At 42.1% G+C, this 139,359-nt stretch overlaps 15 protein-coding genes across 23 annotated transcripts in view; 11 read left to right on the top strand and 4 right to left on the bottom strand.

The window, feature by feature from the left end:
• Positions 1-10,245, top strand: part of LOC308394939 (uncharacterized protein) — a 17,341-nt gene extending 7,096 nt beyond the window's left edge. The window contains exons 1-8 of one of the 4 annotated variants that reach the window (XM_080879557.1): positions 1-567; positions 676-788; positions 5,022-5,203; positions 5,296-5,367; positions 5,468-5,587; positions 5,681-5,834; positions 5,920-6,005; positions 10,034-10,245. The exon at positions 1-567 is cut by the window's left edge and continues 2,603 nt beyond it. In XM_080879557.1, coding sequence (XP_080735683.1) covers positions 519-567; positions 676-788; positions 5,022-5,203; positions 5,296-5,311 — 360 coding nt within the window. In that variant the 5' untranslated portion in view covers positions 1-518 and the 3' untranslated portion in view covers positions 5,312-5,367; positions 5,468-5,587; positions 5,681-5,834; positions 5,920-6,005; positions 10,034-10,245. Of the gene's footprint in view, positions 568-675; positions 789-5,003; positions 5,204-5,295; positions 5,368-5,467; positions 5,588-5,680; positions 5,835-5,919; positions 6,006-10,033 lie in introns of all 4 variants that reach the window. The other 3 variants (XM_080879556.1, XM_080879554.1, XM_080879555.1) reach the window with 3 other exon arrangements.
• Positions 8,334-10,900, bottom strand: LOC308394942 (serine/threonine-protein kinase pim-3-like; the record flags this gene model as incomplete). The annotated part of the gene is made up of 4 exons (XM_080879559.1): positions 9,980-10,900; positions 8,772-8,952; positions 8,515-8,685; positions 8,334-8,425 (listed from the first exon to the last, which is right to left on the bottom strand). The coding sequence occupies exons 1-4, from the start codon at positions 10,256-10,258 to the stop codon at positions 8,334-8,336; spliced, it is 723 nt and encodes a 240-aa protein (XP_080735685.1). The 5' UTR covers positions 10,259-10,900.
• LOC308394938 (uncharacterized protein) lies at positions 10,107-14,210 on the top strand. 2 transcript variants are annotated; one of them, XM_080879553.1, is made up of 5 exons: positions 10,107-10,245; positions 13,003-13,154; positions 13,290-13,397; positions 13,510-13,543; positions 13,754-14,210. In XM_080879553.1, exons 1-5 carry the CDS (start codon positions 10,221-10,223, stop codon positions 14,203-14,205), a joined length of 771 nt encoding a protein of 256 aa, XP_080735679.1. In that variant the 5' UTR covers positions 10,107-10,220; the 3' UTR covers positions 14,206-14,210. The 2 variants fall into 2 exon arrangements, with proteins under 2 accessions (XP_080735679.1, XP_080735678.1); XM_080879552.1 differs by having other exon boundaries at positions 13,655-14,210.
• Positions 14,211-15,181: 971 nt separating this feature from the next.
• Positions 15,182-20,994, bottom strand: LOC308395015 (leukocyte elastase inhibitor-like; the record flags this gene model as incomplete). Its single annotated transcript, XM_080879670.1, has 7 exons — positions 15,182-15,421; positions 15,547-15,727; positions 15,799-15,888; positions 16,034-16,111; positions 16,492-16,634; positions 18,525-18,642; positions 20,980-20,994. Coding segments are annotated over 7 exons (852 nt in total), but the record flags the coding sequence as incomplete, so codon positions are not given.
• Positions 20,995-21,558: 564 nt separating this feature from the next.
• LOC308394941 (uncharacterized protein) lies at positions 21,559-23,022 on the bottom strand. Its single transcript, XM_080879558.1, has 3 exons — positions 22,949-23,022; positions 22,729-22,841; positions 21,559-21,812 (listed from the first exon to the last, which is right to left on the bottom strand). Exons 1-3 carry the CDS (start codon positions 22,995-22,997, stop codon positions 21,609-21,611), a joined length of 366 nt encoding a protein of 121 aa, XP_080735684.1. The 5' UTR covers positions 22,998-23,022; the 3' UTR covers positions 21,559-21,608.
• Positions 23,023-24,272: 1,250 nt separating this feature from the next.
• LOC308395014 (uncharacterized protein) lies at positions 24,273-29,070 on the top strand (the record flags this gene model as incomplete). Its single annotated transcript, XM_080879669.1, has 6 exons — positions 24,273-24,356; positions 24,447-24,532; positions 24,927-25,063; positions 25,531-25,590; positions 25,906-25,987; positions 28,947-29,070. The coding sequence occupies exons 1-6, from the start codon at positions 24,294-24,296 to the stop codon at positions 29,068-29,070; spliced, it is 552 nt and encodes a 183-aa protein (XP_080735795.1). The 5' UTR covers positions 24,273-24,293.
• A 2,606-nt stretch (positions 29,071-31,676) lies between these two features.
• On the bottom strand, positions 31,677-38,666 carry LOC308395012 (kelch-like protein 10; the record flags this gene model as incomplete). Its single annotated transcript, XM_080879666.1, has 5 exons — positions 31,677-32,039; positions 33,414-33,563; positions 34,283-34,897; positions 37,029-37,512; positions 38,659-38,666. 5 exons carry the CDS (start codon positions 38,664-38,666, stop codon positions 31,677-31,679), a joined length of 1,620 nt encoding a protein of 539 aa, XP_080735792.1.
• A 7,423-nt stretch (positions 38,667-46,089) lies between these two features.
• On the top strand, positions 46,090-48,331 carry LOC308396215 (actin, cytoplasmic 1-like). Its single transcript, XM_080881363.1, has 6 exons — positions 46,090-46,246; positions 46,336-46,575; positions 46,970-47,216; positions 47,307-47,498; positions 47,585-47,766; positions 47,854-48,331. The coding sequence occupies exons 1-6, from the start codon at positions 46,124-46,126 to the stop codon at positions 47,995-47,997; spliced, it is 1,128 nt and encodes a 375-aa protein (XP_080737489.1). The 5' UTR covers positions 46,090-46,123; the 3' UTR covers positions 47,998-48,331.
• A 14,920-nt stretch (positions 48,332-63,251) lies between these two features.
• Positions 63,252-64,375, top strand: LOC308396216 (actin, cytoplasmic 1; the record flags this gene model as incomplete). Its single annotated transcript, XM_080881364.1, has 4 exons — positions 63,252-63,496; positions 63,590-63,781; positions 63,878-64,059; positions 64,232-64,375. The coding sequence occupies exons 1-4, from the start codon at positions 63,253-63,255 to the stop codon at positions 64,373-64,375; spliced, it is 762 nt and encodes a 253-aa protein (XP_080737490.1). The 5' UTR covers position 63,252.
• A 3,886-nt stretch (positions 64,376-68,261) lies between these two features.
• Positions 68,262-80,062, top strand: LOC308395824 (perforin-1-like). Its single transcript, XM_080880813.1, has 10 exons — positions 68,262-68,363; positions 73,359-73,630; positions 73,716-73,795; positions 74,871-74,916; positions 75,400-75,539; positions 75,644-75,782; positions 75,864-75,944; positions 78,635-79,131; positions 79,253-79,346; positions 79,842-80,062. Exons 2-10 carry the CDS (start codon positions 73,361-73,363, stop codon positions 80,049-80,051), a joined length of 1,557 nt encoding a protein of 518 aa, XP_080736939.1. The 5' UTR covers positions 68,262-68,363; positions 73,359-73,360; the 3' UTR covers positions 80,052-80,062.
• A 12,847-nt stretch (positions 80,063-92,909) lies between these two features.
• LOC308394804 (uncharacterized protein) lies at positions 92,910-103,277 on the top strand. Of its 3 annotated transcripts, none has more exons than XM_080879345.1 (11): positions 92,910-93,098; positions 93,213-93,404; positions 94,013-95,947; positions 96,050-96,135; positions 96,254-96,312; positions 96,901-97,064; positions 98,534-98,699; positions 98,788-98,979; positions 100,905-101,126; positions 102,646-102,805; positions 102,911-103,277. In XM_080879345.1, exons 2-11 carry the CDS (start codon positions 93,362-93,364, stop codon positions 102,983-102,985), a joined length of 3,102 nt encoding a protein of 1,033 aa, XP_080735471.1. In that variant the 5' UTR covers positions 92,910-93,098; positions 93,213-93,361; the 3' UTR covers positions 102,986-103,277. The 3 variants fall into 3 exon arrangements, with proteins under 3 accessions (XP_080735471.1, XP_080735469.1, XP_080735470.1); XM_080879343.1 differs by having other exon boundaries at positions 96,047-96,135; XM_080879344.1 differs by lacking the exon at positions 92,910-93,098 and having other exon boundaries at positions 93,143-93,404; positions 96,047-96,135.
• A 3,451-nt stretch (positions 103,278-106,728) lies between these two features.
• On the top strand, positions 106,729-110,380 carry LOC308394770 (actin, cytoplasmic 2). Its single transcript, XM_080879277.1, has 7 exons — positions 106,729-106,857; positions 107,867-107,992; positions 108,082-108,321; positions 108,824-109,070; positions 109,155-109,346; positions 109,443-109,624; positions 109,712-110,380. The coding sequence occupies exons 2-7, from the start codon at positions 107,870-107,872 to the stop codon at positions 109,853-109,855; spliced, it is 1,128 nt and encodes a 375-aa protein (XP_080735403.1). The 5' UTR covers positions 106,729-106,857; positions 107,867-107,869; the 3' UTR covers positions 109,856-110,380.
• Positions 110,381-112,220: 1,840 nt separating this feature from the next.
• On the top strand, positions 112,221-118,163 carry fbxl18 (F-box and leucine-rich repeat protein 18). The gene is made up of 7 exons (XM_080880304.1): positions 112,221-112,550; positions 113,252-113,449; positions 113,584-113,933; positions 114,337-114,472; positions 114,554-115,632; positions 117,592-117,810; positions 117,927-118,163. The coding sequence occupies exons 1-7, from the start codon at positions 112,497-112,499 to the stop codon at positions 118,081-118,083; spliced, it is 2,193 nt and encodes a 730-aa protein (XP_080736430.1). The 5' UTR covers positions 112,221-112,496; the 3' UTR covers positions 118,084-118,163.
• A 3,254-nt stretch (positions 118,164-121,417) lies between these two features.
• Positions 121,418-126,691, top strand: ptcd1 (pentatricopeptide repeat domain 1). The gene is made up of 8 exons (XM_080881650.1): positions 121,418-122,148; positions 122,303-122,443; positions 123,564-123,782; positions 123,873-123,974; positions 124,141-124,788; positions 125,081-125,197; positions 125,362-125,544; positions 126,228-126,691. Exons 1-8 carry the CDS (start codon positions 121,684-121,686, stop codon positions 126,477-126,479), a joined length of 2,127 nt encoding a protein of 708 aa, XP_080737776.1. The 5' UTR covers positions 121,418-121,683; the 3' UTR covers positions 126,480-126,691.
• Positions 126,692-129,388: 2,697 nt separating this feature from the next.
• Positions 129,389-138,852, top strand: LOC308394782 (uncharacterized protein). Of its 3 annotated transcripts, XM_080879301.1 has the most exons (19): positions 129,389-129,543; positions 129,957-130,086; positions 130,167-130,275; positions 130,365-130,458; positions 131,476-131,626; positions 131,732-131,849; positions 133,396-133,521; positions 133,611-133,673; positions 133,765-133,887; positions 133,967-134,122; positions 134,194-134,247; positions 134,841-135,070; positions 135,607-135,686; positions 135,841-135,930; positions 136,033-136,110; positions 136,181-136,285; positions 137,251-137,324; positions 137,627-137,730; positions 138,573-138,852. In XM_080879301.1, exons 2-18 carry the CDS (start codon positions 129,966-129,968, stop codon positions 137,685-137,687), a joined length of 1,833 nt encoding a protein of 610 aa, XP_080735427.1. In that variant the 5' UTR covers positions 129,389-129,543; positions 129,957-129,965; the 3' UTR covers positions 137,688-137,730; positions 138,573-138,852. The 3 variants fall into 3 exon arrangements, with proteins under 3 accessions (XP_080735427.1, XP_080735429.1, XP_080735428.1); XM_080879303.1 differs by lacking the exon at positions 137,251-137,324; XM_080879302.1 differs by lacking the exons at positions 137,251-137,324; positions 137,627-137,730; positions 138,573-138,852 and adding an exon at positions 136,497-136,831.
• The last annotated feature ends 507 nt before the right edge of the window (positions 138,853-139,359 follow it).

Here is a 139,359-nt window from a genome sequence, read left to right as displayed (position 1 = left end):
GCCGATTTCTAAACTCCCCTTCATGTCAAAAGTTTTAGAGAAAATAGTGCTTCAGCAACTACAGACCCACTTAGAGAGAAACGGTATAAGTGATAAATTCCAGTCTGGATTTAGACCGCGTCACAGCACCGAAACTGCCCTACTAAGAGTCTTCAATGACCTTCTTCTAATCGCCGACTCTGGGCGCTCTGTTATGGAAGAAATATAGTATCATCAGAATTCAAGTATTTTTAGACATTGAATTTATGACACTGAATTTTTATCCTCCAAATTTCCCTGCAAAAATATTCACCTGCAAAAATTCACCTGCAAAAATTCACCTGCAAAAAATTCACCTGCAAAAATTCACCTGAAAAAAATTCACCTAAAAAAATTCACCTGAAAAAAATTCACCTGCAAAAATTCACCTGCAAAAATTCAACTGCAAAAGTGATGAACTTTAATGACCCAAGCCAGAGCAATCAGCACCAGATCGAGTCGAGTGGCTCTCAGCCAATTAAATTACGCTGTTTGATCACATGACACCGTTAGCCAGCAGTGTGTCTCCTAAAAGAGAGCTGTTTAAAGGTGAGTGATTAAGTTTTTCTCCTAAATAGAGATCATTACAGAACGCCTAGTCCTACTTAAAATCCCATTTATTATTATTATTTTTTTTTATCATCTACTCGAACTAAGGAAAACGTTTGACTAACTCAAAGACAATTTCCACGCCTCCCCTGCCTGACTGCAGAGGCAGTTTTGAATTTAGGAGCGCCAAGATGGCAGCGGCAAACCCTGGCGGCTCTCCGGTGAGTATATATATATATTTTTTTATCTTCAAGTTTGTCTTTTGAAACCTTAATTTTATTTAAATCCGTTGCTCACGTATAAAGTACACAGACGGGGTCTTTGCTCAACTCGTCTGAGGCGTGTCTCACTAAGCGCTACATGCTAGCATCCTGCTAACCGAGCTACCCTTTACATGCTGTGCTTTAGAAAATGGGATACTCGTTAAAAAAAATACTCCGCAGATATTGATAGATAGACGAACACTGCAAATATAATGTTGGAAACGAGAACGGCCTTTGGTGAAGGGGTAAAATACACCATGAATAGAGCCATAGAGTGAATGGCTGCCATGGTTGCAGAACAGCCTGATTTAATGACAAGAATGGGGAAGAGTGAGGTGTATGGAACGCCAGGACTGCCATAATGAATTAATTAAATACACCATTAAATAATTAATTAAATGTGGCAATAATTAATTAAAATTGGAATTAATTAATTAAATAAATAGTTATGACACATGTAATTAATTAATTATTGACACATTTAATTAATTATTTATGTATTTCACATTTTAATTAATTATTGACACATGTAATTAATTAATTATTGACACATTTAATTAATTATTTATGTATTTCACATTTTAATTAATTATTGACACATTTAATTAATTATTTAATGATATATTTATTTATTTCATTTTGGCAGTCCTGACGCCTGGCTCTCATCATGAAATAATTTTATCTGTCAGCCTCACCCATCAAACTCAGGGGGCGGGGTTAACGCTGATCGAGTCAAAACCATTGCTTTGGCCTGGTGGCCATTGTTTCTAGCACACAACAACCGGCATGTGGAAGCTAACAGAACTGAGCTTTGAAAAACCCTGTTTGTGTGTTACCAAATACCGTTTTAATATTTTTTTAGCCGAGAATGTAGTGGTTTAATCTTCATGTGTCTGGTCGGTTTGTCAAGATACAGCCTCTTTGCAAAAGTGTTTCGATGATTTCGGAGATGTCTGCCCAGTCTCACGGCAAAGCGTGGGATAGACCCGCTCGCCTCGCAAGCAATCCCACCGACAAAGCGCAGGCCCCGGTACACAGCTGTAGTAACCCCCGCTGACTTCTTTTACTGAGGTTATATTTATCGATGTTTTATTTCCTGATGTTCTTATGTGTCCTACGTGTTTCAGTCGCCAATTCTGAATTATAACTAACATTAAAAACATGTTTAAGGAGGAGAGAGAGCAAATAAATCTGTTTAACATCTGATCTTTGGGTTTTTGTTCAGTAATCAGCGTGACCTGTGTATAAACACATAAAAGAGATAACGTTGGTGTTTCCGTCATGTAGTAACTGCTGGCTTTAACTGTACAAAGGTTGTTCGACACTATGAAACACATACAGACTTCATGATGTTCGGCTAATATTTTTATTGTGAATATTAATCATGCTGACCTCGCTCTGTACACCACGCAGCGAGGTCAGCATATCCACGATATCCTCAGCTCCATGAGTTAACACAAAGTTTCCCAGCTGACTATCTAACTGCCAACTATTCCAGAGACGTGAAAATATACAGCATAAAGAAAAGTGTAAGAGACTCAGCAGCAGATTAGAATAACAGTTATACATTTAATAAATCACCAAATGAATCCAAGAAACGAGCAAACCTGTTCCGACAATTTGAATTTGTATTCCCTCAGCTGCAGACTCGCTGCTGTTTAAATGTTTGAAAAGGAAGATTAGATATAAAAAACGTCAAACATAGACTCAGTCTGCCTTCACATTTGATATGAGGCCAGCACGTATAGTGGCCTCAGCAGGCTATTACTGAAATACACGTGCTATATCATAAACTATGATATAAACAGGGAGGTCCTATTAACATGTTTAGTTTTAAAGGACACCTTCCTGCCTTTAGTCTCATTCATGAGCAGTATTAGTTTTCTTCTAACATCCAGAAGTCTGCACAATGTGTTTCATAGTTTGTAACAAGCCTTTGACAGGTAAACATAACATGACCGAAAAAGCAAAAAAAAAGAAAAAAAAAAAGAGAGAGAGTGTTGACATAAGAAGAGAAAATTCTCTCAATTATGGAGACAGACAAATGGTTCATTTATGTTTGATGTGTGTTTATTCCTCCCTAAATATCGTCGGTGAAGTTCGCCATGCATGTCAGATTTTCCTGCGCATTTTTATACCTCTGCCAACAGAGAGAGAAAAAAAATCACATTCTAACAGACAGCTGGTGCTTAGAATACAGTTGAATAACTATTAAAAAACAGATGATATTTAGATGATAGTTCAGTCTAACACATGTGCCAGTGAACCATTAAACGTCTGTGAAACTATGCAGTTATGAAACGTAACTTTAACCTCAGCCAAACCGATTTGCTCAGTTGTAAATAAAACAGCGAAGTAAACGTGACCCGACAGACAGAACCTGAGTGAATGAAGTCCAGCGTTTAACCACTGAGAGCTAAAACTCAGCTGAGGTTTGAAAGCTGTGTGCCGGTGATTGGACATCAGCCGCTGATAAAGCTGTTCGCCTATAAAGTGCTCTGTAAGGAAACGAGCTCCAGCAGCTCTGCGCTCGGGGAAAACACTATATTTACTTATCTTGTGCAGAAAAATGCGCTGACATTGCGTTATATCGAGCACCGGCTGCCCAGTTAAACTGTGACTATCACCAGGTAACTAGGCGTGTTTCTTGAATTAGCAGCAGGTGTTAAACAGCTGACAGATGAGGAGGAGGATGCATGCAGGTAAACTGAGGGTCTGTTGAGCTGATCGCTGGTTTCGTGAGAAAAATGTCAGCTCGTTCTTTATGTTACAGAAGCACAGAGACACAAGACCAGGCGGAAAGAGACGATCGTTCGGTGAAAATGAGAATCTGCGAATGCAACATGTGGAACACGGAGAGTGGAATATGTAAACAAACCGGTTAACGTAACCCCCTCGGTGCACTCTGCATGCTAACTGTTAGCAGAGCTAGTGAAATCTCTGAAAACATCTGAGCACTTTTGCAAACATGTTCTATGTTGACAACCTGACCAGACATACGTCGCGACATTCGCGGCTAAAACACTGTTAAAAGTGTAGCTGGTGACAGAAAAACGGGGTATTTTAAAACTACACCACCACCATTGCTGCTTGTGATTTGATCTGCATTCTGGGATAACTGGCTGCCCCAAGTCTACACAAGCAATCGATTTTCTAGGATCGACCTGTTTTGACTTACTTTGCACGGCAACCAATCAAATGTTAGAGAAGCTGCATGGGCAGCGTTAACCCCGCCCCCTGAGTTTGATGGGTGAGGCTGACAGATAAAATTATTTCATGACGAGAGCCAGGCGTCAGGACTGCCAAAATGAAATAAATAAATATATCATTAAATAATTAATTAAATGTGTCAATAATTAATGAAATGTGTCAATAATTAATTAAAATGTGAAATACATAAATAATTAATTAAATGTGTCAATAATTAATTAATTAAATGTGTCAATAATTAATTAAAATGTGAAATACATAAATAATTAATTAAATGTGTCAATAATTAATTAATTACATGTGTCATAACTATTTATTTAATTAATTAATTCCAATTTTAATTAATTATTGCCACATTTAATTAATTATTTAATGGTGTATTTAATTAATTCATTATGGCAGTCCTGGCGTTCCATAGAGGTGAAGTGAACCACAGCCACAAAACACGGTCAGACAAGGCGGCAAAAGGGCAGTGATCTGTCCGTCAGTATGAAGTTGGTGTGTGCTTTGGTGAACAAAAACTCCAGACTGGTAGCAGGAAGATGGGAGACTCGTGTTTCACTGGAATAGTGGTGAATTAAAACATCCTTTGTTGGGGACATTTCGGTGTAAATGCATCCATACAGGCAAGACAGAGGCAGACTAGACAGTGAAGAAAACAAGGCAAACATTAGAAATATAAAAACGGAAATATAGGATGAGTCGGGGATGAGTTCCTGCCCCAAGTGGAGGAGTTCAAGTATCTCGGGGTCTTGTTCGCGAGTGATGGGAGAAGGGAGCCGGAGATCGACAGACGGATTGGGGCTGCAGCTGCAGTAATGCGGACGCTGCACCGGTCCGTCGTGGTGAAGAGGGAGCTGAGTGTAAAAGCGAAGCCCTCAATTTACCGGTCGATCTACGTCCCTACCCTCACCTATGGCCTTTACATGACTAACGTCCCCTCTTCTCTCTACCTCACATTAGCCCCCATCTTTCTTCCAGGTGGAAAAGACCCGTCACCTTCTGGGAGAGGCGGCTCCCGTGGGAACAGCTCCCACCACCAAGTCCCTGAGCGAGTCTCTGTCCCCCAGCGTGAGCTCCAGCACTCTGTCCACGTCCACCTCCGCCTCCTCGCAGATCTCCAGCACCACCTTTGAAAGCGTGAGAAGGAGCTGGCCACCAAGGTGAGAAAAACGTGGGCTTAGTGGGCGTTCTTGTTGCTGCCTTCTTCCTTCTCTGCTCGGAGCTGATCGGTCTTGTTCCTGTTGTGTTGTAGTGCCTGCGCCTTCTGACACACACCTTCAATACTGAATACAACCAGCTGGTGAACAGCATCAGTGACTGCAAGGTGAGAAATAATACAAAGAAATAAAAAAATAGCCTTTCTGTGTCACATCAGGGAGTTCCTATATTGACGTCTACCTCATCCTGCTGTTGTTTCACTTCAGCTTTCTCTCATCTCACCGATCGGACGTGATCCATCCGTGACGAGCTTCAGCAGTGCCACCCTCACCCCTTCCTCTACCTGCCCCTCTCTCGGACTCCCGCTGTGGCTCCATGGGCCAGAAGTAAACATATTTTTAGGAACATTGACCTCGATCTGCAAACGGTTATTGACAGGTTATCCATTTGATTCTAACTTGGTGTGATTTGTGTTAAAGGACCCCTGAGAACAGCTCACGTGCCTCCAGTCCCTCCTGCTCAGACTGTGAAAACTTCCCGATGGTTCCCACTCTGGAGACCTCCTACCTTGCGCGGGCTGCAAAAGAACGAGTTCCTGAACTTGGTGCCTGATATTGAAGAAATGCGACCAGGGTGAGTAATGCCATATTAACCCAAATACTGTCACTATGACATGTGTCTCACAGACCAAATGTAAGTCGACACTCATGTTCTCTAGTTCAAGCAGAAATGATGTGGATCGATTCAAATTCCTGAGCCTGGATGATTTCAGCTGGAAACAAACCAACTCTGCTTCTTCCTCAGGTAATTCAATTCAATTTTATTTATATAGCGCCAAATCACAACAAAAGTCGCCTCAAGGCGCTTCATAGATACAGAGAAAAACCCAACAATCATATGACCCCCTATGAGCAAGCACTTTGGCGACAGTGGGAAGGAAAAACTCCCTTTTAACAGGAAGATACCTCCAGCAGAACCAGGCTCAGGGAGGGGCGGGGCCATCTTCTGCGACCGGTTGGGGTGAGAGAATGAAGACAGGATAAAAGACATGCTGTGGAAGAGAGACAGAGGTTAATAACAGATATGATTCAAAGCAGAGAGGTCTATTAACTCATACTGAGTGAGAAAGGAGACTGGAAAGGAAAAACTCAATGCATCATGGGAATCCCCGGCAGCCTACGTCTATTGCAGCATAACTAAGGGAGGATTCAGGGTCACCTGGTCCAGCCCTAACTATATGCTTTAGCAAAAAGGAAAGTTTTAAGCCTAATCTTAAAAGTAGAGATAGTGTCTGTCTCCTGAATCCAAACTGGAAGCTGGTTCCACAGAAGAGGGGCCTGAAAACTGAAGGCTCTCCCTCCCATTCTACTTTTAAATACTCTAGGAACAACAAGTAGGCCTGCAGAGCGAGAGCGAAGTGCTCTAATAGGGTGATATGGTACTACAAGGTCATTAAGATAAGATGGGGCCTGATTATTTAAGACCTTGTATGTGAGGAGCAGGATTTTGAATTCAATTCTGGATTTAACAGGAGAAATCTGCTCTCTCTTTCTAGTCCCTGTCAGGACTCTTGCTGCAGCATTTTGGATTAGCTGAAGGCTTTTCAGTGAGTTTTTTGGACATCCTGATAATAATGAATTACAGTCGGCCAGCCTGGAAGTAATAAATGGTAAATGCCCTGTATTTATATAGCGCTTTACTAGTCCCTAAGGACCCCAAAGCGCTTTACATATCCAGTCATCCACCCATTCACACACACATTCACACAATAAATGCATGAACTAGTTTTTCAGCGTCACTCTGAGACAGGATATTTCTAATTTTAGAGATGTTGCGCAAATGGAAGAACGCAGTCTTACATATTTGTTTAATATGTGCGTTGAAGGACATGTCCTGGTCAAAAATGACTCCAAGGTTCCTCACAGCGTTACTGGAGGCCAAGGTAACGCCATCTAGAGTAAGAATCTGGTTAGATACCATATTTCTAAACTTTTCAGGGCCGAGTACAATAACCTCAGTTTGATCTGAATTAAGAAGCAGAAAGTTAGCGGCCATCCAGGTCTTTAAGTCTTTAAGACATTCCTGCAGTGTAACTCATTGGTGTGTGCTATCTGGCTTCATGGACAGATAGAGCTGGGTGTCATCTGCATAGCAGTGAAAATGTATGCTATGTCTTCTAATGATGCTGCCTAAGGGAAGCATGTATAATGTAAACAGAATTGGTCCTAGCACTGAACCCTGTGGAACTCCATAATTAACCTCAGTGTGTGAAGAGGACTCTCCATTTACATGCACAAATTGGAGTCTATTAGATAGATATGTCACAAACCAAACTGTACACTGGTAAACTGTTACAATAAAAAAGACCGTAATTTTCTTTACTCTTCTTTATTTATGTAACTTTTGTTTTCACTGGCAATTTAGTGTTAGGTTAGGACAAAAAACAAATTAGGAAGGTTAAAGACAGAACATTACTAGATTGTGGTTTTAATTAAAATGTAGCCTTTGACAATGCTGAACACATGAGAAGCTACTTTAAGGCATATCACCCAATTTGTAATATTGCTAAACATTTCTTAAGGCAGACAAGTTATGCTGGCTGGGTCAGTGTCATTTTTGTTGTAATTGATGTCTGGTTTGTTCTGTTCCCTAGTGATGGGTAGGGATGGGTACCAGTATCCGGTGTTCTGACATAATCCTTGAAATAGTAATAACACAGTATCCTCAGCAAAGATGAATTAAACAAGTTTTATTTTAATGGAAGTTTACTTCAAGTCTTCAGATTTTTACTGTCTTTTATTTGATTACTTTAAAGTATATGATTACATTAGAGTAATTAAATAAAGACAGTTTTGATGGAGCTCCTGAGCCAGCCCAAGCTCTCTATGAAGACGAGGAAAAACTCCCCTGGGGGGGCCAGACTGACGGGAAGAAACCTCGGGAAAGCCCATTCAAAGAGAGATCCCCTTTCCTGGGATGGCTGGGGGGGGGGTTACAGGAATTCCAAAACACTGAAATTTAAAGTGGGCCAATTAAAAAAAATTATTTCCTGAAAAAAAGAAAGGTAATTCATACATCACACATAAATGATAACGTCTGAATTGTGTGTGTTTGTGTGTGTGTGTGATAGGCTTATCTCAGCCAAGTGTGATGCTGTAGCTCCTCCAGCGTCGGCCGCGTCTCCGGGACTTTGGTTAAACAGGCGTCCAAGAAATCCCGGCAGTCTGGAAAGAAAGGAAAGAGAAAAAACATGAAGATGATAGTTCCAGTGGTCCAAGCCATCAGTCAGTCTTGAAGTGTGACGTTTTCTTACTTTTGGACAGATGTCTTTTGAATTTCAGGCGCTTTTTGAGGAAGCTCGTGGTGTTAAAGTCCCCGGCATGAAGCGCTTCGTACAGAACCACTCCCATTTGCCATACCGTGGTGGGTCCACACCTGTAGCAACTGCGCCCGTACCACTCGGGAGGGGAGTAAATTTCTGTACCTAATAAACAGACACAATTGCAATTTCTTCTAAAACAAAAGGCGAAAATTGTGACATCTGTGAAGAGCAAGAGCAGAATATGTTACCATAGAAGACGCGGTACTGCGACTGCTCCTTAACAAAGCAGCTCAGTCCAAAGTCGATGATACGAACACGCGGTACATCTGAGCCGGTCTCAATTAGAATGTTCTCACTCTTGATGTCCCGGTGAAAGATGTGTTTATCCTCCAGGTGCTTCGCAGCATCAACCAGCTGCTTCAGAATGACCTGGAAATAGAGCAGGGCGATATGACCAAAAATATTTATCACGATATACATTTGAAAAGTTGCGATAACGATATAACTGACGATATAACTGACGATATAACTGACACTAGACAAAATACTTTACAACTCCACAACTTTATTAGTGCAAAAAACCCCATAAATGTATTTTCACTTAAACAAGCAGCTGTTTTTTTATGTGCATTAAAGTTATATAAAAATGTAACAGTGCAAATGCAAATTCCTTGCTGACAGTTTAACCAAAAGGCATTTCCAGTGGAAATTGGCCGACATATCCTCAGCATAACCATGTAAAATATCCACAAAGCTTAAAAAGAGGTTATTCACACACAATACGGTAATATCACGTTGAGGTGCAGTACGTATCACTCCGCGAGGCGCCTGCCTACGATAGCCGTAATGCTCCGACAATCCATCGAGCGGTGCGGCTTTGTAGCTTAGCAAAGTCGCCGTGTACATAAAATCGTTTTGAGGTCAGTAAACACAACCAGAATTCATACATAAGGCACACGGGATTATAAGGGGCACTGTCGAGTTTCAGAAAAATCAAAGGATTGATTTTAAGTGTGCCGTATTTTCCAAACAACACGGTAATAACGGCGGCCCGCTAGCATGCGCTACCAAAAATCGTGCTTTGTTGTGTATCTGACGGACGAAAGCTAAACCAGTTCCACACCACTAAAGTTGCAGCATTTTTACAAACCAGTTCTGGTTCATCCGTTTCATTCAACGATCCACTTTTGCTCTTCTCTTTCTGCGTCACCGCCATCTGCGTATGTAAACATAGGCACTGCGCATGCGCGTTTTACCTATTCTAGCGCGATATTTCATTTTCCTATCGTTGCCCAAAATTACACCGGTATTACCGTGAATGGTATGATATAGCCCAGCCCTACCTGGAAACGATGAAAAAGACAATAATCAATCAATGGGTTAATGTTTCTCTAATACTCTGTGCTTTGATTGAATGATGTACAGTCTAAGACTCTTCTAAGGCAAGTCAACTTGCCTTGGCCTTGTCCTCTGGCAAAAATCCTCCATTTTCTTCTATGTATTTATCCAGGTCCACAGCGGGGACAGGTCTCTCCATCACCAGGATCAGCTCTCTGCCAAAGTCAAACCACTCCAACAGAGACACTGGGGCTGATGTTTCCACTGATCCATCTGCTTCAGCTGCAAGCTTCAGCATGATGGCAACTTCCACTGACACATTCTTCCCGTTATCATCCTGAAATATTTCAACAAAGTGGATGATGAGGCACAGACGTTCCACAGGTGAACGCTGCATGCAATCCACTAATGTAAAAACAATTCAAGTCTTGCACATTTACCTTCACTTTGCAGTACACTTTCCCCTTTGGGATGTGTTTGATGGCCACCTAAAAGACACAGGGCATTGATGAGCATTTCCTCAGTATGACATCATTAAAGGTGTAAAACAGCATACATCTCAGCTTACGATATTATCCCTTATCTGCATTACTGCCTGTCTTACTACCACCATCTGAACACTTACTGGTAAATGATCCTTTATGCGGTAGCCAGCAAATACTGCTCCGCATCCTCCTGCTCCAAGCCGGTGCTCCTCCACGTATCTCGCTTGGAAGTCACCTAAACAGACAAACACAAATTGGGTTTTACTACAGCTGTCACACAAATTACTCTCTGCTGTACCCTAAATGTTCATTTTGCTCTTCACCTGAATATAAAAGCTAAGCTGCTTGCTACTTACGTTTCTGTTCAGCCACTGACTTTTTGGCAACGGTTTTGGTTTTGTCCTGGTCCACGTTCTTTTTCTTAGGTGGGTCCCTGGTGTCTCCCGCAGCTTTCCTTTTGCCAGCCTTTTTGTTTTTACTGCAGCTCTCTGAAATCTCTATGCTGCAGTCTGCAGATGTGGAAAACACCAAAAGCACGTCAGCTTATTAGATAATAGACAAATATCTCCCAAACACTAATATCTTCAAACTAGCAACCAGATGTACACTTAATCTACCCCTCACTCAACTAATTAGCCTACCTTTACCAGTGTCCAACCAGGAAGATGCCTGCCCCTTGTCACCGCTCACATGCTCAAGAAGTTTACGCTTCTTTGCTGTATTGGTTGTCCCCGCTTCATCTTGTTGGACCTTTCGCTTAACTCCCCCGACCACATGAGCATCTGAGCTGGTGGAAGGACCAGCCTGCTCAGTGACCCTCCTTCTTTTTATGGGGGTCGTTTTTTCAGGACTGGCCTTTCTTTTAGCCATCCTGCTCTTACAATCTATAAACAACAACAACACATTAGTGAAAAAGAGCGCTCGACATCAGGACTAGAAGGATTTTGATGTCATTGAATTTTAAATTAGTATTGCTTACAATATAACAACAAGTTTATCCTTTTGATAAAAAAACACACCAACACGAGTCCATACTAGGTCTACTAAGTCTAGATACTGATGACACTTGTTGCTCTGTTTTCACTGCTCAGTCCAAGAATAAACTTGTCACATTATTTTACCAAAAGACAAAGTGCCCCAGTAACCTTTCTTTGATTAGACATGTTGCACTCAGGTTAGTTTCAATCAAAACCAGGATTTAAATCCTCTAAAAATGAATCATTTTATACACAGAGCCTCAACATTGTTAGAAATGTACATTCTGTTATTTGGGGGATTTTTTTTTTTTTTTACTTACTTTGATCTCCTGGATCTTTCTTATCTGCCTCAGTCGTAACTTTTCTTGTTTCCTTTTTCATCTTAATTTTTTGAGAACTTTTAAAATAGAAAATGTCACCTTAATGAGTGAATAGTCCTTCAAATGTCTGGATGCTTGACTTTTCTAACTAAGCTGTATAAGTCAGTTCTGTAAGTGAGCTTTAAAAGTAAACTCCGGAGTCTATGGCAACACAACATTAGAACCTTGCCTTTTAGTGATGTCACTAAAAGGCAGTGTCCCAAGTAGTTTAAAGAAAAACACTCTGGCATTTCATATAATTCAGTAATTTCACATTAAACTTTCTTTCATTATCCTTTCATTATTTGTTTAAAGACTTGATGTGTGGATGCTACTATGAAGACTTCTAGTTGAGCAAACACTAATAAACACTGACTAGTTTATCTGAGATAAAATATAACACTTTTTTATTAAGTCAGTGTTAACTCTGTTTTTTTCTGTTAGGATCATTCAATAGTATCAGAAGAGAAAAGAAAAGTATGTTTTGTTTTGTTTTTTTTCTTCAAGATCTGTTCACATGTACTTAGCAAGAGTGAGTACACAGCGTTAAAAAATGGTACTTAGTGTAGTGAGGAAGGCGAAAAGCAAAGAGAGCATATGAAGGTAATATTGAAGAAGGCGCAGTTTTGAAGTGGTGAAAGGCAAAGGCATGAGTGCAAGCGTAATAAAAGGTAATAGGAGAGATGTAGAGCAGGCGGAGGACTTGGCTGGAGCAGGAAAAGGCAAAAGGGGAAACGCAAGTGCACGTCTGAAACTTCTTCACTGTCAGTGAATCCTAATTCTTAAGACTAACTAAGAAGAATAAATCTATGTATGAATGTCGTTTTGAGCACATCTCCTCTTTCTACTGATCAATTCTTCCACCTAGTGGATAGATGATAGTATTGCAGCTTGTCTCATCACCTGTTGTGTGTTTTGTGTGCTCCAGAACCTGCGTCCTGTTGGAGTACTGTACGTAAAACACACAAACACTGGAGTGAACACAGCTGCTGAACATCTCTATATTCATAACTTCTTCCTGTTATCTCATATCTGTCTCCCTTCATCTGTGTAGGAACGGTGTACAGATGTATGATTATGTCACTCCTGCTCCTCCACCTAACACCTCCACTCCAAACTAAGTTTGCTCTGCTGCTTTGGTTCACTGATCTGCAAGTATCTGTCATTTGTTTGCAGATGTCTGCAGGAATTATTGTAATGATCCATTAATGGTGCCTGATTTCATTCAGTTTTACAGCTTGTCTCGTGTTTTTGAACTGCTTCCCTCACAGTTGTACACAGTGCTAACATGTGCTCTTACTCTGTGTTTTATTCCTGAAGAAAAAGAAAGTGCCCAGCAGGATGAAGATGGGCCATACGTCAAGAAGCCGCCAAATGCCTTCATGCTCTATCTCAAAGAGCAGAGGCCAAAGGTCATTGCTGAACTCAACATCCCTGGAAGTGCAGCCGTAAATGCAGTGGTGGGACAGAGAGTAAGTGTGTAACTCTGCATACATTTATGCATCTGTTAATGTTGTCTGCTCATGTTTTTGCATGTGTCCCAGCTGTCCTGTAGTTATGTGTAGTAGCAGTGCTCACAGTGTGTTCTTATGATCTTCTGTCCACAGTGGAAGTCGCTTTCAAACGACCAGAAAGCCAGATATTTCAAGCAGGCTGAAACAGAAAGACAGAATCATGCCAAAGAGCATCCAGCCTGGTCGACCAAAGAAAACTATGTATGTCCAAAGTGCCAACATGCAGTTCACACATGTGTGCATCACTGCACTGAATGATGAAACAGTCACTGCACAGAGTTTCAGCTAATGAAAACTCTGTGTTTGTTTTCAGGGCAAGAAGAGGAAGAGAATCAGACTTAGAAAAGGTGAAAGAAGATTTCTTGGTATCACAGCATCTTACATAAGAAATGTGATGAAAACGAAACAAAAATGTGTTGAAAAAAAGAAGACTTAATGTATTTTTGTTTGCGTTGCAGAATCTGCATCTGTACATGAAGAAGAAGCTCAACAAGCCAACTTGCGTATGAGGCCAGCTGAGTCACAGCCATCTTCTTCTTCTCATTCATTTCTGACAGAGCCACATGAGCAGCCACAGACAAAGCCAGATGACAGCAGCGTGCCTCGCCAGCAGCCAGTGTGTTTGCAACTGCCAAACACACAGGCATCACCCTACACACCTCTCTGTCAAGAAAATCAGGTCTCCCCTGCCTCTCACATGAATTTCCCTGAGGACACCTCATTGGACTCCCCTGTTGCAGCCCTTCAGTTCCAGACAGAGGAAGCCTTTGTCGCAGACAGTGAGGAAGAACTGCTGTCAGTGCTGGAAGAGCTCGACCCCCTCCCCATCACTGCGCAGTCTCAGCAGCCCTCACCCACCCCTGCCTCTCCTGTAGATGCCTCTCAAACTGCATCAGTTCAACCCCGAGTTGAATTATTTCAAGACCGAGATGAGCCCATCTGTTTTGCTGAAATCCAAGAAGACATGTGGTCAGTGCTTGACTACCTCCCCGTCTCTCAGCAGTCTTAATGTGCTCTCCTCTCCTCATTCACACAACTACTCGACTCCTAAACAAAATCTCATCTGTCCTGCTGATTCCCCTCCATCCAAACTGGCGTCCTCCCCTGTTGCATTCACTGAATTGCCGTCAACAACCCCCATCTTTTGCCAACTAATGAAAAACAATAATTTCATTATAGACTATTGGACTGATTTCAATTGAATTAAACTGTTACTCCTGTTATTTCAACATCTGTCTTTGTGTAAATAAATGAAAAAACAAACAAAAGATGCTTCTGTCATAAGTTACAGCAGGATGAAACAACCTTCATGTAGTTCTTGTTTTTAACACTGCAAACCTTCTTTAGTTCTTTTGTTTCCTTTCATATTCAGCACACATCTGTCAGTGTCCACTAACTGTCAGGGAAAAGCCAGATAAAAACACTGTGGGGTCTTTTGGGACACGTGCTGGTTGGGTTTACTCATAGATATCAGAAATGATCTGTTCTGTATTCAAAGGATACACGAAGGACGTTTGTATTAAATGCAATATAGCGACTGATCATATGCTGGTTTCTTTGGGGGCTTTTCACCACCATGTTACACAAATCCAGTTTCTAACTGAAAAGAAAATCCTTCACCATTTTCTAATCAAATTCCCTGGTTTCCCATGTCAGAGATGTCATGGCTGAAAGGATCATCGCATATTGAGCTCAAAGCTAAACTCTTGTGTAGGGCCTCTTTCCATGTTGCACCATTCATTTTAAAAAGTCCTGGTAACAAGAGACAGAGGTGACTTGATGTATTACAGTTACTTCCCAATTTACAGAAATGATGTGACTTCTGACATTTTCCTAGCAGGAAATGTGCTACTGTGGGACACTGAAAGAATAAACAGCAAGGCACGTTTTGTTTTAATAACTTTTCTTTACTTCATTTGTATGAACTAGGTTTACCTTACAAAATCTTATACTGTATATAATGTTTTATGTTTAATTCATGTCAATGTCAGCTCGTGTTTACTCGGGTGAGCAGTACCGGCCCACAAAGAGAATGCTCTTGGTGGGTTTATGTCGGATGAAGAAGATGAAGGGATGGTCGGCAACAAACTCAGCGGGAATCGTTATAGAGCGGACTTCCATGTCAACCCCAGTGGCAGCAGCAGCCTCAGCTCCTTCTTCATTTACATCCACGAAAGCCTTGTGGACAACTTTGGACACTATCAGGTCATTTGCTTGAGACATTCCTAGTAGATGAAGAGCCCAGAAATCAGTTGTTTTATTCTTTAACAGATGATGTTTTGCAGTTTTTGTGCTCTCAATATAACTGTATAATTGATTCAGTGTGTCTCATTGGTGCAATATTTCTCACCAGAGAAGTCTCTCTTGTAGATGTCAAAAGCGTTCTCCATTCCCATGTTGGTCAGGATTTTCTCCAAGTCATACTTCTCCTCCATCTTAAATCGAGGGAGCTTGACATCAACCTCGTTGGGGCTCATCATGTCTGGGCGAGTCCAGTCCACAAAGTTCTGATAGGTCAGCTCCTTCTCCAGCTGTGTGGATACAGTGTCACTAGCTTGTCTGATTGAAACTGGACATTAAAGTACTGGTAAGTGCATCTTACCTTTTCCAAGCCTGTGGTATCATCTTCTATGTCATTAGGCAGGAATATGAGCATGCTGAGGTCATTTCCTTTATACGGCATCTCAAGAATCTGTCCAGAAACATTGTTTTTATTTATTACTCCATCAAAGATGATCTGACTTCCTAATCTAGAAATTTAGGCTGATATTTGTAAAAGACAAGTTTTAGATCATGCTGGTGAAATCCTGTAATAAGCTGAAAGTGATGGATGTTACCTTGCAGTTGGCCTCAGGAATGGTCGCAAAAGGAAATTTACTTTTCTGCTGCATCATCTTCACCGGCTTAGTGTCGTTCTGAAAAATAGGGGAGACAAGAGAAATGTTTTTTGTGTTTAGTCTCAAAATGATCTCAAAAAGTTCTGTCATGGTTTTATTCCAGCCATTGAGTGGATTTGGATGTAGAGCACACGTCACAACACAACTTGTTCTTGTTAGCCGAAGTTTGTGATGTGCTGTTGTTTGAGATTTATTTGAGAACTTATTGGATATTACATGAATAATAAACTGCATTGCATAACTGCATAAAGTTGGAAAGTGATCGTCCTAAAAGCACGATTTTATCCCCTCAGAGCTCCAGGCTTTATGTTCTCATTCAGCAAAATCCACAGCTCGTTTGTAGTATGACAGATCAAAGTATAACTGCACCATCCTATGCTGCCTTTCTGCACTGTTACCTTGTTCAGTCGAAACTGCACATCAGCAGTCTTCTCCTCCTTAAACTGCGTGTTCCAGCTGCCCTTGAAGTAAATGGCATTCACGAGAACCAGCTTCGTCAGGCTACCCACTGCATCCTGGCTTAGCAAGTCCTTGATTTTATCTGGTAAAAAGAATTTATGAAAACTATTAACTATTACCAAAGATGCACTAGTTACTGTACAACATCTTCAGCTATAAAATCAGAAAACAGGGCAACAGCAAGATGGTTTTTATTTTAAAAAAAAGGGGGAAAAAGCTTTATGATCAGTATAACAGGGAACAAAAAACAAAAATTCAAGCGTAGGCTTGAAGCCACTGAGGTGGTTGTTAGCGGGGGTGACGCGATGCTTCTGGTATGCATGAATTAATTAAACAGTCCAATAACTCCAGCAGTACTTATCTTGTCCTTTTTGGTCTTTGTTCCAAACATTTTAAGATAAAAGCGCAGCGGTCACAAACGTTTTGCCTTCTTATGATTAACAACACACCTGACGCTGATTACGTGCGTCCACCTTAAATACCTTACATAAACCTACCATACAGAAACTTAAAAAGGTGGAATCCTCAGTGGTGCTTGGTGCCACACCCTCAGGGACTTTAATGTTATATAAAAACACTGACAGCTCAATATCTACCTCAGTCACTCTCCCTGATCCAGCTGAGTCACCAATAGGAAAAATCTGCTTTTCACAGGAACTTGGTAACAGCAATAAGAGAATACGTAGTTTATTCCAAGAAGATATCGTCTCTCTCCCATATATAACATCTTATTGGAACCGATATGTTCCAGATATCAAGTGGAAGACAGTCTGGATGGTCCCCCATAAATATTTGATTGTAAATAAGGTGAAAGAAGTCTCATTTAAAATTCTACATAAATGTTATCCAGCCAGTCACTACATGGTAAAATTTAAAAGGGACATAAATACTAATTGTACTTTCTGTGGGGATCATCCAGAAACTGTGACGCATCTTTTTTGGTACTGTTCTTTTACACAGAGATTCTGGAAGGAATTTAGCAGGTTTGTTATTGTCCATATTTTAAGGGAGTTTTCTTTACGATGGGAAAATGTTTTATTCTGTTTGTTTAAGTTCCCCAAGAAGTATGAGAAATGTTTTTTATGATGAATTTGTTCATACTTTTAGCTACATTTTTTATCCATAAATGTAAGTTTACTAACAAAACACCATATTTCTGTCATTATTTTAAGGATGTGGAAATGTACATACAATCAATATCAGACTCCACCAACACAAAGGCTCTCAAAACAATACATGTATGTGTATTCTTATAATTGTTACCCTTTTCTTTTACTCTTGGCTTTTTGTGTTCATGTTCTGTTGTTTTGTATACTTCATCTGTTCGTATGTTGTATACTCATTGTTTGTTAAATAAAGTTAAAAAAAAAAAAAGAAAGAAAAAGAAACTTAAAAAGGTTACCTCTAGCGGCAACATGAGGTATCAACCCAAAAATGGCTCCTACAAAAATAATGGGATTAAGATTGTCTCATTTCCAGCAGGTGGCACCAGTCCTATAACCCTCATGGAAAGTCCTTGTATCCTATTATTATAGATGGTAGATTTATAAATGGCCTGTATTTGTATCGCGCTTTTATAAAAACAATGAATGAATTTCCTGCTGCACTTAAGATAATATAAAGATATAGAATCAATAGCAGCCAATCCTAAATGGGCCTGAAAAATAAAAATATGTTAAAGACACAAGTGATCAAAGTAGAAGTACCCATCACATAATATAATAAGAATAGAAGAATTGGCCTGCTATTTACAGCAACATACTGCTGTGATGGTTTTATTAATAGCATGAAACCAAACAGTAAAACCCAGAGATAGTGCTGCTTAATACTGAATAGAAATTAGACTGGAAGAACTGGAAACAGAAAATAATGTGGACGGTGGACAATCCGGTAATAATGTCTCAACTGAACACAACACAACTGATCCCCAAGGATTTACAGTGGAGATCATTTAAAGTTACATTATGCTTACCTTGTGTCTGCTTCTCCACCCAGCTGTTGATGTGGACCCTGGCCTCCTCTGCATTTCCTTTGAAGTCCACAGACTCGAGCTCAGCGTTGTAATGCTTTTTGGTGCCTTTTAAAAATTCCTGGAATTGTGAAAATAAGTCACTCGAAACAGATTCAACAAACTACGGAGACTTCAATCAAGTTCAGTCACTGTGTTAAAACATTTTCAGTCCTTTGGATGCAGTTGAAGCTTGAACTAACCAGTCAGCCTTTGTCTAATAAAAGATTAAAGCAAATAGCTTGTTGGATGCCAATTTAAGTAGCCAGCATAGAAAAATACACAGATTGTGGGTAAGCTGGTTTGTAACGTTTCGGTTCAGATGGCAGCAGTTTTTGCTGACAAATGTAAGTTTTAGTATTTCTAAGTATTAATAAATTACTGTTTTACTTCTTTATATATTTCTTTATACTATTTGCAAATATTTTAAAAGTTTAATCTGCTGTGATGACTGGAACACAAAGGAGAGAAATGGTGCCTTGTCTCTTGTTATGAACTGTAAATAGCTAAGTGCTTAGAGCAGCTGGTCCTAGCACACTTCAAATCCTGTCTCCCCCCCACCCTGGACCCCCACCAATTTGCATACCGCCAGAAGAGGAGCACAGAGGATGCAGTCTCCATCGCACTGCACTCTGTCCTCTCACACCTGGACAACAACAACACCTACGCCAGAATGCTGTTTATAGACTTCAGTTCAGCATTCAATACAATCCACCCCTCACAACTCATCAGGAAACTGACAGACCTGGGCATCAGTTCCCTCATCTGCAAATGGTTACTGGACTTCCTGACCAACCGCCCCCAACATGTCCGGCTGGATAACCACTGCTCATCTACCATCACAATGAACACCGGTGTACCACAAGGCTGTGTGATGAGCCCTTTCCTCTACTCCCTCTTCACCCACGACTGCAGACCTGCTGATGGTTCCAACACCATCATTAAGTTTGCAGATGACACCACGGTGATTGGCCTCATCAGTGACAACGATGAGGCCGCCTACAGGGAGGAGGTGGATCGTCTGGCTGAGTGGTGCGACACAAACAACCTGCTGCTTAACACCGAGAAGACCAAGGAGCTCATCGTGGACTACAGGAGGAATGCTGACCCACATCCACCCATCCACATTAAGGGGACGGCTGTGGAGCGTGTGAGCAGCTTCAAGTTCCTGGGAGTCCACATCTCCGAGGATCTCACCTGGACGACCAACTGCTCCAAGCTGGTCAAGAAGGCTCACCAGCGCCTCTTCTTCTTGAGGACTCTGAGGAAGAACCACCTGTCCTCAGACATCCTGGTGAACTTCTATCGCTGCACCATCGAGAGCATCCTGACCAACTGTATAACAGTCTGGTACGGGAACTGCTCTGCCTCGGACCGGAAGGCGTTGCAGAGGGTCGTGAAAACTGCCCAGCGCATCGCCGGAGCACCACTTCCTGCCATAAAGGACATCTACAGGAAGCGGTGTCTGAAAAGGGCTGGGAAAATCATCAAAGACCCCAGTCACCCATCACATGGACTCTTCACCCTCCTGCCCTCTGGGAGGCGCCACAGGAGCCTCCGGACTAAGACCACCAGGTACCGGAACAGCTACTTCCCCACAGCTGTCAGACTCCTGAACTCTGCCTCCTGACATCTGACCCACGTTAAACTCATGCACTGAACATACACACACCCACAATGGACAACTGTACCCTCAAACACACAATAATAACATGGAGTGAACCACCACTCACAACCACTAGCACTTTATATAGCCTCTGTAGAAACTATCTACACCCTCACTTATCTTAACTGCACTACTGTATAGCTCTGTGTAAATAATCATTCTGTACATTCAATAATCTTTAATCCTACAACTGTTTACAACTTGCATAGTTGCCGGGGATTCCCATGATGCATTGAGTTTTTCCTTTCCAGTCACCTTTCTCACTCACTATGCATTAATAGACCTCTCTGCATTGAATCATATCTGTTATTAACCTCTGTCTCTCTTCCACAGCATGTCTTTATCCTGTTTTCCTTCTCTCACCCCAACTGGTCGCAGCAGATGGCCGCCCCTCCCTGAGCCTGGTTCTGCTGGAGGTTTCTTCCTGTTAAAGGGGAGTTTTTACTTCCCACTGTCGCCCAAGTGCTTGCTCATAGGGGGTCATATGATTGTTGGGTTTTTCTCTGTATCTATGAAGCGCCTTGAGGCGACTTTTGTTGTGATTTGGCGCTATATAAATAAAATTGAATTGAATTGAATTATCTGAGGAAGAAGCAGAGTTGGTTTGTTTCCAGCTGAAATCATCCAGGCTCAGGAATTTGAATCGATCCACATCATTTCTGCTTGAACTAGAGAACATGAGTGTCGACTTACATTTGGTCTGTGAGACACATGTCATAGTGACAGTATTTGGGTTAATATGGCATTACTCACCCTGGTCGCATTTCTTCAATATCAGGCACCAAGTTCAGGAACTCGTTCTTTTGCAGCCCGCGCAAGGAAGGAGGTCTCCAGAGTGGGAACCATCGGGAAGTTTTCACAGTCTGAGCAGGAGGGACTGGAGGCACGTAAGCTGTTCTCAGGGGTCCTTTAACACAAATCACACCAAGTTAGAATCAAATGGATAACCTGTCAATAACCGTTTGCAGATCGAGGTCAATGTTCCTAAAAATATGTTTACTTCTGGCCCATGGAGCCACAGCGGGAGTCCGAGAGAGAGGGGCAGGTAGAGGAAGGGGTGAGGGTGGCACTGCTGAAGCTCGTCACGGATGGATCACGTCCGATCGGTGAGATGAGAGAAAGCTGAAGTGAAACAACAGCAGGATGAGGTAGACGTCAATATAGGAACTCCCTGATGTGACACAGAAAGGCTATTTTTTTATTTCTTTGTATTATTTCTCACCTTGCAGTCACTGATGCTGTTCACCAGCTGGTTGTATTCAGTATTGAAGGTGTGTGTCAGAAGGCGCAGGCACTACAACACAACAGGAACAAGACCGATCAGCTCCGAGCAGAGAAGGAAGAAGGCAGCAACAAGAACGCCCACTAAGCCCACGTTTTTCTCACCTTGGTGGCCAGCTCCTTCTCACGCTTTCAAAGGTGGTGCTGGAGATCTGCGAGGAGGCGGAGGTGGACGTGGACAGAGTGCTGGAGCTCACGCTGGGGGACAGAGACTCACTCAGGGACTTGGTGGTGGGAGCTGTTCCCACGGGAGCCGCCTCTCCCAGAAGGTGACGGGTCTTTTCCACCTGGAAGAAAGATGGGGGCTAATGTGAGGTAGGGAGAAGAGGGGACGTTAGTCATGTAAAGGCCATAGGTGAGGGTAGGGACGTAGATCGACCGGTAAATTGAGAGCTTCGCTTTTACACTCAGCTCCCTCTTCATCACGACGGACCGGTGCAGCGTCCGCATTACTGCAGCTGCAGCCCCAATCCGTCTGTCGATCTCCAGCTCCCTTCTCCCATCACTCGCGAACAAGACCCCGAGATACTTGAACTCCTCCACTTGGGGCAGGAACTCATCCCCGACTCATCCTATATTTCCGTTTTTATATTTCTAATGTTTGCCTTGTTTTCTTCACTGTCTAGTCTGCCTCTGTCTTGCCTGTATGGATGCATTTACACCGAAATGTCCCCAACAAAGGATGTTTTAATTCACCACTATTCCAGTGAAACATGAGTCTCCCATCTTCCTGCTACCAGTCTGGAGTTTTTGTTCACCAAAGCACACACCAACTTCATACTGACGGACAGATCACTGCCCTTTTGCCGCCTTGTCTGACCGTGTTTTGTGGCTGTGGTTCACTTCACCTCACTCTTCCCCATTCTTGTCATTAAATCAGGCTGTTCTGCAACCATGGCAGCCATTCACTCTATGGCTCTATTCATGGTGTATTTTACCCCTTCACCAAAGGCCGTTCTCGTTTCCAACATTATATTTGCAGTGTTCGTCTATCTATCAATATCTGCGGAGTATTTTTTTTAACGAGTATCCCATTTTCTAAAGCACAGCATGTAAAGGGTAGCTCGGTTAGCAGGATGCTAGCATGTAGCGCTTAGTGAGACACGCCTCAGACGAGTTGAGCAAAGACCCCGTCTGTGTACTTTATACGTGAGCAACGGATTTAAATAAAATTAAGGTTTCAAAAGACAAACTTGAAGATAAAAAAATATATATACTCACCGGAGAGCCGCCAGGGTTTGCCGCTGCCATCTTGGCGCTCCTAAATTCAAAACTGCCTCTGCAGTCAGGCAGGGGAGGCGTGGAAATTGTCTTTGAGTTAGTCAAACGTTTTCCTTAGTTCGAGTAGATGATAAAAAAAATAATAATAATAAATGGGATTTTAAGTAGGACTAGGCGTTCTGTAATGATCTCTATTTAGGAGAAAAACTTAATCACTCACCTTTAAACAGCTCTCTTTTAGGAGACACACTGCTGGCTAACGGTGTCATGTGATCAAACAGCGTAATTTAATTGGCTGAGAGCCACTCGACTCGATCTGGTGCTGATTGCTCTGGCTTGGGTCATTAAAGTTCATCACTTTTGCAGGTGAATTTTTGCAGGTGAATTTTCTTCAGGTGAATTTTTGCAGGTGAATTTTTTGCAGGTGAATTTTTGCAGGTGAATATTTTTGCAGGGAAATTTGGAGGATAAAAATTCAGTGTCATAAATTCAATGTCTAAAAATACTTGAATTCTGATGATACTATATTTCTTCCATAGACTGGGGATGTTTCATCTTCACTACATCCTCTGTTTGATTGTCTGAGCGATGTCAAAAACTGGTTATGACGTAACTTTCTTACTTTAAATGAAAAGAAGACAGAAATTATTGTTTTTGATAGAAATATGCCTCTGGGACAACTGACTGGCACATTCGGGCCTGTTGCTAACCACCTTACTGATGCTGCTAGGAATCTTGGAGTTTTCATGGATAGTTCCTTCAAACTAGATAAACAGGTCTCTACTGTGGTAAAAACCAGCTTTCACCAACTACGCCTAATTTCTAAGGCTAAACCTTACATACCACACAAAGATCTGGAGAAACTCATTCATGCTTTCATCACTTCAAGACTGGATTATTGTAATTCTCTCTACTTGGGCCTACAATCTTCTCTTCTTCAGCGTTTGCAGCTGGTCCAAAATGCCGCAGCACGTCTCTTGACCGGCACTAGAAAGTACGATTCTATCACCCCTGTTCTGGAAAATTTACACTGGCTTCCTATTAAATACCGAATTGATTTTAAAATTTTATTGTTTACTTGTAAAATTCTAAACAATATGGCACCTGACTACCTAGCTGATCTCCTCTGTCTGTATAGCCCTCAGAGAGCACTAAGATCATCGGGCCAACTGCTCTTAGTGCAACCTAGGTCTCGGCTGAAGACCAGAGGAGACCGTGCCTTTGCCGTTGCTGCACCCAGGTTATGGAATACTCTTCCTCTTCATATTCGCGCATCAGATTCCATTCAGTCTTTTAAATCACGTTTAAAAACGTATTTGTTTAACCTGGCATTCAAGGCGATTTAGGGTAATTTACATCTGGCTTTGCATTTGGATTATGTAATTATTTTATATTTTATTTATATCTGTAATTTATATTTTATATTGTGATTTTTATCTGTATCATGATTTTACTGGAAAACACTTTGGTGTACTTCGGTCTTTAAAAATGTGCTATATAAATAAATTTTGATTGATTTTGATTGATTGATTGATAGATACCCGTCAAAACCAGAAATTACAGCAATGGCAAAGAGAATAGTGCAGTACTACCCTATGCTACAGGACCAAGGCATCAAGAATACATGGGTAAGTGAAATGCATCCACTTCAATACCAAAGTGTTTCATGTTGGACATTTTAGTAGTGGTTCGAAAAATGTATTAAATGTCCTATACAGGTTACTGTGTACACACAGCTAAACAAAAGACTGCAAAATGTGAGATCCCCCCAAAAAGCCACTCCAGATGGGAGACATTCAAAGAGGTAAGGCTGCAACTAATTAATTTTAATTTTAGCAATGATAATTCTGTTATTCATTTTCCTCATTAATTGATAAGATGTTTAGTCAGTACGATGTCTGAAAGTTGTGAAAGTTTTTCCCCAAAAGTCTTCTTTTGTCCACAACCTGACAATTTTAATTTCCACGATAGAGGACAAACAAAAAAGCTAAAATCATGTTTGGGCATTTTATTAAGGAAAGAAAGAAGTGATCCAAAATGATCAATCAAGTATTTGGTGACCTGCCTTTAGTTTCCTCACCTGTTTTAGCATGAAAGGAAGAAGCACTTTGTATATATGAAAATGGCTATACAATAAAGATATGAATTGATTGAGTTTATAGTTGATAACTAATTGATTAACTGACTAATCTTTGCAGCTCTGCCAAGAGGCGACATCTTGATCAGCCAAGTGACGTAGAAGAAATGGATTCAAGTGACTCAACAATCATTCTGGATCTGTCCACAGAAGGGAGGAGCAGCCCAGAGTCGGCCAGTAAAACAAGTGAGTTAGAAGGTGAGTTTCAACTTTACATTTACAAACCGGTCACTGTGTGGTCATCATAAAAAAATAAAACAAATATACCTGCATGTTGAGTCAAGATGGCAGTCCTGACATGACAGAAGTAAAAGGCTTTAAAATGGGCATCAGAAAATGATAACTACATCACATTTTTCCTGTTTTATCATCAGTTTGTTAACATTTCTGTGGAAATGAATGTTAATAAAGTATTGGTATTAATAAAAGCCAGTATATTATAAATTTAAAGAGCTGGGTACTGTGGTGTGTTTATAGTATAAGTCTGTGCAACATCACTGTCTATAACCACTCAGTATATCATGTAAAGTAATGTTTTTAAAAACAATGTGCCTCACTAGAGGCTTTTTTTTTCTCTTTTTAACTGTTTTTTTAATTTAGGTTCCAAACTAATTTTTTAAAATGTATTACCCTGACACAAAATATCTCTTTGCTATGTCTTTAAGGAAAAAGGAAAGCACAAAACCTACTTGAAGAAGAACCCTCTACCCTGCCAAGTCCTAATAGTGAGTCCATCCAACTGCCTCATGGCTGTGTGTGTGTGTGGGCACATCTTTATAGTGGTGCACTTGTGTGCCTACATATAATTGTATATGATTGCATGACCATATGTAAATTGGCATTTACATGGTAAATATTTTGAAAAATGAATAAGTATTTAATAGTTAAGTTCAGAGCTGTAGTTTTTTGGGGGGTTTTAAGATTTAACTCCATTAAAGTATAGTCTATATTTTTTTATGGCAGATTTCTGACACTTGTCATTTTAATGACATGAGATTTTTTTTTTAAAGTGAGAGACATTATAATTTTGTGTCTTGCAGCAAACAAGCCTGCAGATATCAACAGTCCAGACACCCACTGTCCAGCAACATTGGCCAAACACTACAAGACCCTACAAACTTTGTTTAAAAGAAAAAACACAAACCACCAGGATGTCTCTCAGCCAGAAGAGCATTCATTGATTCAAATACTATTCGCGAGGAGGACAGACACAAAAAGCTTCTAGAAGCATATCCTTGCTTCAAGGACATTGGACATGTAAGTCATTGTTGAATCCACGTGATTCAAGCCAAACAATGTTTATCATACCGACTTCTTGCTCCTCAGTGATGCATTGACATGTTTGTATTGGTATGCTGAATATTTTATAGGTGATGGAGGAGCTTCATCACATTTTGGATAAAGAAAATGCCAACTTCATCAATGAACTGAAGGGAAGATGGCAAGCTTTCTTTTTTTTTTGACTAGAAGGTGCAGTTTTTTGGTGTATGGAAAAAGACGCTGAAGCCCCCAATGGGAATGGATAAAGGTAAGCAATGATGTTTTGGTGTTATTGGTCATCAGAGTATAGTTTGGATCTTTAAGCATGTTAAAGCAGTAGTCCGTAAAGTAATGTCACTGAGGACAGGAGGAGGAGAATTTGAAATTTTAAAGGCCTAATCCCCCACTCCCCCTCTCCTTCTTGAAGGAGCTGAAAGCCGCACCTTTATCAAATCAAATCAAATCAAATCACTTTTATTGTCACATCACATGTGCAGGTACATTGGTACAGCACATGTGAGTGAAATTCTTGTGTGCGAGCTTCACAAGCAACAGAGTTGTGCAAAATACAATAATGTAAACAAGCAAAATACAAGAATGGCTACATCTGAAACTAATAAATATATGTACAATATATAATAGTATATGCATTTCTGGATGCTAGTTACGCGCAGGGAAAACAGACTCAACACTACAAAAGGCTAAAAATACAAACCAACAGGCCAGTTTAGGAAAAGGTTGTTGTGTAGGCTCACTACACAACATACAATGTAAGATAAATCCCTTTTTGTTCCCCCTCCCCTCTTGAGCATTAAGTTTTACAGACTGACATTAATGCAATGTAGGCCAATGTAGGTGTAGTTAGCATTCAAGCATAAGTCATATTAGCCTACTGTAAACACAGTATACTACAATTATCTACACCATTTAGCATTTTTTTAGGTTACTGTGACAAGCTTAAACTATGGATTACAGCTTTAACTTTCATGTGCTAGTGTCTTGTTGTTCACCTTTTCAATCCACGATGGTTGTCACTGGCCAAATATTTGTTGTTGTTTGTTTTTTTGATCTTGAGGATTTTGTTTAAGTTTGGTAATGAGATGATGATTCTTTTTTCTGTATAGCTGAACAGGCTCTTGAGATGCTACATGTGCTGCCATCACTGTTCCCATCCACCTCTGCTCCTCCAAAGAGGGCACGGGATGCGAGTGAGGCTCTGGTGCATGTCCTTGAGGTGAGTTGTGTAAAATGTAGTAGTTGTTTTTTGTTTTTGTTCTTTTTGGGACAACAGTATTAAAAAAATGCTTCTGATGAGTGCCAAAGTATTTTATATTCACATATTATATGTTCTAAGCCTTCAAAAGGCACCTAAAACACATTTTTGGAATGAGGGTTCTCACATGTTAGATCTCTGTGACCAGTAAATACAAACATGGATGCATTACGTGGTAGCACATTTTTATCACCTCAATGATACCTAACTAAATGTAGCCTTGGTTTTCTGTTTTTCAGGAAGGCTAGACAGATGTGAACAGTAATTCCATCGAGAATAATTAAAAGTAGCAATTTCAGATGTGTTTTCTCAGAACCTCAACTTTTGTTGTAATTTAGCTTTAGTTATGTGTTTGAAACAAAAGTGCATCATCCTTACAAAAGTATGTCTGTGTTATCTGTTAAAGGACCAAGAAGACCCTAATACCTATCTGATGAAACGTCCTCTCTCATGCCCAGTCCTGATTGTGAGTCCATCCAACTGCATCCTAGCGGTAGGAGATGTGCCAATAACCACGTTTCCAAAAGACTTGGTTACCGAGGGTGCTTTATACCTTATGGCCTACTATTACACCCTTCACCTTACATACCCAAAATGTGTAGCCACTCTGCTTTCCGTCATACAGACGGAGGTTCTCTTGGACAAAATCCATGAGAAAGATCTCACATCATCTTACAAGAAGAGCATAATGATAATAATAATGGATTGGATTTATATAGCGCTTTTCAAGGCACCCAAAGCGCTGTGGAGCAGGGAAATTATTTTACTGCTATTGTTAAATAATCATCATCATTACCATTGCATTAATAATATAATCTGCAGCATTGATATTGTATTCAGAGGTTTAAACAGTGTGTGTGTCTTTCAGAAAGACTAAGTTGCAGGAGTTGACAGGAAGTTGCAGAGAGTTTGCAGAAGTGAAAGCAGAGTCTAAGTTATTCTGAGGAGCAGGCTAGACGAGGCTATTTGAATTACTAGGTTATTCAAATTGTCTGTTATACTTTTATATTCTTTTATTAAGCTCTTAGTAGAGGTTCTTGATTAAAACATTTATTCAACATAGTACATGTAGTTTCAGTTAGGTTATTACACATAAGGATGAGCCTCTGGTCTGGTAAAAGGTCAGAAGTGCAACGGGTGAATTGAGAGAGCATTTGAGGACGACATAGACACACACACACACACTCAGAGAGACTCATGTATAGGTGAGAAGTTGGTCATGTTTGTCTCTGGAAAGAGGAACCGCGTCTGGCAGGATGTGGGGCTCGTGTTTCAGACAAGATAGAAGACAATGTTCTTTTAAACCGTGTTAAAAGTCATTGTGGTTTTGATTTGACGTATACCGGTATATATATTCTGTCTGTGACGTATGAAGGGGCGTCTTTAATTCAAACCCTGATGCTATAAAAATCTGTGTATGCTTTGATTAAGTCGAAGATCAATCCCTGTCTGCGTACAGAGTGGTCTTCCCACGCGTGTATTCATTAAAATCAATTGTTTGACCAATGGTTGTTTGTACGCTCCTTCCTCAATTATGTGAACCTTAAGATTTGGGGGCTTCGTCCGGTGGTTGAGGAGGGAGAGAATTGGAGGTGTAGACGGAGAAATTCGGTGGTCTGAGGTGGTCGGACGGGCAGACATGAGTGCCAGTGGTCGAAGTGAGTGGGCATAAGCCGGCTTATCCAAAGGTAAGACACTACCTGTTGAATTATTTCCAAAGTGTGCCAAATTGGACATGATAAAATTTAAGTCTACTCACTGAAATTACTGGTAGATGTCTGTTTTGATTTTGATGAAAAATCTCATGAGTTGAAGCAGTTAGAGTCTGCTACGAAGAAGTTAAAGCAGTTAGAGTCTGCTAAGAAATTGGGTTGGAGTCCCAAGGAAAAAGAAAACAGTGAAAGTGAGTTCGAGGCTCACGTAGGATTTAGGGAATTTGGTCATTTTGTGGGTTAAAGTCCTGGTTGGTCATTAGGTCAGACCTTTGTTGGTCATTTTGTGGGTTGGAGTCCCCATTGTCCATCAGGGTAGATCTGCCTCAGTCATACACTTGTTTTGGGTGTTGATTGTTGTTTTAAAGTGTTATAAATTTTTATAGGATGGCAGTTAGAGTCTGCTAGGAAGCGCAGAGCCCGGAGGTTACGCTCCCTCCTTGTCGTGGACGCGCGACATTGACCTGTCGGCGAACAGGGTTAGTTCAGTTTGGCTTGACTGTGGGGTACAGGGCATCCTGGAATTAAACTAGGAGTTAGTCTCCTTACCGTTTGGAACGGTAGTCTGCGCTTTTTTGGCCAGCAGAAGTTGGACTTCGGGCGTGTAACTTTAACTTAAAACTTCTGGGTAAGCCTTGGCTGTGAAACGCCAAAAAATAGAGCTTCAGGCAAAGTTTGGGTTGGTTGACGCTTTTAAATTAACTTAGGGATTTTAGAGATGAGGCCAGAAACAGTTAGTCTGATACTGGTTAATTGATCACAAAAAAGTTGGACTTTACCGGTTGGACCGTTAACTTAAATTTGTCAAAATTGTTTAGGCGCTGAAGCTGACAGATCTGACAGTGGTTGTAAATATAAGACGTCTTTGTAATATAAAATAAGAGATCTCTGTGTGAAAGGAGTCTGAGGCAATGCTGGAGCTATTTTTAGACTGTGTGTGTGTGAGTATGAAAATGCAAATTAGTAAGCAGTGAACTGTTTAAGCCACAGCTGGTTTTACAAATACTGCTGCAAACATTGTTGAATGTGTGTTTAAGACACCATTTATGTTCATTAGAGGGCTATAAATAAAGTTTTGAGTTGCTGTAGTGGATGTATAGTAATTGACTGAGTTTGGATGTAGATATATAAATATAGTGAGTGCATTGTATATACTTAAGATTAACATATTACTTTCAGTAGTAACTTCTCTCCAGCAATAGTTGCTGGTGTGTTTTATTTTTTCAATTTCTTGTGTGTGCTGTGAGAATTAATAGAGGTTTCAATTGTTTTTTTCTTTGTTTTTGTTGACTTGCTCTTTCTGATTATGACAAGCATGTCTAAAATACTTTTAGGAAAGCTTGTTTTGAGTTATATTCCTCAACTCTGGTCACAGTTTAAGTGTGTGAATGTGGTGAGTAGAAGGTTTTGAATGATAAATAAAGGTGTGAGAGGATTATGAAATCATTGTGTGAATGATGCTACATTTTGGATCAAAAGTTAGTAGAATTACAGAGGGTTTGTAGATTGTAAATACAAAATAAGTTTGATTAGCCTGCAGAAACAGAAAAGCAGCTTGAGCTGCTCTGAGAAGCTGCGTGCTGTGTGTGTGACAGGAAATGGTGTGGGGGACAGGAAGTTTGCTTAATTACAATTCCACTATTCATTCACTCTCGCATTCACACACTGGTGGAGGCAAGCTACGGTTGTAGCCACAGCTGCCCTGGGGCAGACTGACAGAAGCAAGGTGGCCATATCGCGCCATCGGCCCCTCTGGCATGGCTGAGTGGACTGCTTTTATTGGCCAGTAAAGCCAATATGGTCAGATGGACTATAGGAAAGCACTTCCTCTCTCCTTCCACGGCTACTACAGTCCATGTTGGTTGTGATTGATTTTTGTTTGTAATTTGGCCAGGTTAGCCCAGTGTTATAATTAAGGGTGCACGATAATATTGGCTAACATGCCGACATTTTGTGTTTGGTCTGTGCAGTGCAGAGACAGCCTCGCTTTTAGTTAATTTTAAGATTTTTTTTTTTTATATGTTGAGTTTAGACAGAAGACTATTCAGAAAATAGGCTCTACTGTGAAAGAGTAAATTGACTAAGCTGAGACTGACTAGTTTGGTATAAAAGTAAGAATTGCTTTATTGGGTATTGGCTAGTACAACTGTAAAATATTGGATACATCCTTACTCAAACCTATAGACTGTTACCAGACAGAACCGCAGCTGAAATAACAAGGGAGAGTGAAAACTTCCCTTTATTCTTATGGTGTTTACCTAGCAAGAGTTGATAAGTCCGACATGCGGCTTATTGTGATCTGGTCACCCTGTGTGCATGTCTGGTATGGCTACTCAGCAGCCATACATTACAGGGAATGAAAAAATCTTTTCAATTTGTTATTGTTGCAATTGCATTCTCTTAATAAAACCCAGTATCTACAGTGCAGGCTCTCCTACTGAAAGTTTTTGAGATACATACAAAAAATGTCCAGTTCACCAGCAGTTTAATGCTCTAAAGATTTATTTCAGTCCTTCATGTTGGAGACTCAGATGTTGACACATGGCAGTACTGCACTTTAAAGATGTTACGTGGACTCTGCTGACTCCATTGCTAATTCTAGAACATTTTCAAGTGGCAGGAAGTCACGAGGAAAGGTGTACTCAGTCAGGTTGGAAAGTCCGGACACCACACAGCAGCTCAAGGCTGTGCGGAAAATATCCATGCCGCACGCCTCATACCACTCATTGGTTAAAGCGGTGTAGTACTCGACGTCCAAAGTGGTGGTGAAGCCGTTGAAACCCCCGACGACAAAGAGGCGATCATCAATTACCTCAATGCCAAAGTTGCTGCGCGGGGTCAGCATAGAGAACACGAGGTTCCACGTGTTGGTATGCGGGTTGTAAGCCTCAGCGGTGCGCAGACGGTTGTTTCCATCGAAGCCACCAACCTAAAAGTAAATACGTGGCTCAAATGATTGAATGTAAGTGTAACCAGCTTCACCGTACCCCTGTAAGAAAATGCACCTGCTATATGTCTTTAGCTGCTTTTGCACAGATACTCCAGAAAGTGACAGAAGAATTAAGTTGCAATATTGTCCCAAGTTGCCCTTAATATGTAGCAGATACAAGGAGATTGTTTACCTTAGGTGTGATCTGACTACTGGAAATACTCTGATTGGTTTAGGGTTTTACCTGGATAAAGCGAACACCTACCTGACATATTCTCATGCTGTTATATGGAGTTTACACATAAAAGTTGTTTAAAAAAGGCTCATTAACGTCCCAGTATTTGCATTCTCACAGGCCCACATTTGTTGGGAATGTCTAGAAAAGATCAGGGTGCAGTGGTGTGTGAAAATGACTTCTGAATTAAAAGGAAAAAGTAAAATAAAGTAGAAGCCAGCTGTTGTGGAAGTCTGTATGAGACCTTTTTTCACTCAAGCCTCAACTACAGCTATTAAAGCACTGTTGTCTATTACACCACGCTATTATCAACAAAGATGAATAGCCCTCGACAAAGTATTTGTGTTTTCAGTATAAATGTCTTCAAAGCTCTTTTGCCTTTAGTCCAAAAAGGAACATTGAGTTCCAGTCCTTTCTTCCTATAACAGATTAAAGTAGCCCTGATAGGCCTTGGGGCCTAAAAGCCTGATCAAAGACCCTGAGGTCAGCACCAGGGTAAGGTCACTGCATTCTGCTGATGATAACTTTTCCTTTTTTTGAATAGAGACTAAAATAAATACTAAACGGTAGCTAGCTAAATAAAGAAGTGTGTCTCAGAAGGTGAGACTAAAATCTTTGCTTTTTACCAAAGGGTGCAGCTGCTAAACAACTAAATAAGTGGTTTTAAGGCAAATAGCAAGATAAATTTACAGCTAAAATGCCTACCGTCCCCAGAGGATGAGTTCTAATCACTTGGCTTATTCCCTCATTTTTCTAAAGGTATCGCAGGATAAGTTTGAAATTGTCTCTAACATATGTCCTTTATGGAACGATGAGGATGACAATGTTGGTTTTGAATAAGTATTTCTGTTGTACTGAGTGAAATGTGAAATCATCAAAGACACAACATTTTGGGAATGAGGCACATGAAAAAAAAAAGAGAGAGGCAGAAACATCACTAATCAGTTAAATTAATACATAGAATGAGTAAGAATGCCTTCTCTGAACCTGTGGTCAGGATAGGAATCTGATCATTGATAAATACAAAACAAAGTTAGCCAAATTCTGTGTCAGCCAAATCTGTGTTAAACCTTACTGATCAAAGCACATTACAGATTTGATTTGTATGTTACGTGAGTGTCAGCACTACTTTGTCTTACTGCAAAGACATGATCCGCATATGCAATGACACCTATCCCGCTGCGGCGGCTGTTCATGGGACTGATCATCGTCCACTGGTTGCTCTCTGGGTTGTAATATTCAGCTGTCTGCAGACACTCGTTGCCATTGAGTCCACCACAAATGTAAATCTGAAAACAAAAAAGGGACATTAAAAATTTTTGTGGGACTTCTTTGAGTCAGAAAGCCAGAAATGAATCAAACATAACATGCAATCAATAAGGCTAATTTTTCTGTTCAGGAATGCAGATAAATAACTGTAATATGGGATCTTAATATAATAAAAGAATGATGTGTTTTACAATTTTTTGTAATATCTGTTATATTTTAGTTGACAAGTCAACTCAACTAAAGTACTGTACATAAATGCAAAGATGCACTTGTGATCAGTTAGAAACAAAATAGATATATATTAGTATATTGTTCAACTTTAAACTATACTTTTAAATTTGAAAACATGAACATAGAAACCAGTTTGTGACCTATCTTGCACCTCGCTTCACTGTAAAAATGTGTATTCCCTGACTGGTTGGCAAGTGGTTGCTGGAGGTTGATGGCTGTCACTACTGTGAAATTGTAACCAGGAAGGTGTTGCACCACAAGCCTCCTTGTGTTTCCTTTGGTCGTAAGCAGACTGTTGAGGTTTGCATGGAGTATTCTGACTTGTCTGCAAATACTCAAACTATTTGCTGTAGAAATCTGTAGTCTTTCATACAATCACTGCCTAACCAGCTGAGGAGTACACATTTTTCCCTAGCAACTCGTTGTTACCAAAGGTTGCTGACAGGTCTCTAGGCCTGTGTGCCTGAGACCCTACTCTATTTCTCTGCTACTCTTTTACTTCACCCACCCGGTTGTTAAGTGTTGTGCAGCTGGCGTCGCTCCTCTGTTCGTGCATCGGTGCAATAAGACTCCACTGGTTGAGTTCAGGTTGATAGCGTTCTGCACTGCTGAGTCGTACATGCCCGTCGTAGCCTCCCAGGGCATAGATGAACCCGTTCAACACAGTCACGCTCACATAGCTGCGGCGGGAGTGCATGGGCGCCACCTCATTCCAGGCGCGAGTGGTCAGGTCAAACCTACGGACGCTGTTGAAATGCTCCACCCCGTCGAAGCCACCAACGGAGTAGACGTACCCGTTGAGGAATGCGGCTCCATAATAAGCATGAGGACACTCGAGGTTGTTCGTTACATTGACCCAGCGGTTAGCCCGGCAATCGTAGGCTTCGATGCCGTTAGTTGGCTCACCACCACTCCACCCCCCAATGGCCAGCAGGATGGAATGAGGCAGGCGTGGACGAGCAAGAGGGTGATACAAGGCAGATATGAAGGGTCTGCTTCCTAGATCATGTATGTCTAAGATGGCATTACTTATCATGGACAGGCACTCAGAATTGGCCTCCACCAGCTCACTAGACAGCACATGGTCCTTCAGGTAGTCTGACGTCATCAATCCCAGTCGGACCTATAGAGAGATGACAGAAGAGAATGTGACTATGAATTTCAACTACATCAGTTTTAGTAAACTCAAGCTTCTTTAGGATAATGCTCCTAATGTTGTTTAATTTTCTTATTGCTAGTGTTACGTTTTGGTGTTGTCGGTGTGTTGCTTTTGGCGTGACTGTTATGTGTTTCCTGTTTTACTTTGAAAGTCTGTGTTATCTTAGTGTTTTCAGTTTACGTTTCCCTGTCTCGTCAGGTCTAATTTGCCCCAGCTGTGTTTCCCTCCTGTGGTCCATTCCCTGATTGCCCCTTCTATGTATTTAAGCCTTGTGTTTCAGTGTGTCATGGTCGCGATCTCCCCCGTGTTGTAAATAAATAGTTTGTTGTAAATAGCTGTAAATAGATTTGTCGATACTTTCGTTTTGGGATTTTGGTGGTAAGCTTTAGTGGGGGTTTTTTTGTGTGTTTTTTTTTCTTTATTTTTACTTTTTTTTTGTGTTGCACTCCGGTTGCCTAGGCCGGGGTGTAACATATGGGGGCTCGTCCGGGATCGCTGGAGGGTCCGAAGGAGGGACAGCTTCGGCCTTCTGTCTTCGCTGGAGGGTCCGGGGACCGCTCCAGCCTTCATCCGCCTTCGCTGGAGGGTCCGAGGGACCGCCCCAGCCTTCGTCGTCTGCTGGAGGGTCCGAGGGACTACTCCAGCCTTCATCCGCCTTCGCTGGATGGTCCGTGGGACCGCTCCAGCCTTCGTCGTCTGCTGGAGGGTCGGTGGGGCCGCTCCAGCCGTCATCAGCTTCGTCTGCCTTCGCTGAGGGGAGGGTCCGTGGGACCGCCCCAGCCTTTGTCGTCGCTGGAGGGTCTGTGGGACCGCTCCAGCCTTCATCCGCCTTCGCTGGAGGGTCCGAGGGACCGCCCCAGCCTTTGTCGTCGTTGGAGGGTCCGTGGGACCGCTCCAGCCTTCATCCGCCTTCGCTGGAGGGTCCGTGGGACCGCTCCAGCCTTCGTCGTCTGCTGGAGGGTCAGTGGGACCGCTCCAGCCTTCATCAGCTTCGTCTGCCTTCGCTGAGGGGAGGGTCCGTGGGACCGCCCCAGCCTTTGTCGTCGCTGGAGGGTCCGTGGGACCGCTCCAGCCTTCATCCGCCTTCGCTGGAGGGTCCGTGGGACTGCTCCAGCCTTCGTCGTCTGCTGGGGGGTCAGTGGGACCGCTCCAGCCTTCATCAGCTTCGTCTGCCTTCGCTGAGGGGAGGGTCCGTGGGACCACCCCAGCCTTTGTCGTCGCTGGAGGGTCCGTGGGACCGCTCCAGCCTTCATCCGCCTTCGCTGGAGGGTCCGAGGGACGGCTCCAGCCTTCGTCGTCGCTGGAGGGTCCGTGGGACCGCTCCAGCCTTCATCGGCTTCGTCTGTCTGGATCAAACTTTTCACTTGGTGTTAAATGTTTGATTTTTGGGTGGGGGGAACTGTTACGTTTTGGTGTTGTCGGTGTGTTGCTTTTGGCGTGACTGTTATGTGTTTCCTGTTTTACTTTGAAAGTCTGTGTTATCTTAGTGTTTTCAGTTTACGTTTCCCTGTCTCGTCAGGTCTAATTTGCCCCAGCTGTGTTTCCCTCCTGTGGTCCATTCCCTGATTGCCCCTTCTATGTATTTAAGCCTTGTGTTTCAGTGTGTCATGGTCGCGATCTCCCCCGTGTTGTAAATAAATAGTTTGTTGTAAATAGCTGTAAATAGATTTGTCGATACTTTCGTTTTGGGATTTTGGTGGTAAGCTTTAGTGGGGGTTTTTTTGTGTGTTTTTTTTTCTTTATTTTTACTTTTTTTTTGTGTTGCACTCCGGTTGCCTAGGCCGGGGTGTAACACTAGCAAGAGAGAGACCAAAGTCAGACACCATTAGCCTTTTCGTCAACAGGGACAGTTTTTAGTCATAGCCCTAGCAACTATACTTAATAAATATAATTTATTCTATAGTATGTATGTAGAGATCTGATACGGTTTTAATGCTCTTGAAGAGAATTTCTTAAATGTGGTTTGGCTACACCTGAAAAGAGCAACATCTCAAGATATTAAAGCATCCTTATACCCAGATGGATCGACTCAATCTATGACTTAAATACTGAAGATTTAAGTCCAAACTAAATGTAGTAATGAAAGTTTATAGACCTTGGACAACAGAGCGGTGAGGTGTTGTTTCCGTTGTACAGGTACATGGCTAATCCACTTTGTAAGCGCTTCATACACAGTGGTCTCCAACTGCACATTGAGGTCCTCTCTATCAAGGATGTCAGTAAGTTCCTCCACAGTTAGCTGCAGGAACTCCTCCTCAAGAACAACCTGCTCAAAGTTACTGATGATGTAGTGGTAGGCCTTGGCGCGTAGTTCGGGTGATAAGCATACTTTTGTGAACTGCCAAATGCCAACGCAGTTCTCTGGGCACAGTTGCTCCCCGAGGAAGTCAGAGCAGAGTTTCACAATGTCCATTGCTTTGAATTGATCAGCTGCCATGAGAAGTTCCACTACATTTTCCCCTGCTATGGAAACTGAGCCGGTGTAAGCAAAGTTAATGATGAGTGCCATCATCTCAGAAGACAAGCCAGGTATGTTGAAGACCTGTTTGTCTGGGTCGCTGCAGTGGGTGAAAAGAGCCCTGAGGGTAGAGATGGAGAGTTAGTTAGCAGCAACTTAAACTGTAGCACATACTTTATGTGAACTTCATTTTTAGCTGCCTGTGTCTCTAGTGGACTGGCGTGGATTCAGCCGATGCAAGACTTATATTTACAGCAGTGCCCAGACCTCTGTGAGATATACCACTATATGATATTATAACTATTGAAAAAGTTATAGCATCCAAGGGTTTTTGTAAGGATTCAGAGAACAGCTTGGAGATCACTTAGTGTCTCACGATGACAACTGGCATCTACGTAAAGATTAGATGTTATTTTTTTTATCTGAAGACAAACTATGTAATTTTCATTGAACATCTCAGCAAATTGCACTGCACTTTCCTCTGAGTTATTGATTCTGTCACTAGTTAGCTAAAATTAATGTAAGTCTATTTGCCACAACCAACCAGCCAACCAACCAGATAACGTCCAGTTCCGTACTGACAAAAGATGGTGCTAAATATGTTTTTAAATTTTAATTTTAAGCACTTAAATCCAGTTTCACAGACAGTGTTACATCTATATCAGATTTTGAGAGCAGGACTTAATGGTGTACATTTCCTTTATACTCTTAAGGCTTAAAAGGAACATGAAATGCTACAAATATAAAGGCTAGATTGGACTTTGCTAAAAAAAAAAAATGTAAAAAAAGTCAGCACACTTCTGGAAAAACATTGTTTGGACAAATGATACCAAGATCAACCTTCACCAGAATGATGGCAAGAAAAAAGTATGGAGAAGACGTGGAACAGCTCATGATCCAAAGCACTCCATATCATCGGTAAAAAAAAGGCAGAGGCAGTGTGATGCCTTGGACGTGCAAAGCTGCCACTGGCACTGGGACACTAGTGTTTATTGATGATGTTACACGGGACAGAAGCAGCTAAATGTATTCTGAGGTGTTTCAAGACATACTGCCCGCCTAGAGTCAAATTGATTTTGTAAATGCATTTCATACTACAGATGGCTAATGACCCAAAACATACAGCCAAAACTACCTAGGAGTTTATTAAAGCCAAGAAGTGCAATATTTTTGAATTGCCAAGTCAGTCAACTGATCTTAATTCAGTGGTTCCCAAACTCTTTTTGCTAGGCCCCCTTTGTTTTACAAGAAAATCTTCTGTCCAAACCTGTCCATTATGTCCGTTATGCTAGGCTCTGCACCAAGGGGCACGCCCCCTACTTTGGGAACCACTGTTTTAATCCAATTGAGCATGCATTTCACTTGTTGAAGACTAAATTTCAGACAGAAAAGCCGACAAACAAATGACAACTGAAAGCCGCTACAGTAAAGGCCTTGCAGAGCATTAAAAAACAGGAAACCCAGCATCTGGTGATGTCCGTGAGTTCAAGACTTCAGGTTGTCATTGCCAGCAAAGGGTTTTCAACCAAGTATTAGAAATGAAGATTTTATTTTCAGTTATTTAATTTGTCCAATTACTTCTGAGCCCCTGAAATGAAGAGATTGCGCTAAAAAAGGCTTCAGTTCCTCACATTTTTATGCAGTCGCTTTGTTCCATATATGAAATTAAAGCTCTGTACTTAAACTGGATCTGAGTTGTTTCATTTAAAATTCATTGTGCTAATATACAGAACCAAAATTAGAAAAAAGTTGTCTCTGTCCAAATATTTGTGACCTAACTGTCATGGTCCTGGGTCGTTGACCCAGCGTTTTGTGTTTTGTGATTATTTCCCTCTGTTCTAGTTATTCTGTGTCCTCCCCCCTTGTGTCCGGTTCGGGTTCTAGATTTCCTGTTTTGTTCTGAAAGTCTGTGTCTGTTGTCATTGTGTTCAGCTTGTGTCCTCCAGTCATCATGTGTATTCAGATCAGCTGTTCTTCCCTCCTGTGTGCGATTACCCGATTACCTTGTGTGTGTGTGTGTGTGTATATATAGTGGGTGTCGGTCTGTGTTCGTTGTCGGCTCGTCTGTGTTTCTTGGTATCCTGGTCCTTGGTCTGCGTCTCTCTGCTCCGCTCTCAGTTTTGTAAGATTTCAGGTTTGCTCTTTAGTTTCTCCCAGTTTAGGTTTCCGTTTGTAATTACTCGTGCTTCATTGCCTGTTTTTGCCACTACCACCCTGTAAATAAAACGTCATTCGTATCATCAGTTTGCTGCATTTTGGGTCCTCCTTTTCCTCCACACCACACGGCTCCCTCCCCCAGCCGTGACAGTACGAGCCGACCAAACATGGACCCAGCGGCATCCGCACCTCCCGAGGAGCTTCGGGAGGAACTAATTGACTCTGTTTCCAGGTTGGTTAACCTATGGCTCGAGCATGAGGGGGAAGAGTGTCTCCGCGCTGTAGAAGCCAGGCTACAGCAGCTCATCTCTGCTCACTCCTGGCTGCTGGACTCTCTTCACCCGCTCGCACAGGACTTCATACTCAACGAACTGCACCTTCACCCACCAGCCGCTACCGCTTCCCAACTCAGCCCGGCGGCGAAGATTTTGCCCGGCCCGCCGGAGGTTTTGCCCGGCCCGCCGGAGGTTTTGCCTGGGAGGAAGTGACGATCGCGCCGTCGGCGCATCACCCCACAGCCGAAGACTAGGACTTTGGAACTGCCAGCTGTGGTGAGTGAAAAGGACCCTTTTTCTGTTTTGGACTGTGTGTCTCTTTATTCCGGGGCTGTGTTTTTTGAGTCGGCTGCCCTGCCGGTAGCTCAGTTAGCCACTCAACCGTCACCCCCATTACAGTCACAGCCAGACCTATTAGACACTTGGTTACAATCCATAGCTCAGTCAATAGCTCAGTTGACAAGAGACTCATCCGCCTTATTATCACCTATTCAGCCATCGTTGTCACCAACTCCTCCTGCACAACAAGTTAAGTCCATCCAACCCGGAAAGAACTATTTTTCACCTGTTCATGTCAAGCAGAGAGACACACCACATAATATTGTAATCAGTCCTCAAAAGCTGGCCAGCCCAGAGACTGTGACACACTCCAGGGCCTCCCCAGAGGCTGGGTCCCAGCCCCCGGCCGACTCTGGACCCCTGGAGATTAAGAAGCCAGCTGAGGACTGTATCCGGCTGTCGCTGCCTGAGCTGAGTCGATGCTCTGTGCAGCTGCAGTCTGCCTTGTGTTTGCCAGAGGCCCGTGCGCCTGCTGGCTCTGAACTGTGCCTGCCAGAGGCCCGTGCGCCTGCTGGCTCTGAACTGTGCCTGCCAGAGGCCCGTGCGCCTGCTGGCTCTGAACTGTGCCTGCCAGAGGCCCCGGTGCCCACTGGTCCAGAGACTGTTTTCGCTGGGGGGCCCGAGGAGCCCGTCCAGCCTCCTGCCTCGTCAGCTGGGGGGCCCGAGGAGCCCGCCCAGCTTCCTGTCTCGCCAGCTGGATGGCCCGAGGAGCCCGTCCAGCTGCTAACTGCAGCCTCATCATCCTCGCCAGCTGCAGCTTCATCCACGCCACGGGCAGCAGCAGCTTCTTCCACGCCTGCAGCGCTACAGTCTCCGGCTTCCACGCCGTCGCCTGCTGCAGCCTCATCATCCTCGCCAGCTGCAGCCTCCGAGCCTTCATCCTCGCCCGGTGCAGCATCATCATCTGCCTCGCCTGGTCCGGCCTCTGCTTCAGCCTCGCCTGGTCCGGCCTCTGCTTCAGCCTCGCCTGGTCCGGCCTCTGCTTCAGCCGCGCCTGGTCCGGCCTCCGCTTCAGCTTCAGCCGCGCCTGGACCAGCCGCTGCTTCGGTCTCGTCTGGTGCTGCGACGGCCACGCCACCTTCGGGTCCCGAACTGCCGCCTCGACATCGGCGGTCATCTACCAGGCCGCTGGTGGAGCGTCATCGTCAATATGGACGACCTCCTAGACGCCGCCGCTGCCTTCCGCGCGGTCGGCCTCCAGACTTGTGTCATCGTCGCCATTGCTGTCCGCACGGTCGGCCGCCTGACCGGTTTCCCCGTCGCCGCCGCTGCCGTGTGCACGGTCGGCCCCCTGAACTGCCTCCACTCCGCCACCGCTGCCTTCCGCTCGGTCGGCTTATGGATCTACGTCGCCGACGTGGCCGGCCTCAGAAGATGAACTGTCCTGGACTTCTGAGTTGTCAGCCTCCGGGCCGACCTCCTGAACTGTGTTTTGTTCTCGTGCTCCAGCATGTGTGTTTTTGTTTTGGACAATTCTCTCGGTTCGCTGGAGCTTGTGTTGGTCCCTCCGTCCTGGGCCCCCGCCGCCCGCCCTGGGTTGGTCGTCTGTTTTTGTTTTGGGCTGTCTGGAGCCAGCCCTTGGAGGGGGGGTACTGTCATGGTCCTGGGTCGTTGACCCAGCGTTTTGTGTTTTGTGATTATTTCCCTCTGTTCTAGTTATTCTGTGTCCTCCCCCCTTGTGTCCAGTTCGGGTTCTAGATTTCCTGTTTTGTTCTGAAAGTCTGTGTCTGTTGTCATTGTGTTCAGCTTGTGTCCTCCAGTCATCATGTGTATTCAGATCAGCTGTTCTTCCCTCCTGTGTGCGATTACCGTGTGTGTGTGTGTGTGTGTGTGTGTGTGTGTGTGTGTGTGTGTATATATAGTGGGTGTCGGTCTGTGTTCGTTGTCGGCTCGTCTGTGTTTCTTGGTATCCTGGTCCTTGGTCTGCGTCTCTCTGCTCCGCTCTCAGTTTTGTAAGATTTCAGGTTTGCTCTTTAGTTTCTCCCAGTTTAGGTTTCCGTTTGTAATTACTCGTGCTTCATTGCCTGTTTTTGCCACTACCACCCTGTAAATAAAACGTCATTCGTATCATCAGTTTGCTGCATTTTGGGTCCTCCTTTTCCTCCACACCACACGGTTCCCTCCCCCAGCCGTGACACTAACCATGTATAGGTAAGTTCTGAAAACTGCGCAAGTGCTTATCGTATCTCTTCAGGTGTAAAAGGTTAATCCTTGAAAGTCTCATGCACCATAGGTTCGGAGAGATGAAGTGAGGGAAGATTAGAAATTTACAGTCTCCTGAGTTATACTGTAAACATTAACCCATCTCCGCCAGACCAAATCTATCACTGTCACGCTGTCACTCTATTTATGCACGTGTGATGTGCAATGTTCCCTCTAAGCTGCGAACGTGCGCAATTGCGCACTGCTGGCACGGTCTCTGCGCACAGAAAATCTGTGTTGCGCACAAAAAAACCTAACCTGAATTGAAATTAAAATTAATACTTTAACAATTCTGTTTTGCAGTGTTAGTCACGATGCCACCTTATCCCATAGTCCAGCCAATGATGCGATTCATTCGTATATACGCAGCTAATCACCGTCGTCGACAGGCTTTGACAGCGTCCTTATGTGCCGACACCGGTGTTTTAGCTAGCAAAGCGGCGTGGCCGATGTGGAGTGAAGCCACGTTGATGACAATGTGTAAAACCATTGGAGATGTGAGCAGACGGAACAATTAACGGAAAAAGTGTGGACTTTATACCAGTTTTTAAATTGTGTTGATAGGCCACGTAAAACCAGAGTTATGATAAAAAAAATGCAATGTTTGGTTTTCTTCCTGAATACTGTCGTTGTTTATATTTACTGCGGGAATAAACGGTAAAAACGGCGTTTTATAAGAAAAAAGGCTCGAAAGCGCTCACCTGTGAGCAAAAACAAACTCCACCCCCTCTCCCTTTCCTATTCGTCCAAAAAACTACCATGTCGACCAATCAAAAAATGATATGGCAACGAGGCATCTAGTTGTTAAAAAACGGGGGGAAGTTTTAGGAGTGACGGCGGTGCTTTGAGATGTGAGAGATTTGAGACGTTTAGCGCAAATCTTGTGTAGTTAGTGTGTCGTGTAGTCAATAGTTTTGTTGTGTGTGTCAGAACAATGAGGCGACTGCTGAATGTTACAGGTGTTACAGCAGTGATACATCTCCTGCTGTCAGGCCTGCAGGTATCAGGCTGTTTTTCTCATAGTGGACAGAAAGTATTTTTTGGAGTGGCACAAATAATTTGTGTGGCATCAAATTTGATGCAGATCAGCTGATTGTTCTGTAAATAGTTTGAAATGTTTATTTAAAAATGCCTTGGCTGTATTTAAAAAAAATAGCTGCAAAAAAACTTGTGATCTCCACTCAGTTTGGCAAAAAATCTGTTTGCCAAACTGAGTTACTTTTTTAAAGAAGTAACTATATAATTAATTGCCCAGCATTGGTCATTATATACTATATTTTGCAGACAGAGAGTTACAGGACTCTCTCCCAGACCACAGACTCATAATACAAGTCAGAGCTTTATATTTTTAAAAAAAAAAAAAAAAAAAAAAAAAAAAAGGGGGGGGGGATGAAAGAAAGTTGTGTTTTCAAAATTGGAGTTCAAGTTTTTTTTGTTTTTGTTTTTGTTTTTTTTACTTCCAATAGTGTTAACATACTACACAGGTCAATGGCTAGATTTTTTTTACATTTTCATTGTAAATGGGCTAAAGCAGTTAATTAAAAGTAGTCTAACATAAATGCTGTAATTTGATTATTTGAATAAACCATGTAACTTGGATGGATTCGATGCTGGCATGACCACAGTGCACACGTCTGATGTCGCTCACAGTAGTCCAAGGGACCGCTCAGGGAGTTTGCTCAGACACGTGAAAAATTAGAGGGAACATTGGTGATGTGTGAGGGACATTGGTATGCCTGAGCAAATGAGTCAGATAGGGTGTTAACTGTGCTGTCAATGACCCTAAGATTATAATCTCCCAATCCCTTGTAAATGCCCAACCCTATATACTGAAATCACTACCAAATATGTGCAAATAACTGGTAAAATGCAATAGTGAAATCCACTTCTACAATATTCCTGTGTGTCATGAAATAAATTAGCTCAATTAATTATTTTGTTAATTTTCCAGTGTACAAACATACATGGGTATTTTACACATGTTGTGATTGGGATACATGGACCAATTCTCAGGAAACCTCATGGCAAAGCAATTCTACTGTAGACTGAATGGATTTATTAAATGTGCTTCCTAGTGGACAAATAACAAATACATAAAAGGAAATATTTCAGCTGGTTTCATACTCATACTGGCCTTGTGTATCAGCACTATTGCAATAATTCTGACAGATAAAGTAAAAGGCTTATTGAACATTGAACTATCCTCAGTTTGATAACACTGACTGTGCATAGGTTAGTTTAGTGGAACTTGTCCACCCCGTTATGTCAGAGCCCAGAACAATTTTCTGCATGGACCACACCCAGTGGATGAAACTGAACCAATCAGCGGGAGCTGTGCACAAAGTTCTCCTTTTATGGAGAGAGACTGCAGAACGGACCCTGATAAAATCCTGCAATTTACTGCCCTTTATTGCAGTCAAGTTCAGGTACTAAATCCTATGGGAGTGCAGCCCTGAGTCAGAGTTCTCCTACACTGAAAACCTTTCCTCACACAGGTAAGACAACAGCAGATCCCACTGAATGTCTTTTACTTATATTTTAAATACTCTCAAATTGTAAACTTCACATTTCAAACAAGTGGTATCTTTTAATCCCATTACTTAAATTTCTTACTTAAGTTGAACCGATCATTAGAAACCACTTGTTATGTATAATGTTCTTGTTATGGCATCTTGATGTGTGCTCAATCATCCAGGTAAGTAAATCTCCAAAAGTTGATTCTGTTCATCTGGACGTAGCGTTTTGTGGGAGAAACGTTTCGTCACTCATCCAAGTGATTTCTTCAGTCTCAGCTGACTGCAGGTTTCCCCAATCTTATAAACAGTACATTTGCATAATGACTTCAATGGGCTGGTTTCAGTCATTCCAAGAGGATGCCATCTGTAGTTTGTAGAAATGTATTGACTAAGGAGTTGGAAAGAAAGCGTCCAGACTTCTTCAAGTTTCTAGAAGACATTCTACCTTTGATCCAAGAGGCTTCTTCGGTTCTAAAACTTACCTATCCCCTTGCCAGTCCAACTTTTCCACTAAGAATTGCCTTAGTTTTTTTTTTTTTTTTTTTTTTTTGTGAAATAGATTCAACAACGTATTCTTCAGAGAGATTCTGGGGGATACTGACTTAACAGGATTATACAGTTCACACCTAGACCCTATTTAAAATATCTTGGAAAAAAACACTGAACATGTCCACATCTGTCTTTGGATTGGAGGAAGCCAAAGAAGAACTTGAAGGGAAGCCACACAGGCACAGGAAGAATATGTAAAGTCCCCACGGAAAGGCTGGTTTGGAAGAAAGATCTTCACTGTGAAATGCCAGTGCTTTGTGTTGTTTATGCTACATTAAATGCCACAGCACAAAATTGAGACTCATCACAGCGGCCACTGGCTTTCCGATCTTCTATTGTCCAACTAATAGGAGTTGCAGCTAGTGTGGTCGTTGTCTTTGTTGCCATCATATCAACTTGAAGGATTTTGACTATGTGCCTCAAACATTAGGCATCAACAAGGCATTTTCACCCAAAGAACTGCAGCTCACATTATATTTTCTCTTTTTCAGATCACTTACTGTAAATCCTAGAGATGATTGTGTGAAAAGTATTCTTAACAGCCTTCTATAGCAATGGGCAGACTGAGCACTGGGTTTCGACTGAACCCTGTGCCAGCGATGTCAGATGATAAAACATACCACATGGAAAACACTACAGCTTAACAGCTGATCTAAAAATCCTTTCCTCCCTTTTTATTCCCTTCATACAGAAAATGGAAGACGAAATTGCCGCCCTCGTTGTTGACAACGGATCTGGAATGTGCAAAGCTGGCTTTGCAGGAGATGATGCTCCACGTGCTGTGTTCCCCTCCATTGTTGGACGCCCCAGGCATCAGGTACATATTCCTTAATAAACCTCACATACCTTGTAACCTTTTCATAACTGCTGACCTTTTCATAATCACACTGATCTTTGCATTCCTAGGGTGTAATGGTTGGTATGGGCCAGAAAGACAGCTATGTTGGTGACGAGGCACAAAGCAAAAGAGGAATCCTGACCCTCAAGTACCCCATTGAGCACGGAATTGTCAACAACTGGGATGACATGGAGAAGATCTGGCATCACACCTTCTACAATGAGCTGAGAGTTGCCCCTGAGGAGCATCCAGTCTTGCTCACAGAGGCCCCCCTGAACCCCAAGTCAAACAGGGAAAAGATGACGCAGGTAACAAGAGCTGACACCTTGACGAACTTCCCCCTAAGTCAGGAAACTGTTGAGCTGCAGTGCCCAACAACAGGAAACTATGTTGCCACTCGGGTGTTTCTTCCCCTGCTCAATCTGTCTTTCCTCATCCTCCTTCAACCCTCCAGGTTTTTTCTCCAGGTGTCTGCATGTAAAAAAAAGAAGAATGGAGCAGGTTGCGGCACTTTAACTTGTAGAGTCAGTGTAACAAAGGAGTTTTGTAATAAATTGCTTTTCTATAAAGTAGTTTTACTATTAAAATTCAACCCAGTGTGCTGTTCTTTCCGTACAATTGAACTAACACATAGAAACTTATTTCAGAGTACTCTGACTCTTAGTTTCACTGATCATCTCTTTTCTCCTGCTCTCCTTGCAGATCATGTTTGAGACCTTCAACACTCCTGCCATGTATGTGGCCATCCAGGCAGTGCTGTCCCTGTATGCCTCTGGTCGTACCACTGGTATTGTCATGGACTCCGGTGATGGTGTCTCCCACACTGTGCCCATCTATGAAGGCTACGCTCTGCCCCATGCCATTGTCAGGTTGGACCTGGCTGGCAGGGACCTCACAGACTACCTCATGAAAATCCTGACTGAGAGAGGCCACAGCTTTACCACCACAGGTGAGAAAATGGACACAGTCAAGGAAAGATGGTTTACACCAGGAAAACCCCCAGAAAAGCCTAAATGTAATGCGTTTTCTTGTCTCACAGCTGAGCGTGAGATTGTGCGTGACATCAAGGAGAAGCTGTGCTATGTTGCCCTGGACTTTGAGCAGGAGATGGGAACTGCTGCCTCTTCTTCATCCCTGGAGAAGAGCTATGAGCTGCCTGATGGACAGGTCATCACTATTGGGAATGAGAGGTTCCGTTGCCCAGAGGCTCTCTTCCAGCCCACATTCCTTGGTAAGCAGCGTCAGCTTTAAGATAGATTTCTGTGAATTGTTAAGCAGTTGTAGCTGAGTGATCACTAACGTTCCAACTCTCCACAGGTATGGAGGCCTGTGGTATCCATGAAACTACCTATAACAGCATCATGAAGTGCGATGTGGACATCCGTAAGGACCTGTACGCCAACACTGTGCTGTCTGGAGGTACCACCATGTATCCTGGCATTGCTGACCGCATGCAGAAGGAGATCACTTCACTGGCACCCAGCACCATGAAGATCAAGGTAAAATTCTTGTTGCTCAATCCTCAGTCTGTGATGTTTAAATGTGGCGTGTTTTCATTGCTGACAACTCTACTTCTGCCATTGCAGATTATTGCTCCCCCAGAGAGGAAGTACTCTGTATGGATTGGAGGCTCCATCCTGGCTTCTCTGTCCACCTTCCAGCAGATGTGGATCAGCAAGCAGGAGTACGATGAGTCCGGCCCCAGCATCGTCCACAGAAAGTGCTTCTAGACAGACTGCCCCCACCCCACCACCACCAAAACACACACTGCAAGAAAAAGAAATGACTGGCTCTGCATACATGCCTATAGCACCAAACTGGTGCATGCCTAGCCGACACCTTTTCCATTTTTCCATCACTTTGGCTATGGCACCATGCTTTCTCATGGGGAGAAACTCTGCAGGAAGCATAGAGCATCCCATTCAGTGTGAATTTGTACTTAGTTTTTCTGTAACAAACTCTTTTTCACTTGAATGTATTTCAAAAATAAGAAATGTTTCCAAAAAATACTGGAAATGTGTTGATAAATATCAGTAAATTAGTAAACCTATAAATCCAACATGAAATATTATGGCTTCTTCTTCTTCTAAAACATTGAAATGCAGCAATTTCAGCTTCATGAAGATGTATCTGCCAAGATTTTTGTATTAAAATGGTTTAGCAAAATTGACAGAAAAGATTATCAGTTTTGTGATATTTTTCTTTAGTTTTTTGTTAGCTTTTTTTGTTTTTGGTCTCACTTGCTTTACTTATTGAATGTGTTTATTATTTATTTTTATATCTACAGATATTTTACTTCTTGGTCATTGCCAACTGCACTGTTTTCTCACAGCACGACCGTCGGTGGTATACTTGGACTGGTAGCCAGGGAGGCTGCAGCACTTGATGAACTGAGTTGACTGAGCATTTGTCCGAAAAGATGAATGCACAGTCAACTCTAACTGAAACAGAGAAATAAAGAAAGGAAGCAAAACAAGAGAAATGTGTCCAACTGTCAAGGGAGGCAAAAGTACAGGCAGCTATATATATATATATATATATATATATATATATATATATATATATATATATATATATATATATATATATAAATAAATATATAAGCTGCTAGATGGGAAAAAAAAAAATAAAAAATACTGAAGCTACTAATAGCTAACGAACTTCTTGTACTTCTTTACTCAAGTAAAAGTGATAAAGTCCAGGCTCTAAAATGAACTCAGAATAAGAAAGTAAAAAGCAGCTGTTAGAAGAAGCTCTTTTGGTGAAGAGATAGCCTTTAGTATAGCTATTAATATAAAAATACCAATAATATTAGTACATGGGAATGAAAATTTTCCTTTTACTTTGCCTCCACAGCTAAACAGAAAAATCGGATGAGTCCGGGGTTAAAGGGGTATTCAATTTAAACCCTAAAACCGATTTTAGGGTTTAAGTGGGAACCCTAAAATCGGTTTTATTGGCTCATTGTGGGGAAAAGAATCACAACTCACAATACTTTACACTGAGGGCTCCAGCAGATTTCCTTAGTGTTCGAGCTGTGATCAGCTGCTGCTGCGAATAGGTTTACTGCTCTTTATGGATTTACACAACTGAATTCAATGAGATGCAACACAATATTTCACAAAATGTTTTCCCTGATTTTCGTTCCCTACACTGACAGTATACTGCTTATGATGAGATGAGATAGCCTTTATTTGTCCGTTGCAGGTCTTTTGCCCACAACCGAGATGACAGACCTTGCCGACCGTACAAACAATACACAAACATCACATTGGGGAGACAGGTCAGGCTAGGTAGCGAGGAAAAAACATCGAAATGTGTAACACAAAAGGATAATACAGGAATGCACAGATATCAACACACCATAGCACAATAAACACAGACAAGCAACATGGGAAAGTGTTCCAGTGTGTACATCTGATCTGGGACCGCTGCAATCGTCGACTGCGCCTCCAGCTGACCCGATGTCCACATCAGAGGGGAGGTAAGCGTTGGAGGTGGCGTTGGATCCGGGGTAGGGAGGGTGATGCGTCAGTGAGTGCTTATCAGTATCAGTATATGTATGTGTGTGCGTGTCCATAGTTCAGCTGAGACAGTGTCCTTCGCCCCGCCAGGCTAAGTAAACAGTCTACCAGCCAACCCAGGTGGCCTTGTAGGGAATGGGAAGGAACAGACTCAACACAGTCGTTATCAGGGAGTTTTTGTTCGGCTCCAGCCTTGAGCCCACAGCTGGCGCCGAAGGGGTAGCCGGATTATGATGGTAATTTTTCTTTTGCAACAACTCATGAGAATTTCAAAGCTGTTCTTTAACACTCCAACACTGGTCTCTCAATCTCTCGTTGGAGAACCGCGAGCTTCCCGATGATGGTATCAAACTTGCGCTCCGTGGTCTTGTCATTCTTTTGCTCAGAGAGCCGATTCTGAGACCTCACGACTGCAGTGAGCTGTTCCACGATGTAATCCAACTTTCGCTCAAAGGTGTTATTTTGAGCAGGCCTCTCCTTGATGTAACCCAATATATGCTCAGAGGTGTTATTCTGAGTATTCACGGCAGCTGTAAGCGTCTCCAAGGTCTTAACCATGCTGCTTTCAATGAGCCCGTTCTGAGAAGTCGCGCCTCGTCCAATCGTTTCAATCCCAGTGGGCAGCCTTGGGGGGGTTTGAACAGCTGGTTCCGCTTTTTTTAATTCTCCGTTAAGCCTGGGCCAAGCCAGCTCCGATCAGCAAGAACTCTGTTATCATGGTTCCGAATAGGTAGATATCTTCAGCGTCCTCGATTGACATTCCCGCCAGGCACACGATCCTCCATGTCTGCCACCCATCCATCGTGTATCCGGCAGGGAAAGTCCCTCCAGGGCACTCGGGCTCTCCCTAGCCCAGACTTCTCGTTGAGAAAAGGGTGTCAATAGCATTCAGAGACCAGTTGATCAAATCCATAATTCTCTTTAGGTTTTAGAAACAGACTGTGAGAGAGTGTTCCAGGGAAAGTAATACAAAAAAAACACAAGACTAGACAAGGACATAAGAACTAACCAGGGAAGATAAGGGAGAGGAGAGGAGAAAAAGTGCGTCCGCCTCCTCCGAGAGCCAAAAGGTCTTCATATTATTATAGTATAAATGTTCAATTTAGTGAATGAATCTAAGTGTCTCATCAGTTTAAATTAACAATTAATCTCTGCTGCTCTGCACTTGATGTAACCTAACTGTGACCAGTTACAGAGCCACTGTGCACCAGTCCCTACCTTGATGCTAAAGTACTGGGAACACAGCTTTTGAACAAAACGCTATTCCCGATTGTTAGGGGCCATTTTAGTGCCTTAGTGTAGTGCCTTAAATTATTAAATGAAATAAATATTTTTTCCAGTAAAGTTAAAAAGTATGTTTACTTGATAATTTCCAGCATCTGGTGACTATGTATGTGTGTTGGAGAAGCCATTGTGGCAGGAACATGGAGCAAAAGGATTAAATCTGAGTAGCCTACAAAGTCAGACAAAGTTAGAACTGTTCTTTTCGCTACACCTACTGCACACAAACAAACTAAGGCCTCCAGCCTCTGAGTTCAGTTAGACAGAGATATATGCCACTGGACGTGGTCATTTCCCATCCTCCAGGGACAAAACGGATGTCATGTAACCCCCCCCCCCCCCCCCCTTTTCATCTACTGTCTGGGTGAATGGTTAATATGGAAATACTTTGGGCTATGACACCTTCCCCTTCTCACCCTCCGACCCGAGTCAAACAGTTTCAGTTCCTGCCTTTTCAGATCAATCATTAAACCAATGTACTGTGGCTCCACACTGAAAACACCTTTCATTATTTCTCCCTCTATGTTCTCTGCCTCAGAAACTCAGAAAAAGACATTCAAGCTTGACACTGAGACTGCAGAGACAAGAGTATGGGGCATAGAGGCTTGATAACAAAACCTAAAGACTAGATAACAAAACTAAGAAGACCTGAGAAAACAAATATTAAACAGAGGGATCTCAATCATAATAACCAGAACTTGGAACAGAATCTTAACTTCACAATATTAAATAAACAGAATCAAAAGTCCAAACACATAAAAACTGTGTCACAGACCCAAGACCATGACATCTTAGTATTTTCATAAAGTGATCTTGCAGAACTAACCAGTTTTTGATTTAAGGGGCATCTATCCATCCTGCAGTCTGAGATGTTGTAAGCTGCTGTGCAGTGACTGCTGTGACAGGAGGTTAATCTGGTTTCTATCTTGCTTTTGACACTTAAACACTGAGACACTTGATTAGTAACAATCTTTTGGCGCTGCATGTCCCTACTTTCTTTTATAAATGTACCAATATAGCACGGACAGTCGTAACACCAGTATTAATACAGAAAGAAAACTGCTTTTTTATACTTATTGTGTGCATATAAACTTTGTCTCATCAGCTCTAGGGAACTTTATTATCACGGTCTTATAGGCACCTGCTTGATAACAAAGACATAAAACGTCTCATGACCTTGCAGCTTACAGTAATTTGTTTGTCACTGTACACACAGTCAGGTTACAAGAAGGCTACAATCATATACCATTAGTATACAAAAGGTTAAGTGTGTTGAAATACAAGTTTTCCACTACAATGTTCATGTGTTCATGTGTAATAAATTGATAACAGGGGTAATAGCTTTATTTTGATACCAAACATAGGTATGTATGGGAAATTCCACAACTGTTAATCATATCTCATTCAGGCCTACAAGATTAATGAGTCCTTGAAAATCACATGCACCATAGGTTAGGTGAAGAGAGGTGATGGGAGATAAGAAATTTATAGTCTCATCACAATCATGCTGTAAACATTAGCCCCCCTAAGTCGGACCACATGCATCTCTGGCACAGAGTGCCATGTGGTCTGTGCCTCCAGTGCATGTGGCCCCAAGACCCAGTGTCCTGGTATCTGCAAATGAGCAACACGTAAATGCTCTGGTGAAATCACATTTATCCCATTAATTAAATTATATAAATTAATTATTCTGTTAGGTTTCCAGTGCACAAATATGGAAGGGTATGTTATATGAGTACGTTATATGAATAATGGACATAATCAGGATTTATTGGCCCCATTCACAATACTTATAATGCCTATCAAAGTTGTGCACACTGCGATAATTTGGACAGATGATAAAAATAGGATTTATTGAACACTGCCCGACCCCAGATAGTTAACACTGACAGTACATAGGTTAGTTTACTGGAACTTCTCCCCCCGTGTTGCCAAAGTGCAGAACCAGTGACTGTATATGCCATACCCAGTGGATGTGTCTGAGCCAATCAGAGTAACTCATGTGAAAAGTTCTGCTCTTATGGAGAGGGGCTGCAGCACGACCTCTGATAAAATCCTCCAATTTATTGGCCTTCATTTGCAGTCAAATTCAGATACTAAATCCCACTGGAGTGTATAGTGCTTACTGCCAGTCCTCCTACACTGAATACGCTCCCTCACACAGGTAAGACAAGTGCTAAATGCCAATGGAAGTTTTTCTCATGTATAAAATGTTTTCATTTGACATTTTAAGCTTTGTATTTTAAACACCAGGAAGTGGGTTTTTTTCACCATTTAAGTTAAAAGATCAGGTTTTCTATAAGTCCTCATTTTAGTTGAAATAACCACTTAAATTATACTTGTTATACATTGACAGCTTTCGTAGAAATGTGTTGGTAGCTATGCGTAGACCACCTCTTGCCTTCGGAACTGCCTTAATTCTTCCTACATGATTCAAGCTCCAGACTTTACCGGAGGCAGGATACACCCTAGAGAGGTCAGCTGTCTCTCACAGGGTTGGCAAAGAGAGACAGACAGACATCCACATCACATTCATATCTACAGCCAATTAAGAATAACCTAATGATGAAGCCTCATCTGTTATTGGACTGTGGGAGGAGGCCAGAGTACCCGCAGAGAACCCACGATTGCACAAGGAGAACTTTCAGTCTCCACAAAGAAAGGCCCAGGACCTTCTTACTGTGAAGCAACAGGTCATCATGATGCAAGTCTCCTATTCCAAAACATCTCAAAGGTGCAGTCTTGGATTCAGATCTGGAACTGTGAAGGTCATTTGAGTACCAGTAACAGTTTGAGATGTTTTGAGCTTCGTGACATGGTGAGGGATCCTGCTGGAAGCAGCCATAAGAAGATGAGTATACAGTGGCTATAAAGGGACACGGTTTAACAAAAACTCTCAAGCAGACTTTGGTGTTTAGATGATGCTCGGCTGATACCCAGTGTACCAAGAAAATATCCCCAGGACCATTACACCACTACCAGCCTGAACCACTGAAACAAGAAAGGTTGCATCTGTACTTTCATGCAAACACACCACTACCAGTGAAATGTCACACCAGAAATTGAGACTCATCAGATGAGACAATGAGACAATCTTTTTCCAATTTTATTTTGCAGTTTTGGAGACTTTTTTTGTTCTTAGCTGATAGGCGTGGCACCTGGCATGTTCTTCTGCTGCTCTAGCCCACCTGCTTCAAAGTCTTGCATGTTCAGAAATGCTCTTCTGCATTCTTTGGTTCTAAAAAGTGATTATTTTAGTTAATGTTGCCTTGCTGTCACATCAAAGCAGTCCAGCTATTCTCCTTTGACATCAACACATTGGTATGTGATGACTTTTTTAGAAAGACAAAAACAGAAACTTTTGACTAAGCAAATAAATCCCATTAAATCATACCATTTGTAATGCCTGTCTGAACTCTGAATAGACATGACTTTGACTTAAGAATTGTAAAAAAAATATTGTTTTAATAGTTAAATAAATATCTACTAGATTACCAAAAACGATTTTCTAATAGCTGACAAAGACAAGTGATGAAATATTTTATCTTTTAGAAAAAGAAGCAAAAGAATATAATGAAAACACCTCCATACACACACTGTAAACCCAAGGATGTCAGCAGAACAAAAATTAAGGCAAATTTATTTTTATTTTTTTTAAGTTAATGACATTTATGTACTTGTACATTTTAACAACAATAAAACTAACATGTTTAAAAGTTAAATTAAAAAATATTCAGTAACGGATACTTAAAGCTTTCCATCATATAGACATAACATAACTAAGGAACAAGCACAGTGGAGTCATTGAGCCAAACTCAATATTTATTCCTTACTTTTGTCATTATTTTAAATTAGACAAGAGTCGAACATCTGGAATTCAAAAAGTCAAAATCATACTAACCAACTGCTTCAGTTGCAGATTCAATTGAAAATTTGAGTATATTGTATACAGGGTGGGCCATTTATATGGATACACCGTAATAAAATGGGAATGGTTGGTGATATTAAAGTCCTGTTTGTGGCACATTAGTGTATGTGATCGTGGCTCAAGAGTTGGGTGCTCGTCTTGTAATCGGAAGGTTGCCGGTTCGAGCCCCGGCTCGGACAGTCTCGGTCGTTGTGTCCTTGGGCAAGACACCTACCCCCTACTGGTGTTGGCCAGAGGGGCCGATGGCGCAATATGGCAGCCTCGCCTCTGTCAGTCTGCCTCAGGGCAGCTGTGGCTACAACTGTAGCTTGCCTCCACCAGTGTATGAATGTGAGAGTGAATGAATAGTGTAAAGTGCTTTGAACGCTATAGAAATGCAATCCATTATTATATGTGACGGGGGAAACTCCTCAAGATGGGTGGTGACCATGGTGGCCATTTAGAAGTCGGCCATCTTGGAAACAACTTTTGTTTTTTCAATAGGAATAGGGCCATCTGACACATCAAACTTATTGGTAATGTCACAAGAAAAACAATGGTGTGCTTGGTTTCAACGTAACTTTATTCTTTCATGAGTTATTTACAAGTTTCTGACCACTTATAAAATGTGTTCAATGTGCTGCCCATTGTGTTGGATTGTCAATGCAACCCTCTTCTCCCACTCTTCACACACTGATAGCAACACCGCAGGAGAAATGCCAGCACAGGCATCCAGTATCTGTAGTTTCAGGTGCTGCACATCTCGTATCTTCACACCATAGACAATTGCCTTCAGGTGACCCCAAAGATAAAAGTCTAAGGGGGTCAGATCGGGAGACCTTGGGGGCCATTCAACTGGCCCACGACGACCAATCCACTTTCCAGGAAACTGTTCATCTAGGAATGCTCGGACCTGGCACCCATAATGTGGTGGTGCACCATCTTGCTGGAAAAACTCAGGGAACGTGCCAGCTTCAGTGCATAAAGAGGGAAACACATCATCATGTAGCAATTTCAAATATCCAGTGGCCTTGAGGTTTCCATTGATGAAGAATGGACCCACTATCGTTGTACCCCATATACCACACCAAACCATCACTTTTGTTGTTCCAACAGTCTTGGAGGGATCCATCCAATGTGGGTTAGTGTCAGACCAATAGCGGTGGTTTTGTTTGTTAACTTCACCATTCACATAAAAGTTTGCCTCATCACTGAACAAAATCTTCTGCGTGAACTGAGGGCCCTGTTCCAATTTTTGTTTTGCCCATTCTGCAAATTCTGTGCGCTGATCTGGGTCATCCTCGTTGAGATGCTGCAGTAGCTGGAGTTTGTAAGGGTGCCATTTGTGAGTAGCTAATATCTGCCGAAGGGATGTTCGACTAATGCCACTCTCCAGTGACATGAGGCGAGTGCTACGCTGTGGGCTCTTGCTGAATGAAGCTAGGACAGCCACTGATGTTTCTTCATTAGTGACAGTTTTCTTGCATCCACATTTTGGCAAATCCAACACTGAACCAGTTTCACGAAACTTAGCAAGCAGTTTGCTAACTATAGCATGGGAGATGGGTGGTCTTCTAAATGGCCACCATGGTCACCACCCATCTTGAGGGTTTTGCCCCCTCACATATACTAATGTGCCACAAACAGGACTTTAATATCACCAACTATTCCCATTTTATTATGGTGTATCCATATAAATGGCCCACCCTGTATATATATATATATATACCCGTCACTACCCGTCAAAAGAACGCGCCAATTTTTCCAGTTTTTTATTGAAAATTATGTAGTTTAATGTCTCATTGCACTCTGAAATGACAGCTACAAATAAGCAATTGCAGTTAAAAAATAAATCATGGAATCAATATATAGACCAAAATGTATTCTTAACTTTTGACTTATCAAAGTAGCCACCTTTAGCAGATATAGCAGCTGAACATGTGGCATTCTTTCGAAACAGAAATCAAATACTGTTCAGAAAGTTCTTCCCATATCTTTTGCAAAAGTACCGATAAATGTGTGGCACTTGTAGGTGGCTTTGCTTTCACTCTTCGGTCCAGTTTATCTCAAACCAGCTCAAGAGGGTTTAAGTCTGGAGACTGTGCTGGAGACCATGTTTTCAAGCTCAGCATCTTGTTCTTTTTTCCTGAGGGAGTTCTGGCATAGCTTGGACTTAAGCTTACTGTAGCTTACTTATGCTTACTGTAGGATGAACCCATGACCAACTAGGTGCATAGCAGAAGGTATTGCATAGTGCTACAGAATGCTGTGGTAGTCATTTTGGTTAGGATGCCTCTTAGTCTATACAAGTCATCGACCCGAAATATAAGAAAAAAAAAAAAATATATATATATATATATATATATATATATATATATATATATATATATATATATATATATATACATATATATACAGTGGGGCAAAAAAGTATTTAGTCAGCCACCGATTGTGCAAGTTCCCCCACTTAAAATGATGACAGAGGTCAGTAATTTGCACCAGAGGTACACTTCAACTGTGAGAGACAGAATGTGAAAAAAAAAATCCATGAATCCACATGGTAGGATTTGTAAAGAATTTATTCGTAAATCAGGGTGGAAAATAAGTATTTGGTCAATAACAAAAATACAACTCAATACTTTGTAACATAACCTTTGTTGGCAATAACAGAGGTCAAACGTTTACTATAGGTCTTTACCAGGTTTGCACATACAGTAGCTGGTATTTTGGCCCATTCCTCCATGCAGATCTTCTCGAGAGCAGTGATGTTTTGGGGCTGTCGCCGAGCAACACGGACTTTCAACTCCCGCCACAGATTTTCTATGGGGTTGAGGTCTGGAGACTGGCTAGGCCACTCCAGGACTTTCAAATGCTTCTTACGGAGCCACTCCTTTGTTGCCCGGGCGGTGTGTTTTGGATCATTGTCATGTTGAAAGACCCAGCCTCGTTTCATCTTCAAAGTTCTCACTGATGGAAGGAGGTTTTGGCTCAAACTCTCACGATACATGGCCCCATTCATTCTGTCCTTAACACGGATCAGTCGTCCTGTCCCCTTGGCAGAAAAACAGCCCCATAGCATGATGTTTCCACCCCCATGCTTCACAGTAGGTATGGTGTTCTTGGGATGCAACTCAGTATTCTTCTTCCTCCAAACACGACGAGTTGAGTTTATACCAAAAAGTTCTACTTTGGTTTCATCTGACCACATGACATTCTCCCAATCCTCTGCTGTATCATCCATGTGCTCTCTGGCAAACTTCAGACGGGCCTGGACATGCACTGGCTTCAGCAGCGGAACACGTCTGGCACTGCGGGATTTGATTCCCTGCCGTTGTAGTGTGCTACTGATGGTGACCTTTGTTACTTTGGTCCCAGCTCTCTGCAGGTCATTCACCAGGTCCCCCCGTGTGGTTCTGGGATCTTTGCTCACCGTTCTCATGATCATTTTGACCCCACGGGATGAGATCTTGCGTGGAGCCCCAGATCGAGGGAGATTATCAGTGGTCTTGTATGTCTTCCATTTTCTGATGATTGCTCCCACAGTTGATTTTTTCACACCAAGCTGCTTGCCTATTGTAGATTCACTCTTCCCAGTCTGGTGCAGGTCTACAATACTTTTCCTGGTGTCCTTCGAAAGCTCTTTGGTCTTGGCCATGGCGGAGTTTGGAGTCTGACTGTTTGAGGCTGTGGACAGGTGTCTTTTATACAGATGATGAGTTCAAACAGGTGCCATTCATACAGGTAACGAGTGGGGGACAGAAAAGCTTCTTCCAGAAGACGTTACAGGTCTGTGAGAGCCAGAGATTTTCCTTGTTTGAGGTGACCAAATACTTATTTTCCACCCTAATTTACGAATAAATTCTTTACAAATCCTACCATGTGAATTCATGGATTTTTTTTTCACATTCTGTCTCTCACAGTTGAAGTGTACCTCTGGTGCAAATTACTGACCTCTGTCATCATTTTAGGTGAGGGAACTTGCACAATCGGTGGCTGACTAAATACTTTTTTGCCCCACTGTGTGTATATATATATATATATATATATATATATATATATATATATATATATATATATATATATATATATATATATATATATATATATATATATGTAGTGGTTAGACTACACGCCTTTGGAACAGAGGATCGCAAGTTCGATTCCTGCCTGGGGCGTCTGTATCCAGTAAGGGTCCTAAGGCTAGACCCCCTATGCTAAGCAAGCCTACCGCAGACATGAGCGAGACAGATAAATATGAAGGCATGCCGGCTCGGACGTCGGACGTCGCCCGGATCAACAAGGTCCGCGTCAGGTGTTGAGGAACCAGGGCACCCTGACGAAAAGTGGGCTACTGGAACAAGAAGGCATCGGTGGGCAAGAGACGAAAACAGGGCGTTGTTGGAATGCTACTACGCAAGTAACCCCGGCGGAAGGGGCTACATGAATAGGATGAGGGACCTATGGATTCTTCGATACCCAACATCCACAATGACGGCGAAACAACTAGTAGCTCAGTGTTCCAACATTCGAAAGAAGGGACTGCTCTCACAGCTAGAGATTAACGAGGTACAACACAAATGCTACGGCAAGGAGGAGTCAGGACGCCAGGTCAGGGGGCGATATCATCACCCCCACCCGAGATTGGGTACATAGCCCCAAGTGCGATAGGAGAAGGATCGTTGAGTGCGAGAGGAAAAATAGGAAAAAATAGGATCATGGCCAAGCTTGAAACCTGGATCCCCCGTAGCCGGTTACCAAGATTACGTGAAGTACCCTCAGAAGGTCTGCTAGATGATGTTAATGCAGCACTACGGGCAATACCTACAACCACGATTACCGACACTAACAAGCTGATCTACAATACGGCAACAGTGATCAGTGAGATGCTTGGCTACAAGTTGAACAGCGACAAGGGGCAGTACCCTCCATGGAGAAGGAGGCTAGAGGGCAAGATCAAAGTAGCACGGAGGGAGGTTAGCCAACTAACGGAGTTGCAGAAAGGTGCAACAAATTAGGTGCCTAAGAAATACAGCAAGCTGTCCATACCTGAGGCCTTGGAAACTGCCAAGCAAAGACTCACAGCCTTGGCCAGCCGCCTGAGGAGGTACACCAGAGAGATAGAAGGCAGGAGAATAAACCAGCTGTTCTCCACAGAACCAGCAAAGGTGTACTCTCAGTGGCAAGGGAACAATAAGAGAACAGCACCACCAAGGCTGGAGACGGAGCAATACTGGAAGAGCATATGGGAGAAGGATGCAACCCATAACGGCAATGCTCAGTGGCTAGAGGATCTGAGGGCTGACCACAGCGACCTCCCTGAACAGGGTCCAGTAACCATCACAGTAGCAGATATCCAAGAAAGGGTCTCCAGTATGAAGAGTTGGACAGCACCAGGGCCCGACATGGTTCACGCCTACTGGCTAAAGAAGCTGACTGCACTCCACGAGCGTCTGGCAGCACAAATGAACCAGCTGCTAGTTAACGAGAGACACCCGGAATGGATAACCGAAGGCCGGACGGTCCTGATCCCCAAGGACCCCAAGAAGGGACCGGTCCCCTCCAACTACCGACCAATAACCTGCCTCAGTACTACATGGAAGCTCCTGTCAGGCATCATATCGGCTAAGATGAACAGGCACATGGGTCAATACATGAGCGGGACACAGAAAGGAATTGGCAAGAATACCAGAGGCGCAAAACACCAGCTACTGGTAGACAGAACAATCAGCCGAGACTGCAAGACCAGACTGACCAACCTGTGCACTGCCTGGATTGATTACAAGAAGGCCTATGACTCAATGCCCCACAGCTGGATACTGGAATGCCTAGAATTGTACAAGATCAATGGGACCCTAAGAGCCTTCATCAGGAACTCAATGGGGATGTGGCGTACAACACTAGAGGCCAACTCCTAGCCCATAGCACAAGTCACCATCAAGTGCGGGATCTACCAAGGAGATGCTCTGTCCCCACTGCTGTTCTGCATAGGCCTGAACGCCCTCAGTGAGATCATTAACAAGACTGGCTACGGATACCGACTACGGAACGGAGCAGTTGTCAGCCACCTCCTGTACATGGATGACATCAAGCTGTATGCCAAGAGTGAACGAGACATCGATTCACTGATCCACACTACCAGGCTATACAGCAATGACATTGGAATGTCGTTCGGACTGGAGAAGTGTAGTCGGATGGTAACAAAAAGAGGGAAGGTAGTCAGAACTGAGGGGATTGAACTACCAGAAGGCAACATTGCAGACATAGAGGACAGTTACAAGTACTTGGGGATCCCGCAGGCGAATGGGAACCATGAAGAGGCCGCTAGAAAAGCTGCAACCACCAAGTACCTGCAGAGGGTCAGGCAAGTCCTGAGGAGTCAGCTGAATGGTAAGAACAAGATCCGGGCCATCAACACGTACGCCCTGCCCGTGATCAGGTACCCTGCTGGGGTAATAGGCTGGCCAAAGGAGGAGATAGAAGCCACTGACATAAAGACAAAAAAGCTCCTTACCATGCATGGAGGGTTTCACCCCAAATCCAGCACCCTGAGGCTGTACGCTAAGCGGAAAGAAGGGGGCCGGGGACTGGTGAGTGTCAGCACCACAGTCCAAGATGAGACAACGAACATCCAAGAATACATTGGGAAGATGGCCCCAACTGACCGAGTGCTCAGTGAATACCTCAGGCAGCAGAAACCCAAGAAAGAGGAGGGAGACGAGGAACCATCATGGAAGGACAGGCCCCTGCACGGTATGTACCACCGGCAGATAGAGGAGGTGGCTGATATCCAGAAATCCTACCAGTGGCTGGACAAAGCTGGACTGAAAGACAGCACAGAGGCACTAATCATGGCAGCACAAGAACAAGCTCTGAGCACAAGATCCATAGAGGCTGGGGTCTATCACACCAGGCAAGACCCCAGGTGCAGGCTGTGTAAAGATGCCCCAGAGACAATCCAGCACATAACAGCAGGGTGCAAGATGCTAGCAGGCAAGGCATACATGGAACGCCATAACCAAGTGGCCGGCATAGTGTACAGGAACATCTGTGCCGAGTATAACCTGGAAGTCCCGAGGTCAAAATGGGAGATGCCCCCAAGGGTGGTGGAGAATGACCGAGCTAAGATCCTGTGGGACTTCCAGATACAGACGGACAAAATGGTGGTGGCTAACCAACCGGACATAGTGGTGGTAGACAAACAGAAGAAGACGGCCGTAGTGATCGATGTAGCGGTTCCGAATGACAGCAATATCAGGAAGAAGGAACACGAGAAGCTGGAGAAATACCAAGGGCTCAGAGAAGAGCTCGAGAGGATGTGGAGGGTGAAGGTAACGGTGGTCCCCGTGGTAATCGGAGCACTAGGTGCGGTGACTCCCAAGCTAGGCGAGTGGCTCCAGCAGATCCCCGGAACAACATCAGAGATCTCTGTCCAGAAGAGCGCAGTCCTGGGAACAGCTAAGATACTGCGCAGGACCCTCAAGCTCCCAGGCCTCTGGTAGAGGACCCGAGCTTGAAGGATAAACCGCCCGCAGGGGCGTGCTGGGTGTTTTTATATATACACATATATATATATATATATATATATATATATATATATATATATATATATATATATATATATATATATATATATATACATATATATATATATATATATATTAAACTTATTAGATATGTGAAGCTAAAATTTCAGAACAATTATTATGAATTATTATATGTTGCACACTTGGATTAAAAGGAATTGAAACCAGTGTAGCTTCGTGAGTCCGCCTTTATCTTCTGTACATATATAGACATGGTTCATGGTTACACGTTTGCACATAGTCTCACACAGCTCTTGTTGGGCACACTGCATTATGGTGAGTGGCCTGGCATATTTACGCCTGCTAGAGGTGCTCATTTCAGGAGATACTGCCTCTTGTGGTGTAACGGAGGAATAACTACCCTTCCAGCACTATGTCTCATTAGAGACTGGGGCACACATTATTTTACAACAAATAAAGAAAATAACATATTTGAACAATCGGAACATTTTAACCAAACATTGTAAATAAAAGATTTTGGGGAAGGGGGGTCTTTTTTTTGTCAGTAATGCCTTTCTTACCCTTACATATAAACGTTAACATTTTCCACCATACAATATATGCAAATTGGAGATAGTTGAGGACAATAATTGTTTGGTTGGAGACAGAATGACCAATATGAGTTTATTTCAGAGTACTTTGGCTTTTAGTTTCACTGATCATCTCTTTTCTCCTGCTCTCCTGCAGGCCATGTTTGAGACCTTCAACACTCCTGCCATGTATGTGGCCATCCAGGCAGTGCTGTCCCTGTATGCCTCTGGTCGTACCACTGGTATTGTCATGGACTCCGGTGACGGTGTGACCCACACTGTGCCCATCTATGAAGGCTACGCTCTGCCCCATGCCATCCTCAGATTGGACCTGGCTGGCAGGGACCTCACAGACTACCTTGGTAAAATCCTCACTGAGAGGGGCCACAACTTTACCACCACAGGTGAGCACATGGACACAGTCAAGAGAAGATGTGTAAAACTAGGAAAAAATTTAAAACTCACAATAAAAAGTTGGGGGTTTTCTTGTCTCACAGCTGAGCGTGAGATTGTGCGTGACATTAAGGAGAATCTGTGCTATGTTGCCCTGGACTTTGAGAGAGAGATTGAAAGAGCTGCCTGCTCTTCGTCATTGGATAAGAAGTATGAGCTGCCTGATGGACAGGTCATCACTATTGGGAATGAGAGGTTCCGTTGCCCAGAGGCTCTCTTCCAGCCCTCATTCCTTGGTAAGCAGCGTCAGTTTTAAGACAGATTTCTGTGATTTGTAAAAAGTAGTCCTTAGCAAGGCTAACCTTAACCCCTAATTTTCCAACTCTCCACAGGTATGGAGTCTTGTGGTATCCATGAAACTACCTTTAACAGCATCATGAAGTGTGACGTTGACATCCGTAAGGACCTGTACGCCAACACTGTGCTGTCTGGAGGTACCACCATGTACCCTGGCATTGCTGACCGCATGCAGAAGGAGATCACTTCACTGGCACCCAAAAACCTAAAAATCAAGGTAAAGTTATTGCTTCTTATGTACTCTTTCATACTCACTCTTTTTTTAAAGGTGCTTCACTTTCACACGAACAAGGTATTTAACACTGTGCTGAATTTGTATGTCTGGCAGAATGTAAGTGCACTTCCTAAAAGTCTTCATTGCTGAACCCTCTTCATCTCTGCCCTTGCAGATTATTGCTCCCCCAGAGAGGAAGTACTCTGTATGGATTGGAGGCTCCATCCTGGCTTCTCTGTCCACCTTCCAGGACATGTGGATCAGCAAGCAGGAGTACGATGAGTCTGGCGCCAGCATCGTCCACAGAAAGTGCTTCTAGATAGACTGCCCTCAACCTACCAAAGCACACACTGCTACAAACCCCATAGTGACTGGCTCTGCATGCATGTCTACATCACCAGAATGATGTATGCCGAGCCTACACCTCTTCCATTTTTAATTCATCACTCTGGGTATGGTACCATGCACCCTGATGGGGAGAAATTCTTCCGCCTGAATTTATTTCCAAAATTAAGCCCATTGATATTGGAAAAGTTTGTATGATAACACTCAGTACATTAATAAATTCATAAATCAAGCAAAATTCTATTACTTTTTTGTTCTGCCTAATTTGCACAACTTCTGTTTTTTGCTTCACTATTACTTTATTATTACACATATGCTTTCACACTAATGCTCTTATTAACTATAAGTGTTCTTCCCAGTGAAATCTGGAAAATCTACATCTTACAGATTGAGCAATTTTATAATATAGTGAAATGCAGAGATTGGGTTAAGCTTCGTGAAGATGTATTTGACAAATTTTGGGGTGTAAAACACAACACTGAACACTGATTGAAAGTAGAGAGGCATTTCCTCTGAGTACTTTGCTAGTTTTATTCATAGCCATCTGCTACAATGAATGGAGGGAAAGACTTTATCTTATTTTTCTGAAAATATTGATTTATAAAGATGAATTAATAGCACAATGTTAAGGTAAAAGCCGTGCTCTAATGACTTAATTTTGTTTTCTGTATTAGTATTTTTTTATCAGCAGACTTTTCTTTTTCTTAGAGATGCACTGTATTTAGGTGATTAATGAGGGTTTCTTTTATTTTAATGCAAATAATTAATGCAAATATTTGTAAATGACGATCATTTTGTCTTTTTTCGGTGTCTGTTTACATTTCTGTAATAAAAACATCTTTGTCAATAAAATCAGTGAATAACTGTGGTAAATAATCGTGAGCTCAGTGTTGGACAAAATATTCACGATTGCCATTTTGGTAATCAAGTGCAAGCATCAGAGGTGCTCAGCATGTAGAAATATAGGTGACCAGCTAAATAAAGCTCGCTTTTCGTTCAAACACAACTCTACTCTCCGCATCTGCATCTGAGTTGTGAAATCAACACAATCGGAGCACCCCGCCGTGACACTACAGATAAATGTATAATTGCTATTTTGAGTGGCTGTAGCTCAGGTGGTAGAGCAGGTCACCTACTAACCAGAAGATTGGTGATTCTATATCTGTCTTTAAAAAAATTTAATGTCTCCCTTAAGCATTTATACTAATTAAGCTATGCAGAATACAGATACACCATTTATCTATTCTTTTTATACTGCTCATCTGGAGCTGGGCTTCAGCAGCCTAAGAAGAGATATTCATGCCTCCTACCTCTCAGCCACCTCCTCCTGCTGATCACTGAGACATTCCCAAGCAGATCTGTAACCTCTCCAGTCCCGGGTCTACTCTGGGGCCACGTCCCAGCCTCACACCGGGTTGTTTTTTTTCAGGTAATGTTTTTTGTTTGTATCAAATGTTCCAAAAGGCATCGTCAGCATTGGGATTATTAGCAGAAATTAGACGTGGCATGCTCTAATTGGCTCAAGCTTCTTGTGTCAGACAGTCTCCAGTCTTCAGATAGATTAGTTGTAAAGAAGAAAAGATAAATAAGCCATGGTATAGATGTTTTAAAGGCAGAAACTATCCATACAGGCCAAAAACTTTTTTGTGCCATGTAAATGTATGTGAAAGCATATAAATATGCTTTAAAATACTGTTGAGTTGGACAGTTTCACCTGTTTGTCTGTGGGGATTGTCTGCCCTCAGGTGGCCACTATGGGAATTGAAGGAAGCCGTTTGGGCCAGATTGAAGTCTTTGTTTGGATCATGGAGACAGGTAACTCATTTGCCACTATTTGATGTTTTAACAACAGAAATGTTACCCTTATAATTATTGTTGAAATGAACTATGCAGTTGTCTGAGTGATGTAACAAGTGCAGTAGGCAGTGTACTGTATGTGTGTGTGGTTTTTCTCTTTTAAACAGATGCTCTGATAAACCTCACTTGTTGTCACTTTTTACTAGAAGAGCATGTTAAAGACTTCAGCTCAATCAGTTAAACATATGGTGTTGTTAAAGCTTATAAAGTTACCAAGAAGTCCCTTGAAATCTTTGCAAAATAAAACACTTGGCTATAGAAGGACTGAGGATCATAGAAGAGGGGGACATATTTTTTGGCTGTCACAGCCTGATAAAATGTGTAACACTGAAGTAAGACAGAGAGTGGTTACAAAGAGGAGATGGATTTTGGTACACTATAGGTCCAACCACAAACCTCCAGAAGATAACGAAGGTGAGCAAAACAGTTACGTAACAAAACAGTTATATAACTAAAACGTATTTTTCTCTATAGTGTTATAATTTTGTTTACCAATTTCCATTTTATTAAAGGAAGATCGGAATTATTTATCTAGCAGACAATCATTTGCATTAGTAACTTGAACTACATAAATAAAAGATATTTTACTGATTTTGCTTGAAATTGATATTAAAATGTATTCACTTTACTTTCAAAACGATACAATAGCGGGGTTTTCCAACATTCTAGGTTTATGCCACGAACATAGATCAGTAATGAGCAGCACACCGACGAATGAAAAGAAACTATCTGCTTTGGAGTGGCGCGGTCCTTTGCAGAACACAACAAAGTTGCGGTTCCTCGTGAGCGCGCTTTAGGGGACTGGGATACAATTATTGTCAGAGGTACTGCTTTGGCCTAATACCTATTAGAACTACACCTAACAGAGCCACACCTGTGCAGCTATATTTACAGAATACAGTCAGAACATTTCCTGCAAAAGATAACTTATACAGCTGAGATTTTATATTAAAAGGTTATATGGAGACAAAACATTAAACTGTGGAGCATTCCACTGGCATTTCAGTTTGCCAGAATTTTTTTCATTACAGAGCAGAGCCTGCATTTTAACCACGTGGACCGAGAAATATGAACACGTCTCACATATGTCACTGATCGTGCTGTAGAAAGAAAGAAAGAAAGAAAGAAAGAAAGAAAGAAAGAAAGAAAGAAAGAAAGAAAGAAAGAAAGAAAGAAAGAAAGAAAGAAAACATTTTTAAGAAGGAAGAAATTAGTCACATGGGTTACTCTGTCACGGAGACAGAACGAATAGAAGTGTTTAGGTAGTTCATTAGTATTTTGTAAGTATGTTTCGTTTTATAAATACAGAATACAGATCGTGTTCAAAATAAGACACCGGATTCAAAATAGATGATACAGTGTGTGTGTGTGTGTGTGTGTGTGTGTGTGTGTGTGTGTGTGTGTGTGTGTGTGTGTGTGTGTGTGTGTGTGTGTGTGAGAGAGAGAGAGAGAGAGAGAGAGAGAGAGAGAGTTTGTGTGTGTGTGTGTTAAAGCTGAATAATTACATTTAAAAGCCAAATACAAAAATAAAATTCCAGTTTCCAGTGGACCAAGCAGATTAAAATGAGTCATTTCTCCCCTCCTGTTTTTTTAGTTAAATATCATGGTCAGCACTGACAGCTGTTCCTAGTTCCTGATCTGCTGCATTAAAATTAAATCTATGTTCTTTATTTTCCTTTGCGATGTTGGTGCTGGAGGTCGTTTGATAACGAACGTGCTTAACACAAGCTGAACAGCTCATCTGACTCTCTTAGGTGCAAATGTATGCATGCTGGAATAGGGCCTGCTGTTCTGTGTCGTGAAGTCTACGTTTTGTAACTCCCCGTTTTATTTTGACAGCATCTTGTCTCATGTGCGCTATATTTCGTTTTCCTTCCACTGTCTTGTCTTACCTTATTGGTTTCATCTGTGTCCCCTGGCGTTGCCTGGTCTTTTCCTGATTGCCATGTGTGTATTTTGGCTGTAGCCTCTGTCTCTGCTCAGTTCTCTGCGGCGTTTGTCCGCACTTGTTGTACCTTGTGAATTTTTTGTTTGTTTGTTTTTTGCGGTTTAGACAGACTTTTGTTACCGGCTGTTCTTTGGATTATCTGCTCTCCTAAATAAAGGTTCGTTTTTTGCTTATTTTACTCTGTTTCACTATTTTACTGGGGTTTTTTTAGTCTGTTTTGGGGCCACGTTCTTCCACAACACAATAGACTTGCAAGGTTCTTGTGCATGCTCTCAGCGTATATCTCTGCACACCTGCGCACAGATCTAAAGACGGGCTGTGTAGTTGTGGTAGTTTGTTGCAACTGTTTGAAATCTCTTTTGTCCCTGGAGCAGAGACGGTACATAATTTTGTTTCATGCTCTAAGGTTTCACTGAACCCGATACTATAATGCCAGTTCAACATACAGGATAGTTTTCCATTACCTGGATTGACTTTCCCTGACATTGGAAATTGGGATGAGCAGTTACACGAAGCTGGTTATCAGTTCGCCAAATTAACCCAGAGTGTCTCCTGCGCGTTCACATGAAATGGTGCTGTTGGCAGTATCTGACTAATCTAAAATGGCTGTTTCACAGATCATATGTATTTTTCGCCCACAGTAAACAATTTCTGTGAGTGCCACCAACAATTAAATGGTGATTAAAATTTAAGAAAATAATAAATAAATAATAAATGTTTAGTAAAATATCACGCTGTAAAAAGGACAAAAGATGAATTCTGGGTCAAACTGTTAATCTGGTGATTTAGGGCACAAAAATAAACATTTTAATGCAGTTAATTCTTATTATTGTCACTGAGTGCGTGCTCAGTGCTGCTTTTTCCCCTAAGGCGATGTCTGCACATTAGAGCTCTGAAACTTTAAACTGGCATTTAAACATTTAAGCCTACTCTACTTAAATGTTTAAATGGACTGTGCCAAAGTCTAATAACGCAAAACGCTTTAATTTGTCGCAGACCAAATGGAAATATATTTTATTGATTGGTCAGGTGTTCTTAGTGCTGTTGAGCAATCCCAGTAGAATAAAAGAAAGAAAGAAAGAAAAACAGCAGATTATAATCAAGTATATCCGCATTTTATGTATTTTCTTAATCACCAAATGAATACATGCACATTCCCGTGATAATTCGACACGCAGTTTGCGCCTCATTTGGTGGTTTGAGTATGGTACGGCTTAACAAGCTGCACAACACATTCTCCTTGCAGAGTGCCGCACGAAGTGAAGACTCAGTGAAAACGTGGCTCTTCCAACCGATTTAAAAGCGAAACTCTCATATTGTTCTGCGATACTACAATCTATCCAATACCAAGTAAATACAAGTATTGCCAGTACTACCGATACGTTTAACTTATAAAGGCAGAGTGTAGAGAGAGTTCATCAATTTGCTAAATTCTGAACAAATTTTAATGAACACTGAATCTGTGATTTTTACTTTCCGCAATAATCCGTGAACACAACAAGACACACCTTTCAGCTTTTTCATGTATTTTGAAACACTTTGTTGTTCTTGGGTTTTATTGGAGACCTGGAAGACAAATGTGTCTAGCTTTAAAGCACTTTGGGTCAGTTTATGTTGTTTAAATGTGTTCCATGATAAAATAACCTGACAGTCAACACAAAAAGGTGAGTATATTCGCATTAACATTTTTCATAGTTCATGTTAAAGGTATATTATTTCATTTCCAATAAAATAATGTTGGGCTGAATATATTATCTGAATATAGTCTATAAGTAATCATATTACTTTAGCAGGCATTGGACTGCTAAAGTAACAGCTATGATAACGAATAACAATTTAATCCTTTTTACTGTAGATCCAGCATCAGTCATGGCTGAAACATTACTGTAGCAGGCTTTATGTTGCTGGTTCACCCAACACAGCACAGAGGTGTTCAGTTTGTAGCAAATCCATTTTAATATTCCTTCAAATTTCAGCCATCACTTCACTTCACTCTCCACACACACACACACACACACACACACACACACACACACACACACACACACACACACACACACATCATCTTGGTCCTGACATTCTAATGTTTTAAATGACAGGGGAGGCAAGTAAGATTAGCCAAATAACCACAGCTGCGTTAACCAGCCTCCCCCCAGCACTGCCCCTTAACCAACTGTACCCCCCACTGCCACTGCCAATATATGAACTACCTGGTTATAATTTCCCTCTGTGACAGTGGGCTCTGTCTCTGTGCGAGGGATCTGGGTCTGTCTGAACGATTTCCTTCATCCTCTCTTCATTTCTTTTGCTGCTTTTCTAAGACAAAGTTGTGCTGTTCATAGTCTTTCATATCTTTATATAAGTTCATAGGATTGCCAAAGTAGAAAACATCCTTCTAGCAGGCATCGTTGTTTGCAGTGTTTCGATTTACAGCTGTAAAGTAGCTCTATATATTGTTCCAATTTCTCACTTACTGCAGCTTGCATGGTTTTGCTTAGTGCATCTGAGTCATATGACTGTAGGACAACTAAACACAACTGAGCAGGGAGGAGGGAGCGGACAAGAGTGTGCTTGCATGAGAGGGAAGCAGTTTGCACAGACATGTCTCCTTTTTGATGATCAGTAGCAACATACTGAACTTACATAAGAGAAAAAAACTAACGCATTGAGCTGATCACAATAGTAACAATTCAATGTCAGTACCAGCATTAAGTCGATACTATCGATATTTGGGTTGATCCACCCACCCCTACTGAACAGAACAATTTCAGTTTTGCAAAATCAACAACCTGTGGACGTAGAACTGTAGAAAAACAACATTTGTTTTGATTCTTGGCAGAACCATTCAGGTATCTTTTTTTTTTTGCACTTTAAAAGTGCATTCATGGATATGGTCCTCTGCATATGTCTTATTTAGTGAGTCAAAAATGCACAACAGTGTCAGTACAGATTAAAAGTTAACAATTTTAGTAATGCTGGTGCTGCTCTGACTTTCAGTGAGGGAAATATGAGTTGAGAGGGTATTCTAGAAATTCTGACTTCTGATTTATTGAGGAACACAGCAGCAGCCACTCACACAAAGAAGCAATTCATATGTTAAACTCAGTTTAACACAGAAAACTGAACATGTCCATCACTACTGTGGAACAGACCAGGCCTCTTCTTTTGGGCCCTGCCCTCCAGACCGTCAAAAGGTATTTGTTTCAAGAACTGATCTATGAGTTACTTGTAAGAGCGTGAGACTGCTGCACTGTCTGCAAAACAGACTTCGTTGCATGTGTGATGGCTTCTTTGTGTATGAGGCTGCTGACTTAGGTGTCTGTGAGTTGTTGAATTTAAGTGAGTGGAACTTACCATTATAAGTATACCATTGAAATATATAATACCATACATACCATTGGAAAAAAATGGTTTGGTTGTGATTATCTTTTTTTGTCCTACTCCTACTCTCCATGCAGTGGTTCAGTAGATCTTTAAGAATGTTTATTTCTGAAGAATTGAGTGGTCAGTAGGTATGACCTACTGTCTTTAACCTGGAGCCTAACCTGCTCCAGATCAGGTTAGGTCCATAGCGTAAATTACCATGTCAATTTACCCCAGTAAGAAATGAACAACAATGAGCATTTATCAAATTTGAGGATAAAAAGTTTAAATTTTATTCATTAAAATAAATGGAGACAGATATAATATTGAAAATTAGTCACATGTGATGTCCCAGAGCCAAAACCTATGATACTGCAATATATCATTTTTGTTTCATTACACAAATAAAGGTTTGTGCAATTTTTAGTCCTGTTTGCTGGTTATTGCACAGAATAACCACACACACATATTTAGACAATTAGCCACAACATTAAACATAATATTTACATTGCTAGCTTCAAACAAAAAAGAATGCCGGCCGGCATTATAATATGTTAATAATATGTTAATAGTATCCTAATGTAAGTATAAACCAATATTGCCTTATTATTGTGGGCTACTACCATAAGTCATTATACAAAAGTTCTAATGCACAGATTTGACCATTTTGGTAAAATCTGGTTGTCATATTGTTGCCTATATATTGCTAAACTATTAGTAATGGGTTTTGCCTCATAGGCAAGATTTTGTTTCCACATTATTGTCTCCAGTGTTACGAACTTGTATGTCCATGTGTTTGTTTGTGCAGGTGTTGTGTTTTTTCTATGTTAATTTAGCTGTGCCAGGGCCCTGTTCCGATTGGTGCGTGGATATACTGCCCCGGCGTGATTGGATCCAGCTGGAGGACCCGCCCATTAAAAGGAGGCTGGAGTGCTACAGCGGGAGAGGCCCTCGCGTTTCTCCTCATCACCCAGCAGTAGTCCTGTGGTAGCCGCTGGCTGCAGTATACGCTTGAAAGTTGTGGAAGTGGAGTGGGTAGGGGTGAGCTGCCATTTCTTTTGATCACCCGTTTTCTCCTGTTTTGAGTTAGTTAAGGAGGTCAGACTCTGTCTTTATTTTTGACTTTGTTTTGGTAAGGTCAGGGGTGCGGGATTTGTGTAGGTTTGTTTTGTTTATTGTTTTGGCCTTGGCTCACCCTGAAGTGTTGACACTCCCGTTTTGGTTCTCTTTATTCACATTGTAAATAAATCACCTCATATCTAACGGATTGGTTTCGTGTGACTGCTTGGGTCTTGGGGGGGAAGCGAGTGCCTCGCTCATGTTATGGCCTGGCCCTAGACGGGTCGTAACACCAGTTTCTGGTCAGCTACATAAAGTTCCGTGTAATATTTCTTAGCTATTAGCTATAACCTCTGTTGATGTAGAAGAACTACTTTGATATTATTGAATATTTTTTGTAATTAAGTGTTCAGTCTCTGTAATAAAATATTAAGCTCAACAGTGTTCAACACTGGACTGAGGTCTAGCACAGTAAGCACAGAGTGCTTGGTCACTGACAAAGGACCTCACCAATACCACATTATTTCCAAGCTGTAACAGAAAGTGCTACCAATAATTTTTAATGGATTTTTCATGGCTTCATTTTGTTCCTTTTGAGACTGAGTCTTGCATACCTCAGTCAGAACAGTGACAGTTAAAATAAAGAGAATTGATAACCCCTGTTGTGATACCCAGACAAAACCTGTTTGCAAAACTTTTGTCATTTTGTCTGTTTTGTCTTTGACTTCAGCCATGCGCTCCAGTCCAACCCCACCTCCTCTTTACCTGAGCCTCCTTCTCTTTCTGTCATGGAACTCCCCGGTTCTTTCCTGTATGACAGTAAACAACAGCAAGTGTGAGTCTGCTCCATTTGTACCAGGCCACAACCTGATTGGGGAGGGATTTGATGTCATCACCCTGCACCGAAAAGGAGCCTACCTGATTGATATAGCTACTTACCGCAAACCAGATGGCACCTGTACTCTCTGCACCAACCGCAATCAAAACAAAACTCTACAAAAAGTAAATAAACTGTGATTACCAGTAAACTATAGTAGATAGGTTATGTGCACATCTTAATCATGGTGTTCTGTTTTTTTATCTTCAGCTGCCGGCCTCTGTTGTCGACTGGCGTGCAATCAGCCAATGCAAAACCGATATCTCCAGCAGTGCACACACCACTGTTAGGTACAGTATAGTGTAGTATATTTGTTGCTGAAAGGACTTCATCCCAGAGATCATTGTCATCTCATTACTTCACCTAGTCTGTCACAATACCAGTTAGCCATGACAGACACATATTTTTCTTAGATGTCTGGTTGGCACTTTGTCTCTCTCCATTAAAAGGAAACACCAACAAAATGAACGACTATTAACTTCTTTGTGAGTAAACTTTAATATTCAAAAAAGGATCAAATGATATTTCCTCAACTGTAGAATAAAACAACAAAGATGGGTGAATTTTTACAATACTGGAAGGTAAAGTGATGACCAGGTCACAAATTTCTTGTGTTGATTATCAGCATTTTGAAATCTCATAGCAGTAGGAACAAAAGAACTTCTAATGTGTTCTGTCCTACACTGCTTAGGAGAAGAAGCCTGCTGTTTACATTTCTGACCCTTCAAAATATTATGGAGAGGGTGACTAGTATTTTTTCTCCATACACCTTTCCACAATAATTCCCAGTGAATCCACAGTCCTGCCCATTAATAAGCCAGCCTTCTTCAGTAATATGTGCAGCCACATACTATTCTTACTCACCATACTGCATTCCCATCACAGTGTAAAAAGGGGAGGGCAGTAAAATAGGGGATACTGGCAACAACAGTCTGATAGAATAGAAACAGCGTCTCACTACATACACTGAATTTATATTTATTTGCTGGGGCACACTACAGAAACTCTCTAAATCCTTTAGATTTCTTGGCTGTCATTTGCCAACTCCAAGATTCAGCTCCCTCCACATTTTCTACAGGACTGAGGTCTGGAGATTGGCTTGGCCATCACCTTAATGCTTCTTTTGCATGTTGGAAGACCCATCCATGACGAGCCTTAAGTGTTGTGGCTGACAGAAAAGGGTTCTCGACCGAGATTTTATGGTAAATAAAATCCATTGGCCCCTAAATTTGGTGAAGTCACCATTTAGCAACAAAACATCACCAAAACATAATGGTTCCCCTCCATGCTTGACTGTAAAAAAAATTTAAAGAAATGAAACAAGTAAATAAAAAGTAATTCTTCTCCTTCAAATTGTGTCCACAGTTCACTACTTAACTCTAACACTGATCAGGACATCCACGACTGGAAGGTAGGAAGCATCTTGCACTTACTGTTTGTTTCAAAATTACTGTTTGAAACTACAAAATACTGTTACTGTAATTACTTGTTATTAAAACTAATAGAAATGCAAAATTTGTAAGCAACATTGCATGCTGATTCGTTTCTTTTTTTTTTCTTTTACAAGTGAAATGTGCACTGAATCAAACAGACTGTAATAACATAAAAACCTTAGTGTGCAAGTTCTCATCAAAAGGGCTGATTTGATTAAATTTTGGCTCACTGAGCTGTGTAAATGTGATACAAATATGAATTCCTTGTCTCATTATTTCATTTAATATTTCCAATTTAATATTTTTGATCCCCAGAAAAAAAGTATTATATTCAAAGTAATTGAGTGAATGAATAATAAGACAGTATTTATTATATCTAATACTTTTATCTATTACTTTTACATTACATTGACTATTATTAAAAACAAAAATGGTAATGAAATTACATTTCTATTTATCAGGCTGGACTAAATATAAATCCCATATCTACCAGCGTGGGGATTGGAGGAACACACTCCATGGCATATGCATTTGCTACAAAAAAGACCAAAGAGGACCACTACTCCTTCAGCACACACACGGTCACCTGTACTCACTATCGGTTAGCTGTGAAAATCCTGGCATTACCACATATACCACAAGTTTAGATTAACAATATATAATTTCAGTTTTTAATAATTTACTAATCAGTTTCATTCTATCTAGTTACCGGGTATCAAGCAGACCGACTCTTAGCTCTGAGTTCAGCAGGGATGTGGCCAGTTTGCCAAGTCGCTATAACTCCTCCACCAGAGATCAGTACAACGAGGTCATAGATACCTACGGCACACATTACATTCGCAAGGTTAAAACACAGAAACACTGTTAATTAGATTATTTCAGGAGTAAAAACACTTTTTTATTAAAACTTTGTGCTACATTACAGGTTCGTCTTGGTGGCCGTCTTAGACGAGTCACAGCTGTACGAACCTGTTTGTCCAGACTAAACGGATTCTCCTCAAATGAGGTACATGAAAAACATTTGCCTGCACACAGTCACCAGACTGCATATTTCTACTCCATATGAATAAGAACATAAGGGATGCTAAATAGTTGTGTTTTTGTTTGGTTTTTTGGCAACAACTGAATAGTGACATCATTCTTATTGCATTTGTATATGAATGCAAGGAGCTTATTCCCTTCCAAAAGATATTCTCTCAGTTGTTCTACTGACCAAAGTGAAAGAAACCATTGTACCTTATCTGTCTCACAGTCCATCAGGAGCTCTCTCTGCTGTGCTGAAAAACCTCTAGCTTCTGTCGCTGCCATTTTCAACATCAACAACAACCATAAACACGGCACCTTTTAACACTTATTTTGCCAAAAGTGTTTGCTTGTCTGCCTTTACATGCATATCAACCCGAGTAACACCCCATACTTAATCCATAGGGTTCATTATGACATCAGCTATAATAGCTTGAACTCTCCAGGTAAGGCTTTCCATAAGTTTTAGGAGTGTGTTCATGGGAATTTTTGATCATTCTTCAAGAAGCACATTTGTGAGGTCAGACACTGGTATTAGATGAGAACTCTGCTTTAATTCATTGCAAAGGTTCTGTCAGGTTGAGGTCAGGACTCTGTGTGAGCCTGTCAAGTTCCTCCACACCAAACTCACTCATCCATTTCTTTATGGATCTTGCTGTCTGCACTGGTACTCAGTTATGTTGAAACAGGAAGGGGTCATTCCCAAACTGTTCCCACAAAGTTGGGAGCATGTCCAAAATACCTTAGTGTATTGAAGCATCAAGCGTTCCTTTCACTGGGACTAAGGGGCCGAGCCCAACTCCTGAAAAACAACCCCACACCACAATCCTCCCTCCACCAAACTTTCATGTATTTCACAAATGTTTGTAGCATGCCTAGGTGCTTGATTTTATACACCTGTGATCACGGAAGTTATTGGAACACCTGAATTCAATGATTTGGATGGATTAGTGAATACTTTTGGAAATGTAGTGTATTTTAGCCACTTCTGTATGAGAACTGTCAGCAGCTGGTTCTGTGACCCAGCAGTTTCAGTTGGTTTTCATCTCTTTTGTTATATTTTGAAGATAATGTGGAGGTTGGGATTATTATTAATTGGCTGTGAATTTTAGTTTAGTCTGTTTTACCCAGGCCTTCTGTGCTAGTTGTTTTGTATTTCTTGTCCACGTGTTTCATATTGTAAACTCTGGGTTGTCATGTCTACGTCTCGCTATGTTTCCTGTTTTATTTTGAAAGTTTCGTGTTTCTTTGTTCAATGTGCTTAGTTTTACTCTTCCCCTGTGACGTTGTTATGTTCATTTGTGTCAGCTGTTTCCCCATGTGTTTCCACTTCCCCTGATCACCTCCTGTGTGTATTTAGTCTGTGTGTTTCCTTCAGTCTTTGTCCTGTTGTTCTGTGTTCTTTCTTTCATGTCATGTCAAGTTTCAGGTAGTTCATGATTCATGTTTATATTCATATTTTCCTACATGCACCTGTTCTGATTCATGTTTTTGTCATAGTAATCAAAGTTTAATTTCTCCAGTTTAGGTTCTAGTTTAGTTTTCGCCCCACTCGCCTTTGTTTTGTTTGTGTACTGTTCTTATCAGCCACAAGAAACGGCTCACTTTTTGTCCAAGTCACGTTTCACGCTCCGTTTTAGTCTGCATTTGGATCCAGTGTTCTCTCTACACACCGTCAGCTCCCCACTGTCTGTGACAAGAACTTGCCTGACTAGTTCCACCTGTGACAAAGACACATCCAACCGACTGCTGTTTGAAAATTGCTGATTACTTACATTTACTTACTTACTTATATTTGACATTTTCTTCATTGTTATCTCTCCTTTTCTCCATTTTTCTTTATCTGTTTTTCAAATTTCTCAACTGCCAGTGGGCATGAATAGCGTAAATCAGGTGAATGGTGATTTCACTCTTGCCTCCTCCTAGCCGAAACAGGCATCAGGACTTGGTAAAAAGAGAGAGAGAGAGAGAGAGAGAGAGAGAGAAACACCTGCGGACATTTTAAAGACTTAACGAATTAACGATCAACTACAAATTGTTTCCACTTTACTTTTTTAGGAATAATATGAACAGTATGGATCTGGATCTGTACACATAATTTACAAGAAATCATGTGATGGTTAGCATTGCCAAAATTTTCAACACTGAATGCATGTATAAGTAATTTGTAACATCTGCATTTTAACAAATATCAATAAAGTGCATTAACAAACAGAAAATACAAAAAGACAAAGACAAAGACAAAGAAAAATAAGTTACCATACCAGGCACAGGGAAATTGACCACACTGTGTACCCTCTGGGAGGAAAGCCACAACTGGCCAATACTGCACAAAGGTCCAGTGACAGAAGCTCAGTTCAGTTTGATTTATATCGCACAGCAAAAGTTGTCTCAAGGAACTGTGTTTATTGTAAGGTAAAGAACCTTCAATAATACAGAGAGAACCAGAACAATGAGACATGAATACCTTTCTTTGTTTAAACAAAGCTTTCTTGTTACATTTTAAATTGGCTCTACACCAGGATATTTTTAGGACATTTTCAATAACCCTTGAGTGACACACTTAGTTCACAAGTTCCATGACATGTAGGCCTAACATCACAAGCGCTTCTCTTTGGCATGTGTTCCTATTTAATGGAAGTCCTGCATCTTATGTCTTCTCCTGCCTTCTAGTTACACTCCTGCCTGTCGATGGGTGTCTCCATTGGCTTGGGAAAGCTGAATCCATCTGCTGTCCAAGGTTCTTGCAAAAACCTCCTGGAAAACCGGGATGTTGCCACTAGGTATAGCTCTGGTCTCCACCAACACTATACGGATGTGGTGGGAGGTGATGGGTGGTTGGGAGAGTTTTCACTTGCCTATGATGACTCCCTGGGTTTTAAAAACTGGCTGAACAGTCTGAAGGATCATGCAGATGTTGCTTCCTACTTCATTCGCCCAATGTATCAGCTGATACCGAAAGGCACAAAGAAGTCAGGGATGAAGGCTGCCATAGAGCAGTACATAACAGACAATGATGTGAGTCAATCACACAGCCAACGAAATTGCTGGCGGGGCAATTCTAACCTAGATTTCAACTGTTGTCCTCGACAAGCCTGGAGGGGGAAGCTAACTGTGGAAATCATCCAGGCCTGGAATCTGAAAGGAGATCATCTTGGCCCAACTGACAGGTGAGACCAGCATGGTTAGGGATTAGGATTTAGAGTTTTCTAAAGATTTCCGAATCTCTAGGATTTAGAGATTTAGAAATCTGCAATATTATTCATCTTTGTGTCTTTCTCCTACTCACAGCTATGTTAAACTGAGGTTTGGTTCCATCAATCATCAGACTCGCATGATCGAATCAAGTTATCCCCGATGGAATGCTTATTTTGATCTTGGACAGGTCAGTGAACCCTGACTACATATAAGATCAAGGATCATATTAAAGGAATTTTAATACTGCAGGTTTGATGTACTGATTTCAATTTTTAGAACTTGGGCTACTTACATCTTTTATATACAGTTAACTTTAGCTGTTCTTTAACTGAGGTTATTTATTTCCATTTGGTTAAGTTTAAGCAGAACTAATTCTTTCATCAGGTATATTTAAACAATTTAAGGTAATGATTTCGGTTAATATGAATGCTTTAACAATGTCAACCATGTGTCATAAAGTACTGAATGCAAATCTTGCTACTGCACATTTTCCTCCTTATTTAAAATATGTAACAATATGACATATATATCAAAAACACAACAGTGCTACCAGAATTTACATTCTATGAATTAGATGTGAATTACCATTGTCACTATTGTATATGGTACAAAATCTCAAGCATATTATTTGTAGGACAACAGTATATTAAATCCTATTTTTAATGCTTTTTTTCTCATGAAGGTGGACACACACAGTGATGTGTATGTTGAATTATGGGATGAGGATCTGTTCTATGATGATCTTCTGGGATCATGTTCCCGGCGTCCAACTCAGGGGACACGTATATTTTCCTGTTCAGCTGACAGTGGCAGCTATGAGTTCAAGACCACTCTGACCTGCGACTCACATCTCACAGGAGCCTGGTGTCACCAATATACACCATCTCCATAATGAGAAATGCATTTTGGGGCTGCATGTCTTTCTCCTATAATCAATTGTGATAAATCTGTTGATCACATAAGAGTCACATGACTGATGGGTTTTTTCTTTCATTTTCCTCGTATATATATCGTACATATCCATTTTTTTAAATTTGATCTTCTTTTCATTTGTCATTCAGTTATTTTTTATATTTTATATACATATGTAGTTTCATTTCTTTCAGATTATACTTGATTTCAGTTTGTCAAATACATGTAACCCTTTTTTTTACCTTCTCAAACAAATGAAAAAAGCACGGTAATGTTAAATTAAAAAAAGAAAGAAAGAAACGTGATAACACAACAAGAAAATATCACATAATATTTGTTAAACAAAAGACTATTATACTTCATGTCACAGTGTGGGCAGGTCAAACACAAGTGCATTTGTCTGGATATACAGATTTTAAAAAGTAGGAATTTCTGGGGAAATTATTTTTAAATTCAGCATCTGGTGATTTTAAAATGTGTATGAATGAAGTTATATACCCTCAAAATTATAACGTGGTGAGTAACGACAGGTTTTGATGGTAATTTCTTACAAGAAGTACTCAGAATACGTTTTTACACCTAGTAGCTTCTTGTGGCTGCTCCCTTACTCACAAAGAGCTGATGCACCCCTGAGGAATTTGTGTCTCCTCCCATTCTCAAACTGTAAAATATTACACTATGAACCCACTACCTTTTTTATACAGCTTAAAATAGCTTAATTCATTTGCAAATCAAGAAAAGGATTTGATAATGTTTTTGATTTTTATTACTCTTAAAATGTTTAAAAAAATCATTGCCACAAACTAAAAATAAATAAATAAAAGATACGTGTACTGTTGCTGTTTTACTGTAACTAATTTTCAGATAAACCTAATTATAAGGGAATCCATGTTGTGTGAGTGTATGTGTGTGTATCTGCATCCCAGCTGCATTATTTTTTTACTATAAAAATATATATATATTATAGTGACTGACAATAATTGTCTCCAAGTTACAATTTGAAGAAGCATATGTAGCTCTACAACACTGCTGGTGAGGCACATTGATGAGAAGGAAGTATCTGGGGACATCTCAGGCCCTCCAAGGTTTGGAGGCCTATCTCCCCCTACCACCACTTCCCCTGCCAGTGGCGGACCCCCTCAGACATCGGTGCGTTGGTGGTTCTTTGTGTCCGGGGATGGGCGTCCAGGTACACACCGGCTCACTCCTTGGCGGCCGCTTATCGGGGCCTGGAGCCTGGGGCTCGCTCGGGCCACTTCGGAGGTGGGGTGCCCCCAGCCTCTCGGCCTGGGGCTCGGTCACTCAGGCGCAGCTGGCTGCCGGCGGAGCTCACGGGCGCGTCACTGCAACTCCCCCTGGCTTCTGCTCCGCGGCTGCTGAGTGAGCCCTCATCTGGGACTCTCCTCAGGTCTTTGCGGGACAGTGGTGCGGCTGCCCCTCTGTTGGTCTTCCTTGGTCTCTTGTGTTCTGAGAGCCTCTGGATGTCTGGAGTTTTGATCTCCTCCACACCTGCTTCACGCCCTGGAGGACGGGGCTGTGGCCCCCCCACACCCTCTAGCAGATTATTACATGAAGGAACCTTTTAAAAAACAAAAAACAAGCGCGTCCATGCTCACAGGTGTACACACGGGTGATCACACCCACAAACTACACCCTTTTTGGCTCCTACCTCAAAGCACACTGTGTTCTGTTGATCTTATGTGCTGCACAATAATGTTTAACATTTAGTATTTACTGTCATATTCCCATATATCATTGTGATGCTGTTTATTCTATTACTCTTGTTCTCTTCTGCTTGCTTTCTTTTTTCTTTCTCAGCAGGTGATCCAGGTGATTGATATATGCATTTTTTTTTCTCTGCCCGTTCTGTTGGTTTCTGTTTTTTGCCCTTCTCCCCCGTCCCTCTTCTCAGCTGTTTCTCTTTCCCTCTTTCTTTCTCCCCTTCTTTCCCCCAGTCAAGTCTGTCCCGTATTCAGTAAGTGAAAATAAAATAAACAATAAAAGGTGAATCAAATGGACCATTACGGCAAGGCTGGGATGGTCAGTTTGGTAAAGTAAATCCGTTGGGCATCTTTCTTTGCCTTTAGACAACAATTCTGATGGCAAAAGAGCCAAACGGGACAGGCAAAAAAAAAAAAAAAAAAAAATTCAAAATAGCAGCAAAGTAGCTTTTAGTTCAGCTAAAGCCTCCAGTCAAAGCTGACACTATCGATAGAAGCTTGCAAAGTAATAGAGTAGTCATGACATGCAGAGGTAGATGTACATTGGTGCTAATGGCAATAGTACTCTCCCAGTTCCCCAGCGGGCCCCGGGGTTTCCATGTTTTTTGTTTGTTTTATTTACCAAGTTAAACACAAATCCATCAAAGCTGCTTCTAACAGTAAAATTCACCATTCGGCTCACAGTAAAAAATCAAGTAGATCTTCCACTCAGTGTCTGAGGCTGGGTGCTCGGATGTGTACTGGCTGACTCCCTGAGGCTGCGTGGCAGGGCCTGACAGAGCCACGGGCGCCAGGCCCTACCAAGCAGCCGGCAGAAGCACCCAGCTTAGGACCTCGGGGCTCTGGGCCCAGGGGCGGTCCACTCTGGCGTAGCTGGCATGTTGCTGCAGCGCCATGCTGCAGAGTGTTGCATGGCAAGTGATGTAGCAGATTTTTTGTGTCTTTTCTCACTGTCCCTCTCCCCCTGTTTTTCTTTCCCTCTCCTTTTCTTGAACTTCTCTTGTCTATGTCTTTCCCGTTCCTATCCCCGGTCATGTCTGATTGTAATAACTTAAAAGTTATAAATAAATACACACACACACACACACACACACACACACACACACACACACACACACATAGAGCACACACACACACACACACACACATTATAAAGATCAATCAAGTGGACCAGTATGGCAAAGATGTAATGATCCATTTGGGCATTTGGGAAAATAAATCTTTTGGGCATTTTTCTTGGCCCTCAGACAATAATTGTGATTGCTACAGTGCCGAACGGGACAGGCAAAAACAAAGACAATAAAGCAAGCAAGATCTACTCGTTTTTTACTAACAGGTGAGGGCATCAGCCACTGGCAGGGCGTGTGGTAAGGGAAGATTGGCCCCCACATCATGGGGGGGCCTAAGATGTTTCCAGAGCGGTGGAGTCTAAGACGCGACTTGACACATAACATAGACAAACAGGCACACAGAGACACAAACATGCATTCCCACCATCATGCACACATATAAAAATATTCAGCACTCGCCCAACATGGAGACAAACAGAAATGAACACTGTACACACACTCACACTCCCCAAACATACTCTATACCCCCTGGTCCAGGTATCAGAGGGGCAATCTGCCCCCGGACCCAGTAGATGTTTCCCTTTGCTCTGGGGTGGAGACAAGCAGACCACCCCCGGTCTTGCAGCAGCAGTGAGCCAAATAATCAAGCATGTATATATAAAAGAGAGAAAGAGGTCAGTGCATAGAGCTAATTATAGCTCCTGTAATCTTGAAGTCATTGAAGTCATCTATGAGCTTCAAAGTGCATATTAAACAAATACGTAGGACAGCTACAAAATCTGAGACTGCAAAGCTGAGTGCAAATTTGTTAAATTAGACTTCTGTACACTCACCCAGACCACTTTGACTGCCTTTCCCTCACGCCAGCCTCCACCTGCAAAACCTGCAAGACACTCTCAGTTTAATTACTCCTCTTACCAGACCAACCGCCGCCATGACTGACACTCTTCTCTCTGTATTCCAGTACCACTGATCTTCCCTGCTGAGTCATGACCCTCTCCCTGAGTTTTTCCACCTAGTTCCAGTTGATGGTTCCCCGCATAGTTCACATAGGTAGCTCATGTCACCCTGGTATAAATCTTCATGGTCTGAGATATGTAGCCCTTCACCCTCTACGCCACAGACTTTAGCCACTGCACAGAGACCTGCCATCTTTAGAAGTTTTCTGATGACTCTGTGGTGGTTGGATGCATCAGCAGGGGTGACGAGTCAGAGTACTGGGCTGTGGTCGACTCCTTTGTCACGTGGTGCGAGCACAATCATCCACAGCTCAACGTGGAAAAAACCAAGGAATTGATTGTGGAGTTTAGGACCCAGGAAACCCTTGACCCCTGTTTCAATCCACGGGGTCAACGTGGACTTTGTGGAGGACTATAAATACCTTGGAGTATACATAGACAATAAACTGAACTGGTTAAAAAACACTACTGCACTTTACAGGAAGGGCCAGAGTCATCTGTATTTTCTGAGGCGGCTGAGGTCCTTCAACATCTGTCAGACAATGCTCAGGATTTTCTGTGAGTCTGTTGTGGTCAGTGCTATCCTCTATGCTGTTGCATGCTGGGGCAGCAGGTTGAGGGTTGCTGATGCCAACAGACTCAATAAACTGATCCGCAAGGCCAGTAGTGTTGTGAGTATGGAGCTGGACTCTCTCAAGGTGGTGCCGGAGAGGCGAATGCTGTCCAAGATAAAGACAATGTTGGACAATACCTTCCACCCACTCCATGACATGCTGGTCAGTCACAGGAACACGTTCAGTGAGAGACTGAGATTACCAAAAAGCACCACTGAACGACACAGGAAATCATTCCTGCCTGTGGCCATCTCCCTGTACAACTCCTCCATCTAATACAATGTAAACACTGCAATAGTTACATCCTTTTCCATACGCTCTTTTCTTGCTCTGTATGTTGTTGTCTACTTTTTATTATTAAATAATTTAAAAGAATGGAAGTTGGTCAGAGCTCCTGTAACTGGCAGCCTCTCCCGTGGCGACATCTTGAAACAGATTTGGGGCTTTGGATTTCTTCGAATTTGTTTTTTTAGTGGAGTTCATTTCTGGTTGTGTGCAAATGTATTTTCATTTATGTGTGCATGCGTGGAGATCTGAGGTTGGTTGGTAGGGTGGACCTCTGCACATAATCGCATGTGTGTGCAAACATTTCTGTGTTTGGATTTCTTAGGATTTGGTTCCTTTGGTGGACTTCATTTCTGGTTGTGTGCAAATGTTAGAACATTCACGTCTGCATGCGTGGAGATCTGACGTTGGTTGGTCGGGTTGGACCTCTGTGCATAATCACATATTTGTGCAAACATTTGTCTGTTTCGATTTCTTGGAATTTGGTTCCTTTGGTTGAGTTTTGTCTCTGTTTGTGTTCAAATGTATTTTCGTTCATGTGTGCATGTGTGGAGATCTGAGGTTGGTCAGTAGAGTGGACCTCTGTGCATAATCACATGTGTGTGCAAACATTTTTGTGTTTGGATTTCGTAATTTTGGTTCCTTTGGTGGAGTTCATTTCTGGTTGTGTGCAAAGTCATGTGTATTCATGTTTGCATGCGTGGAGATCTGAGGTTGGTTGGTAGGGACCTCTTTGCATAATCACATATTTGTGCAAACATTTCTGTGTTTGGATTTCTTGGAATTTGGTTTCTTTTGTAGAGTTTATAGAATTCCAGCATGATTACATTGCTTTGTTTTAGCATTATGCACCAAGTTAATTATTTAATGATGAATAACCCTATTTTTTGCAGTTAAGTCCAACTGTATTTAATTGAGTTGATCCAACCCATTCAAATTATTTTAGTCCAACAAAAATATTTAATCCTAGAAAGGCATTTATTAACATGGAAATCCTTTCCGTGATTTTTTTAAAATAAGTTTAAAATGATATTTTTTGGAGTCAGTAAACAAAGTCTAGTCTGGTTAACATAATAACTGATTACAAGGCTTGATACAGATTTTTATTTATATTTTTGTCCTTGACATGTTAAACTAATATAAATAGCAATACTTTTTTTCTTTTTCTGCCTCTTATAACACGAGTGATTTTCCTGTGGTTTGAAATCTTGTGTGATCTCGTGAATTTTGCAAGTCCAGGCTACTAACCACTCTTTCTAGATTATATCATCTCATATTAAAGTGGCTGAATTTCATGCAGATCCTACACAATATAATGATGTTCACCATATAAACAGTTGTTTTGTTTAAATTACAAGTTATAAATGTAACAACCACCCAATTTTATTTTTTGAGTGCTTTATTCAAAGCACACAAGGATTTCAGTTTGGCACCAGTGTTTTCGAGACTCCTTAGCTTTCCACCTGACTCTGCTCTCTCAGGTAAGTAAAAACATTTTTCTTTTTAGACTCGAATTGAATTATTTTTCTTTTTTTTAACTGCTTTCTACATTATACTAAAAACATCAAATATGTTAAGCAAGATATGAGGAATTATGTAGCAAAGAGAAAAAAGATAAATAACTCTAAATATGTCTTATATTTTAGATTCCTCAAAGTAGCCACACTTTGCTTTGTTGACAGCGCTGCAAACCCTTGGTCTTTTGTCAATGAGCATTATGATGTAGCCACCTGAACTGGTTTTCACTTTCACAGGTGTGCCTGGCAGTATACAGCTGACAGCCCTATGAAAAGTGTTAGACTTAATATTATGGCAAGAACCAATCAGCTAAGTGAATAAAAGTGACAGTCCATCATTTCTTGAAGAACTAAAGGTCAGTCAATCTGGAGAATTGGTAAAATTTTCAGTGTGTCCCCAAGTGCAGTCGCAAAACCCATCAAGTGCTATGACAAAACTGGGTCACATAAGTACCACCCAAGGAAAGGATGACCAAGAGTCACCTCTGCTGCACAGGATAAATTCATGTGAGTCTCAGAGATTGTAGTTAGTAACACCTCAGATTAGGGCCCAGATAAATGCCACACAGGGTTCCAGTAACAGACACATCTCTACATCAACTGTTCAGAGGAGACTGCACGAATCAGGTGTTATGGTCAAATAGTTGCTAAGAAACTACTACTAAGGAAAAGCAACAAGTAGAAGAGATTTGTTTGGGCCAAGAAATACAAGGAATGGACATTAAAACCACTGGAAAACTGTGCTTTGTTCTTCTGAGTCCAAATCTGAGATCTTTGGTTCCACCCCTTGTCTTTGTGTGCTTTCCTGGTGACACTGTTGGGGAGTTGAACAGTAGCACACTGAACCAGCATGGGTACCACAGCATCCTGCAGTGACATACCATCCCATTCGGTTTACGTTTAGTTGAACCATCATTTATTTTTCAACACCCAAATACACCTCCAGACTGTGTAAGGGCTGTTTGACCAAGAAGGACTGATGGAGTGGGAACTTGTTGGAAAACCATTTCTGGTGCCTACCTCATCTACAGACTGACTACCTCTCTCCAAAAAAGAGAATGTCAACAGTGTCCAAAGCAGTGATCAAAGCAAAGTGTGTGTGTCACGGTTCTGGGTCCATTGGACCCAGTATTTTGAGTTTATTATGTTTTGGTTTAATTTTGCATCATGGATTATTCTTTATGTTTCTCTGGTACTTTGTGTTTCAGTTATCTTGGTGTTTTGGATTGTTTTCTCATTCTCTTGTTATGATGATGATGATGATGATGATGATGATGATGATGATGATGATGATGATGATGATGATGATGATGATGATGATTATTAGAGTTTCATGTTTCTGTTATCCATGTTTTAGGAATTGTGGTTTCACTTACAGTTCAGTTCCATGTGTCATTTTCTGTCTGTCTCTCTGTGTTGAGTCCGTGTCTCTGAGTTGTGATTCATGTTTCCTGTTTTATTGTGAAAGTCTTTGTCTTATGTTAGTGTGTGCAGCTTTGTTCCCCCTGTCTCATTAGCCCTGATCTCTCCCAGCTGTGTCGCCCTCCTGTTGCCGATTCCCTCGTTACTACCCTGTGTATATAAGCCCTGTGTTTTCCCGTGCTTGGTGTTGCGTTGTACCCTCAGATTATGCCTGTGTGTTTTTTGTGGCAGTGGTTCACGTTCATTGCCATTGCTCAGTTTATGTTTTGTTTTATGACAGCAATAAAGCTGAGGTTTGAGTTACAGTTCAGTGTCTGAGTCCTGCGCTTGGATCCTCCTCTCCACCTGCCTGCACACAGAGCCCTGACAGTGTGTATTCTGTAGATTCTAAAATATATATTTTTTGTTTACTACATTCAATTCCAATGTGTTCATTCATAGTTCTGAAGCTTTGGTGAGAATCTACAATGTAAATAGTAGTGATGGCCAAATGAAGCTTTCCGAAGCACTGAAGCTTGTATTGAAAAACGGTTCATTACTCGAAGCTTTTCAACACAGTCCTCTCCGGTGACATCTGGTGGTGAAAATTTTGAAGAGCAGCTTGAATCTGCAAAATAAAACGGACTGCTCAATTATCACTGCTCACTCAAGAGTGGAGTTCTCTCTGATATTGGGCCACCGTTCCGTTGCTTTGAACATGTAATTGGTTTTGTTTTCTCGATTGGGGGGCTGAAAAAAATGTAATGCGTATCTGCGTAATACATTTTGATCAATAAACTTTCCCTATTTAAACATGCACTATGGTGTGGCCTTTCTTTGCTCATAACTCCTTGATGTTGGTAAATACAATAAGTGAGCAATATATATAATATACATATGAGAATGCACAGCACATTATGGAGTATGCCCCTGCTGTGAAGTCCTGCCTCCATCTACTTGTCGTTTAATCACTGGACAGCTGGACAGGTTCATACAAAATATTAGATGAGGCCAATTGTCCTATACATATTTTTGACCTAGGGGTGGGATTGATTGTGAACTGGAAAGGGAAAATGCTTAGGGAGCTGAGTACGGCTGCATCGTCACTGATTTGTAGAATCATTTTTGATTCGATACAGGATCCGATTCAATTTGATTGGAATCTGGAAAGTTTTGCCTCAGTCAGAAATATTACAATTCTGATCATTTAACAGTATATATCCATAATTTCGTATCTATTAAAAGAAAGCTGACACATGTGAGACTTAATTAGAGATGTAAACAGAGAGTTATGAAACCTGCAGCTGCAGAAGCCAGCGGGGGGGAAAAAAGAGGCAAACACAGCGCGGACCCGACGACACATCAAAATCTGACTCTGACGCGTCGGGTCCGCGCTCTGTGTTCACGTTTGTATGCAGAATCCGTAAACCTGCTCCCAGTTACTGTTTTAGCTGCATGGTGTTTGACGACATGTTGTGAGGTTTAACCTGAGATGCTGGCGTTTCAGGCATAATAACGTTAATTTACAAATCGACACGGGATTTTAATGAATCAATATCACTTTATTCAATTTAGCATGGATTGTAATCAGAAAGGCGATAATCAAAACCCACCCCTAATCAAGAACTTGCAAAGTAAAAACATGATCTATGTCAGGTAGCCCTTTTGTTATTTACATTTAAAAAGAGGATTAGTGTTACTGTGCGCTGGCTGAGTCTGTTTCTTTTCTTAGAAATAGTTTCTCCTGCCCTGGAGAAAATCCACTTGCATGGAACAGAAGAGGCTGTGGAGTGCAGGAACTACACTGCAAGCTGGTAGATATGCAGGTATTCCTGGGTCCTGCAGACTATCACCTAAAAACAATAAACAAAATGATTTTCTAAACTGTAGCAATGTAATGTACGTATAGTGTCAAATACATTGTTGTAGTCTTCATTAGCTTTAATTCACATGGAAGTGTTCCTAAAGTCATATGCTGTAATGATATTTCCATTATGAAAACATGATTTTGGACATTTCAAGTTTTTCACTTCGGCAGATAAAATGAATTGAGCAAAATCAACTCAAAATATTCCCACACGCCAGAATGTCCTCTCTTCCTCGCTGGCTCCATATCTGTCAGTGGAATGATCACCTCTTCGCTCTCTGTCACCATCAACACACTCCACGAATCCCGTGGATGATTCACTTCCTTATATCCGTTTGAATCAGGTACCGAAGCAGTTACGTGCGTAATGAAGCTTCGGACGTCACTGGTCACGTGACTTTTGCCAAACGAAGCAAGCCTCGACACAGTGCTTCTGAACCAGTGTGTTGTTTTTTTCGACACACGCTCCGGAGCGTCAGCTTCAAGCGGGCCATCACTAGTAAATAGTCATGAAAAAAAGAAACTATTAAATGAGAAGGTATGTTCAAACATTTAACTGATAGTGTATATAAAAAATGCTGATGTTATGCAATGGGATTGTGTACTCACATAAAAAAAATTTGATCTCGCATTTGTGTCACAGTGTTCAAAAAACACAGCATGATAGAGCAGGTACTCATGAAACAACCATATTTGGTCCATATTTTCTATCCTTTCTAATGATAAAGGAAGCATGTATGAGGTAAATAGAACTGGTCCTAGCACAGAACCCTGTGGAACTCCATAATTAAACTCAGTGTGTAAAGATAACTCTCCATTTAATAAATATTAATAACTGTAATAAAATATTATGGTCAACAGCATCGACTGCTGCACTGAGGTCTAGCAGCACAAGCACAGAGTCCGCTGCCAGAGGCCACAATGGTCATTGTAATTAACTTTCCAGTGTCCCAATTTACCATCTTATAAAAATGTTTTCTCTCGTTCTGTTGCACATCTCCCCTGACACTCTCCTCTTCACCTCTCCTGTGCACCCGACCCGATTCTATGCACCCATGTCTCCCTAAACTGGTGTGTTTAAATCTGCAGCAGAAAATATGCAAATACAGCCAAGCTATAACTAAGCACTAACAAGCTTTCTAAAAAATGGAATTAATTAAATATTTTTGATTTCACTTTCTGTAGATGCATGTCACATGTGCTGATGATGTATGAGTTTTATTTGGATAATGGCTTAGAGTATGTTTCTGCTTTAACTCAGATGCAGAAGGCTTTTGAAGATGCCTCCTTTGCTCTCAAAGTGGGAAACATGAGCAGTCCATAGCCACCTCCTGTACATGGATGACATCAAGCTGTATGCCAAGAGTGAACGAGACATCGATTCACTGATCCACACCACCAGGATATACAGCAATGACACTGGAATGTCGTTCGGACTGGAGAAGTGTAGTCGGGTAACCAAGTGAAGGAAGGTAGTCAGAACTGAGGGGATATAATTACCAGAAGGCAACATTTCAGACATAGAGCACAGTTACAAGTACCTGGGGATCCCACAGGCAAATGGGAACCATGAAGAGGCCGCTAGAAAGGCTGCAACCACCAAGTACCTGCAGAGGATTAGGCAAGTCCTGAGGAGTCAGTTGAACGGTAAGAACAAGATCCAGGCTATGAATATCTACACCCTGCCTGTGATCAGGTACCGTGCTGGGATAATAAGCTGGTCAAAGGAGCAGATAGAAGCCACTTAAGCCAAGGAAGTTCCTTACCACGCATAGAGGGTTTCCCCCCAAGTCGGGCAACCTGAGGCTGTATGCTAAGCAGAAGGAGGGAGGCCGGGGACTGGTGAGTCTCAGTACCACAGTCCAGGGTGAGACAACGAAAATCCACGAATACATCAGGAAGATGGCCCCAACCGACCGCATGCTCAGTGATTACCTCAGCCGGCAGAAACCCAAGAAAGAGGAGGAACCATCATGGAAGGACAGGCATGGTACCACCGGCAGATAGAGGAAGTGTCTGACATCCAGAAGTCCTACCAGTGGCTGGACAAAGCTGGACTGAAAGACAGCACAGAGGCACTAATCATGGCAGCACAGGAACAAGCTCTGAGCACAAGATTAATCGAGGCTGGGGTCTATCACGCATGCATACATGGAACGCAACAACTAAGTAGCTGGCATAGTATACACAAACATCTGTGCCGAGTATGGACCTGAAGTCCCAAGGTCAAAATAGGAGACTCCTCCTAGGGTGGTTAAGAATGGCCGAGCTAAGATCCTCTGGGATTTCCAGATACAGACAAAATAGTGGTGGCTAACTAACCGGACATAGTGGTAGACAAACAGAAGAAGACGGCCGTAGTGATAGATGTAGCGATACCGAATGAAAGTAATATCAGGAATAAGGAACACAAGAAGTTAGAGAAGTACCAAGGGCTCAGAGAAGAAGCTTGAGAAGATGTGCAGGGTGAAGGTGACGGTGGTCCCCGTGGTAATCGGAACACTAGCTGCAGTGACTCCCAAGCTAGGCAAGTGGCTCCAGCAGATCCCAGGAACAACATCCGAGTTCTCTGTCCAGAAGAATGCAGTCCTAGGAACAGCAAAGATACTGCGCAGCACCCTCAAGCTCCCAGAATATATATATTTGCTTGTTTAAGGTCTCCCTGGAAAACATATACTGTCATTTATAAAATTTGTGAATATGAAAGAAGGATAATGATAGTACCAAGATTGAAAATGTATTTTCATATTAATTTGAAATTTGCTTCATCAAACAATCCTTTATTGGCAGCAATCACAGCCTTGCAGACTTTCATTCAGATGGTCTGACTGATTTAAACGAGATGTTTCTCTTTTTTGTTTGTTTTTTATTATTTCTCTCCAGTGACATCACGTGCTTACTGGGATTCTCTCTATGAAACTGTATTTCTTTACCTTACACTTTAAAGTGCTTTGACGTGGTTATTGTTGTTGGCATTATATGAATAAAACAAAACTGTGTCCTGTGTGATTGTTATTGTTTTTGATTGTTTGTTTTTAAATGTGTGGAAATTTCTCCTGTACAATGTGGTTCTGATTTTCGGGTCACCATCTTGTAGAAAGCAACCGTTTCTTCACAAGTCAGTCCATGGGGGTGTCATGGTGTTATAAAATAGGGGAGGAAGCTAATGTGTTTACAGATCTTACACGTTCTGATTACAAAGACACCTCCAAAGTTCATTTTCTCCCACATGTTTAAGAAATGATGTCATCCGCTTTCCCGGTATATTTTCATTTGTTCTGCATTTCCTAAACTTTTTTTGAACCTATAGACTTAAAACCTGTTTACGTGTTCGTAGCATTCATTTTTAGTCTTTCGAGCACTCCTAGTGGGGCGTAAGTATAAAAGCTCTAATGAACTGCTCCCTCTCATGCCTCCATGCCGCCTGCGGTAATTTTCCTGTGTAGACTTTACGCACTGGATTCCTTCCTCTCATCTCTGAAATGTCGTGTGGAACAGCCTGGAGGCGGCGTAAAACCTTCCCATCCGCAAGCCTCTGTCCATTCTGCAGTACAGGACAGGCTGCCTCTCACACACACGTGTGTTTAATTTAGGTGAGTGTACGGCGCTGTGCCCCTGACAGCGCAGCGGTTTCCGTTACAAGGAAATGATGGAGGAGGAAAGTTTCTGACGCCTCTCTGCTCTCTCTCTCTCTCTCTCTCTCTCAGGGACAGTCCACAGGAAAGACTGGAGCTCATTAATCATTTGCGCAGTTTGCTCGTCCTCCTCGTAACATGTACATGTTGTCAGTGTAAAAAAAACTGCATGTGTTTTGGATTAAAAGGGTGTTCTACACTGAAATGTCTCACCATTGGAAATGCAGCTCCACGCCTGTCTGTTGCTTTTTATCGTCACAACAGGTAAGAACGCCCGCCCGCCGCTGACATGTTAGATGTTATTGTGCTATTTGCTATTCTTTTGTCTTTAAATTAGGCTAAATCAAAGTGATATGCACACTGTCGGTATGGAATAGCGTTTTGTTCTCGGATCAACCTCAATATTATTGGGGTTAGTCAATGGAAATAAGATGTTCTGTAAGCTCTGAAATTCTCTGTTTAAATTAACCTTTTGGTTGTACTTCCCTCAGCTTATTCCCACAAATGCAGTTTGAGCTGTAAAAGTCTAACAAGGTTTTTCTCTTTCTCTTCTCAGATAAAGCGCGAATCACGAGAATCATAATGACATTTATTTCTGGTATTTTTAGAGCTGTTTCTGCCTCCTGATGTTCTCAGTGAATACATGAAATATATTCATGATTTACAGTAGGAGTCAGGTTGAGTAGTATATAACTTAACATGCTGTGAAAATGTGTTGTTCCAACTGTGCCGTGAGCTGGGAATCTGTCGGAAAGATCTTATCTCCCTCTGTGGTGTTACACAGAGCAATGTTATGTTGTTGTGATTTCCACTCTGTCTCTTCTCACCCTGTCTCTCTCTCTCTGTTATTGTGTTTGTTCCTGGTTTTCCAGTCCAGGAAGATGAGAGGAATTCCTCGGAGGACCACTCAACCCAACATCCAGACCTAGACCCCACTCAATGGTTTCCAACAGGAACCAGCTTTACAAATAGTCCTCCTGTTGATCAAGAAGTGACGAGAGGCATGAAGGAGGGCAGAGATCACACCTACGATGGTCTGGAGAGGAGTTTTGCACCTCTGTCTGTGTCTAGTGCCTCCTCTCTGGATCAAGGACTGCTGAACCCCACCTCACCCCAGCAGGGACTCCCTGTCGCTGGGAGAAGTGATAGGGAAACTCTCCCTCTTCCTGAGGAAAAACCAAACAATGGAGCGGAAACATCTGGAGCTGCTCACCTCACCGATGGGCCCATGGCTGCCAGAAATACAACACACCCATATTTTCAGCATGGACTCAGTGCAGGCCCCAATACAAGCACACCCTCAAACCCGACTGAAAAAAGCCTTCAAACTCTGATGGCATTGACAGAGGAAACAGCCAGTAGTTCAGCTCTCATGCTTGACAAAGCTATACAAGATACATCCGTTCAGACATCTAAAAACACAGGCAAAGATGTTGCCACACAAATGGATCAAAGAGTGTCCAGCGCCAGCGTTCCTCTCCGTACTTCTGCTCCAGCTGAGCTATCTTCCTCCAGGACAGGTCATACAGGCATAACCGCACATGGTGTGGGTGTTAGTGGGACATCTGGAGATGAACAGCCTCATTCCTGGAGGAGCCAGAGAAGCACAGACAGACATAATTCTGACCTGACCTTTGCTGTCACTTCTGACCCTTTAAAATCCTCCATCAAAACACTGCAGGATGACTTCAGTGCACAAACCCACACTGAACCCACTGCATCATCATCATCTTCAGAAGTTTACAGCGGCACTCATTCATTCAACACCCACTTCACAGAGCTCAACAACGTTGTTAGCACTGTGGAGGCTGATCCAGTTCATCCAAACATAAGTCAAATTAACTCATTTGTATCTGTTGCTGCTGCTCAGACTGACACATCTGAGTTGCCTGATAAGTTTGAACAAACTGAGATGACGCTCCCATCTTCCTCAAGGAGTCTAACAGACTCTCCTCAAAGCACAGAGAGCCCCACACATTCTGCTTACACGTCATCTTTATTTACACAGACAGACAAAGAGACACAAACGGCAGTAAAAAGTGCACGCGGAAATATCATTGATGCGCACCCGACTAGAAACACTATCCCTTCCCCACCTGGTATTACCAAGGCTTACAGTTGGACTTCAGGGTTCACCGATTCTTCTTCTACACCCGGGGCAGCGCTGACCGTGGGAGGTGTAACCCAAAACTCAGCCATCACAGGAACCACTGGAGTGACATACACTCTGCATCCTGCTCACACACTCCTACGTGATGACTCGCCCACAGATTCTACTGCTGTTGCTGTTTCATCTTCCACCACATCCACAGAGTCCTCTACAGCTTTGTACACACTCCACACACACAGTACATTTCCTGATAGTTCACACCCTGCTTTAACCTCGTCTGTGTCTCAGACCACGGACCACACAGTCAGCAAAGCCACGCCTTCACCTCCACAAATGTCACCTCCTACACACAATCACCCGCCTCCTCAGACTTCTACTAATATGTCACCAACACGTAACCAATCCCAACCCCTAATTATTACTACTACTGCACATACTCCTCTCCTTTCTACTGTAACATTAGATTATGGACATGGAGCTGGAGAAGAACAAGTAGAAAAGTATAAGTTCTGGCAGTGGTCTTCCAGCAGCACGACCACACGCACTCCCACATCTGGACTACCACAGCAACCTCCACAGCAGACAACCATGCATCCCAGCCAGGAGCCCTCTTCTGCTTTAACCTCCACACCTGCTCGAAGCTCCACAAACAGTCCCAAGTTCTACATCGTGCCAGATCAGCCTGCTGCCATCAGAGGTACTTCCCAAACACCACTGAAGTGTTTTACGTTTAGGTAAATATCCTGATTATATATCCAGAAGTCCTGAAATTAGTTTATTTACTTGTTCTGTCCAGTAGAGTCAGTTGAGCTGCTGCTGCAGATAGTTGTAGAAGAGCCCATGTTGGCTTCAAATGTCAATTTGGAGAACGACACTACTACCTGGGTGAGGGATTGTACAGTAACACACACTGGCACAAAAAAGCAGAAATAATCAAATAATTAAGTATTTTTGACTTCAGCTGAGTAGTTTTTACAGAGTTCTCAATTAAGGTTTCTTTCAGATGAAGCCATACCTACAGAAAGCCCCGGGGTTCAGCCGGCTGCTGGGAGTCTGGAGCAGGTGAGGTGGTGCAGACAAGCTGAAAATGAAAGGCACCTCCAGGCTCTTTCTAGATTTCAATTAGCTCCACCTTGTCTCTCAATATGCACTGTCCATTTCTCAGTTGTGTGTGTTTCCTATCCCAGGTTATGGGACGTTAAATACATCATTTCTGCTAGGGGAAGATATAAACTCTCAGACATAAGTAAACACAATTAAAACATCACAAAAATCCACCAGAGTTAAACATCATTAGGGGAAAAAATGTGAAAAAAACATAATAAATTCTTCATCATCCTTCTGCATTTTTCTCCCCTTTCTTAAGTATTAACCTTTTTTTTTTTTTTTTACCCATGCAGCTAATGGGACTTTGGAAACTAAAGTCAGTGTCCATTAAATTATGTAATGGTCTCTAACCTCTATGTTGCTTTCCCGACATTAATTTTATTAGCCATCCCTCAGTTTGTCAACAGGGCTCAGATAATTTCCCAACTGGAATGTTTTGATCTAACTAAAGCACAGTGGAAATTGTAATTGGGTTATGCTTTGGGATCGGTCACAGAAAGTTGCGTAAAAGGAGGTAAATCTCCAGTTCTGTTTTTGTTCCAGTGGCCGTGCAGTGCAGAGCCTGCTGGAGTTCAAAACCAGCAGAGCTTTGGAGTGGCTCAGCATAACAGAACCCACATCACTGCTGGAGCGTACTGGACTAGCCCAGGCTGTTCGCAACAAGAGGACATTCAGGACTTCCAGGATCACCAACATCACAGTCGGAGGTAAGCCCGTGTTCAGGTGCCGGTCTGCAGGCAGCTGACTGAAGCCCTGGTGGCTGAGCAGTTTGGGAGGAGTCTGGTTGCCTTTTCATGCACATTGTTCTTAATATCTTTCCGTTCATTTCCTGTCATCTTTCTGCAGAAGACTGGGTGTTTGTGTTTGTCATCAATGTCAAAAATTGACACCAAGATGTCCTGAGTTTCTTCATTAACCTGAGAGAAAGTTCCTTTTTTTTTTTTCTTTTTTTTTTTTAACGTCTTAATTCAATTAACCCAGATACAGGAAAACTGATGTAAACATCGTAACTCAGTTAGCCTGACTCAGTTAAGCTCAAAATCTAATTATGAAAAATCTAATTATTCTACCTGGCTTGGTCTAACAAACTTTTTCTTCTTTACTATAGCGTGGAGTCATTTTATTTGTTTCCATTTTAATGTTTGGCATCAGAAAAAATCTAAAATGCAGAAGTGCTGCAGTGTAGTTTAAATAGTCATTTGGTAAAAAAACGCAGTAGGTTCAGTGATTCATTTTTGTACTGCAAGCTTGTTAGAGGCATAACATGTGAGGAGAGCACATGCTACAGACATCTTCACCAGAAAAGCAAGAGTGATGTCATGTAGCTTTAAGATGAGAATTATTCTAAAAGTGGGGAAACTTTATAATACATTTTTTATATTTCTCCAGGTGATAAAGTAAAACCTTTAAGATACTGAAAATGTGGCCGGTTCATTTCCATTTTCAGGGGATGCTCAGCCATCGAAACTCATGTCATGAAGCACTTGATGCGCATTTCTTGTGCTGATGTTAATGCCAGAGGAAGTTTGGAGTCGGAGTGTTGGTGACTTTTACACACTATGTACCTCACCACTTTGTGACTTTATGTGATCGGTTACTTTGGTGACTGTTACAACTACCTGGTGTGGAGATCCCTTTTAAATGGTGGAAATCTTGGAAGGAAGAGATTTGACAAATTGAATTATTGCAATGAAACCATCCTTGCAATAACAGTCCAACACTTGAATTCAGTTAACTCTTTAGAAAGACACATTTTTTTTCACAACTCAGTCCAGGGCCACACCTGTGGTCACAGGACTGAAAACACCTGAGCTCAAAGATCAAGCGATGTAACCTTTTGTCCATACAGTGCACATACTTGTAACAATTTTTGAAATACGGATTACTGTTTAGACCAAATAAGAAACATTATCAGCTGGTTAATGGAGAACCTAATCAACAATTGTTAAGTTAAGTCTCAAGTATCTCAAGTACAACTGAAAATTCAGCCTTGTGACACATTAGCTTAATGTGTAATTGCATGATATTCACGTGACTACTAAAAACTTCAGTGCCTGTCTGATTTTTGGATGCATATATCATTACAATGAGATCACTTTATGATAAGAAAATTTAAAAAAAATGGCACCACCTTTATTATTTTCTTTAATTCTTTTTAAACATGCCTTCCCCTCAGGTCTGCAGGGCGACATCTGTGACTGGTTGCTGCAGTGCTCTGCAGGATATAAGTGTGTTTCCCAGCCTGGCACTGCCAACTACAGCTGTTCCTCAGTCTGCCACTTTGACTACTGCCACCATCACGGCATCTGCACACACCATCCACACCAGCTTCCAGTTTGCCGGTAAGAACGTTAAAAGGAAAAGCAAATATTTTTGTTCACCCAGGCATATTTTGTTTGCATGTGTAAATGACTTGTATTTGGGCATTAGCTGCCTTGCAGGTGACGATTTCTGGTTCATGGGTGAGAGGTGCGATGTCAGGATGACCCGCGCACGTCTCATTGGTGCGTGCCTTGCCATCTTACTCATCATAGTGACAGTGATCATCATTTTGGCGTTTGTGGCAGTGCGACGCTATCGAGCAATTCTGATTCAGGCCAAAGTAGACCAGACTCGCAGCAGGTAGGAAAAGGTTTTTATTAAGACGCACCTACAGTTCAGGCGTATGCATATTTTGTTAATTATACAATTTTTCTAATTTTGCCTTTCTGCACCACCACAGTGGATTTTTTTTATTATTATATTTATATATTATATATTAATTAAAACTGAAAGATTGCTCTTCAGTCACATCTTGTTTGCTTTTAGATCCATTGTGGTTTTTACTGCAAAGGTTACATTTTTTTTGGACGATAAGTACTTCCATAAACCTTAAAATTTATAGTAAAAACGTGCATATTTGTGACGTACAGTAAATCGCAGTAGTCACAATAGGTGAAAGTATTCTGTTGTGATCCATGAGAGAAAAACCAGAGACTGACATAAACGCACATGCTCTTCAGTAACTGTAAACACTCATTGCCACTAGGTGGCACAGTCTAGCTGACAACGCACATACTAAGGATGAAGGTGGAACTGGATTGCTGGCTCAATCTGAATGTCTAACCTCCACATATGCTGACAGCTGAGCACACAGACACAGTCATTGATACTGTGACATGTTTCATTAGGGTGCTGGGCCAGGAGATGAGGAAACCTATTAGTTGTTCCTGAATGGAAATGCCTCCTACACAACTAATATTAGAGGTGTATGCATGGTAATATTAGTAAATCCAGCATAAATGCAATCTCAATTCTGTGTACTTTCTTTTCATATTAATGTTTGTTTTTAAACCTCGGGTGTTCCTCCAAGTGTAGTCTGGAAAAAATGACCTTGTGGTTTTGGATGGTTCTAATATGATGGCGTGCAGAGACTTGGATTCAGCTTCATGAAAGTCTACCTACAAGGATTCTTGTGTCAAAGCACTTTTCATTTGAACCTTAATAACAAACTGAGACTGCAAGAGGCAAAAGCATATTGATCTTAATCAAGATACTGTTTGTTTGACTGAATATTGAGCATGTACAAAGACAAAGATCAGACAGGAAGTAATAAGTCTGAAGCTAAGCCTTAAGTCCAGTATGTCTAGAGTAGGAAATGTGTGTTTTCCAGGAAATTGGGGCCTCTTTGGAGTCATCTTTTTAAACATCCCAAGTAGCTGATGATTGCCCGAGTTTAGAGAAACTTTGCAAAGCATATAATTTAGCACAGGAAAATATTTTAAAATTAGCCTAAAATAAGTTATTCCAGAGGATTTTTATACAAATAATGGGGAGGATTTACCTTTTATAACTTTATACATCTTAGAGCAGTAATCTCCTGCCAGTATACACAAACCCTGGTTGTAAACTAGAGTTCATTACAAAACTGCTGACAACTACTGGTTTCAGGGCAATGGCTGGGTTTTAAAGGTGTTTATAAGTGGAACTTATGCTATTAAAATAACTTGGAAAAAATCACCTGTGCCCATTAAATGGTAATTAAGCGGTATAGTTTTATATTGTTCTTGATCTGCAATGTTTTAAACAAATCTGTTAATGTTTCTTCTTACCTGTTGATCTATTTCTGGTAAATGGAAAGTTATTCACTGGCAAGGGGCAGTCATGTGTCACTGTGACACATCAGTTCATTCATGAAACAACATCATCTGTATGAGCGGGGTCATCTCCGACCTTTCTGCTGTCATAGGAGTTCTTTGTTCCTTGGTGAAACTGAGCAGCTTTGTGAAGAGCTTTTAAGAAGAAACTCTTTTTAGGGGTAAAATAAGAGCTTCTATGAATGCCACAGAGATAAGGTTCAAGTTATGACCCCACATTGTAAAAGGGCTGTCTCCCATCGACTAGGTTGATTTTTTTTTTTTCCTTCTTGAAATTTTGTTCATGTGAAACGTTTAAAGCTGGCACACAATTGTTAAAAAAAAAAAAAAAAGAGGAAAACCCAGATTGCAAAGAGAAGCAACAACAACAAGCATTGTACCCTGTGACCTCTCACGATTTTGTTTGCGCAGCTATCGCAGATTCAACCACTTTGATGAGCTGTCAGGTCGCTTCTGGTTGCGCTCGTGGGCGGGATCAGCAGACTCATTGGACAATCCTGCCTTCACACGCTCCGATGAGTTGCTGCATCTGCGAGCGCTTGACCGCCCCTGCTGTTACCACGACGACACGCTGTCACTGGCTTCCACCTGCCCCAGCCACGGAACACGAATCAACACAATCTACCCCCACAGGTATATACAGCGTGCACACACACACACACACACACACACACACAGTGTTCATTGTCTGACAGTGAGTTGTGTGTTCCAAAATGTGGGAGAGTTTTCAGTGAAAAGCTTCTCTGTTCTCACCAATGCCACTCTTGAAGCTTAAAAACAAGCTTGGTTCACAGTTATCAGTGATGGTCACCTTGGAATATTTACATGTTTTAAAGCCAGTAAAGCTAAAACTGTTTCTTACTGACATATATTTTTTTTTTTTTGTATTGACAGCATATGGAATATAAGGAATTCTATATTCGGATTCTAAATCCCATGTTACTTTGGACCCTAAGGTCAAACTTTCATAAAATGTATTTTATCTTAAAACTGCTTAAAATTCTTCTGCCTGTGTTTGCATTGGCAGCATTTAGGAAATTATCCTGGTACATGGAGATTGTAAATCTCACATCATAGCTTGCATCCAAATATCATGTAACATTTGACCTCTGACTTCCCTTTTACATTTCAAATCTGCCTTTCTTTCAGTCTTACCCCAAAATGTGTTATAGCTTTAAAGAAATCGTTGTCAAGAGAATGAGCTGCCTAGTAAGAAATACACTGTAATAAAATATTATATAATCGGCTCAAGTTATTCATGTCCCAGTCACTCTCCAAATGCTCCAGAATGGCATCAACAGCATATATCCAGGTCAGGTGGGGAATATCAGACTCTAGTAGCCCGATAAATCAATTATTAAAATAAGAAGAAGAAATTGAAACTAATAAATCACCCACCGTATAGATGTTTTGGAGAGGGGACAATCTATTTTTGTAGTGGACATGTTGTTGTTTTTTAAGGCTGTAAAGCTGGCCATTTTAACATGGATGGGAGTCTGTGGACATTGACTCGCTTTTGGAGCCAGCCTCAAGTTGCCATTAGAGAGCATGCAGTATTTGGCACTTCAGCAGAAGTCGCAAATACCTTCTGTTCGCCACCTCTGCATCTCACTAATACATGGTAGTTTCAATAAAATGTCAGATTTTGATTCATAAGCACAGAGTCCAAATTTCTAGTCAGTTCCTGGAGAGTTAATGTTGAAATGGAGTTTCTAATTAAACTCTGAGGCATTAGCGTGAGCTCTAAATGTGTGTGAGGTGCTTTTAATTGCCAGTGCCCACAGCAGCTAACGCTAATGAATGTATCATGTGCAGCAGAGGTTTCTCCAAGAAGTAGGATGTTAGGGCATCAGTGGACTGGGCCTCCAAAATAATCCAAACTAAACTCACTTCATATAGTTTGGAATAAGTTGAACTGGATAGGAAATGAAATGAACTATCCATAATTAACTGCAGGACTTAACACAACATAATAATTTGTACATAAATGCAAAATACACTTGAGTCTAGTTTAAATGTTAATAAGTAATCTCTCTAAAAACCCACTCATTCAAAGATTTCACTACTCACTTCCCTAACTGTTGCTTAAAATAGCTACTAATTTGAGCTTGAAGTGATTAAATAATGTAAATAATCCTTTTGCATCCTGTAGTTCCCAGTATGGATGGAGGGGGAGTGAGATGAGCATGGGGGATGGTGTGCTGGACTCGGGTAAGGCCAGTGACCTTTCAGTGTGTAGCTGGCCAGTGGAACCCATTCACTGGACTCCATTTCCACTTCTGCAGCAACTGGCTTCTCACAGGACACCCACAGTGAGTGTGTGACTGTACATGTGGTTTCCATGAGAGTTTCGGTAAGATACAAATGTCTGCGTGGTTTCACAGTTTGAATGATGCGATGTTTCTCTATGAAACCAGGTCAGGGTGTCACGACCACGGTCCTACTGTGAAGGCATGGAGCTTGTAGACATGGGGAAGAGCTGGACTGCTTGACTTGCATATGGAGGATTCAATCTGTTCTGACACTGGTTTTTACAGTTTATTAATGCATTGTAAAGTTAAAATATTTGTGTTTTGTTAATAATAATAAAAAAGTAAGGCAGTAAATGTATAAATGTGTACACCTTTCTTTGAAAGATTAAATCTGTTTCTGATGCTGAGATGTTAACTGCATGTCTGTCATGTGTGGTACAAGGTCTTGGAAAATGTTCTACTGTTACTCAGGGCATCAATATATTGTATTTACTTTTGGAATTAAAGCCATCAAAGGATATTTATACTCTACTTACTTTCAATAACAACTGAAGACTTTACACTTACGAATACAATAATAAGATAAAAACACAAAGATGTTCTCACATTTTAGTACAGGCTAATTGATTTAAGTACTAGCTGAAATATTTTTAGTTACCACCCCTGCTTCCAAGGAGCAGGACTTTTTTGTAATTTTTCCAAGTGGTCCTGAACAATAGTTCTCCAGGCTTTCTTCAAAGTTCCTATTTGGACACTGGCTGCTTCCTGACAGGAGAGATGCATCAGGATCTTCACCTGATCCAGTTGATCCATCAGTGAAAAGGTCAAGAAGTCATAGTTAAGGAAAGGAAACTGGGAGAAAAGGGTGAAGTGTGCCTAATTTCATAAGAAGTGTACTGAAAATCAGTGGCAGAAGGTCTGATGAAGGGGTAAATCCAAACTGGAATTTATGTATTTTTTTTGGTTCACATCATTGTCTTTTTATGAAGGAGGTAGGGAGAGCGCTACCACAGTGAGTGTCTACATTAATCTGTAAAACACATTGGAGGCTCTGTCAGCCAGTGGTGTTGGAGATCTTGTCAGAATTGATGGAATTATGAACACAGAAGAAGTGCTGTCAAATTTAGATCCACCATGCAATACCATCTGGAAAGCATCTAATTGGCAACAAGTTTATTTTTCAGCATGACAGTGATCCAAACACACCTAATACAGTAAATGCATACCTGGGTAGAAAAACACACAATGAAAGATTATGAATCGGCCTCCCCAGAGGCTGGACCTCAACATTACTGAAGCAGTGTGGGATCATCTTTACAGAGAACAGAACAAAAAGCAGTATAACAGAGAAACAAGAAAGCTTTGAATGTCCTTTAGAAAGCCTCCAGAACTATTCCTGAAGACTACTTAAAGTATGAGAAAGCTTGCCTAAGAGTTCAGACTATGTTGGAGAGTAAGGATTGTCATACAAAGTATTGACTTTCGAGTTCCTTAGAATTGTACAAACTCTGTTTTTGCCTAAACAAAATATAAAGAAATGAGGTGACGCAAGCATAATACTGCATATCATTATTGTTCCTAATCTTGTAGCCCTGTATCTCATCTGTTAGGGGCCTAAAAGAAAGGTTGTGTGTCCCTGTGACTCTAAGATAGGACATAATATTTTAGAATTAAAAATTCAGTAAGCTTAAAGGTTGACAGAAGACTTCGTGCTAATGCCTTACATTATACACATGAGATGCATTGTTGTTTCACAGTAATAAATGTGCTATTATTTACTAAATGCGGTTTCTCTCATACCACACACACGAGCCCTGCCCCCTCAATGCTGTGTATGAAACTCTGCTGAAATGTGACCATTAAACGACTGGAAACACGGTGAAGATTGAAACAGGTATAGTATGCATACTGAGCACACATGGTGCTCACATACAGAAAAAGAGAGTGGCTGAATTGGAGACTTAATGGGAGTTTAAAGGAAGAGGGTGGGGAGAGAAGGGGATGAGTGAGAAGTGGACAGAAGCTACCTGCCAGCTTCTTCCATATACGGTCTTAGTCAGAGCTGGCCTTACCCAGGACTGTGAGTTTCTCTGACTGTGTGAGTGAGCAATGCAGGGAGGGAGTGCCTACATTTGTGTGTTGTAATGCGTGCATGAGTCATGCACGCTGCCTAGTTTTGAAATTGCTCAAGCAAAGGCGTGAGATTGAGAAACTACTGTCTGGATAGAGAACAAAGTTTAAAAGATTATTTTGTAAGATACATTTAATCATTTAAAACTGTGATTGAAACATAAATCGGATAAAGAATACAGAAGAAAATGTGAGCGGTAACAGACAAACATGGCCTTAAAAAGGGAGATTCATTCATTTCCTCAGAGTGGTCACATGACCGGAGCAGCGCATTCTTCCCCCCATGTGACTCTCTCCAATATCTCCTTATATGGACGTCATCCAAAGGAACTCTTAAAGGGATGGTGGTGCCCTGGGTCTATACTTGGTGTGTGTGTGTGTGTGTGTGTGTGTGTGTGTGTGTGTGTGTGTGTGTGTGTGTGTGTGTGTGTGTGTGTGTGTGTGTGTGTGTGTGTGTGTGTGTTTAGCGTCAATTCAAAGCAGGATAATGCTGAGCGGAAAAGCCAGTTCTCTGATCACCTGATTGCCTACCTACACCTAGCTCTGTGTGTGTGTGTGTGTGTGTGTGTGTGTGTGTGTGTGTGTGTGTGTGTGTGTGTGTGTGTGTGTGTGTGTGTGGTCACTTCCTCCATCTGTAGAAGTGAGGCACTTTAAAAGCTTGCTTCCTGTGCCTTTTGGTGATCCAGCTCCCATATATCCTTATTAGGAACACACAGGGCCTGTGAGAATTCCGAGTGTAAGTTTATGAGGCTTTGTCCGGTGCCCTTATTGAGTTAAAGCCCATCCAGCCACCTAATCTCTGGTCAACTTATAAAATGAGCCTTGGAGGAGGATTTTCATTATAAAAATTAAAAAAAAAAATCAACAAAGAATTGAAATAGTTTCAGGCCCGTAAACTCAATTGCACAATTCCTGCGAGGTGATGAAAAGGTAAGACATTTACAGTCTCAGTTTTCAGTTTTATTTGTCATATGCAAGTTAGCACAGGGTCAACATTGCAATGAAATGTATTTGACGAGCAGAAGACAGTCACTCAGCAGACTGGTACAGTAAAAAATAGTAAAGAGCAAAATATTAATAAAATATAGTAAAAGAAAAAAGATTTAACAGTTAACAGACTATATATATATATATATATAGTCTCGTTACAGTCATGCCCTAAACATTACCGCAATTCAGCCTGGATACATGCATTACTGTCAGTCTGCACTGTGTGCGTTTGTGTTTGTGTGACGCTGGTGTGCCGGGGCAGAAGAGCCAGATAGAGGGTTAACCGTGCTGTCAGTGACCCTGAGATTAAACACCATCCCCAGTCCTGTCACCACAAACAAGCATCCTGCAAACAAATGGGAAATGGAATGGTGAAATCCTCTTCTGAAGCATTCCCTGACCCCGTGAATAAAATTAAGAGCACTCATTCATGGGTATATTATATCACTGAGGCTATAATCAGGATGATCCTGGCACCGTCACAATGTAGAGGATGTAAAAACGACGTAACTATAGGCTGGATTAATTCAGTCTATTAAAGTAATAACTAATACATGCTCAGGGACCATTCAGTGCTTTGCAGCAGGGGTTGTGGGATTTGTCATCCACTAGTCTGTATCCCACTTATGTATTATTATCACATTATGGCAGACAGTTTTAAAAAATCAGCAGGTTTACTGAACACTGAACGACCCCGGATTGATAACTTTTAGGGAGGTATATGGGTTAGTTTAGTGGAACTTGTCCCCCCACTGCTATGTCAGAGCGCACAAACCATGATCTGCATGCGCCACACCCAGTGGATGGAGCCGAACCAATCAGCGGGCGCCGTGCGGAAAGTTCTCCTTTTATGGAGAGGGGCTGCAGCACGAGCCCTCATAAAAATCCTCCACTTTATTGGCCTTCATTGCAGTCAAGTTCAGACACTACATCCTACCGGAGTGTAGCGCTCAGTCACAGTTCTCATACACCGAAAACCCTCCCTCACACAGGTAAGACAACTGCGGAATGTCGGTGGAAGTTTCTTCCTCACATTTTAACGCTTTAATGTAACATTTTGAACAGCGAGTGTTTTCTTTTTTTATATATATATCACTCCTTAGCTTACGAACCAAGTCGTTTTCTCATTTCAAGCTGAAGCCACTTGCTAGGCTTTACAGTGTTCCTATTATTTTGACCGCCACAGTTTTAACCATGTAACGGTTCGGTTTAGAAATGTGGTGACATGTTGCCGCTTATGTTTAAGTGGGTGTGAAATAACCTTGCCACTCGATGCTGTCATCACTTTGTAGTCCGACAAATCAAGACTACGTGTTAAAGGAAAAAAGCTTGACCTTCTCGCTTACATGTAAGCATCCACTGTGGCAGGTCTGCAGCTCTGGTGTCTCCGGTTTCAAACATTCAAACACCAGACCAGGCAAATGCAGATTAGATGGATTAGGCTTATAGAGACTTTACTAATTTTGTAAGTAGAGCTTCTGAAATTAAAGGTTTTTGCTGTGTCACTGCAGCTATCAGTTAATGTGCAAATCCTGGTGCGTCTGCTTCAAATAAATGTGCGAAGTTGGCTTTTTGTTCGTGTAACCTTGCAAATGCGTCAGTCACGACGTTCAGATATATCAGATTTAACTGATTTGTAGAAGTTCGTTCAGCTGCTAAAGGGTTTTCTGTGTGGTTAACGGTTGTGGTGAGCTCGGTGAAGGGAGTGGTCGCCTGTCGGTGTCATTTGAGGTTTAGCGACACGCGGGGCGGCTTCCGGGCCGGTCTACAGCAGTCTCTAAGCTGCATTCACTTTTGCCTTATATGGCCATGGCCAGCCCGAGTGAGAAACTGCCTTTGTTTCTCAGCTCTGGATTAGGACTCAACCTTGCGCCACTGCGACATCCAGCGTCCGTTCTCAATAACTGCAAGACTTCATCCAGGCTGTCTGCCAGATGTATCGCACACTGCTGCTGAACATTAGGATTAAAAATCCTTTCCTCCTGTTACTACTTCATACAGAAAATGGAAGACGAAATTGCCGCCCTCGTTGTTGACAACGGATCTGGAATGTGCAAAGCTGGCTTTGCAGGAGATGATGCTCCACGTGCTGTGTTCCCCTCCATTGTTGGACGCCCCAGGCATCAGGTACATATTCCTTAATAAACCTCACATACCTTGTAACCTTTTCATAACTGCTGACCTTTTCATAATCGCACTGCTCTTTGCATTCCTAGGGTGTAATGGTTGGTATGGGCCAGAAAGACAGCTATGTTGGTGACGAGGCACAGAGCAAAAGAGGAATCCTGACCCTCAAGTACCCCATTGAGCACGGAATTGTCACCAACTGGGATGACATGGAGAAGATCTGGCATCACACCTTCTACAATGAGCTGAGAGTTGCCCCTGAGGAGCATCCAGTCTTGCTCACAGAGGCCCCCCTGAACCCCAAGGCCAACAGGGAAAAGATGACGCAGGTAACAAGAGCTGACACCTTGACAAACTTCCCCCTAAGTCAGGAAACTGTTGAGCTGCAGTGCCCAACAACAGGAAACTATGTTGCCACTCGGGTGTTTCTTCCCCTGCTCAATCTGTCTTTCCTCATCCTCCTTCAACCCTCCAGGTTTCCTCTGCCCTCGACTGATCTTTTCAGCTCTGCAGATGCTTCAGGTTTCTATCTCTGCACTGTGATGCATCAGGAATGAGCTGCAGCATGGGCACTGCTGTTTATAAATTAGACTGAGACTTGTGTTTAACTACACGGGTGTCTGCATGAAGCAATGGATGATAATAGAGCAGTTTTCTGCACTTTAACTTTTAGAGTCAGTGTAACAAAGCAGTTTTCTATTGTAGTTGGCATAATACTCAACCCAGTGTGCTGTTCTTTCTGTACAATTGAACTAACACATAGAAACTTATTTCAGAGTACTCTGACTCTTAGTTTCACTGATCATCTCTTTTCTCCTGCTGTTCTTGCAGATCATGTTTGAGACCTTCAACACTCCTGCCATGTATGTGGCCATCCAGGCAGTGCTGTCCCTGTACGCCTCTGGTCGTACAACTGGTATTGTCATGGACTCAGGTGATGGTGTGACCCACACTGTGCCCATCTATGAAGGCTACGCTCTGCCCCATGCCATCCTCAGGTTGGACCTGGCTGGCAGGGACCTCACAGACTACCTCATGAAAATCCTGACTGAGAGGGGCTACAGCTTCACTACCACAGGTGAGCATGAGGATGGTTTTTGAGACATGATGTGAGGCTTTCAGGGTTTTCTTATCTTAACTGTAATGTTTTCTTGTCTCACAGCTGAGCGTGAGATTGTGCGTGACATCAAGGAGAAGCTGTGCTATGTTGCCCTGGACTTTGAGCAGGAGATGGGAACTGCTGCCTCCTCTTCATCCCTGGAGAAGAGCTATGAGCTGCCTGATGGACAGGTCATCACTATTGGGAATGAGAGGTTCCGTTGCCCAGAGGCTCTCTTCCAGCCCTCATTCCTTGGTAAGCAGCATCAGCTTTAAGACAGACTTCTGTGATTTGTAAAAAGTAGTCCTTAGCAAGGCTAACCTTAACCCCAAACTTTCCAACTCTCCACAGGTATGGAGTCTTGTGGTATCCATGAAACTACCTTTAACAGCATCATGAAGTGTGACGTTGACATCCGTAAGGACCTGTACGCCAACACTGTGCTGTCTGGAGGTACCACCATGTACCCTGGCATTGCTGACCGCATGCAGAAGGAGATCACTTCACTGGCACCCACCACCATGAAGATCAAGGTAAAATTCTTGTTCTGTCTGTTTTATTATAAGTTTATAATAAATGGACTGTATTCATTGCTGACAACTCTACTTCTGCCCTTGCAGATTATTGCTCCCCCAGAGAGGAAGTACTCTGTATGGATTGGAGGCTCCATCCTGGCTTCTCTGTCCACCTTCCAGCAGATGTGGATCAGCAAGCAGGAGTACGATGAGTCCGGCCCCAGCATCGTCCACAGAAAGTGCTTCTAAACAGACTGTCCCCACCCCCACCAAAACACACTGCTACAAACCCAAACTAGCTCAGCATACATGCCTACACCACCACACTGGTGTATGCTGAGCCTACACCTCTTCCATTTTCCCTCATCACTCTGGCTATGGCACCATGCCCCCTGATGGGGAGAAACTCTGCAGGAAGTACGGAGAAACCCTAGGCGGTGTGAATGTGTGAGAAACATGATATCCATTGTCGTGTTTGTGTAGGTCATTCCAGTTGTCTTTGTTCACCACCTTATTTGCCTCTATGAAGGTTTATTCTCTGGTGGGCTCGCTGCCCATCAGAACTGTAGTATTGCTTAATATGTAAATTATGTAATCTGAAACTTGTTTTGTTTTTGTACTTTCAGCCTTAAATGATACTTGGTCCAGTTTGTTTTTGTCATCATGCAAAAGACAAGGCTTGTACCTTGTATTGAGGTGTATGAAGGTTTGTGCATAGGGCTTTAAGCCTCTGGTGTACACAACAACCCAATAAAGCGCACATGTCTGACTCAAGTCTGATTTTGTCTTTATGTTGAATGCATCAAAGTAACCTATTCATCATTTGGCCTCAAACTGCACTCTGGGAAAGTTGTTTCAGCTTATGTAAGACTTAGTAAAATGCATCTGGAAGAGACAGAGGCTTTGCTGGTATAAATGGCAAAAGTCAAGTGTGACACCTGGAAGTTAAACCATAGTGGATAGTAGGTTCAGTTTGCACATTAAAATTTAATAAAAGATGAACTCTGCACCCTTAATTTCAGGGGCAACACTTGTGACTTCAGTGTCATAAATGTAGTTGTGTGCTGTAACAATAAGCTACACCTGTCTCATGTTAATCTTGGCAAAAATATGACTGAAACAATAGTGTCTTAAATGACAAATCCAAGAACCAAAGCCTGCTTTTGTCTTAACAACACTTCAGCTTGCAGCTCGTAGGAAGGACTTGGGGGGGGGTCATGTGAGGAAAGGAATCAAGGATGTCTAAATTAAGAAATGGGATAAGCATTTGGCGTGAATGGCATTGATGGCTGGAGCCCATTTGGCTACTGTTTGCATGTCAGTATAAGGTGCTGCACATGCAACAAACACTGATGCATCAAAGCCTCCATCCAAACACTGTATTATGTGAATTCTGTAGATTCTTTTCTCAAGATTTTTCTTTAATCAGTTTAAAAAAAAAAAAAAGAAAAAAAAGAATTTAACACACATTTCAGTCTGACTGCTGTCAAGAGTTAAACAGCAAATTTTACAGTCATCAGCCTTCATGGCAGGCTAAATACTGAAGATGGATTTTGAGGAGTATAACTTTACTACAAAAATTTTCTTTATAGTGCCATCATGTGAATAACTGATTATGGGAAACAATAATCAGCTTTTTTTACATTAATGACTTTAGAAAATATATAAGATGTTATATAGTTCTATACATTAGGAAATATAAAGACTGCTGCACTGAAACTTTACTATCTTTCTGTTTAACACTAAAGCTGGCATACATTTGTCTTACCAATACTTTAGATTTGTGAATATTCAATAAATCCTGCATAACTCTCTTATCAGTCTGCATGCCAAAGTCAGGAGTGCAGGAGAAGTAATATGTGAGGGTGGGGCATGTATGAAAACAGGACTGGTGACTGGTGATTTGTGACTGGTTTAGCATATGAGACTTTTGAATTCTCCCTCAGACTGTCTTCTCGAGAGGCTTTTGATTCAGTGGAACCAGCTATTCCTCTCATAAACAGTTCCCTTACATCTGGTTGTATTCCAGCTGCCTTTAAACATGCTGTTGTGCAGCCTCTTATTAAAAAGAAGAACCTGGACCCTGCTGTTTTTTCTAACTACAGACCTATTTCTAAATTACCATTTCTGTCTAAGGTCCTTGGAAAAAAATGTTTTTAAGCAAACAGAGTATGTGGGGAAAGTTTCAGTCAGTGTCAGGTCACATTACAGAGATGGCTTTTTTGAGAGTTCTTAATGATCTGCTTTTAACTGCTGACTCTGGCAGCCCTGCCATTTTAGTTCTTCTAAACCTGTTTGCTGCCTTTGATACTGTGGACAGCAAGATCCTGCTGTCTCGTCTGGTATATGTTACCTCTAGGGCAGTGGTGGGCAACTCCAGGCCTTGAGGGCCGGTGTCCTGCAGGTTTTAGATCTCACCCTGGGTCAACACACCTGAATCAAATGATTAGTTTATTACCAGGCCTCTGGAGAACTTCATGACATGTTGAGGAGGTCATTTAGCCATTTAAATCAGCTGTGTTGGATCAAGGACACATCTAAAACCTGAAGGACACTGGCCCTGATTCACTGTAGTGACCCCTAAAGGGAGCAGCCAGCAAAAGAAGACAGCTCTGTTATCGCCCTGTATATTTTTTTATATCTATCTAATAGCATCTATAAAAAAAAATACAAAACTTTATTTAATAACTTTTACAAAATAATTTGTATTTTATTGTGTAAATTGAACCAGCAGGAAGTGTGTCCGTCGCAAAAAGATGTCCGACACGTGCGACAGCATATATCGTCCGTGCAGCTAACGGTAACACAAACGTTCAGCCGCCTGTGGTTTCACGCAGCAGATTCACGGAACATGAAGCTCCAGCTGGGTGGATGAGCCTTTTTTAAAAACATGAGTGGGGATGTGTGCGGAGTTTCAGACGGCATGGATTACCAGATTTTACAGGTTGGTGAAGACGGCGTTCACAGTTAGTTAGCGGTGCTGCTGAGCAGGTCAGCTCAAAGTAACGTTAGCGACAAAATGTTAACGCCGGTCAGGTAAGGTTATGCTCCAAACACTTTACACAATTATTTTTTTAATCCCGAGTTTGGTTTACCGGCGTCGGCAGTGTGTTGGAAATAAGTGCGTTTTGGTGTGTGCGCGTGTGGGTTTGTTTGTTTTGTTTTATCGAGAAAACCTGCTAAGCTCAAACGCCCTGGTACTAAAACCATTAAAAGGTTGTATTGTCCCGAAGTGGTATTATCAAATAAAAAAATAACCTGGAGCACAGGGACCACTATTGCCATTTTCTATTAAAAATGTTTCATTTTTATTTTGTTTCTGCTAAATAATGCTTCAGCTATAGTGGGGGTCATACTTCATGAATAAAGATAAACCATGGAGAAATGATTGTTTCTGATCGAGTAAATTGAATACTTAACACATACCTGATATTAATGTTTAAAAAAAAAAACGTACAAAAATGACAATAAAACAGGACACATTAAAAGGAGAGCTGTACAACAGCTACATAAAATAATACTGTCATGGTATAAATTATATTGTCAATTAAATTCCTCTAGAAGGAATTTAATTGACTAATTTTCTAATATTCTCCAAATGGCCTAAAAGCGCCTGTCACTGACACTGTGTGCTGTCTGGTTCAGGCTGTGTGCGATGAGGATACCTTGTCTTCTTCGTCCGTGGGGATGTCAGATTTGTCTGATGAAATCCTGCTATGCATCCTGCGCCATATTCCAGTGTGTGACCTGCTGCTGAATGTGGCAAATGTCTGCCAGAAGCTTAACACGCTGTGCCATGACAAGACCCTGCTCACACATGTCAGCCTGTCTGAGGATTATTGGGTAACTTACTGCAATATTCAAGTTCATGTATGTGTACAACTTTCCATGTATTTTAAAAAAAGAAAATGCCTCTGTAACAGCAAGTTGTATTCTAATGAAACATTAAATAGACTCTGTTCTTTATTTCTCTCCAGGCTGATGACGCATTGGTTCGACGCATACTAAAGCAGCTGGCCAATCATGTGCAGTCTCTGAGCCTGAATGGCTGCTACTGGCTATCTGGCTCCACCATGGAGCACATCGCACGCTGCAGAGGAGTGACGCACCTAGATGTCACCGGTTGTCGCATCACTTCACTTCGCCTGTCCCGTCTCCTCTCCTCCCTCGCTTTCCTCAAATCCCTCGCTTTTGACGTGGCACCAGGTTTCAACTCTGCTCAGCTCAGCTCAGAGGCAGTGGATGCACTGAGCCGCCTGTCAGAGCTTAGGCAGATGCTGTTGACACCAAGCTACGGTGTAGTGCCATGCTGTGCCCAACTCCGCAAGTAAGGATGTTGGCCCTGACCCAACTGTGTTTTTTGATCCCTTCCCTCCCTAAACCCCTTTCAAATGCTTAGGAGCGGCCCTCTTCAAAGTCTAGAAATATTTGGACAATGTCAGTTTTTATAGGTTTTGGCTCTCTGGACCACCATACTGCGTTTCCTTGAGGTTTTCTGCCAGTCCTTTAATCCAGCCACTCTCTGATAGGTTTACTTTGATTTTTCTTTGATCTGCTTAATTTTCATGACATAACGAGGGAACATGTCTAATTAAAAAATCTATAAATAGCCTATAAAATGGCTGTCATTTGTAAATTATGTGACAGCTGTGTCTTTGGCTTAAAAAACAAAAATGTATGATATTTAAATGATACAGTGTTGTGTGCATTTGCTTGTCGTTGCACCGTAGGCTGATGTTGCAGTTTGACATCCCAGATGTGACCAAAGAGGGTGTCGGCGTTTGCTGTCAGTTAATGGTCGGTCAGAGCAGCGTGCCACATTACAAACAGCTTGAGGAGTTCACTGCCAGGCTGGCTCCAGGAGAGGTGAGTGTGTTGGGGCTTATGTCCATGAAACCTGTTCCTATATGGGCTTTAATTAACGCGCTTGTGTTGTCATGTTCTTAGGTAAACCAGACCCTGCTCCTCCTATACCTGGCAGTGTTCAGCGTTAACGTTCCGAAGCATCTCAGAGTTTTCCTTGTGTCCATCCCCGGCCCAAACCCGGCTCCCTGGCCTGCTGCTCCCTCAGTGGCTCAGAGCTTGGGTGAGCGGGGCGACCTGGTTGCCCTGCAGCTCCCTCGGTCATGGCTGGACTCTGCATCGCTCAAGCAAGCTCTGGAAGGAAACAGCCCCAAACACCTTAGCTTCAGCCGATGCCCAGCATTGTGGCCACAGGTGTTCCAGTCGCTGTTGAACAGTGGTGTAAGAGACGCCACGCAGCTGGTTAGTCTGAATCTGAGCGGGATCAACCACGTTCCTTACTCGGAGTGCAGGATTGTGGAAGATCAGCTGGCTGCTGGGACAATGAGCCAGCTGGCAGACAGCTGTTCCAACATTAAATACCTAAACTTGATGCACACACATTATCATCATGAAAACTCACCTGGGCTGGAAGGGGAAACCCACCTGTGTGCCAGCTTGGCCAAATTCAGACACCTGCTGTCTCTCACTCTCCCTGCCTGCGCCCTGTCAGACGGTTTAAATACAAATCACACGCAAATGCAGAACACTCATCTCTCTCCGCTTTTCCAGGGATTGAAGAAGGTTCCTCGTGTGGGCCTCCAGAATTACAAGCCTGCCTCAGAGTCCTCTGTGTCAGGGGACAGCACATCGGGGCTCGCTTTGCTGTTAGCTGGCTGCCTTTTTTTAGAGACCTTTGAGCTTATCGGTCCAGGCTTTGCTTCCACACTGCCTCGGCTTGAGCCGTGCACTCGTGCAAGCGTGGAGCCTCGTGGCATGTGCGCTTGGGCACGAGGAATTGGAGACGCACATTTGGCGGTGCTTGAGGCTTTGCCTCAATTGCGTCGCCTGACTCTGGCTGGTCTTCCTGGAGTTCTTAGGGGAACGGGACTGGTACAGCTGGCAAAGCAGTGCAGAGACCTGCGAGTATTATCCCTCGCCAATCTGGGTTCGCTGAAAACCATGAACTACACCGCTGCCTTGCTGGACACACTTAAACAGTGCACGCAGCTACAGGAGCTCAGGTAAGAAGATGACTTTGTGTTCGCTTTGTTTATATAATAGTATGAAGTATGCTCATAGTATGAAAATGTGCTTTAAAACTGTCTGATTTCATACACCTGAAGCAAGAACATTAACATCACTTAAATATTATTCGTATTTATCTTTCTTTTTGCCCCCTATAGACTATTAGGTTCATATATGCAAATGAGAGGATCTCATCTAAGAAGCACTAACCTGTATGACTGTCCAGCAGACAGTTGGCTCAGTTTTTTTCTGTTAATTTGGAGAAAAAAAACATTAAGGAAATAAAATTTGCCCAACATTTTAAAGTTGACCAAATTGACCTGCCCTTGACTCTCTTCAATCAAAGCATTTAATGTTAATTACCTGTAAAGTGTAATTTGTGAATTATGTTTTGGTTTTGAGAGGCTTTTAAACAAATAGGATTTTCACTTTCCAGTTGTCCAATTGGTCTATATCAGGGGTGGGCAACTCCAGGCCTCAAGGGCCAGCGTCCTGCAGGTTTTAGATGTGTCCTTGATCCAAAACAGCTGATTCAAATGGCTAACTTGCCTCCTTAACATGTGTTGAATTTCTCCAGAGGTCTGGTAATGAACTAATCATTTGATTCAGGTGTGTTGACCCAGGGTGAGATCTAAAATCTGCAGGACACCGGCCCTCAAGGCCTGGAGTTCCCCACTCCTGCTCTTTATTTTACTCTGAACTGGGACAAATCTCAGACTGTTTCTACTTTTAATTCTGACTGAAGACATGTCTGTTCAGATTTTTGTCTTTATATAACCAACCAGCTCTTTATCCTCTCAAGGATACTTGAGGGCGCATGGGAGTTTGCCCAACCAGTCTACATGCGTTTTGTGGACTTGGAGAAGGCATTCGACCGTGTCCCTCAGGGTGTCCTGTGGGAGGTGCTGCGGGAGTATGGGGTGTCTGGCCCATTGCTACGGGCCATTCGATCCCTATACAACCGTTGCAAGAGCTTGGTTCGCATTGCCAGCAATAAGTCGGACTCGTTCCAGGTGGGTGATGGGCTCCGCCAGGGCTGCCCTTTGTCACCGCTTCTGTTCATAATTTTTATGGACAGGATTTCTAGGTGCAGCCAAGTGGCGGAGGGCTTTCACTTTGGTGGCCTCAGAATCTCATCTCTGATTTTTGCGGATGATGTGGTTCTGTTGGCTTCATCGGGTGAGGGCCTCCAGCTCGCACTGGAACGGTTCGCAGCCGAGTGTGAAGCAGCGGGAATGAGGATCAGCACCTCCACATCTGAGGCCATGGTTCTCAGCCGGAAAGGGGTGGAGTGCCCACTCCGGGTCGGGGATGAGTTCCTGCCCCAAGTGGAGGAGTTCAAGTATCTCGGGGTCTTGTTCGTGAGTGTTGGGAGAAGGGAGCCGGAGATCGACAGACGGATTGGTGCTGCGGCCGCAGTGCTGCGGACGCTGCACCGGTCCATCATGGTGAAGCGAGAGCTGAGTATAAAAGCGAAGCCCTCAATTTACCGGTCGATCTACGTCCCTACCCTCACCTATGGCCATGAGCTGTGGGTAGTGACCGAAAGAACGAGATCGCGGATACAAGCGGCAGAAATGAGCTTCCTCCGAAGGGTGGCTGGCCTCTCCCTTAGAGATGGGGTGAGACGTTCAGCCATCTGGGAGAGTAGAGCCGCTGCTCCTCCACATCGAAAGGAGTCGGCTGAAGTGGTTCGGGCATCTGACAAGGATGCCTCCTGGGTGAGGTGTTCCGGGCATGTCCCACAAGGAGGAGGCCCCGGGGCAGACCCAGGACACGCTGGAGAGATTAGGCCTGGGAATGCCTTGGTGTTCCCCCGGATAAGCTAGAGGAGGTGGCTCGCGAGAGGGAGGTCTGGGCTTCTCTGCTTAGGCTGCTTCCCCTGCGACCCGGCCCCGGATAAAGCGGATGAAGATGGATGGATGCATAACTAACCACGTGCATCTGTTTCTTAGGTTGGAGCAGCCCTACCTGAATGCGAATGCGTCGTTCTTCGAGGCTTTGTCCTGCTGCTCCCGACTGCAGCGCGTCTGCCTTATTTCACGCTGTGGCACTTTTGACCCATCAGCCACAGAAACTTTCATGGAGCGGTGCTGCCATGTCGTCATGTGCCACATGTTCATGGGTGGCACCTTAGTGATGTGTCGCACGCTGCAGAAAGCTCTGCTGGACAGGTTGGTGACTGTGTTCATGTATTTAAAGCTAGGGGGCATATTCTGTCGAAAGTTTTACCTGTGGGGTCTTTTCACTCGTTTTGTGTATTTTCTGGCTTTTTTTTTTCCTTCTTAAGGTTCTCAGCAGAGCGCCCGGCACTCAGTGTGGTCATCTATCCGTTACAACACGAAGACCTACCCTCAGTCATCAGAGATATCCCATTAACACTGCTGGACCGGATCACTTTGTTTCAGAGCCACGTGGCTCAACCACCACATTTATCACCATTGTGACCTCATCAGGATGCTTTAGTGTGATTGGTGCTCAGCAGTTGAGGTGCTCATCATTTTTTTTTTTTTTTTTTTTTTTTTTTTTTTTTTTTTTTCTCCTCTTGCACGAAATAAAATCCACAAATGATGCTGAGACTGAATGTCATCAGCACCATCATTTCTGTTTGTGTGCTCCACGATTGTTTACATTTACACCGGTGATCATCTTTCCAAGGGAAATAGACTCACTCAGGCTCACGGTTCGTTCCAGGATGTTTCAGATGTACTGCGGCTCTGTGACGGTTGTGGCTTCTCTATCACAAATCATTACAGTTCCTTTAAAATGAAGTGCCAAAATGGATTTTAGGATGCATTTTGTATTTTAAACTTTGTACCAAATATCATAATAAAGTCTGTATAAATAATTTTTAATCCTTCCCTTGTGTGCTGCTCTTCCATTCATGGCAGGCTGTTATTTTTATTTATTTATTTATTTATTTTTTGAAGTAACTATAGTGGAATAGCACTGGAGGTAACTTTTTTTTTTTTTTTTTTTTTTTTTTTTTTTTGTGTGTGTGTTTCAGTGTACTCAGTTTGAGACGAAAGAGATGTCAATATATTATTTTATTTCAATATTCTCTGAGAACATAAAATTGGGTGGAGATTTGATTTATTTGATAAGTTATCATATTCATACTCAATTACCTTTTTATAAAGTATATTTGGGATCCAGACTTTTTAACACCATGTACAAAGTTCAAAATGAATTGGAAAGAAGCAGAAAGTCAAAATGAATCATTTAATGTTCATGGAACCCCATTTACAGTTAATTACTGCCTGTAGTCTTTGACCTACAGAGCCATCAGCAGGAGCTCTACTCAGACCTTTATTAAAGCCACTTAAAGATGGAGCTTCCTGTGTGATATTGGGCTCGCCTACAGCAGTGATGACCTCAGAGAATGTCATCACCCTGACAAGCTGTGTGGCTGTTTGAGCTGCATGAATATGAATCATGTCCTTCACCGTCAGTCTGACTCAAACAATGCACACAGGAAGTGAGTGAGTAGCCATGGATACCCATCAGTCTGTGTGACTTGGTCAGGAACTGTGACACACTAAAATGTACTGTAGGTAGGCTAGATGAGAAGGAAAAGACCGGTTGCCACCTCTCCTCGGTTACGTTTTCAGGTTTCTTCCTGTTAAAAGGGAGTTTTTCCTTTTCACTGTTGAAAAATGCTTGCTCATGGAGGGTTGTGATTGTTGGGGTTTTCTCTGTATTATTGTAGGGTACATGGGACCATGATATACAGCACCTTTAGGGGACTGTTGTTCTAATTTGGCAAAATAGAAATAAAACTGAATTCAATTGAAAAAATGAAGATCTGTCCACATTTACATATCTGTAAACTCCAGCGGCTGCAAAATCTTTCCAAACTTCTTGCTGTCTGTGATTTCAGTCGGAGTCTCAAAAACACTCCGAACACTGCCGAAGCTGTCTCTCGTACACTGGGGTTGTAGATTTCTGATTTTTCTGATCAGCCACAGCAGCGAGTGCCATGCTGGCCTTTTAATGATAAAGACTTGAAGAAGAGAGAGAATTTTTATTTTCTTCAAAGGCAGCTTCAGGGTGCCATAAAGGCAGATTATTTTCACCAAGAGTACTTGACTTTTGTTGGTTTTGGGTAATTTGCATGATTAAAAATTAAGATCCAAATATATGTATCTACAGGGATTGTAACAGGAAACAGGTGCACTTCTTTCCACATCACAATTCAGTGCTTTGTCTCAAAATAACAGCAAAATGCAGAACTTAGAAAAAACCCCAAAATACTTAGTTCCTTAATTTCAAATAAAAGCTAGCATTGATTATTCATACATTTTTTTGCACTTTTTATCCACTTTAAAGTTTACTGTGCTTAGTGTCGACGTGGGACACTTTTCAAACTTTGTTGTGCTATTGTACTAACTATGACTGTGCAATGACAATAAAGAGTTCACAGTGATGGAAACATTCCTCAGAGATTTTGGTCCATGTGGACATGACAGCATCATACAGTTGCTGCAGATTATTCAGCTGCACATCCATGATGTGACTCTCCCGTTTTACCACCATGCTAAAGGTGCTGTATTTGATTGCTATCTGGTGACTGTGGACTCATTTTAAGTCCAACTCACCTTTAACTTAACTCTAAATCTTCAAGAAATCACTTTCATGACCTGAGCTTTGTTACATGGTGTGTTATCCTACTGGAAGCAGCCATAAAAAGATGGGTAAAGCCTAGTCCCAAAGGGAAAAACAATGTCAGCCACAATACTCAGATAGGCTGTGTTAAAGTGATGCTCAGTTGATGCTAAGGGGCCCTAAGTTTGCCAAAAAATACTCACCCACACTTTTACACCATCACTACCAGTCCGAACTGTTATAACTAAACATATCTGTTTATGCCAAATTGTGAACCTACAATCTGAATGTCACAGCAGAAATCAAGACTCCTCCGCTCGGAAAATGTTTTTGTAATCTTCTCTCGTGCAGTGTTGGTGAGCCTGTGCGAACTGTAGCCTCGGTTTCCTGTTCTTAGCGCACAGAAGTAGCACCTGGTGTGATTCTGCATACCTTGGTTGTAACGACTGGTTATTTGAATCACTGTTGCCTTTGTATCAGCTTCATTCTCCTCTGCCGCTCACAGAATATTTTCTCTTTTTCAGACCATTCAGTGTAATAAAAAGAGATGATCGTGTGGGAAAAGCCAAGTTAATCAACAGTTTCTGAAACACTCAAACTATCCCACCTGCCACACTGGAAGTCATGTAATGCTCGGTTTGACCATCAGCTGGTTATCTTGACCACGTCTACATCCCTAAATGCACTGAGTTCCTGTCATGTGATTGGCTGGTTAAGTATATGCGTTAACAAGCTTTAGCCTATTGAACTGAACTTGGAGCCCTCTGCTGAAATAATACCATAGTGTGACATGCTGCTGTAGCTTTCCTTGCAAGGGTAATAATGCTGACTAAACTATCCTGCCTATTCACTTGAGGGTTTATTACCTGTTTCATTTAAGCCTTGCTTGACCCCACCTGACCCGCCACTTAGATATTAACTAGAACATTTTCCTGGATGTTTAGTAAATAGAAAGATGTGGCTTTAGCCTTCACCTCATTTCACCCCATTCAAAAGACGGAAAATGTACTTTCATAGCCAGCAGGGGGCGATATCAATCTATCTAAAGATTATGTGAAGCCTAAACACCACACAGGCGTACTAACATATTGTCGATGTAGTCGATCGAAGTACGCCATCCTTAATTAACTAGACTGGTATTTTTCAACAATTTATGTAAACCGTTAATAGAAATATACTTTTAATTAAATTTGTTAATTTACTCCAACGATCTAAAAAATAATCCCCCAAAAAGACGCTCATAATTATATTTGTATATCTACTATTAAGGTCTGGGCAAGTTTGTGTCATTGAAACATCGTGGTTGTACTCAGCTTGTCAGCAGCTAGTTAGTGCACCTTTAGCTAGCCTTGTAAGTGTAACACATTTTGTAGTTTTCTGACAAAAGGAAGAAACCCGACATGATCCGTTAGCTTTTAACCAGCTCGCTAACACTAACAAACATGCTGACGTCCGTTGTCCGTTCGTGTGCGCGAAACGGGAGGAAAATATCGCTTCCTGCTGCCAGGCTGTGCACATTTTCAACCTTTAGGAAGTCACCAGAACCGCTAACTCTAACAGGCAGACGGGATGTGTCACAGCACCCTTTATCCAGGCTTCTCACACACACTCCCTGGCATCCTAGGCCCGTGTGTCTGTCAGCCCTCTCCCGAGGAGACGCGGACCCACTGGACTCCCCCTCTGAACCACTTGACTGGGAAAACTTCGGCTCTCTGTCTACCGACATGGCCTCCAGGAGGACGTTCAGGAAAAGCAGCCCAGGCCTCCGGGACCTGCAGTACCGGGAAGACGGAACCGGGAACGAAGAAGAGCGAGAAGACGCCGGTAAACCTCAGAGGAGGCCCGTGAGGAGAAATACACCGTACTGGTACTTCTTACAATGCAAAAAGCTCATCAAAGAGAACAAGGTTAGTGTGGCTGAGCAGTTTTATGTTAACTGATGTTCTTTCTCTTCTTCTTCTTCTTCTTCTTTGTGTTTAACTTGGCAACCAACGTAAAGGAGCATTCTGTTCTTTCTCTTCCCTGCTGATGTGTTTATAACCCTCCTCTGTGCTCTCACAGCTACAGGAGGCTCTGGATGTGTTCAGCAGGGACATGCTGCAGGGAGAGAGGCTGCAGCCGGAGGAGTACAACTACACGGTCCTGATAGGAGGCTGTGGACGAGCTGGACAACTGAAAAAAGCCTTCAAACTCTACAATGATGTAAGCATATTTAATTTGACCAATTGAAATGAGATGTCAGTGTGCAAGGTACACTCTAACTCTAAGTTAAAATATTCATGTTTGACAGTTTTAGAGTGGTGTTGATTCAGGTGCTGCAGTTTCCAGTTGCTGAATTGTGATGTTTGCAGATGACATTGTGATATGTAGTGAGGCTAAGGAGCAGGTGGAAGCAAGACGGGAGATGTGCAAGGAGTAGAGAAGGTGAATGCCTGGGGTCAACAATCCGAAGCAACAGGCAGGGTGAAAGATTTAAAGGGAAGGTCTAGAAGAGCTTCGATGGTGTATGGTTGGGAGACGGTGGCTCTGACTAAAGATAGGAGTAGTTCAAGGTGGCAGAGTTGAAGATGCTCTGATTTTCATCAGTAGTGACCAGGATGGACAAAATTCTAAATGTAGTTTATCACAGGGACAGCTGCTCAGGTGAAGCAATTTGGAGACAAAGTTAGAGAGGCAAGGCTGAAATGGTTTGGACATGTGCAGAGGAGAGATGGTGGATGTAGTGAACAAAGGATGTTGAAGATGGAGCTGCCAGCGGGAAACAAGGAAGACCACAGAGAAGATGCATGAATATGGACCTCGCTTTTAATATCCACAAGAAGAGACTAAGATTAATACAAATGATTTGTACAATTGAACTGCCCCACATACCAGCTACTACAGCCATCAAAGTTACTATAAATTTATTTGTATGGCAGTCAAGATTTAATGAGAAACATTACTTTAAATGCTGCAGGCTGCCAATCCCTCCACCCTCCAGATTTGTGTCAGGAAAACTGTGGAGATTGGCTATAATCAAAGAACAGATTCTAGTATTTTTAAAGCTTCAGACACTGATGCGAGACTCCTATGTGTTTGTGTGTTAAAATAAATATAAGTCTTATTTCAAATTCAGAGGGGTTAAAAGCTTGGGGACTGCTTTAGTCCACTAATGCCATAGAAGAGCCAGCTTTCACAATCAGTTTAGTTTCATTGTAGATGTTTGTTTTTTTTTAATATTTAAGTGTGTTATTCATTCTTGTCCTTTATTCTGACAGATCGTTATACACAGTCAGAAACCCTCTCTGTAATTATTTGTTTTTGTTTTTTTTTTCTCTCCTAGATGAAGAAGCGTGGTCTCACTGCTAACGATGCAACCTACACGGCGCTCTTCAACGCCTGCGCTGAGTCGCCTTCAAAACAAGCTGGCCTGCAGCAAGCGCTGAAGCTAGAGCAAGAGCTCCGTCGCAAAAACTACCCTCTCAGCACAATCACGTACCACGCTCTTCTGAAGGCGCACGCCGTCACCAACCACCTTCAGGCCTGCATTTATACGCTCAGGGTAGGACACACAGCTGCATGTTTATAAGGGAGAAAGCTCATCCATTGTCACCAAATTGTGTCTTATTCTGGGTTTGTGTGCATTTTGTAGGAGATGCTGGAGAATGGTCATGCTGTAACTCAGGAGACATTTCACTACCTGCTGATGGGCTGCTTGAAGGACAAAGAGGCAGGATTCAGGCTGGCGTTACAGGTACGTAATACTTAAGTGTGGGATGTTTTTAGGAGTAAACTTTAAAATAGCCCAACCAATGCCAGCTCTCGTTGATCTTAAAAATCTGATAATGATACATCAGGTGGTCATTAAACAATATTGATACTTGATACACAAATGAGCTCCTTCGTAATGTTCATTTCAGGTGTGGCGCCAGATGCTGCAGTCAGGGATTCGTCCTGACTCGCACAACTATACCCTGCTCCTGAGAACTGCCAGAGATTGTGGACTTGGCGATCCTGCCTTGGCCACTGCTCTTCTGCTGGGGACTGACTGTGAGGGTCAGAAAGGGAGCAAGGATGTGTCGGAGTCCAGGTGCAAGGCTGTGATAGACATCGACCTACTTGAGAGACGGTTATTTATCCAGCCTGAGCAGAAGGAAGACAGCAGTGAGACGCGACTCAGACATGACTCGGCCCATCTGATACCGGTCAGGCAAACAGTAAATGCCCGATTACCCGGAGAGTTAGTCGCCAACTCCTCTGCTCCTAACTTACTGGAACTTTTTGAGGGTAAAAGAGGTGCTGTGGTCTCCCTTGGCACTGTAGATAAAATGTCAGACAGGCTCGCCCTCATCGGTGGAGCTAAAGGTTTTCTAGAGAGGATGGAAGCTAACGGACTCAGTCCAAACCTCAGGACTCTGACCCTACTGGCCGACACGATGGAGCCAGGCTACCAGTCTCTGCAGGTGTTGTTGAAGGTCGCCAAACGGCATCAAGTGAAGCTTGATGTCGCGTTCTTCAACTCTGTGATTCACAGATCAGCGCGAGCCGGGGACTTGGACGAGGCAAAGGTGTGTGTGTGTGTGTGTGTGTGTGTGTGTGTGTGTGTGTGTGTGTGTGTGTGTGTGTGTGTGTGTGTGTGTGTGTGTGTGTGTGTGTGTGTGTTGTTTTTGTTTGTGATGCCCATCCTGGAGCAACTTCTTAGGAGAAATAGTCCTCAGAAAAACTGTTGTCTATCTGGTATCTGTAAATCTGGAGGAGGAAGGAACACAAATTTTAAACTTGGGTAAACGTTAACAAAATTGGAGTTAGAAATGTTTAAACTGTGCGTGCTGTTTTTCACACACTTCTTTCACTTTTCAGGCTGTGCTGAGTGTAATGAGACAGCGCAATGTAAATGTGGATCTGCAGACATTTGGGTGCCTTGCATTAGCCTGTGACCAGCAGAAAGACGGCCTTCAGTTGCTGAAAGGCATAGAGGTGACAAAGCATATGTTATTACACTAAATTTGGCTGTTTATTGACCTGAATTCTGTCTCTGGCATTGTTAGTGCAGAACTCGCCCCCTGCTGGTCGGTAGAAGGAATGCAGGGTTTAGGTGCTTGTGCATCTTAGTTAACTTTGCTCTATGCGTTTTTTCTCAGGAAGCAGGACTGAGGCCTAACGTCCACGTGTTCTCTGCTCTGATTGGCCGAGCGAGTCGCAAACTGGATTACGTCTACCTAAGAACAATCCTTAAAACCATGAGTGACATGAAAGTCTGGCCTAATGAGGTCATCATCAGACAGCTGGAGTTTGCTGCACAATATCCTCCCAACTATAACCAGGTCAGCATGCACCCATCTATACTGAGCACATCTGTAATGATTGGTACATGAGTGTTTCCCACATATTTAGAGAAGGCATATGCTCTTTTCAAATAATTGCTAGGATATTCCTTTATAAGTTTTTTTTTTCTAATTCACAAATAAGTGCCATATAACACAGAGTGCACAACTCTGTTGCTTGTGAAGCTCGCACACAAGAATTTCACTCACATGTGCTGTACCAATGTACCTGCACATGTGATGTGACAATAAAAGTGATTTGATTTGATTTGATTTGATATAATTAGCTGCCTCTCCAGTGAGTCTCTTATCACAGACTTCAGCTGGTGCCAAGCTCACTGAGGCTGCAGAGCAGAACAATTATTACTGGCTGCAGTCCAAAGCAGGCAAGTTGCAAGTCCAGCCAATGTTAAAATACACAGGCAGACCAGTCAAGTAAAATCTAAATTGGAAACACGGGAATAAAAAACACTGTAAACTATTTTGCTCTAATTGAAGTGTGTATGCTGTCAATCTTAATGCCTCTCTGTTTACTGACTTCAGTGCAGTCTGTAAACAGACAACTTCTTCTCATTTCGTGGCACAACAAAGATCCAACTTGGAAGGTGACTGTATGACTCACATTTCTCCTTTCACTCTGGTCCCCTCACTTTTTGGCACCCTCTCCCCTCTCTCTATCCCAGTACAAATCCAGAAACAACTATCTGGTCCAAATTGACGGTTTCCGTGGTTACTACCAGCAGTGGCTCAAGCACATGCCTGCTCAGAGCGCTGAGGAGGAGCAGGGAGCGCTGCAGTCCCAGACAGATGCTGCAGAGCTGAGAACAGAGGCTGCAGATGGGCTGACGGAGGCCCAGAGGAACCACAGAGCAGCAGCCAGGAGGTGTCATACTCGCAACAGGGACAGGAAGAGCAGCAGCACGTCCACTGTATGACTGAACTCCAGGAGATCATCACGACCACTCTTTTACCTGCTGCTTGTTCTGTAATAAACTTTATAACCCTGGATGGACTTGGATCAAAATAGTGGCTCATGTGGTTGCGTTATTCTTGAAAAACAGTGATGTCATTGTAATTTATGTTCCAGTTTCAAGTTTTTGGGCTTGTTTATTGAAAAATAAAACTTCTTCATCTCCATCTTTTCAGTTATACTGTCATTTTAAAGGTACCCAACCAACCCATTGGCTTTCAGTGACCCACACTGGTCATAAAATTTGTGGATTTCGGGTTAACTGAGTATTAATATTGATCAGCGTTTCAATAAACAAACAGCAGTTTCATAACGTTGTTTGGTGTGAGGATTACCTGCATTTGTAAGCAAGTTGAGGGCCTTTGTTAAATGTCAGGTTTGCTCAGTTCATTTTCAAAGTCAACTTTTATCCAAACGAACAGTAAGCGTGAACCTGATGACCCAGAGCTGAAGATAAATCATCTTGCAATAAGAGGCAAACGCATTTCTGATTTCTAAAGCAGCTGTTCCCAGACTCGCTGCTTCAGCCCACTCAAACCTTTAATCAGTACAGGACTGTACTACTTTGTGTTTTAATGGATTCAGTTTGATCTCCTGTGGATTTGCTTGAGACTGATTCTGCAGAAATGGCTTATATTTCCGTTCAGTTTCAACCTTCCTCCCGTGCTGACTGCTGGACGAGACCGAAGCACAGAGGAGGAGAGGAGAGGTGTCTGGCTCAGTGTGTGGGCTGTATACGGGGAGTGCAGAATTATTAGGCAAATGAGTATTTTGTCCACATCATCCTCTTCATGCATGTTGTCTTACTCCAAGCTGTATAGGCTCGAAAGCCTACTACCAATTAAGCATATTAGGTGATGTGCATCTCTGTAATGAGAAGGGGTGTGGTCTAATGACATCAACACCCTATATCAGGTGTGCATAATTATTAGGCAACGTCCTTTCCTTTGGCAAAATGGGTCAAAAGAAGGACTTGACAGGTTCAGAAAAGTCAAAAATAGTGAGATATCTTGCAGAGGGATGCAGAAGTCTCAAAATTGCAAAGCTTCTGAAGCGTGATCATCGAACAATCAAGCGTTTCATTCAAAATAGTCAACAGGGTCGCAAGAAGCGTGTGGAAAAACCAAGGAGCAAAATAACTGCCCATGAACTGAGAAAAGTCAAGCATGCAGCTGCCAAGATGCCACTTGCCACCAGTTTGGCCATATTTCAGAGCTGCAACATCACTGGAGTGCCCAAAAGCACAAGGTGTGCAATACTCAGAGACATGGCCAAGGTAAGAAAGGCTGAAAGACGACCACCACTGAACAAGACACACAAGCTGAAACGTCAAGACTGGGCCAAGAAATATCTCAAGACTGGTTTTTCTAAGGTTTTATGGACTGATGAAATGAGAGTGAGTCTTGATGGGCCAGATGGATGGGCCCGTGGCTGGATTGGTAAAGGGCAGAGAGCTCCAGTCCGACTCAGACGCCAGCAAGGTGGAGGTGGAGTACTGGTTTGGGCTGGTATCATCAAAGATGAGCTTGTGGGGCCTTTTCGGGTTGAGGATGGAGTCAAGCTCAACTCCCAGTCCTACTGCCAGTTTCTGGAAGACACCTTCTTCAAGCAGTGGTACAGGAAGAAGTCTGCATCCTTCAAGAAAAACATGATTTTCATGCAGGACAATGCTCCATCACACGCGTCCAAGTACTCCACAGCGTGGCTGGCAAGAAAGGGTATAAAATAAGAAAAACTAATGACATGGCCTCCTTGTTCACCTGATCTGAACCCCATTGAGAACCTGTGGTCCATCATCAAATGTGAGATTTACAAGGAGGGAAAACAGTACACCTCTCTGAACAGTGTCTGGGAGGCTGTGGTTGCTGCTGCACGCAATGTTGATGGTGAACAGATCAAAACACTGACAGAATCCATGGATGGCAGGCTTTTGAGTGTCCTTGCAAAGAAAGGTGGCTATATTGGTCGCTGATTTGTTTTTGTTTTGTTTTTGAATGTCAGAAATGTATATTTGTGAATGTGGAGATGTTATATTGGTTTCACTGGTAAAAATAAATAATTGAAATGGGTATATATTTGTTTTTTGTTAAGTTGCCTAATAATTATGCACAGTAATAGTCACCTGCACACACAGATATCCCCCTAAAATAGCTAAAACTAAGAACAAACTAAAAACTACTTCCAAAAACATTCAGCTTTGATATTAATGAGTTTTTTGGGTTCATTGAGAACATGGTTGTTGTTCAATAATAACATTATTCCTCAAAAATACAACTTGCCTAATAATTCTGCACTCCCTGTATTGATGCTGGCAGCATCTGATAAATCACATAATTTATGCATACTGAAAGTAACCTGCCATGAGAGGACAGAGTGCAGTAGCTGTGTATTAAAAGTGTTTAATGAATGTGTTTTGAATATATCATTAAGGTCTATTTGATCCCAGGAAGGAAAGTGTTAGTAAACAGATTTTCCAATATCACAATTCTGGTAAAAATCTGACAGATTATTATTGAGTATTTAATTTAATACATGTTATCTTCAGTGATGTTTGACTGTCAGAGAGGAAGTAAAGAATACATAGAAAAACTGGATCTAAACATGGTCCCGTCCGAGCATGGAGGTCGGACAGGAGGGAAGACGAACATTTGATTGGTCAGAAGGTGGTGAGCTCATACCTCAAACCCAGGCTTAACACTGATGTTAACCTGAAGAAGTGGCTTACATGCTTTCTACTTCCTAACTGACAAAGTTGAAGAGACTCGACCGAGTGACCAAGTGTTCCCTTCATTTTTAGGAGCAATGTATTAACAAGATGATGATTTTCACCTTAATTAGACTGTTTTCTCTCTTCTATGCGGGAGGCGGCGGTAATGCAACTCGAAGCTGTTACACAGCCGCAAAAAACAGAAGAAAGAAACAGCAGCAGAGGAAGCGACGCCATCACATCCGGTGACGCAGAAATTTCAGTCGCCAGGCGCGAAGGAAAGCGTACTTCGGTTTAGACACAAACAGTAAAACAGAACAAGGTAAGAAAACTATGGTTTACGGTACCGACGCGGTCATTTATGTGGTTTACGTTACACGTTCGCCTGCAGCTAATAAAGCGCGAGGTCGACTTTTTTTTCTACGCGTTTCTAAAGTTGTAAAAATAAATAACTGTCCTCTTAAAAGTAAGAAAACCGTACTGTCCCTTTGTTAGGCCTGGCTGGAACAGTTCATGCTGCAGAATAACACAGTGTTGTTGAGAAAGTATGACCTCTAAAGTTTAGAAATTCACAACAAAGCACACAGCTGAGCCTGTGGGCTAGCAGCCTTGGTGCATGACTGCAGGGTTAAGTCTACATTCATGCACGCATTTCATACTGCAGGTCTGCATCTGTGAACTAACTGATGGTTGGTTTTCCTTTTTCTGTTTCTTTCTTCTTCTTTTTTTAACCAGGCATTTCTGATGTGCACGCCAGCAGACAGTGGAGATATAATCATCCTGAGTAGTGATGATGACGATGATCATAAGGATGACAGAGACATGTCCTGCCTCATCGTGGAGGTGGTGGATGTGAAGGAAAAAGGTGACAGCGGTTTTATTTTGTTTGCTCCATGTGTTTGTGGATGATCTTATGACTAATCACTAACAGCCTCTGTGTTCCAGACTGCGTGTCCTCTCCCAGCACTCTGGAGGAAGACCTGGTCGTGACCTTCTCCCGCCACGCTGATGTGCTACCTCATGCTCGCTACGACTGTCCCATACACCCTTTTACGTGAGATACACTTTGAAATGACCATCAGTGCTCTTTACCCCCGTCTTACTGTGTCAGGTGCTCACACTGCTTTTCTTTGGCACGCTCAGGCCTACAGAGTTGGAGACTAACATGCCAGTAGACAGTAACCAGCTCATTTGTGATCAGTGCTTCTGCTACATCTGCGATAAGCTGGCATCATTGGTAGGTGTTAATGTTAACAGGACAAAATGTTTCTGACCAGCAGTTTGGAGGGTTCACTAAACTGTATTCATCTGTTTTTTTTGCTTGTTTTTGCTCTTGCCTACTCAAAAATTAAACAAATGCATACTTTGTTTTTTGTTTTGTTTTTTAATAACACTGTATCAAGAAACAGTATGGGGGGAAATAAAGAATTAAAGATTTTTTTGTAGTGTTATCAGCTCATTTTAAGCTAATTTTGAATACAGGTCCTCTTCCACTTCTCTTACTTGTGGTGTGCCATAAGGTTCTGTACTGGGCTCTTATTGTTTCCGTTGTATCTGCTCCCTCTTCAGCACATTTTGGGGACCTTTAACAACATGACTGTCATCGCTGCTATCTGCTATGCTGATGACCTTCAGTTATACATCTCTCTTTTTAAGCTACAGATCCTGAATAGGTCTATGAAGAGTTGGATGGCAAACAGCTTTCTCCAATTTAATGAGGAAGTCCTTGTTTATGCCCCTGACTTATTTTTGCCTAAGGAAATAGAAGCTCTTGGTCGCCTTGCCTTGTTTGCTAAATTTCTATCAGGATTTGACATGAACATCACTTTGAGTGTTCATGTCTGATCTGTGGTTCACACTTGTTTTTATCACTAAAGACATATTGTCAAGTCCCATTGTGTCGCACTCTGACCTGGAGATTGTTATTTATGCATTTATTTCTTTACCCCTGGATTGCTGTAATTCATTGTTGTCTAAGTAAACACAACTTCCTGGAATGTCTGAAGGTTGGTCAGAGTGCTAAGTCTTCCAAGAGCTCTCATGGCACGCTGTTGCTGACCCAGCTGCACTGACTCCAGATTAAATTCAGAGTCGATTAAAAAAATTCAGGTTTTGATTTTTAGAGCTCTTCATGAACAAGCACCAGCTTATGTCAGTGAAGTTTTACATCCCTATGTCCCCAGCAGGTCCTTGAAGTCATGGGGAGGTCTCTTACAAAATAGTGATTGATGTGCTTTTCTCGCTGGTTTTTCAGTGTGAAATGTGGTGCGTGAGCGGCATTTGTCACTGCAACAGCCACAAGAGGAGCGCCTTCTGGAGCAACCTCAGAAACCATAAGCTGCTGGGAGGACTGACTGCTTTCAACCTCACCCTGTCAGAAATGGACTCGCACCTCCGACAAGCAGGTGCAAACAACAAATTCATGCGAGGAGACACCCGAGATGAACCTCTTGTACTGTACTTTAAATATATCTTACTAATGTATTTATTTATTTTCACTTCATGTCCAGCGACGTTGCTGCAGCAGTTCAGACAAGAGCTCTCTGCGCTCTACTCGTCCTACATGAAAGGCGAGGCACTAAAGGAATATGGTCTGAGCCAAGAGAACCAACAAGGCTTCATCTACAAGTATGTTTCATAACACTCAGATTTTGATTTCTATATTGCAATGATTAGGAGCCACATCTGGACCAATTATAAATCCATAGCTGTAAGAGATTCCCAATATGTCTATAAATATGTGGAGCATTTACATTGATTATTCAGGTCAGTGTTTTTACACTGTCTACGGGATGGGCACGGTCATAGCTGTCCGCTGTCTCTACCCTCTGCCTTTGCTGCACTGCCGCCACCACCTTCAACATGGAACTTCATCACTTTCCCCAAGTCAGACTTTTTAAGGCTTTTTAAGCTTCTTGAGCTTGCAGGTATACATCAAGCAGCTGGCTCGTAAATCACTTAATGCTCTGCTTTGATGTACAGTCCAGTTCACAATAACTTTGTATAATTATTTAGACATTTGACAGAAGGCCAACATTGAAGTGTGAACCACTGTCGTGGATCACCTTGTTCAGCACTTCCTTCTGGTCATTGGTCAGAGCATCACATGTCATGAGCTCCATCAGGTGTAGGAGGTCTTTCTAATCTGGTTGGTACAGTTTTTTGTGAAACCCACACAAAAAAGAAGAAGAAAGTAGCCATCAGTGGTCTTTATATTCACTTGGGCTTGAATTGTGGTCAATTCAATAAACTTTAGTTATATAGTGTCAAATTACATCAACAAGTGCCTCACAGTGATTTGGATTGTAAGGTGAAGATCCTACAGTTAGCCGACCCCTCTCGAGCCAAGTACTTGGTGACAGTGTGAAGGGAAAAACTCACACTGCAGGAGAAACCTGCAGCAAAACAGAGCTCAGGAAGGGGGCAAGTCTGGGGGGGGCAAGTCTGCCATATCTTGTTACGGATCAGGTCCATGGAAGTTGCTGTGACAATTTTTGCCTTGAACATTCCCAGTAATGAGCTTAAACCTGTGGAAAGACCAGCTATTCATCCTACAGATCACCAAGGCTCACCTCAAAAACATGTCCCTTTAGACCATCTGAGGTCATTTTGGTTCCCTGAGTCCTGGTGACCAATATTGTTTAACACAGCTGATGCCTTAACATCAGCCATTCTTGGAGAAAGGGTGCACACTTTTCTTTGCTTTTAGTGACGTATTTGGAGATAGTGTTATAAAAGCTTCAGTTTTTTTTCATAGGACTGCCTGGTTGTAAATCTGCGATTTTATATTTTTGATTTAATTATTTGTTTTAAAAGTATTTCTTTATTTATTGCTTGTTCTGTTGATGCATTACTGACTTCTCCTCTAAACCAGCGGTCCCCAACCTTTTTTCCGCCACGGACCGGTTCATGCCCAACAATATTTTCACGGACCGGCCTTTAAGGTGTCGCGGATAAATGCAACAAAATAAAACTAGTACCGGTACTGTAAAAAAGAAGATTTATTCATAACACACGTGAAAAGACCCAGGAAAACCGAGTTGAAAAAGTCTGACGTAACGTTTCAGTGAGGTCAGCTGTTAATTTTAGGAGTGCAGTGCTGGAACGAGTCCACACACTTGTATATTAAGACGTCTCTTTAACTTTCCTTTGTTTTTTGTTGTGTTTGTTCCAGTTACTCACCGGTGTTTGAGTTTGTGTCCTCGTTCCTGAACCAGGCAGATCAACAGGACAGCAGAGCGGCAGTCATCATGAGTCTGGGGGCTGCTGAGGACTTTATTAGACATTTCCATTTCTCAGGGTACTCACTGCAGCATTTCCGCTTCTACACACATTCCTTTTTTTCTTAATTTTCAAATGTTTTTCAATATTTTTTTATTCCATTTACAGGGGTTTCATCTTTGCTTCTCCAATGGCTAATGTTGATACAGCTAAAACGATGTTACTGCAGAGGTAAATGCATGCACGTTGACTTCTTGTGTTATACCTGTAGCTCATTCACCTGGATATTCATCTTCTACTTGTGTTTGTGTGTGCTTACCAGGGTAATAGCATTGGTACAGAGACAGATGGTGATGGCTAATTTTACTCCAGACTTCATTAACAAACTACAGGAGTTTTGCAAGAAACTGCATTTCCCAGCTGAGCTGAGGAACATGAGAAACAGGTATGCTCGCCCTTTAACCTCCAGGGTTACCTGTTACATGTATATGTTGTTGCTATAACTTGATGTTTGTGTGCTCCAGCCTGTGTGTTCGCCCCTGGAACGACGTCCTGCTCGTGTCTGTGATGAAGGGACAGAACGTGTCAGGCGTGCGTAAGGACAAAGGCAAGAAAGACGTCCTGGCTGAACAGATTTCTGTGATTCTGCTGAGGACGGAGCTACTGCAGCATCAGCGCAGGTTTGTATACGTGAACTCATCCACTTTGCTGTGTGTAGACAGCTGTCTAACTGTGTTGTTTCTGTCTGCAGGTACAGAGAGCTGTGTCGATATCTACGAGTCGTCCAGACAGACAACACCGCACAGTGAGTACATGCACAGGTTCCTCTGTTTTTCTTTCCAGCAAAGTGCATTTTGTGTTATTGTCATGTCAGTACATGATTTAAAAACATAACCAGCACTGAGTGGTGTTTTGGGGGTGAGGTGAGGACCAGGCTTGACTATTTGTCGGCACTTTGTAAGAAAATCCTTGATCCAGGTGCAGGCGAGAGTGAGACAGTTTCCTGGATCAGGATATCAGTGTCGTAGGTGTAACGTGTTTTGTTCTACATTTACAAAGTAAAAACTATAAGCCGATCACCCCCACGCCACGGCCATTAGGAAGAGGGGAGGTTTGAGGCGCTTCTGCACTTGCTTCACATTTTCAATCTTCTTCTTCCAGTCTAGGATGGATAATACATTTTTAATTGAAAAAGGGGAAAACTGTAGCTCTTCCATATTTCATAGTTTAAAACCCCATCTGGAGTTCATTAATTCGTTAAATATAGGTTCAGAAATGACTGTCAATCTGCAGTTACCATCTATAGAGAAACTAAAATCTCAAATCAAACGTTTAAATATTTAGACACCAGCAGTGACATGTTGCTGACTTGCTGCATTGGATTTGTTTCTCTGTCAGGTATCAGCAGATACAAGACCTCATCCCCTACTTCATGTGCATGGCTGGAGACTTTTCATCAGCTCTCACAAGTTTGTTCCCCTCGGTGAATGCTCCCGCTTCCCACTTTACTCCGGACCTCTTCCTCTTTTATCTCAAAGTCTTTGAAACAGCGACTGCACCAAAGCTGACACCAGTCAGTAAACCGGGAGAGCTCTGCTGTGCTGGTGCAGCGTGGGAGTCTATTGAAGGTCCAGCAGAGATGTTTTGTTTTTTTTGGGGGGGGGTTTGTACCAAGTTCAGAAGTGACCCAAGTCAGTTTGTGCTTGTGTCTGATTTTTCTTAGTGTTACTGTAATTATCACGAAATTTTCAGTTGAAAGTGCATTACTGAAGCCATTCATGTCATCACTCCACCACATTCCCGCTTCAACTGTGCATCCACATACACCTCAATAGAGATGTCACATGCACAATAATGTCATGTGATTGCAGCTACAGCCCTTTAAAGTTATACTAACTGTGACCTCTGTGCTTGCTTCTGTATGACCGCCTCCTGTGTGAGAAGTCTTTGTTGCTGTAAGAACAGTAACAAGAGCATATGAATCAGGTCACATGGGAATCTGATTTTGGCCACACAATTGCATCATTAATATGAACAGTTCAACAAAAAAAATCAACGCAAAATATCCAAATGAAGCAATGAGGTTTGCAGTGTAAACGTAGCTTCAGGATAAGATTTAGTATAAAACAAGGATTGATAATAAATCTGATTCCTCTGTGTGTAGATGCTGTGCCGCTGAAACGTCATGAGCTGGTGAGGTTTGCTCTCAGGGCTCAGGGATGCTGCAGTGCTGTATATGCTGATGTAAGTTAAAAGCTCCTCATTCAAGTCTGAAAAATGTTTTTGTCTCTAGATATCTGCCATCTTTATTTCTTGGTTTAGGTATATTTTATACTTGTTAAAACCTTGACTAGTATGTCCCATGTCTGACTGCATGTCTAATACTCCTCTGATCCAGTCTCGGTGTTGGACCAGTTTGCTCTCGATTGTCAACAAGCCTTGCGGTTCACTCACTGCTTTACCCATGCCCAGTATGCAGTTTCTGCAGGTGTGTACTTCTTGATTGTTAGAGTTAGACTTGCAGCTTTCTCCATGTTTCTCTGCTTTGTTTCATTCTGTATTTTGTCTCCTCGATGTCTGAATGATGAAGGAAGCGCGGGATGTTGTGAAAGGGATATTGCTTGATCAGAAGGGCTCCAATATGCAGATCCCACGATCCTTGCATGAGGTCAGTGCATTAACACTTACACTTCAGTGTTTAGAATTTGCGAGAACTAAACAGTCCAATGTGTTCGCAGGTGTATCCAGATCAGGCCTTGCTCCTGTTGGTGACGGAAGCTTTGAGCCAAAGAATCCTCGATTCCGTTTTGTATCCGATCCTACCTGTGCTCAACACCTTTCAGGTAGCCAACTCTTGCTTTCCTTCCATAGACGCCACGCCACTGTTTGTGCTTTCACATACTTAAGCTATATCATGTAAAGGGCTCTATTGGCACACGCAACAATAACGGTGCTATAATTTTGTGTAACTATGACAGTTTGAGTGTCTCTTGCATCTTTGTCTCGCTAAAGAAATAATTAAAGGTACTTTTCGCGGCTCCCTTATTTCCCAAGGCGTCGCCACAGCGGATGGATCTGCATCTTTTCATTTGGCACTGGATGGCCTTCCTTTTTTTCCTTCCCCCCCCCCCCCCCTCAAATTACAAAACAACAGACGTGCATAACAAATAAGACAAGTACAGTATAAAGAAACATGGAAAAGCTTGTTTTAGAGAATCACTCTCAGCCTCACTCTTCTCAAATTGATTACAGGTCATTTTTTATTTATATAGCACCAAATCACAGGAATAGTCACCTCCTGCTATGATTTATTGGAAGGTAATACAGATGACCCAACCAACTGGTAACAGTGGGGAGGAAAACCTACCTTTTAAGACTTGGGGGGGGGGGAACAAAACAAAAGACACACTGTGGAAGAGTCATAAAATCCACATGTCTTCGGCTATTGGAACCACACACTGTTTTCCCTCAGTTAATTCTGTCTCCCGAATCCAAACTGGAAGCTGGTTCCACAGAAGAGGGGCCTGAAAACTGAAGGCTCTGCCTCCCATTCTACTTTTAAATACTCTAGGAACAACAAGTAGGCCTGCAGAGCGAGAGTGAAGTGCTCTAATAGGGTGATATGGTACTACAAGGTCATTAAGTTAAGATGGGGCCTGATTATTTAAGACCTTGTATGTGAGGAGCAGGATTTTGAATTCAATTCTGGATTTAACAGGAAGCCAATGAAGGGAAGCCAAAACAGGAGAAATATGCTCTCTCTTTCTAGTCCCTGTCAGTACTCTTACTTTGATCTACAATTTTGTAGCTGCTCTCTAAAGAAATGTTTAAGATCCAGCTCTTCACTCAAGTCTCATCTGTGATGGAAACCACCTGTGACAGGTCAGATTAACACACCAGTAATGGATAAATAACTCTCCAAATTAATAAAAGCAGCTGGAGTTTAGTGTGTAGTTTCCAGCTGTTCACAGAAGTCTTTCTTCTGACATTTTCACACTCAGGATGCTTTCTCTTAGGTGAGAGTGTTACTCGCAGTTAAACATATGACACCACAACTTTAAAATTGTATGCTTTGTCTGTTTGTTTGGGGTCACTATTGACTGAAAAGATTCTATAATTTCACACTTTGAATTCTCGGGGGCTGTGCTGTTGTTTGTTGTTTAATCAGCTTTCTTGTGTTGCAGGAGAATTCATGGGCCTTTAGGTGGCTTTGTGAAAGTTTTTCCTCCAGTGAAGAACATCTGAAAAGATTCTTTCAGGCGATTGCACAGGAGAGGGAAAACAGCAGGTATGTGAACAAGTCTTGAGATAAACCACTACAAATCTCAGCATCCTTTAGCTAATCAAATTAACTTCCAGAAACAGAAAAGCTTTGATTTAATACAATCCCAGTTCCCCAAAAAAGTTTGTGTGCGTTAAATGTAAATATAAAAATGGAGTGTGATGTCAAGTGGCTTTATTGTCATTCCAACCATGTGCAGTACTCAATGAGACGAGACAACGTTCCTCCAAGACCGTGGTGCTACATATGACATAGAACAGATAATCAACACAGGACTACATAAAGTGCAGTGTGCAAAAACAAAGACAGTGCAACAAGAGACAGAACGATACAGACACAACAGTGCAATAGAAATGTGCAAAAAGTAACTTGGTGTATGAATGTGTGTGATTCTGCAGATAAGTGCTTGGTATTGACGTGTATGAAGGTATGCATGTGTGTCAGTCCAGTTACTGAGTGTTCAGGAGTCTAACAGCTTGGGAAGAAACTGTCTCACAGTCTGGCAGTGAGGGCCTGAATACTCCAGTACCTCTTGCCAGAAGGCAGCAGGGTGAAGAGTGTGTGTGCGGTTCCTCCACAATGCAAGTTGCTTTGTGGATGCAGCAGGTGCGTTAAGTGTCTGCGACGGAGGGAAGAGAGGCTCTAAAAGCGTTAGAGCTACATATTTATGCCGACTCATACATTACCTCAGCACAAGTGGGACAAGCAAGGACTTTTTAACTATGAAATATTGTCTGATAAAGGATTTTTTTTTTTTTTTTTTTAAATTCTAACAGCCATGTGATAATTTCAGCACTGCACGTGTGTCTGACTGAATCTCATTGTCATTACTTTTCTTCTTGTTCCAGTGCATCCTGATTGCACATACTTACCCCCTGCAGAGCTACAGAAGTCTTAAACACTGTTTACAGCACTGTTGCCTTCCACAAAGGTTTAAATACTGCGGAGAGTCGCCAGCGTCTTACAGATGCCCGACTGTACCTGCGTCCTCACACCAGCTCATGTTGGTACAATGCACATACTTCTGTTATTCACCATCTGATGACAAGAGACTTGATATTGATTCACCTTTTTAATGTTCATAAATGTTAATGTTAGTTATAAATAAAAAGACAGTTTTATGCATTAGATTGCTGAATCGCTGCTTGAATATAAAATGATTTTATTGTCTCCACAGCAAGATAAACAACAGTACAAGTGTCAGAGAGAAGGATGTTGTTGCTCTGTCATTTTATAACGGCACTTTGTTTCAAATCGTGTGCTGTATACAAAAAAAAAAAACACTGTTGGATTAACGGGCTTTTATGGAGTTCTAGTTACCACAGTAACTGATGGTGTAATGTGTACTTTTATAGACAAAAGTAAGGATTTTTTTACAAAAACGTTATAATTTTTTAATTCTAAGGAAATCCGTGGTTCCTGGTGCAGCTGCGCCCACACTGGCACTACTACTCGGATGATCTGATATCCTCGTGTTGGTGTTGTTCCCAGACCATCATGAAAATGTTGTTCCAGGTTCAACATTGCAAGTGACCAATCACATTGTTGTGACGTTATTCTTTTGCGCGCCAAGCCATTCGTGCATTTATGAAATTCCAATGTTGCAAGGACAATATCAATTCTGCTTACTGTTTA

This window comes from Rhamphochromis sp. 'chilingali' (assembly GCF_963969265.1).
Source record: "Rhamphochromis sp. 'chilingali' genome assembly, chromosome: 4".
NCBI lineage: Eukaryota > Metazoa > Chordata > Actinopteri > Cichliformes > Cichlidae > Rhamphochromis > Rhamphochromis sp. 'chilingali'.
Note: the sequence above shows the minus strand (reverse complement) of the source record. Positions and strands in the feature narration are given on the sequence as shown.

Coding starts and splice junctions, on each gene's coding strand:
- fbxl18 (XM_080880304.1), top strand. CDS start 112,497: ATGAGTGGGGATGTGTGCGGAGTTTCAGACGGCATGGATTACCAGATT. Junction 112,551..113,251: donor TGGATTACCAGATTTTACAG/GTTGGTGAAGAC, acceptor TGTCTGGTTCAG/GCTGTGTGCGATGAGGATAC. Junction 115,633..117,591: donor ACGCAGCTACAGGAGCTCAG/GTAAGAAGATGA, acceptor TCTGTTTCTTAG/GTTGGAGCAGCCCTACCTGA.
- LOC308394770 (XM_080879277.1), top strand. CDS start 107,870: ATGGAAGACGAAATTGCCGCCCTCGTTGTTGACAACGGATCTGGAATG. Junction 108,322..108,823: donor ACAGGGAAAAGATGACGCAG/GTAACAAGAGCT, acceptor CTGTTCTTGCAG/ATCATGTTTGAGACCTTCAA. Junction 109,071..109,154: donor CTACAGCTTCACTACCACAG/GTGAGCATGAGG, acceptor CTTGTCTCACAG/CTGAGCGTGAGATTGTGCGT.
- LOC308395824 (XM_080880813.1), top strand. CDS start 73,361: ATGCGCTCCAGTCCAACCCCACCTCCTCTTTACCTGAGCCTCCTTCTC. Junction 75,945..78,634: donor ACGGATTCTCCTCAAATGAG/GTACATGAAAAA, acceptor CCTGCCTTCTAG/TTACACTCCTGCCTGTCGAT. Junction 79,347..79,841: donor CTTATTTTGATCTTGGACAG/GTCAGTGAACCC, acceptor TTTCTCATGAAG/GTGGACACACACAGTGATGT.
- LOC308394941 (XM_080879558.1), bottom strand. CDS start 22,997: ATGACACCGTTAGCCAGCAGTGTGTCTCCTAAAAGAGAGCTGTTTAAA. Junction 22,842..22,948: donor TAAAAGAGAGCTGTTTAAAG/GTGAGTGATTAA, acceptor ACTCGAACTAAG/GAAAACGTTTGACTAACTCA. Junction 21,813..22,728: donor CAAACCCTGGCGGCTCTCCG/GTGAGTATATAT, acceptor ACCTCACATTAG/CCCCCATCTTTCTTCCAGGT.
- LOC308394782 (XM_080879301.1), top strand. CDS start 129,966: ATGTGCACGCCAGCAGACAGTGGAGATATAATCATCCTGAGTAGTGAT. Junction 133,888..133,966: donor CTGAGGAACATGAGAAACAG/GTATGCTCGCCC, acceptor TGTGTGCTCCAG/CCTGTGTGTTCGCCCCTGGA. Junction 136,111..136,180: donor TCCCACGATCCTTGCATGAG/GTCAGTGCATTA, acceptor ATGTGTTCGCAG/GTGTATCCAGATCAGGCCTT.
- LOC308394804 (XM_080879343.1), top strand. CDS start 93,362: ATGCAGCTCCACGCCTGTCTGTTGCTTTTTATCGTCACAACAG. Junction 98,980..100,904: donor GTAGACCAGACTCGCAGCAG/GTAGGAAAAGGT, acceptor TTGTTTGCGCAG/CTATCGCAGATTCAACCACT. Junction 101,127..102,645: donor AACACAATCTACCCCCACAG/GTATATACAGCG, acceptor TGCATCCTGTAG/TTCCCAGTATGGATGGAGGG.
- LOC308394938 (XM_080879552.1), top strand. CDS start 10,221: ATGATGAGGCACAGACGTTCCACAG. Junction 13,155..13,289: donor ATGCAGTGGTGGGACAGAGA/GTAAGTGTGTAA, acceptor TTCTGTCCACAG/TGGAAGTCGCTTTCAAACGA. Junction 13,544..13,654: donor GAGAATCAGACTTAGAAAAG/GTGAAAGAAGAT, acceptor TTTGCGTTGCAG/AATCTGCATCTGTACATGAA.
- LOC308396215 (XM_080881363.1), top strand. CDS start 46,124: ATGGAAGACGAAATTGCCGCCCTCGTTGTTGACAACGGATCTGGAATG. Junction 46,247..46,335: donor TTGGACGCCCCAGGCATCAG/GTACATATTCCT, acceptor TTGCATTCCTAG/GGTGTAATGGTTGGTATGGG. Junction 47,217..47,306: donor CCACAGCTTTACCACCACAG/GTGAGAAAATGG, acceptor CTTGTCTCACAG/CTGAGCGTGAGATTGTGCGT.
- ptcd1 (XM_080881650.1), top strand. CDS start 121,684: ATGCTGACGTCCGTTGTCCGTTCGTGTGCGCGAAACGGGAGGAAAATA. Junction 122,149..122,302: donor AGCTCATCAAAGAGAACAAG/GTTAGTGTGGCT, acceptor GTGCTCTCACAG/CTACAGGAGGCTCTGGATGT. Junction 124,789..125,080: donor GGGACTTGGACGAGGCAAAG/GTGTGTGTGTGT, acceptor TTCACTTTTCAG/GCTGTGCTGAGTGTAATGAG.